The sequence below is a fragment of the Plectropomus leopardus genome, chromosome 19 (genome assembly GCF_026936395.1).
Source record: "Plectropomus leopardus strain MGB_pleo_1.0 chromosome 19, ASM2693639v1, whole genome shotgun sequence".
NCBI lineage: Eukaryota > Metazoa > Chordata > Actinopteri > Perciformes > Serranidae > Plectropomus > Plectropomus leopardus.
Window position 1 is genome coordinate 19,185,133 of NC_142194.1, and position 114,310 is coordinate 19,299,442.

Genomic DNA, 114,310 nt, shown 5'->3' on the forward strand with positions numbered 1-114,310 from the left:
TCCACTCTGCGGTGGTGAACAGGAGATGTGAGAAGAGGCCAGTGATCCGGGAGGGACAAATTGCGGGCTTAGGTCCACCGGCCATCTGTCGGCTAGCAGGGCTAATCCCTCGGCATGGGATGGGGCTCCCTGGCAGCCACCCCACCACACCACACTCCATCCTGCCTCCTCCTCTCCCCAGCTAGCCCCACCCACTCTTCCATGTCCCACTGTGTCACATCAATATCAACATTGACCTGTATTACATATGTCCCGAGCCATGCTTGCGGAGTACTCAATGGCTGATTTGCATTAACCTCTTTTTATTATTTTGACACATGAGGGATTGTAAAGGCTGCAGAGGTTGATTCTGTTGGTTTTGCGTGGTATAAAGGAGAATATATGCTGTAATGCATGGCTTTTCATGTTATCTATCAGGCAGCGATCATTTCCTCTGTTTCTGTGTCTTGCTGTTGTGCAATCAAAACATAGTTAGCCTCCCCGAAGATCTCTCGTTCCAGCTCAGTGACCAAAGATGAGCTCATTATAATTTGTCCTCTACTTCATGGACTAAATTTTTAAATGTATTTTCTTTGATCTAGTTGGATTGAAAACACAGAAAAAGAGGGATTCCTTTTTTTTTTATCTTACACAACACTATGTTCAGCCTATGTTCTCTCCCTGTCTCTCTCTAATAATACGTGCTTGGCCTGGATCTAGAATTGCTTATTTCAGGCTGTGTAAACTAGGCCACGGTTATGTGGCACCCAGTAACCCTGTGCCTTTTGCCCCAACCTTCAAAGGAGTTTTAGTGTTGCGGTGGCCCTCACTGAGCCGATGGGCAACCTCAAGAAATGGTGACACTTCACCAACTATTAGTCTCTGTCCAGATTATGTTGCGGAATAAGCCCTTTAAGGATTTAAGTGTTTGGTAGTTTATTGCCCTTAAACTGCAGCCGCACATAACCAATCTGCTGGCATCTTTTAAATTGAACTCTTTTAACCCTTAGAATCTTGGATGGGCATCAATGTTCTTGTGCTGTGTTCAGATGCTTTTTACAAGCCATTTAACCCTTTGAAACCTGAGCAAATTGGTTTGATTTCTTTCGAAAACACAGGTGGAAAGGCCATGAGCAATTGGCAAGAAATATCCTACAAATTGTAAGAAATTAGTAAAAGGTGACAGAAAATGAACTAAAAATGAGTTATTTATGTGAAAATTATAAAAAAAAAAACTGGGGTAAAATGTCCACAAATCTCTCTATATAATTAATATAATAATATATTTAAAAAATATGCCACAGAAAAAAAATGAATATATTTTTCCAATTTTGGGGGATTTTTTTTCTTGTTTTGCTCATTTTCAAGTAATTTTCTTGTGCCTTATAATTAATTTCTGGTAAGTTTTTTGGCCATGTCTTGTTAAGTAGCTCATTGGCTTCTCTCCATGTTTTTGAAAGAAATAAACCAATTTGCTCAGGTTTCAAAGGGTTAACCTTACAAGTAAGAACTGGATGGAAAGGTGGATCATGAACGTTGTCAACATATGAGGCGACAGTTTGCAACCAAAGCACATAATAAAAGTGGTAATATCACCTTACTCTGGGCGGACACGCAGCAGCAAACAACACCAGAATGTTTACAAAGTCATTCAGTTATTTGCATTTGCTATGATAGTCCTATTTCCCTCGCACTTCTCTTGCCACCCATCCCTCCGCCAAGCGCCTTTCCTCTCTCCTTGTCTCCTCACCTCTCCATCTCTCTGTCACACAGGGCTTCTTTCGGAGAAGCATCCAAAAGAACATGGTGTACACCTGTCACCGGGAGAAGAACTGCATCATCAACAAAGTCACCCGCAACCGCTGCCAGTACTGTCGGCTGCAGAAGTGCCTGGAAGTCGGGATGTCTAAGGAGTGTAAGTATTTTTTAAAAAACTACGTTACCCAGACCTCCCTGCTCCTCCCACAAGGCTCTCCGGGGGCCAAGCACTGATCTCATCACAGTTGTTTTAATCCCAGAGGGGTTAGCATGATTGTTACCACTGCAGGAAGTCCTAAGCCGCAGCATTTGTTGACATTTGTTCCACTGAAACATTGCATAAGCGTTCATTATTGATGCACACACATATCAGCTTTGGCGGCAGTTCAAGTGTGAATGTTGCTTGATTTATTATTTATTTACAACTTTGTTGGGTGGAGACACACACTGTCAGTATTTGTCATTTTTATGAGAAAATTCTGGTGCTCATCTAAACAAGTTTAAAGGAAAATCAAAGCTGTTACTATTAATTCCTCACCCACTGATGCTTAAAATGATTTATTTTTTATTTTTTTTAGTTGGGAGGTTTTACTTTGAAGAGAATATCCGCTGTAAAAAACGAGACAAAGGGCAGCAGTGATGCAGACTGGCAATAACAGTCAGGGTGTCGCCAGGCTTGGCAGGCCTCTGTGATGAATATGTTCTCACCTGCCGAGAGTGAAAGAGCAGGCGTCTGCTCCCATCATTGCACCCCAGGGGCTGTGTGAACACACACACACACACACACACTCACACACACATACGCGCAGGCAGTCAGACTTGATAAAGTAATTGGAAGAGGTGTGACCACAGAGAACTCAGAGGCCAGCAGAGCCCGATCACATGACACACTGTTACACACACACTCGCTATCATTTTACACATCACCAGAATGTGTGTATGGGACACATTTGTCCTCATGAATACTGATAAATGCTTAGTAATAGATTAATAATAAGCAGACAGAAAGTGTGGCACCTCTCTTCCTCTCACGGGCCTTTTTAGACTCACATGCAGACAGCTTCCCTTTGCTCCATCCCTCTCTGCCTCCTGTCTTCCACAGCGCTATTTACCTCATCTTTCTGCTACAGCGAGTGCAGGGAGCACTCCCCATGCCACAGCACTGTGGCTTACAGTAAAAGAAGTTATCCTCTGAGCTCCTTACCTTTGAATGGGGCCATTAATCATGGTTAGAAGGATCACAGCAGCCGGCTCTTTTACACACATACACACACACACACAGCGCACACAACAGGCAGATAGACTGGAGTTGGAGAGCCATCTAGTGGCGAAAAAGTAGTAGTGAACAAGCTAATAGTGTTTTTTGGAATGGAATGTAGGCTTTAAATTTTCTTATCATAGGTTTTGAGCGTCTTTTGCTCATCTGCTCATAGTTTAACAGAAACACCCTTTTCTTATTGTGGCCACTTTGTGCAGAGCGTGCCCGTTGCTTGTCTTGTGTCCTCAACGGTGACTTTGGCTAGTGAAACTGGTCTGGGCTGGTGAGGAAGGAGAGGCTGGCCATCTGGGGCCAGCAGGGAGTCTCTCTGCCTCTTACACACACACACACACACACACACACACACACACACACACACACACAGACACAAGAACACGCTCACAAAAAAATGCATGCTTGTGCATAATTGCATGCACACACTGAAATTATGCAAAGTGACAAACACAAACTGATATGAATAAAAAGGCTTAAACAGAAATGCACTCAGACAGCTCCGCTTAAACACACCATACACTCCCTGTCACACACACAGAAGGTGGACCCCCTGCTGGCGCCAGGGGACGTCCGGGTGACCTTGTGTCTGTCGGCAGACAGCTCCAGATGACAGTGCCAGGCCTGCTGCCAGGTGGCAATGCCAAGCAAGACGGCGTCAGAGGGAGGGAGGGGGGTGTTAGGAACAAGCGGAGGGTTACAAGGGAAACGCCTGTAAGCCTGGTGCCACATTATCATCAACCTGACAGTGTGTGGTCGAAAAAGACCGAGACTTATGCACAAAATGAAGGTTAACTTACAATAGATCTTGAAAGAAAATGCAGTTAACAATCATATTCAGATAGCTAAAACATGACAAAAGTACTGGCTCAGTTAAAAAACACATTGCCCTTAGCCCAGAGCAGTGGCTCTCAACATGAGTCACACTATATCTGCTGCATAAAACTATAACATTGATGCAGTTGTTGTTTTTGTTTAATTAATAGTAAAATATTTTTCAGTATTTTGTTATATTGTCAAGAATACGGTTGTAGAAAAAATACCCTTTAATTTCATGGTATTAGTATTTTAGGGTCATGTCCCTCAGAACTATCAGTAAGTGTTATGAAAAAAGTTTTGAAAATGAAATATCTTACTTAAAATTCACAAGTGGACCCCCGCAAAATCTTGATGATTTAAAGACTGTCTGTGTGGAAGAATGGGCCAAAGTCCAACCTGAACAATAAGTTCTCCATACAGGAAGCGTCTTGAAGCTGGCACTCTAAACAATACAATTTAGTCCACATGTTCATTTTTTTCCTGTGTCATTCCAATATGGAGACAAATGAAATGTTAGGATTTCTTTATCATAGTTGGTACCAATGCCTGGTTTAAATTTCATGTGAATAACTGTATTAGAAAAATGTCTCATGGAAAAAAAGAATACTGATTTTCTCCTCAAAAATGATTGACAAATCACTGTTGTTTCTGTTTACATTTTACACAATGCCCCATTTTTAGGGCAACAGGGGTTGCAGTTTCAACTCTAAAAATATTCAAATTAAAATATCTGAATTTGGTAAAAGTCACTCTTTGCTCAATGTACGGACTGCTTGTAGAAATCCGTAAATTTTAATAAAAGGTAGACAGTTTACTGTGCTTTGTGTTAAAGCCTTACATGCCTTAAAGGTCAGGAATGACCAGATTCTCAAGCAGTATTTCTATGATGCCTTATTTAAAACACATTTCAGCTAAAGTAACTTCATTCGCACTGCTGACATTGTGCATCGGGGATGATCATATGGTTGAGTTGCACAATCCTTGAAACTGAATTTATGTCTCTGAGTTCACACCAGCCACCATACCTCAGTTCCTGCTTCCCTTTATCACCCCCCCCCAAAAAAAAGCTATCGCCCACATGTTCCTCGAGGAAGGTGTTATTCAGCGATAGAAAAAGTAATAAAAGTAAAATAAGATGAAGCGGAGAATGATGGAGAACAGCGCAAGTGGAGGATAACATCAGCCAAGGAAGGCAGGATAGAGGAGAAAGATGAAGGCTGTGAGAGGAAAGAGTATTGAACTCAGTGTGAGTGAGAATGAAAATCTAGACTTGAGAGAACAGAAAAGGGGGGAGGAGGGATGAGAGAGGCTGGAGGACAGGGAGAGGGAGAAAGTTTCATCACTGTCGACGGTGGCTCTGCGCTGCGAGCAGCAGGAGCAGGGGGAACATTGACATTTTTATCTTTCCATTGAATTTAATCTGTGTGATGGACGAGCTGCCAGCGCTTTAATTTTCCTCACACGAATTATCCCTGTCTGCCCACCTCTCTCTGTCTTGTATACAGACACAAACACACACACACATACGCAAACACACACACACACATACACACCGAGGCACTAACAGAAATTGTCTATTAACTGCACACTGCAGCTGAAATCCACTCCGCGAACAGATGATTGAGTGATGGCTGTGTGTGTGTGTGCACGCTGTCACAGTATTCTGTTCACGTTACACGGCAGCTCGTGTAAATCATTTTTATGCAATGAACACGTAACCGCAAACAATCCAGGATGCAAGCTCCCCATTAGCATTCATATTCTCATAATGCATTTTGAAAGATACATTGCTTGAAGTTAGCACGCATACAAACATCAAATGCACATTTGAGTCGATGCACACACACACACACACACACACACAATAATAAAAGCAAGGCAGTATTTCTTTCATTTTCACTCCCACTCTCCAGTCCCCCCCCCCCAAGTTATTGCATGTGGCAATTCGCCATGACAGATCGCCAGTCGTGCCTAATAGTTCTTTAATGACTTCATTAAATTGTGTTGTGCGGCTTATGATTGTGCTGCCAATTTGTCAGCGCGGGTAATGTCTGGGCGCTAGGGATGCCCCACTTTTATTTGTGAATTAATTGGACATCGACTGTGCTGCGGCCCTCCACCCCTCCCCTCATGGCAGACAGGACACCGATTCCCAATCAGCGCCACAAGCAGGCCTGGCCCAAATACGTTCAGCAGATTACTACTGTTATATGCGACTGGCCTCAAAAGCTGAGGGCTGCTTAAGAGGATGTTCCTTCACTAAGACATAATTAGCTTATTTAAGTAAATGGAATTTGGAAGTTTTTTATTTATTTTTTGCTTGTTTTCATTGACATGGTTATTATAAAATTCCCATCATGACATACATGGATGGATTACTAAATGAGGCTACCAGGCACAGGCTTTGGGGCCCGAAGTGTTAGGGGGCCCCTGGCCTTTTCTGCAAAATGCCACTGAAATTAACATGTATCAGCCAGAAGGAGATTCAAATTGACCCCAAGCAGATACAAAGGAGACACAAAATAACTACAGAGATACACAAAATAAAAATATACAAAAAGATACAAATAAACCTGAAAGAGGCACAAATTGACCTTAAAAGAGACACAAATGTACCTCAAAATGATACAAAATTACCAAAAGGCACAAATATACCTCAGAGGACGAATGAAATGACAAACAAAAAGACACAAAATGACCAAAAAGGACACTAAGAAATGACAGAGATAAATTGACCTTTAAAGAGACTCAAAACAACAAAGACATGCAAAACAGAAAACATTTACAAAGAAACACAAAACATCCACAAAGAACATAGAAAATTAACACAAAGAGACGTGCAGAAACAAAAACGGGGCAAAGCCAGCACAAAGTCTGTGTGTCTTTGTCCTATGTAGGAGAGGTGGTGGGGCCTTTTGCATGTCTGAGCCAGGGGCCCATTGTCTCATGATTCGCCCATGATAACATACAGTATAATACGGTGATTCAAGTAGTACTTTGCGGCATTGTTTACTGCTGAATATGTGTTTTGGTGACTACACCACCCCACCACAAGTACCAATAAAACGCTAGCAAGTAATGCATTACCGTGCTCTATCTGCACAGCAGGGTCTTCTTCGTTTCTTGTTGTGGCGAGCAGTGCTTAGCAATAACATAGTGCAGCATCAGACTTCCAGCCCCCTCCTTCCTCCTTCCCTTCATGTTCTCTCAGGCAGGGAGGCCTGTCTGCAGGCTGATGGATGAGCAGCAGCGCCGAGTAGTGCATCCCTCCCTGGCCCCGGGCCATGCCCCTCTGTCACAGACACTGATCTCCCATCAGCCTGAGCGCTCTCACCCCTAATGGTCAAGGTTAGGATTAAGACAAGGAAAATCCGATCTCAGGTCAGCGGCAAGGGGAGATCCAGGTACCTGGAGAGGAGGAAAAAGATGAGAGAACTGATAGAGATGAGTTTAGGAAAGTGGGATGATTTAAAGTGCAAGCAATACAATTTTGGAAAGGGGAGATGGTGTGCATTGGAGAGAATGAAGAGATGAGAGCGTGTGTTGTATAACAGAAAGAGAGAGAGAGAGAGACACGTGAGAGAGAGAGAGCTGCAAGGTTTTTTTTTCCGGTATTGGCTCAGCAGCCGAGCCCTTTTAAAACCATTAGAGGCAGGATATTTGTCATATTATGTTATTAGATTAGCCAGGACCCCTAATGAAAGCTGTGGCAATTTGTCAGCCTTATGGATAGCTCCATCCCCCACCACTATTTATCAACTAGCACCCCGTCTCACACATCCCACCCCCACCCTCAACACACACATACACAACCCAGTCATAGCTAAAGTGCACCCCAGTCTGGATGGGCTAGGAGAAATGGATGGAGCCTATAATGGGATTCCAATGCTAAACACCCCGCCTAGTGTTTTTTGTCATTTGGGGTGAGCACACTATTCTCAGCCAGATCGCCCAGAGGGAAACCGCATTGGAGTATTTCAAGGTTTTTTTTCCCCTCCTCCCTCAATTACCATAGCCCTTCATCGATGGAGACGTCTCACAACATTTATCTCATAGCACAGGACGAGAAAAGTGATGCTGCGGCTGCTGCTGCTGTTTGCTGCAGACAGAGCATCCTCTCCTGCTGATGACTGCGATCTCAGTCTCAGTTTACCTTGTGGTAGTGCTTATGTGGGAATTATGGCACAGTTCGTATAGGCCATGAAAAACCTGGAAAAGTCATGGAATTTGCAAATAGCAATATCAAGGTCTGGTAAAGTTTTGAAAACTGAAATATACCCAGAAAATTTTGGAAAAGTCATGGAAACCTGTGTCATAACACACAATGTGTTCAAAAACCATCAGAAATGTTAATATCAAAAGATAATTTCTAGTTTAGAGTTTCTGGTTGTGATAAATGGCGTAATTTTGGCAATTGTTAAAGAAAAAAAAAGCCAAAATGATTCCTGTAAAATTTGCCAAACCATTTTTTTTTAGAAAAAAAAGAAGCAATATTTCAAAGAAAGCATGCCTTTATATTTTCTTGAAAATCAGGAGTAAATAATACAAAATGCAACAATTTAAAGTTGTATGCCCCTCCCCCAAAGCCAAAATAAAAAACAAGTCCCTCCCCAGTGCTTAAAAAAAACTTGACATGCTTTCCCTTTTCTACTCCCTATGAATATTAAACAGTCCCTAAGTTATTGGAAAATCACTCACTTTAAAATGTTAAAATGCTGTTAATTGTTGGACCTGAAAAACACACTCTGACGTGTTTCGGCATCAAGACTTCATCAGGGAGTTAAACAGATCTTAAGGAACAAAAGGTGTTTTTATAATGTTCATCCACCCTGTTTCAAGTCTCAGGGTATCCTCACCCAAAGAGCACCTTGGACAGACTGACTTTGAGTCCAGGAAGCACATTTGCATTTAATTTCTTACACTTTTTGAGTCCCTAAGTTATATTTAAATATTAAGTTCTAATCCTGTTCTAAATAATATATTTTCTAAAAAGCTATTATATAGTAATGAGAAAAGAACCAGTAAGATGTATCGATGGTCATTTCAGAGAATGTATGGTCTTGAAAATATGCCTTAAAGTCATGGAAAACTCATGGAAATGTATTGTTAAAAAATTGTATGAACCCTGTTATGGGCTTTGTGGTTGTTAGCATGTATTAAAACAAAGCAATCTGTACAGATTTAATTCTGTTTTCACCGCAGTGAAAGTTTGTCACTAAAGCCACAAGTTACTATCACTTGTATTCATCACCTCTCCCATTTCCTTCCCCCCCGCAGCCGTGAGGAACGATCGGAATAAGAAGAAAAAGGATGAGAAGAAGCAGGAGTGCACAGAGAGCTACGTGCTGAGTCCCGACACAGAGCGGATGATCGACAGGGTTCGCAAGGCGCACCAGGAAACTTTCCCCTCTCTCTGCCAGCTGGGCAAATACACTACGGTCAGTAGCATGACACCGGCACTTTGTTCACCTTTGCTGATTTGTTGTCATCTGGACTTGTTTTCTTGTTTTTTAACTAATATCTCAAACTTTCTTCCCCTCCTTGCAGACTAACAGCTCAGAACGACGTGTATCCTTGGATGTAGACCTGTGGGACAAGTTCAGTGAACTCTCCACCAAGTGCATCATAAAGACGGTGGAGTTTGCTAAGCAGCTGCCCGGCTTCACAACGCTCACCATCGCCGACCAGATCACTCTGCTCAAAGCTGCCTGTCTGGACATCCTGGTAGGAACAGCCCAGCAATTTTTTATCCACAAAATTTCACCCAACAGACTTTTTAAAAGAAGTAAATTTAGAGGAGTGGTTCAAATTTCTAATTAAACACTCAACAACCCGTTGTGTCTCTGCTGTTCCCAGATACTGCGGATCTGTACACGCTACACGCCAGAGCAAGACACCATGACTTTCTCAGATGGACTCACGCTAAACCGAACCCAGATGCACAACGCTGGCTTCGGTCCCCTCACCGACCTGGTTTTTGCCTTTGCCAACCAGCTCCTCCCTCTGGAGATGGATGATGCAGAGACGGGGCTGCTCAGCGCCATCTGTTTGCTGTGTGGAGGTATGACAAGTCTCCTCAAAACGTATTGAACATTCTCTTTGCCAGTTGACAGACTGTTTGCATTTTTTTAAAAAAATCCTTTTTTTTTTATAAATAAAAACATTATAAGACATACAGCAAAACTTATATTCACATATGAAGCACTTTGCTAAAGTCATTACCAAAATGAATTATTTTAAAAATGTATTGTCTGCTTTTCTTTGGTAATTGAGAAAGCCAAAGACCACACTTTCCCAAAGTACTAACTACTAAGTCTTTAAAAATATGGTCCATGATGAATCTGCACTGGTCCATCACAAATTTCTTGGTTTGAGAACAATGCCAAAAAAGGTGTAAAACAGCTTCAGAGTGTACTATAATAACAGTAGTTCTTGCTTATGTCTTTTTAAATATTTCTGTATGCAGTGATTGGCAGGGTAATACTGAACAAATTCTGAAGGACACTTATTTAACCTTATTCACAATCAGGTATTCTTCCAATATGTGTCATTTACAAAATTCTTTAGGGGTACCTGGAAAATTATATGTAGAAAACAATTCCCTGTACGTAAGCAATAGCCCCTCTCCATCAGGCAACTGGCTAGTTTATATAGAGTTTATCAAAGCTGAGACCTGGACTGAGTGTCACCCCTGTGTGTGGATGAAATGTGTGATGTGCAGGGTGGCTCTGCTGCGCTCGCTCATAGAGCACCACCTAGTGGCTAAAACTATGATTACTACAGTGGTGGACTGTTTACTCAGTTGTATCTGTACTTTGTGTGTTTTCTCTGCAGATCGTCAAGACCTGGAACAGGCAGAGAAGGTGGATATCCTGCAAGAGCCCCTTCTGGAGGCGTTGAAGATTTACGTAAGGAGGAGGAGGCCCCACAAACCTCACATGTTCCCCAAGATGCTGATGAAGATCACCGATCTGAGAAGCATCAGTGCTAAAGGTTTGTCACTTGTCAAAAGATGAGTTGGTCACATGAGTTGTTAAAGGTTTACTATGCAGGATTTGTTGGCTACTGTTCTGGACCAGATCACCAGCAAAAGTGAAAGTGAGAGATAACCTCAGATTGGCATTTCATTTGCTGTAGTTGCATTTTTTCTGTCCCAACCGCACTCGCACCCTGTACTCAGTAATTTCCCAAACACAGCAAACCAAAAGAAAATGAGAAAGTACTGCCACGCACGGTTACTGGGTCACAAGCAGTGATTGAGAGGGATTACTTATATATGAGTCCAGATGGATGTTGTTTATTTTTTCCTTTTTTTAGTAAAATCCTGCATAGTGTACCTTTACCTTTTGTTTACTTTTCTCAATTTTTATATATCAACCCTGAAACCTGGATCAACATCTGTTTTATTGTACTGCATTCAGGTGCCTTTCACAAGCTTTTTGACCCTTTGAAATCTGTGCAAATTGGTTTGATTTTTTTTTTTAAAGATGGGGAAAAAAGGCAATGATCAACTTGGCAAGAAATGTCACACAAAATGCAAGAAATTTGTAAAAGGTGACAAGAAAATTACCTAAAAAAATTTAATGCTTTAAAAGAGGGGAGGATTATTAGAAAGTTATCTCCAAAAAACATAGGGAAAATGTGCAAGGAATCAAGGAATTATCTATCTGTCTATGTTATCAAATTTTAGATTTAATATGTAAGAGAGAAAAAATATACTAATATATATATATATATATATATATACATACATACATACATATATATATATATACATATATATATATATATATATATATATTAGTATATATAGGTCATTTTCAGCATTTTCTTGTTTGTGTATGGTAACTTTTTTAAACTCATTTTATGTTATTTTTTGGGCTATGTTGCTTGTACCCTTCCCCCTTTGTTCTTGAAAGGAAGGTTTTCAAAGGGTTAAAACTGTGTTGAAGGGAATAAAGAAAGAATAAATGAATACCTAAAACATATTTTGTAAGACCTTTGGTAGCTTACATTTTCTCGTCTGTCTCCGTCCCTCCCTACAGGAGCTGAGCGCGTCATCACCCTGAAGATGGAGATCCCAGGCTCCATGCCCCCTCTCATCCAGGAGATGCTGGAGAACTCAGAAGGTCTGGAAAGCGGGGCAGCGGGCGGCCGGCCCAGCGGCGCCCCCCCAGGCAGCTGCAGCCCCAGTCTGTCCCCCAGCTCTGCCCAAAGCAGTCCAGCCACACAATCGCCATAGTAGCGGCCCTACCTTTTTATTTTCTTCTCCCGATGCTCTCTGTCTCCTCCCACGACGTTCCGTAGAGGAGGGGTGAAGGAGGGGAGGGGGGGCTTGACCCTGACTGCTGAACACAGTAGACTGGCAGAGCCAACCTCCATCCTCTCCCCTACGACACAAAGCCCCACCTCCTGATCTGCTTTCCCTCACTCCGGAGCACCGTCCTGATGTGAGGGGAGGTGAGGCCGGTGCAGGCCGGGGCAATAGGATGCCTCTCAGAGACCACACGGTAAACACTGCTGATGACTCCTCCTCCTTCTCCCCTCCACTCCCCTCTCCACCTTTCTCCAAAAGACTAATGGAAACAAATCTGGATGCGGTGGAGAGCTGTTTTGAACGAAACCGAGAGTGGACGGGGCGCCATGGGACAAATATACGATCAAGGACGATGCATACAGACTGACTTGACAAAACACCAGACACTTTTTTTTTGTTGTTGTTGTACTCTGAGGCAGACTGCAAGCTTGGGACTTGTCAAAAGACCCCCCTCCCTCCTCAAAGACTCTGGGTCTTTTCTCCTTTTCCAACTTCGAAAAAACAAACAGATTTCGTACAAAAAGATATATAAATATATATAGAAAAAGTTAAGGAACTATTGTGACATGTCCGGAACAGAACGGCAGGTTGAAACAAGGACATGTTTTTCTGAGATTAGAAATTGTTGTACTCCTTCACTGTTTGAATCTTTTCATACCCATCGAGAGTATTGAGAGAGACCTTTCAGTTTTATCACATTTGTACATTATTCTAATTAACAAAAAGCAAAAGATGTTGAAATTTCTCTCCCGTCTACACACATGCAAACAGACACACAAATGTGCACAGAAAACAAGTCGCAATGAATTTCACCTACTATTCCAGGTTGGATTTGTTTTCCTTTTTTCTTTTTCTTTTTTTTTTTTTGCTTCGAAGAGAATGGAAAAAAAAATGATTGTATGAACTTGGTTGTATGATATGGTCACAGGTCCTTTCAAGAAATCAAATTAATGAAGATTCATTATTAAGGTGTATTTTAAGTAGCCTTTGAGTTTGTGTATATAAGCTGTATTCATTTCTTTAAAACTATGAAGAGTTTTAGGCTTCACCTGATTTTTTTTTTTTTAAGAATACCTTTTATGTGTTTTGTTTATAGGTTTGTGATGCAAGAAAAGACATTTTTTGAGCACATTTTACTGAAGGAAGTTCTTTCATGTTTTTGTGTCCTACTAAATACTGGACAGACCCTTAACCAATCACTGGCTGTTCAGAATGTGGCTTTCACAGACAATTTCAACCTCCTCCACCGCCCTTCACTTTAAAAAAAAACAACATGTTTTTACATACAGTAGATGACAAAGTAGCACTCCAGTCGGGGCATAGCTTTTTTTTTGGCCATGTAGCAGAAAGAGATTGTGTTTCTGAAAATGGTGAGCCGGACACCACTTGCCGCCTGCCGTGTCCTCGTGAGCGGCGGCAGCTTCAAAGAGAGTTAAAATGTGAAGAATGGTGTACATACACACTGTATTAAACACAAGTGATACTCAGTAGCCTCTGAATGGATCGATAATCTGTAGTGGACGGGAAAAGACTAGATTGTAGTGATACCTCTGCTCTGTCAGTGGTCAGGCAAGTGAAGGTCCCAAATGTGATGTTTGTCAACCAAGTCCTCACAAATCTCCCCCTGGCAACCTGTGGTAGAAACAAATATGTGACTTTTTGCCGGAATCCAGAGCAACCTCGCACCCTGTGACTCACTATACGCCAAAACGCCTTCACCGTTAACACACACGTTTCATCTAGACCATCATTACTGTACACACGCCAATGTCTCAGGAAGGAATCATTTTGTGTGCTTGGCCTGTTCTGTGTTCTGTCCTGCACCCCCTTAACCCTCCACAGATGCACACATACACACACCTCTGCTACTGAGCCCCTGAATTTTTTTCTTCAGTCTTTATTTTTTTTCAGCCTGGCAGACCAGGACTTGCGCAGAGAGACACTTAACCCCTGAACCCCGCGACGTTACGACATAGGATGCCAGTGTGGAGTCTCTCTGAGTCGTTCATGTGTTCTTTTTTATTTGTACGGTCAAAGCTGCTTTCATCATTTAGGACTTCACCTGTCCAGAACAGCGCACAACTTTTCCCTCCACAGCTAATCTGGAATAGGAACAGACACACCGTCAGTTTAAGAAGTATGGAATATGTTGCAATTTTGTCAAGATTATCAAGCGACTTTGGAAAAAAACAACAAAAAAAAACCAACAAAAAAAGATTAAAAAAATAAAACCAACATTTAATATTAAATGTGTTTGTGTTGTTCACGTGTGTCATTCTTTTCAACCTGTGCTGCAGGTCCTAGGTAGGTTTTAATGGATTGTGTCTATGAAAAAAAAGTTTTAAAAAGAAGTTTTTGAAAGGAGTTCTAGGAAAATCAGAAGGTATTCACTGTTTTCGGAGGCCTCGGAGCCTGCTGTACTTGTCGCAGAAGCAAAGCATTGAATAGATGGTAAACTGTGTTTACAGGTTGCTCTTAATATTTAAATTCTTCTTTGTTGCACATTTGCCAGCACTTGATAAGTTAAAGAACCTTCACGATAACTAAAAATCAGCACTTAGGTTAGGTTTAAGTGAAACGTTATAACTTTTGAATAAGAAATAACACACCCTTCCCCTGAAATGTTAAAGTCTTAGGAAGTGAAACACACCTGTGTTTCAATCAACAGTTTTGCAGATTCCATCTTACTTAATCTGATTTAACCAGTAGTTTATGGTGGCTAATGTTAGCAAACTTTGGTCTTATTTCTGTAAAAAAAAAAAAAAAAAGACATTGCAGATGGAGTGGTGATTGTATGTCTTTGCAAATGCTGGAAATGTCATATGTTAATAAGACATTCAGTGGCCGTTTGGAGGACTGCACATAGACTAGACTCACTCACAAATAAGAGTAGAATGTTTTGGAGGAATTTACATCAAACACGAACTCTCAAACCAGACTAGGACGAGTGTTACATATTTTTATTATATAGATTATTTTGTCCTCACAGGACAAGTTGGTAGCAAGAAAAGGGTAACACTACAATCAAAGGATGTTTTTTTACCTCATTATGTGCACCAGGCACACCAATCTGTTTTTGACTTTAGGCTTATAGTAGATTGCTTCTAAATTAGTTGGCACATCTTATCTGACACCTACTGCTGAATGCATTGCAAGAGCGACTGTTAAAACTGAAGGATCTGTTTAACCATTAGCAATGTTGAGAGCATATTATGATGCAAGTATGGGCCTATAAGCTTGTTTCACTGACACTGGTATGTTGTAACTTTTAATGTTAGCGATGGCTCTGTTGCATTAATGTCAAAATGTCCTGTGCGAAAAAGGTTTTTTATGTGTGCAACAAATGTTTTTTTTTTTTTTTAAATGATAGTGACTCAATGCTATGATCCTGTTGCCATGAACCAGCAGACAACTAGGATTTAGCTGTGGTTATTTCTGAAGATCCATTAACCCTTTGAAATCTGAGCAAATTGGCTTGATTTTGGGATGGGAAGAAGGCAATGAGCCACAAAAGAGGAAATGACTTGACACAATGGCAAGATATTAGTAAAAAGTTCAAGTACCTTTAAATTAGTTAAAAAAAAAACCCAAAAAACCAAACCCAAAACAATAACAACAAAAAACTAAATAGAAAATAAAAAACAGATACAATTAAAGAAGGATATGACCTGATAAAAGTGTTTAAAATGCATAATTCTGTAATAAATGTTAAATATGTAATTATGATAATCCTAAATATAGTTTTCCCTGTTTTTTCCTCCCTTAGTCATTTTTTTCTGAGCTCTTTCAAATTCATTTTCTGAATCTATCCATTTCTTGTAAATTGTGGGACATTTCCAACCAAGTCGCTTGTTTCCCATTTCCCCATGTTTTTGTAAGGCATCCCACCGATTTGCAAAAGATTAAATACTTGTGAAAGGCAACTGAAAGCAGAACAAGAAAAGTGATATCGCTCCAGGTTTCAAAGGGTTAATCCAGAGCCTTTTGATATTTTGAAAAATCCTATAGAAGTTGCAAACTAAATGAGATTTCTGATTGGAATTGGTATAATGCATATATTTTTTAATCTCAGGTCAACTACTACACCTGATTTTTAGGAAGACGGTCAGCGAGAGAGACGCCCAAACTCTAGAGAAAACGTAGTCCCGTCCTCTTACCGAGTTGTGACGTCTCAACCAATCACAATCATTCGCGCGGAATTTCAAACGTTTTTCAAATCAGATTCATTTACCGAAGTTAGATTGCTCCGCCGAATTCGTAAACAAAATAGTCCCTTTCACATAAATGCAAGTAAAACTGGATGCCGAGAACACGGTTTCATGTTAAAACGTAGTGTCATGTAAAATACATTCAAGGTATTAAAAAATATCAGTTGATCCGAGTTATTTCTCTCTTTAAGGTAACTGTGTGTTTTTGGTGTGGCGGAGTGATACCCCGGCACTCACGGCGAGAGACGTCATTGACGGCTGTTCAAAATAGCATACGTTAGCCGCCCGTCGAGTGTGTAGTACATTGTAGGGTATGGTAACATATCAATGTACGTTTAGTCTGATATGATATTATAGTGAAATTCCTCTTTGCCACATCCCGGTCGATGTTTATGGACTGCCGTACGTTGACGTGTCTTTGAGCGGACTTCCAGGTAAGACTGTAGTGCTTACAAATGTTTATCAGTCTCGTGCATTCGTGGTCACCACATTAGGTAGTTTCGACAAACTTAACTTAGCGTTAATGTAACATGTGTCACTGAAAAAGTTACGTTGCCGTGTAGTTTTTAGTATCACTTGAAGTTTTTACTACGTTGACATGAGGCTCTGACACGATTATAATGGTACTATCGATGCGATTGCACGTGGGATGTAGTAGCTCTGTCAGCAGTGTTTTTTAACTTTACGTAACACTACAATGTCCTTTTATGACTGAGATGCTACAATTAACGTTACCTCGACGTAAAATATTGTGTTGGCCAAAAAGAAAATCTCACAATCTGACTTGAATTAGCTAGTTAACTTACGTACGAAATATCATGAAGAAACGGAGTTTTTTCCGCAAACATCTAGCCTCCAGTTAGTAGAATATTTCTGAAAGCTAGCTTTCTGACTATAAAATGCTTATTTTTATATTCCAAAAATGTACCCTTGTTTACCTAACATTCAGTTGTTTATTCAGCTAGCTAGCTCTCTGTGCAGTTTGACACTCATATTTATTAATGTTCCCAGGTAACGTTACGAAAATGCCATTGCACGGAAAAATAGTCGTGATTAAGAGGAGTGGGGGAGACGGGACTGAGTTTCCCCTTATTGCAACATGCTTATTTGGAAGGTGAGATCAATAAAATACATTTTGTGGATGTGATATTGTACTACCATGTCTAAATCTCCTTTGTTTTCACTTGTCTCATCTGTATTGCAGTAGTTTTATATTGATACACATCAGATAGAAAACACTTGCATGTTATGTTGGAAGGCTGAATTTAGGATGTGTGGCCTCATGTTGAGGTGGACAGATGTGCTATATAAACCTCTTTGGTTTGGAGGCGGGCCATCTGCTAATGACGTGAAAATCTTGTATGCATGTCAGTTTCTGGTCTTGCATAACGTCCATCTGACTTCTTTTTGTATTTTTAAATCCCCAGTTCACAAGTTCACTTTACTTTTAGACCAGGGAGCATTTAATTCACTACTTATGGACAAGCACCACACACATGAAAACCTTGCTACACGCCACCTTACCTGTCTCTTTTATTTACACATTTGTTTCTTTGTGGTCTTACAGGAGGCCTGACTGTGATATTCGTATTCAGCTTCCTCAAGTCTCCAAGGAGCATTGCAGAATTGAGTTGAATGAAAATAAAGAGGTAACGATACACTTTGAACATGGCCACATTAACTTGCCACTGTGTTTCAGCTTAATATATTATATACCATAATGAGGAGTTGATATTGCAAAGTCCCATGAATGAATTCATGTTTTGATCATCACAATGTTGATTTTGTGGATACAAAGCTGAAGTCTAGCCCACACTGATATTCTGTTATTAGTTTGTTTGACAGACTGTGTGAAAGGAGCTGTATGTGTTTTTCTCTCAGGTCATTTTGACAAATTTGAGCTCTGTGAATCAAACTCGTGTCAATGGAGTGGTTTTGCAGCAGTCAGAGCGTTTGAAGCACGGAGATGTGATAACTATTATTGATCGTTCTTTCAGGTGAGTGTTTGGCTTCCATAGTCATCAACTGATTTTGTTAGTGTCAACATTTGCCCTGAGACAAATAATTCACCTGCAAAATGGCCATTTTATACATCAGTTACTCATTGCACGTTACCTTAAAATTGTGAAGACAGCTTGTTTTACTCACTTGTGTCCATTGTGAATGGGTAATTCAAAAAAGGTAAACGTTCTTCATGAATTGAAATAAATGGGGATCATGTTAAACAACACTAAAACTGTATCAAAACATTTGTTTTCAAACTCTAACACATTCCTGCAGCATAATCCAAGTCTCATTTATTCAGCTGTATGTTCAGTACTTCTCAAATACATGCAGTTTAGCTAAAACATGTTTTAAAACGTCAGTGCAGCTAGTCTCAGGGTATGCTACAAGGAGGCGTTAGTATTTTATATTGTTACGTTTTAGCAAAAGTTCATGTGTTTGGGGAGAAATGAGCATATGACTTGGGTTGCATTTCATGAAGACTGTTTGCCTTTTTTGGATTCTCACTTCACTGTGGAAAAACAAATGCCAGAAAAACAAAGTTTACCCCCAAATTCAAAGTAAGAACCTGGTGGGTTATAGATGTACAAATGGACATTTAGGTGATGTATTCCTACAAATATTTATGACCTCTGGGTGCTTTTTAAAAAGATTTTCATGAAAGCCTGTTATGTACTAAGGTACATAGTTCTGATAAATAACAATGCCAACATACTATAAATTTCAACTTAAGAAAAAAGTCAGATGTTGCTGAACTTTGTACCATGTGTTTACTCTGGCTAACAATTACTACCCACACAACAGAAACTGAAGTACTTTGTGGAATTCACAATCTACTCGGTTAACTTTAAGACATAAGCATTATCTGCTACCACTAGACCTCACACAGTCATCATTTCCATAGTCTACATGCCATTAAGTATCTCTCTGACCAGCTGCAAATGTTGTTTCTATTGTCTCTACGAGAGATTTACAGTTATGGGGCCCAACAGTCTCCTTGTAGTCACCTCTCTTTCATAGGGCACATTTAAAGAAACGTTAAATCTAAGTGCAGACAGAATGTATTAAGTGCACATATATTGGATGCAATTGAAAAGGCAAAGACATGGTCCCAATTCCTAGCTGTTAACCATTTTCATTACAGATATTAAGACCTTACTTACATTTGTTGCTAATTGTTATTTCAGGTTTGAATACCCTCCAGCACCCACACCAAAGAAGAGATCTTCCACAGGAGGCAAAACTGAAACCCTCAAAGTAATTTACTCATTATTATATTTAATCACTACAGCTTTACAGTGATCCCAGCAGTGTGAATTTGCTTCACTCTTGATGCATGTGATTATTTTATGAATGTAAAAATAAGTGTCTCACGATTAGGTTCTTCAAGATCAGCAAGTGGGGGACACAGTTACTACTGAAACTGGAGACAAAAGGATCTCTGAAGTGCCCACAGGTGAGAATGTGTGACAGTGGTTATTCTTAATTCAAAATGATAGTGCTCTACCTGAAGATAATGTTGCACAATCATCTGCATGCATTCCCAGAACATGATAGAAAAGTTTTGAATATGTAGATATTAATCGCAAATTTTACAGTGCACAGTGGTCAATGGCCTATCAAAGATGATTTACAAAGTACAGATCTTTTGCATCTTCAGCTTGGTCTGTAAAATATGGCTTTGGTGGCTGTAGTTTTGCTCCAGTCTCCAGTTGTTTAAATTTTATTTATACTATCAAATGTAAAAGCCTTACATTTGTTTGTTTTTGGGGGTTTTTTTGCCAATTTATAGACCCTCATCTGAAAGATGGAGCTAGCCATGACAACATCCAGCGGTCCCTGGAGATGGAGCCCAAGGAGGATAATGGCCTGCAGCAAAGCAAGACCACCTCCCCCTTCAATGATCTCTATCAAATGATCAAAAAATCTCTGGATGTCAAGACCCCTCGAAAATCATCTGCCAGTTTACTTCAAACACCTACTTCGAGGTATTGCACTCCAAGACCGGGTTCAGTCATGAAAAATGATGGGAAACCTGTAATTTCCACAGAAGACAAAAGCACTCCTCAGAAGGATGAAGCTAAAGCGTCTCTTGGAGCTGATGAAACCAGAGCAGCTGAAAATACAAGTGAAGGAACCCCAAAGTCTGTTAAGAAGCAAAGGAGGTCTTCCCAGGTCCCATCTAATGAGATGGCCACACCTGAAGTTGAAGCTGCCAAGTCAGAAGCAACTTTACCCCAGAAGAGAATCCGTACACCCCCACAGAGGTTCACTGCCTGTGAAGTTATTGAGCAAATTACTGCTCAATCACCCACATCACCTTTGAGACGGAGAAGCAAGGAGAAAAAAACTGCAGTGACTCAGGAACAAGAAGAGCAAGCGGCAACTTCTCCCAAAACAGATCGTCCTAGAAGGGCATCCCCCAGGAACTCAGGCAGTTCTGTGGTTGAAGTTGAAAAAGGTAATACATATTGTAATACTGTATTATTTATCTTGGAATTTGTTGAAATTGAACTGAATTACAGTAATTATTTAAGTATGTTGAAATAAATTTGTTTTCAACTGATGTACAATAATGTTTTCAATACATTTCTCAGTAAACAAGACCTCCAAAAAGCGCAAAAGTGGAGAACTTGCGGACAACTTACCTGCCCCACAAATAAAGAAGAAACGGGTCTCCTTTGGAGGTTACCTGTGTCCTGAGTTATTTGACAAACGTCTGCCTCCCGACTCTCCATTACGTAAGGGGGCCAGTCCGCGGAGAAGCTTATGTGTGTCTAAACCCAAACAGTCACTCCTCAGACGGGCATCAGTCATTGGCTTGCTACAGGTAAGACTATTGTTAAGGATGGTAACTCAAATAGTGTGACCTAAAATTTAAAATTGTTATCCTTCATATAAGACCATTAAAAATGGATCTTGTTCTTTGTAGTTTAACCAAGAGCATCCAGAAAGTCCTGCAAAAATGAGGACTCCTTCTCCCAAGAAGTCAAGTGCCAAGAATGCTTCTCCTAAGACTCCAACTCCTGGAAAGAAATCACCAAAATCGAGTTCCCCTTCTCCCAAGGCAACCTCTCCTGGAAAGAAATCCCCAAAATCGAGGTCCCCCTCCCCCAAGGCAACCTCTCCTGGAAAGACATCGCCAAAATCGAGGTCCTCTTCCCCCAAGGCTGCGTCCTCTGCAAAGAAGTCGCCAAAACCCAGGACACCTTCTCCCAAGGCTGCATCACCTGCAAAGAAGTCACCAAAATCCAAGAGTCTGTCTCCTGCAAGAGGAAGGTCTCCTGCAGTTGGTGGAACACCAGGAGTGCAGACCCCCAAAGTACAAGGGCGCTTCTCTGTGTCGCGCATCAGCACACCATCTCCAAATGCAGAAGACACCGTCACTGATAAAGGGCCTTCTTCAGTCACAGTCACTCCTAAAATGCCACAGAAGAGGAAGAGCGTCTCTCAGGAAACCTCAAGCGTGGCAAAGAGTGCTGCAAAACTAATGCGCAGAAGAAGTGGTATTTCACGGGCATCGATGAAAGGTATGTTCGACCCTGAAATGTGTTAATCAAGTTTTTATGTTGATGTAAAGTTCCTCTGTGTGTTTGTGTGCTGGAGAAAGAGGTTAAAAGAGCAAAACTCAAAGCCATTAAACTACTATGTTTAATTTCATTTTACCTAAAAACATCTTATATCTGTCATTTCAATTTTTTCATGTAAATATGCTCAACTGATAATCTTACAATGTCTGACTGGTGATGAAAAAATCTGAATGTTTTAACATTTTTATTATTTTTTTAATCAATTTCAGCCAAAAATTCCTGGGCAGACATTGTGAGATTTGGTCAACCTAAGGCTCAGGTTGCTGCTGTAGTTAAAAAAGCAGTCACCACAAAGACAAAGAAGAAGACCGTGCCCAAAGCACAGGTAAAGTATGATACTGTGATGATCACAGGATACATTCGCATCATTGTAACAATTACATGTTTCTTTTTTAGTCTTGCAACTGTCTTGGGTCTGTTCAATGAAGATTAACACTTACATTATTTATTATTTTTAGCCTGCATGTCGACTGTTAATTTAAGTGTTTTTTATATAGTAGCATGCCCAATATTTTACAAACTGCACTGACCACGTCTTTGTCAATCTGCTCAGACTCCTGCAAGAAAACTCAAAGGCCATTTCAGCACTGGACATGCAGATTCACCTGTTACCATTGTTGTGGGCCGAGCTCACAAACAAAGAGTTGTACATCCAACTGGTGCTGCACCTAGACTGGTCACCAATACCGCTCTCCTTAAAAAGAACATGAAAATGGATGAAGACTTGACTGGTAATTGCTTCTCTTTCTGTTCTGGCGAATGGAAACATTTGATTATAGTAATGATACTTGGACTTCAGTGTTGTAATTGCTTATATTTTTGTTTTCAGGAATTTCTGAAATGTTTAAAACCCCAGTAAATGAAAGGAAGAGAAGGTCTGCGATCAATGAGAACAACACCATGAAGACACCAGTGGGAGGCCTGGGCACGTCTGTGGTAGAACCATCAGTGTTAAACACACCTGAGGAGCCAGGTAGAGTTTGTGGTGGGGAACCAAAGCATTAAATTTGTTCTCTGCATACTTGCTAAGACCAAGGAGGTTTGTCAGATTAAGCCTGTTAGGTAATGAAATGTGACTTATTTTACAGGTGAAATGATCGTGTCTCCACTGAGTGTTGCGTCAACTGTAAAAGACAGACGATACAACAGTGAGGCTGTTCAACGCCTCCTCAATGATGACCATGAGTCTAGCTTTGTCAGTGATGCCCCTACCTCGGAGATTCCCTCTGATCATTCTAGTGAACAGCAGTGCACAGATTTGAAGATGATCTCTGTAACAACTCCCAAACAGAAGCCAGAATTACCAGAATGTCTCACCGGGGTGAAGAGAATCATGAGGACACCAAGACAGAAGGCTGAACCTGTTGAGGACTTAAGAGGGAGACTTCTGAGGACACCTAAACAGAAGCCCAAACAACAGGAGTGTCTCACTGGGGTTAAGAGGATCATGAAGACGCCACGACAGAAAGCAGAGCCTGTTGAGGACCTGAGAGGGAAGATTTTGAAAACCCCCAAGCAGAAACCTGAGCAACAAGAATGTCTCACCGGAGTTAAGAAGATGATGGAAACTCCAAAACAGGAGGCTGAAGCTGTAGAGGACATCCGAGTGGAGCTTCTGACAACTCCCAAACAGAAGCCTGAGCAACCAGAGTGCCTCACTGGTGTTAAGAGTATTTTTAACACCCCACAACAAGAAGCTGAACCTCTTGAAGAAATCCAAGGAAAACTTCTGGAAACTCCCAAAGCTCTAGAGGCCGCTGATGCAAGTTTGGAAGATGCTGAGGAACTTGCGAAGACACCAGCAAAAATGCAAGAATCTGAAGACCTATCTGAAGTGGCAGACATGAAAACTCCAGACGTGAAGAGCTCCCCACCGTTATGTCTCACAGGTGTAAAGAGAATAATGAAGACACCCAAGGAGAGAAGTGCTCCAGTGGAGGATATGGTTGGTGTGAAGAGGCTCATGAAAACTCCCAGAGAGAAGGGCGCGCCGGTTGAGGAGAACTTCGGTATCAAGAGACTCGTGAAAACCCCAAGGCCGAGCAGTAATGCACCAGTGGAAGACTTTGAGGGGCTTCAGGAGCTCATGATGGAGCCACTGACTGAACCTTCAGAACAAATGGAGACAAATGAGGTAATAATTGAAACACATGTATCGGCTTTTAATTGTATCAAAAGGATTAGTTTGAATTAAGTATTTGAGAAAGATACTCACAGCGACTGGCAGGTAGTGTGATTAGCAATAGGAACAGTTGGATTCAGCTGTATGATAAGGCAAACTAACACAATGAACTGAACACTGCAAAAAAACCTAACATTTTAATTAGCACTGTAAATATCTGTCACTCTTTCAAATTACAGGGAGTCATTTAATTTAAATCTGAAAAAACAAAGAATTTGGTTTAGCTTCAAAATGAGTGTCAGGTACTCTCAGTTAAGCGAGCTGTTTTTGCAGCTTATCATTTTCTTGACATAACACTGGTCTAAACATTTAGGCTTATTTCATTTTTCATTTACAGAGATTTGTCGTGAACCTAATCTGTGGAGCCACAGGCTAACACTATTAAGTGTTACTAAGCTTTATAAGAAATGTGTGTGTTGTCTGCATGGTTTATTTCAAAGGGAAGGCTTATCATCTAAATTGTTTTTATTTATTTATTTTTAATTTTTTAGCAGGTAGAAGATCAAACAGCTCCAGACTGTGAAGAAGCTGTAGCCAAAGGTGAGTTGTTTTTTGTGTGTTTTTTTTAAGTTTGATAAGATAAATGATAGATGGGTAATAAATGACTTTACTAGGGATAGTTTTGTAAACTGCATTACATTGATGAGCTGATTTCTTTGTGGTTTTATTGTCTTCCCCCCCTTATAGAACTGGACCTTGCCCACGAGGAGCCACAGGACAATGTGCCATCGGATGCAATTGATAATGTTCCCCAAGCTGACACTGATGAAGGTATGTTGACTAATGAATCTATTATGTAGAAATTACTTATGATGAGATTATGTGTTTAACAAACCCTTAAAACATGGAGAGATCTGTTTCCTGAACCATTGTTGGCATACTGTATTGGTATACCTAAAGATATGGTCTGAAAACTAAAAACATTCTTAAATATTTTTTGTTGGACTGTCTGAATGAACCATGACACAAAAAAGTCCTTGCTGTGAAATCTTATTGTCAAAACATGTCTGAAACCCAACAGCACTTGTTTTTCTTGTATTCCCATTATAATTGTTGGGTTTTTTTTCTTTGTCTTATTTTAGAAGAGGATGCAGAAAAAGTTGTCGTTGATGACCACATGGAGGAAACGCAAAGTGGACACATTGAACACGAGTCATCAGACGTTGTGTCTCAAGCAGCTGAGGATGAGGTGATGGCTGTGGAACAACCCAAAATGGACACGGCAGATGAGAATTCATCCAAAGACCAACCTGAAGTGGACGCAGTAGATGAGAAAGAATCTGAAGACCAACCTAATGTGGAAGAAGTGGATGAGAATATACCTGAAGTGGACACAACAGAGGACATTTTACCAGTGGAACAACCTAAAGAGGATGCAGTAGATGTAAATATACCTGAAGTGGAGACTGCTACTAGAGAAGTCACGGAAATGGACACATCTGCCACAGATACTGACCATGAGAAGAAATCTGTTCGAGGCAGAAGGGCAAAAACCGCGGAACCTAAAGCAGCCGAGGATAAACAGGAGGTAGCAGAATACTCTGAAGATATTGTCTCTGCTCCAGTAAGAGGAAGACATGGGAAGAAAGCTGAAGAAACAGCACAACCTCCCATCGAAGCTGTTCCTGAGGAACCTGTAACTGAGAGTTTACCTGAAGCCGAGATGACAGCTTGCAAAGACGCAGAAATGGATGCAGACATCGCTCAGAAGAAAACCGTGCGAGGCAGAAGGGCAAAAACAGTGGAACCTAAAGCAGCTGAGGATAAACAGGAGGTAGTAGAACATGCTGAAGATCCTGTGGTTCCTGCTCCAGTCAGAGGAAGAAGAGGGAAGAAAGCTGAAGCTGCTGCACCAGCCGCTGTAAGACAAACAAGAGGCAGAAATGCAAAGTCTGAAGAAATCAATGATGAGCCCACTGTGGAGAAAAGTGAGTCTCTGCCTTCCAAAGTTACTCTTAAGGCTAAAAGAGGACGAAAAGCTGACGATAAACCTGAAACAGTCCAAGAGGTTGCCACTGAAACTGAAATGGCGGCAGAACATGAGAATGAACCAAGTCCCCCAATTGATGTCAGCCAGGAAGCAAATGACAGCGCAGCACCCCTGAAGAAGGCCGAGCTGAAGCCAAAGAGGGGGAGAAGAGCTAGACAACCTGAAGAACCAGTGCCAGAGCAGCAAGATGTGCCGAGCACTCACAGTGAGGACCCTCCCCAAGCTGACATGGCTAAAGGTATGTCGTCTACCTTGTTTATGTTTTTGGGCTAAACTGAATAAAAACTATGTCCAACGTCATGCAACACATGTATAAGTAAGGGATCAGATGAATGTGTTTCAATTGCTGGGAGAGTTAACATTTGTGTATGTCCCACTAACCTAAAAAAGGCATTTTAGCCGTAAACAAACAGGTGTTGATGACTGAAGTATTTGCTCTGCACCCCGAGGAAATGTTTTATCAATTCTTGACTTTGAGTGAGTTGGTACATGACAGTGTGACATCAGATGAGTCATTCCACTGGCAACATTAAAAACTAAAATAGCTACAGAATAAACGAGATGTGTACAAAAGAGGGCACAACAAAAGTCAAAATTGCCCCCAAAAGTAAATTAATAATTTGAGATATAAAAGGATAAATACAATTTTTTTTTTTAAAATACGCAATGGAAGACAGAACAGTGGACACATAGTTATATATCACCACATATTGTAATACAATTCAAAAATCTGGTCTCTTGGTATGATTTCTGCCAGTCATCCTGGCCAACATGGATTCATGTCAGGCATTTTTAAAATTTTTATTATTATTATTGTTTTCATTTTTTTCATAACATTGATCCATTCTTTGATTTCTGGGGGGTTTAGTTGATTTTCAATACCTCAGTATTCACTGAGCTGCTTTAGTGACCTTGTAATGGATGTTTATTGGTGAACACAAATCCTGGGTCATGCGCTGTATTTAACGGATCAATTATTTGATAGTTTAACAACTGTAAAATTAACTTAACATTTCTCCTTTGTTGTCCTCTATTATTTCAGAAGCTGATGCAAATGAAGTCTGCAGTGAACAGCTGGAGGTGGTGCCCACTGAAGATGATGAAAATAAATCATCAGATGCCATGGAAACGGTTCCTCCGGCGCCTGTAACTGAGAGTTCACCTGAAGCGGGAGCAGCAACCAGCACAGTCACAGATATGGATGCAGCTATCGTTCCGAAGAAAACTGTTCGAGGTAGAAGAGCGAAACTGGCCGAGCCCAAATCCGCTGAGGATAAACAGGGAGCTGAAGAACACTCTGAAGATCCTGTCGTCCCTGCTCCAGTCAGAGGACGAAGAGGGAAGAAAACCGAAACTGCTGTAAGACAAACGGCAAGAGGCAGAAATGCAAAGTCTCAAGAAAGCGCCTCTGAAGATCAGCCTGAAATGGCACCAGAGAAAGCTGAGGAAACCATGCTGGTGCCTGAGACTTCTACTGAAGCTGTGAGTGACCACACTTCTCCAATAAATGAAAATGATTCTGAACGCCCTGCCGGGGAAGCTGTCGTGAAGCCCGTTAGAGGGAGGAAAACTAAGCAAACACATTCTGAGCCACCTCAACCAGAGCCTGAGAAAACTGCAGTTGTGAGTGACGAGCCTGTTACAGCAGACGCTCAACCTGCAAAGCCCAGGAGAGGGAGGAAGGCAAAAACCGATACTGAACAAAATGAGGGGGTGGAAGAAACGGTTGCCGCTGTGGAGACCAAGCAGCAGTCTCAGCCTCCAGTCAGGGCTAAGAGGGGAAGAAATGCCAAACAGGAAGACGAAAAGCTCGAGTCCGCTTCAGTGGAGACGACTGAATCCCAGGAGCCGGTTAACAAGGCGAGGAGAACCAGGAAGGCAGAGCAGGACAATGTCGAGCCAAGAGAAGAAGCTGAAACGGTTGTTCCAGAGAAGGCTGAAGCCCCAGTTGTTGCTGAACCAGTGAAGATCACTGAACAGGCTGCTCCAAAACCCCGGAGAGGCCGCAAAGCAAAACAAGACACTGAGAGTGAAACCCCTGTTGAGCCCACTGAGGTCCCTGCTGTTAACTCGGAAAAGATGGAGTCTACTGCTGTTGAGACTACTGAATCACAGGATGTGGCTAAAAAGGTGAGGAGAACCAGAAAGGCAGGGCACGACCACGCAGAGCCAAGAGAAGAAGAAGTCCAAGCCGTTGAAAATGCTGTTTCAGAGGAGGCTGAAGCTGCAGTAGCTGCTGAACCAGTGAAGATCGATGAACAGGCTGCTCCAAAACCCAGGAGAGGCCGCAAAGCAAAACAAGACGCTGAGAGTGACGCTCACATCGAACCCACTGAAGTCCCTGCTGTCAGTGCCGCAGACAAACCGAAACGCGGTAGGAGGGGAAAACAAGCCCCCGAAGATGTTGCAGTCTCTGCTGTAGAACCAGAGGAAAAAGCTGAACACGAACTGGAGGCTGAAGTGAAGAACGATGCTCAACCAGACGGTCCAGTCGCTAAACAAAGCAGGGCAAGAGGGGCGAAAACATCATCGAAAAATGAGGTTTCACAAGCCGTTCCAGCCAAGAGAGCCCGCCGAGGAGCAGCGCTTCCTCTTGAGGAGACTCATGCAGAATCCTCAGTCCCGGTCTCAGAGCCTGTTTCAACTTCAGTAGAGCCAGCCAAAAGGGGAAGACGGGCGGCAGCAAAGTCAACAGCAGACGATGCCACGGTGACCAGTGACCAGGCAAATCCCACTGAAGACTCCAGCAATGCTGTCGTGGAGGACGCAAAAACAACCAAAAGATCTGTCAAGTGGAAAGCAGACTTAGAGGTCTTTGACATTCCCAAAGCAACACCTGTGAAGGCAGCTCGAGGCAGGAAGTCAAAACTTGGAGACGCTGAAAGCAAAAATGTGTCAAAGGATGCCGACAAAACTGAAGAGGAAGATCTCTCAGACAAACTTGTCGAAGCTCAGCCGGTCAAGAGAGCCAGGCGAGGGGCAAAGGTCGCTGACGTGACCGCTGACAAAGCTGAGTCCACCAACAAGGGGAACAGTGTTGAGGCTGAGACGCAGCCAAAAACCCGAAGAGGAAGAGCCTCAAAGAAATAAATGCAATTTGTATATATTCTTAATCCGGATGACATTTTTTTTCCATTTACGATCTTTTTGTACTTGCCATTTTTATGACTTTGTATGGCATTTTAGAAAGTAGTTTTATAGACGGAAAATGACGCACTGCTTTTATTTTTTTCTTCAGTACAGCAGGGAATCTTGTTCTAACCATTTTGGTGACAAGTTGTATGTTGTTCATTACTGGTTTTGCAAATATTTTTATGGTAAAAAAAGTGATTATTAAAATTTTTTTCTGTACAATGGGAAAATTGGTCTGAATTTGTCTTGATGTCCAAATGTTTCTCTGGAGTTCATGGATCCACATGTGGGGTTAAAATTACTGGACAGATGGCTTGAAAAGAACAGTAAAATTACTACCACCTGACGCTTACTTGTAGCTTGTTGAAGGTACAGATACTGCTCTGGTGACTGGGCTCTGTCATTGTCATATCTTTGTTAGACATTTGCTTTCATGTGCAACTTAATGTTGATGAAGGTCTGATTTTATAAGCAGAGGCAAGATATAAAATAAAAATGTGTTTTTTGTGCAGCTGTGGATAAAGAAATGTAAGCAAACGAGTGAGTCAGGCAGGTGTAAATTGGTAAATGGACTATAGGATGTAAAAGAATTCCACAGAGCTTTTAACCAAGCTTGAGACATAATGCATGCTGGGATTAAGGCCCTGTCCTTTCGTCTAACGTGAAACAAATTTCAGCTAAACACTGAATTTAAGTTATCCATCAACAAACATTACAGAGAAGGCATTTTAGCACTTTAGATATTTCATTTTGCTTGGAAATTGCTAAGCCATCAGTTTTTGAGATGTCTTTGCAAAGACTTGGCATTGTTTAGATACAAGTCTGCAGTGGCAAACACTTCAGTAATACATATAAATCCTAAGTAACATTACAACAACACGTTAAAAATCTGCACAGGTGTTAGAGGTCTCTGAAAAGGTACATTATTCCTTTGAAAACAGAGCAAATTAGCTTGATTTATTTAAAAAAAAAAAAAAAAAGGGATGACAACGAACAACTTAGCAAAAAAAGCAAAGTAAGGAAAATTACTGAAAGAAAAAGAAAAAAACTAAAAATGACCTAAATTTGATTAAAAAGTAATAATTCTGTTAAATAATTTTAAATATATTATGATGATTATATATATATATATATATATATATATATATATATATATATATATATATACATATTTTCCATTTTTTCCTATCATTTAAAAACGTTTTTTTTCTCCACAGCTGCTATTTGCATCCAAACAATATCTTACATTAAACTAGCAAAAACATTAATTTATAATCGTATAGCTTTATTGTATAACAAATAAGGTAAACTCATGTGTGTTCATTTTTGTACACATTTTATTTTATTTTTGTCTGTCTGGTTTGTGCCTGCCTGTGTCATTAGATTCATTTGTGAATTTTTGGATTGGCCGTTAAATGTAACGTAAACTAACACACAAAAACCGATACGATTAGATTGACCGGAACTTTATGCTAAAACACAAAAACATTCCGGACTGATTTTTGAGACGGACTCGAAACAAACGCAATGTCGACGCTGGAGGGAGATTTGAGAGGCGCATGGAGACCACAGTCGGCCTCAAACTTTGTTGACGGCTTCTGCTGTTGATATATTTCTTGCTTTATGGTCATAATTTACTTTTGGCCGTAATGGAGACGGACAGTGACATACAAACGACGGCGAGAGGGTTCCACTGCGCCCTCTGCAATGTCAACTTACCAAACCGTAAGTAAGCTAACCTTAACTTAGCCACATTTAACTTCAGACTTTCTCAGTTCCGCTTCGTTTTCATGAGGTTTTTAGGCAGACTTTAAACTGTCGGATGAGAAATTAACTAATTTTTAGGGTATGTCGTTTTTTAAAATAAACAACAACGTTATGTTAACGCAGCTAGTTAGCAGCTAGTTAATGTTTGTATCACTATACTAGTTTTCAGTGTACAGGATCTTCGTTAGATACTACTCTGGCCAGATATTTTAGTACATCAGATACATTTGTCATGTTTTGTTAGCAAAACAAGTCAACTTAATACAATAGAACCCTTTAAACTGTTGTCTTACTAATACGAGTTTAGTTAATGTTTGATACCTCAGCAAATTGACTTGATTTCTTTGAAAATCACGTATTGTTTAATATGAAATTAGGGGAAGTATAAATATAGGTAGGTTTAATATTCTGGACAATTTTCGTCCCCAAATTGACTTGATTTCTTTAATCGGAAGAGAGTGATGAGTGACTTACCGAGAAACAGCCCCAAAAATAGCAAGATATTATTTTTTAAAAATTACAAGAAAATTACCCCAAAATAAGCACAAAAGAGAATAGTGCCACAATACAATAACCAAGAAAATTACACCAAGACAGTTCTAGAAAATTATATTCATATTTGTCTGTTTTCCCCTGTAACATTATTTTAGATAGAGAATTTTAAATATAATTTTTGTGGACATTTTCAGATTATTTCTTTTGCACCTGTAACTAATTTTTACAGTCAGTTTGCGGGTCGTTTCTCGGCAAGTTGCTGAGTTTTTTCCATTTTTTTCAAAAGAAATCAACCCAATACTGTCAGTTTTCATAGGCTGAAATTCTAGTAAAAGGCTTCATAATGCAGCATAAGAAAACAGATGTCGATCCAGGTGTTAAAGGTTAAACGTTGTTAATGTTGTTAAACTCATATTTAAATCTTCTGCAGTGCCCAGTGTGGATCAGCATGTCAAAGGACGGAAACACCAAACGTTGAGCACTGTGCGGGCCACCAGAAAGAACCAGGAGCAGCACAGTGTGTTTGTCAGTGGCATCAAGCCTGACATCTCTCAGACTGACATAGCCGAGCACTTCCAGCAGTTTGGGCCAGTCTCAGATGTTATCATGGATAAAGACAAAGTAAGTCTGCTGTTCACAATGATCTAGCAGCTCATTTTAAATGATGCCCATAGCCCCAACACAGGGCTTGATTGACAGTATTTGTTTATGCCAAGAGTGTCTACAGTCACTTTCTTTGCAGCATACATAAAGTGACTGATGAACCTCCAGTGTTGTCTGAATGTATTGTGTCACTCTGCACTTGCAGGGTTTATACGCCATTGTGCAGTTCACTGGGTCTGACAGCATACAGGCGGCCCTGTCCTGTGTCGAGCACAAGATGAAAGGCTTGAAGCTGCGTGTCAAACCCAGGGAGAAGAAGGACTTCAAGTTGATTCCCAAGAAGAACGACTCCCAGAACCTCCAACAAGCTTTTGAACGTCTCAAACCACAGCTGTGCCAGTTGGTGTCTGTAAGCATCCTGTTGTCGTAAAGCAGCCTTATTGAAGTCAAAATGTGGGTCTGTCAGGTTAGCTGTACACTGGTTTGTAAGGAGCTTTACAACCTCTATGGGGGCTATGGATTCTTGAGTCACAATATTGTTCCATACCACAGTAGCTCTTATAAGTACGCAGTTTAAACTATACTGAATATAGTTAAGGCACTACATACAACAGTTAATGGTTCATCGTTTCTGAAGTTGGTGCACAAAAAAGTTTTTTGTCTGTATAACTAAGGGGTGATGTGCTTACATGATGTGTTGATTTTGTCCAGGTGGATGCGCAGATGCAGTACGTCATGGAGAAATTTCAGCTTGGAGAAAATGAAAAGAAAGCCAGAGGCTTGCTGGTTCAACTCCTGCAAGAGGTTTTCGTGGAGTTTTTTCCAGGTGACCTTTTGAAAACGCATACTGAGAGTCTGTTTTATGAAATCTTATCTTACACAGTGATAATTGTGCAAAAGACTGCTGTAGATTAGCTCTGTAATGCTATGTTTGGGTTGGTTGTAGACAGCCAGATTCAGCCATTTGGGTCCTCTGTCAACACTTTTGGCATCCACTCCTGCGACTTGGACTTGTTCCTGGATCTGGAAAATACCAAGGTGTTCCAGGCTCATGCCAAGACTACCACAGAACAGGTCTGATATTTTTATATTCATAAATTTGTACTGAAAAGGTGCTTTTTTACTTCAGTGTTGGCACAAATATTCAGGTTTTGAAACTTTACAATTTATATCCAAAATATTACCAACTATCTAGGTAGCCTTTCAACTGTGCAATGCATTGACATTATACCAATATGGTTATATGAGACTAGATATTGTCTTAGATTTTAGAAATCATAATAACGTAAGTGTTGTCTGTTTTTTGGTTTCAAAGGCTGCATTATTGATAAGTTATGTTATTTTCTAAATAAATCTACAGTTTGCCATTACCCACTTAGTCATTAGATCCACATTACTGATGATTATTTATCGAAAATCTCTTTGTGTAAATATTTTGTTAAAGCACCAATAGTCAACCCTACAACATCACTGTAATATCAAGGCATTTGGTGAAAAATGTGATATTTGATTTTCTTCATATTGCCCAGGCCTATTTTATAACCACCCTTCTTTTTCTTTTTGTCATTTGTTCTTCTTTAGGCCATGGAGGGCACCTCAGACGATGGGCGCTCTGAGGACTCCATCCTCTCCGACATTGACCTGTCCACTGCCTCTCCGGCTGAGGTCCTCGACCTTGTAGCAGCGATCCTTAGACGCTGCGTCCCCAGCGTGCACAAAGTTCAGGTGGTCAGTAGTGCTCGCCTCCCCGTTGTCAAGTTTCATCACCGCCAGCTTAACCTCCAGGGGGACATCACCATTAACAACAGGTCAGTCACGGATTCTCAAGATTTCCTTGATGCCATAAATGATTATCTTTTACTAGGAAGCACCCAGTCTGATCTCTAAACATCAGACTCAGGGCATTTTTTGACTGATGAGGAATATTCAGCTTATAGAGTGATCCAGTCCTTTTTTTTGTGTCGGCTATCACACAGGTGTTTTTACTTTTGTGCCCAGCAGAATGAAGTATACTTCTGTCAATTCCCCTCCACTCAGCTGTCTCTGTCTTTCCCCTCTGCTGTGCTCCCGTGTGTGTGCAGAGCAGGGGCTCACACCATAAACGAAAACATAGTATGAGACTCTTATTTACCTTATTTAGTAAAAGTTATGAGCAATTATTTCATTCAGTTCAGTGTGAGAGTCTGGCATTTTGCCTTCAACTATAGCACAGTGTGTTTCTCTGCCCTGCTCAGAATAGAGATCAGGAGAGGAGAATTGTGCAGAGCTCACTACAACCTCACTTGCCACTGCAAGTACAGGAATTCTGCGGGCAAAAAGCAACATAACTTTTGTATTAATGAAGTGTAAAACGCCCAAAAGACGCGAGGAGGACAAATATGAACAGTCATTGGAATACAGTGCATTCAGGTAACTCAGACACAGGCCCCACTAAAAACACTGAGAATCTCTTAAAGGAACAGAGACACTTCCTTGAGACAGCAACATGGCCAGAAGATTAAAGGACGGTTTTTAGGGGGAAGCGTTGGGGATGAAGCGTGAACTGTGCAGCCGTATAATCTAGGAAAATATAAGTAACGGCAGATGATCAGTATTAAATGACTTGAATCTGGATTGAGGGCAAAATAATGTGATTGGGATATCCCTAACTTTTACTGTTTGATAAATTAAGGTATGCTTTTCTTTTCTTCTATTCTGTATCCTTCACTAGACTGGCAGTGAGGAACACCCGCTTCCTCCAGCTGTGTTCAGGGGTGGAGGAGAGGCTAAGGCCTCTGGTGTATACCATCCGCTACTGGGCCAAGCAGAAGCAGTTGGCTGGTAAGATTACATTACTTTTTATCAAGAAGCATCGCATTTGCAGTTCTGTTTGTGATACTGGTTTCTTTTACAGTCAAGATTGCTGTGTTGTGGTTATCTGTACATGCAGGTTGTTATTTTGTTTTTCGGTCAGCAGATGTCAGTAGAGCACTTGCACTTGCTCCTTCTGATCTTGTTGAAGTCTGTGTGGACACACTGATTTGCAATGCCTTTTAGTTTCTTGCTATCAAAGCTGTGGTTTCAAAAAGAAATAACAAAAGACAGCTTCTTGTGTGTTTTAATGGTCCAGACTGTGTCTGCTGATAAAGAATAGCACTATTATTAAAAAGTGTTCTTGACTGAAGAGCACACTAATTATCTTTACTGCTGGGGCATATCGTCTTTTTCTCTTTGATGAACTGTAGCCTCCACGCTGCCAGTGCAGCTTTCAACAAGGCACTTCTGCAGAGTGATTGGCAAAGCATGATGAGGTCAGCTGCATGTTAGGCTGCTGTTGTAAACCAAACGTTTTGAAGCGATTGCAGAGATAAGTAGTGCCAAAATACAAATAAGAAAAGAAAAGTTAAAAAGACAATTATCATGTTTCAGAAGTCCGATTTCTAATTTTCAAATTAAAGAACTGATTGTGCAAATACACGATCCTGTACCTAAGGCAGGGTTATGGTTTTCAGTGCCTGCAAGGATTTACGAAGTTGATTGCATACCGGTTCCAGATAAATAATTTCGGAGATGTGATTCGATAAGCGGTTTTCAGGCTTCAGGAGAGAAGCTGGGTCAGACAAAATAAACCAGAGAAAAAGAAAACAGTCTGGTTGTTGCTAACTTTTGACGTGTGCGTGGGGCAAAAGATAAGTAAAGCATCACTTAAGCACTTTTGGCTGTCTTTGGAGACCGAGTCCCCCCATCTCTTCAAAAAGGCTGTGAAAGTTCATCCTCTTCACCTCGATGGACCTGTGTGAATGCGGGTTTTCCGCAGCAGCCCTGATTAAAAGCAAGTATCAGTCAAGGCTGCAGGTCGAGGATGATCTACATTTATTCTGTTCTGCTGTGCATCCGCGCATCCCAGACTCATTGTTCCCACCACAGTAGGTGAGTGAGCCGAATAAGGAGGCAAAAATGTGAATCAGCTCATTGCAGAGATGGATTAATGCACAATATGAAGACAGTGACATGAAAAGTGTATAACAAAGATTTAAAGTGTCCATAATGTCCTTAAAAGTTATGTGTTCAAAAATGGGGTGCGCCATATCATATTATTAACGATAATACCGGTATCATTTTTATTATAAGAAAAACTCATATTGTGATAATGGCAATGTTTGGATTTGTTGACGTACTGACGTCACACCGTGATGCACGGCAACAACAAGCATGGCTAATAGCAAAATCGTTACTTCAAAAGGTACATTTTAGGTAGTTTATTAGGTATTTGGCAACTGTTTAGATGTGTGGTTGATTTCATTATGTTGTACTATTTGTACTTTATACAGTATCTGAGTTACTGCTGTTTTTTTTTATAAACAAGAGAAATAAGAGATTTTTTAGTTTTCAATGAATATTTGTAGGAAAACTGTTACATTTATGTTGACATATAAAATGTTGACACTTACTTTGATGCAATTGTATTTTCAAAAATATTGTTATCGAAAAAATACCCTGAAATATTGTGATTTTATTTTAGGGCCATATCATCCAGCTCTGGTTCAATAGATAGATTGTCTCTGGTCTTATGTTCTCTGACAGGAGGCTCACTCTCCCACGCTTTGAAAAGCCCTGGATTATATTGTTAATGGCAAATCCAGGTTCTGCTTGCAGGATTATATCATTTGCATTTTTTTAATATGGTTTGAAATAGTGCTGTACCATTTAAATATTATGATAAACAAACACATTTCGAAGTTACTGCACATTTAGAGCCTTTAGAATTATTGAATGTAAATCATACAAAGGGTTAAACTATTGTAGAAATACAGCAGTTAGAGCCAAATTTAATAATGGCATGTCCTATATGGCATGTCCTAGATGTCCTATAACATCAGTGTAAGGAACAAGAAAACTAGCCCCATGCCATAAAAGCCCCTCCACGCCATTACAAAGATTTTGATGCTCGTGTGTTTTGACTATATCTTACATGTGTTCTTGTACAACATTGCATCTTGTTTTCTTCCTGTCATCTGTCAACAACACCATCACATTCGTGTTGTAACGTGTAGGTAATCCCAGTGGTGCTGGTCCTCTGCTCAACAACTATGCTCTGACACTGCTGATCATTTTCTACCTGCAAAACTGTGATCCACCCGTCGTCCACACAGTTGACCAGCTTAAAGACATGGCCTGTAAGTGCTGCTTTGCTCCTACTGTACACTCATGGGACACATGCAGGAACATTTTCAGATTCTCATCCTTAACCTCTCATCCTAAAAACCCGCAGTAAAATTTGTCTGTTTTGCTGTCATTTCAATGCCAGTGCTGTCATTTCCAATCCATTGCATTAATAGCCGCGTGTCAACCTCTTTTCAGGTGAGGAAGAAGAATGTGTGATTGAGGGCTGGAACTGCACCTTTCCTAGTCAGCCTATTGCTGTGCCCCCCAGCAGGAACACGCAGGACCTCTGTAAGTTTGCTATTTTCTGTGGCATTTTCTAATGTAACCTAACTCCTTAATCTGACCTCTTGAATACAATTCAATCATCAACGATATAGACCCTAACTGTCACTCTTTATGTACATTTCTGCATTTTCTATCCAGGCACCCTGCTCTCAGGCTTCTTCTCCTTCTATGCCAAGTTTGATTTTGCCAGTAATGTCATATCTGTCAGGAAGGGCAGTGCACTCCCAATCACTGATTTCCTCAGCCAGGATAAAGAGGAGGAGACCATGCATGAGGAAAAACCCACCAAGACCCAACCCCACGGCCCCAAACTGGGCCCCCTAAATCTCCTGGACCCCTTTGAGCTCTCCCACAACGTCGCCGGAAACCTGAACGAACGCTCTCAGCGCAACTTCCAGAGAGCATGTCAGGAGGCTGAAAAGTACTGCCGCAGCCTGCAGTACCAGCGCAAATCCACCAAGGGGAAATCATGGGGTCTGGTGCGCTTATTCAGCCCCCACGGGGAGGTCCTGCATGCCAAAGCAGGGCAGCTGACCATCAGCATCCCCTTCAAATCAGCGTCGCTCCCTGAAGTGCTGCGTAATCAGCTGCACATGGCGGGAGATAGCTTCCGCCTGCTGTGGTTTCAGAAGGTCTGCTCTGCTGTGGAGGGGGTCTTCCGAAGTGTTCTCAGGTGTCACCTTGCCTCCTCCACAGGCGACGATTCAGCTGTTGATGCTGCTGTGGAAATGGAAACCACGTCAGCTTCCCTCAACACATCAGTAAATGACAGTTGTGACAGTGTTGAATCCCAAAATGAAGCCAGCCCTCTGGGTAAGGCTGTAACCGGTGCCAAGAGGCAGCTATCTTCTGGCAGCGATGCCTCTGTGTCGCCTCAAGGCAAAAAGCCAAGATTGGCAAAAAGAGGCAAGCTTGAGTCCCCTCACTGGATCTGTGTGCAGAGGCACATAGTGTGGGCTGGCAGGAGGAAAGTGAGAAGGGAACTGATCAAAGATGCAGACTCAAGGCCAGAGGGCAGCTGCATGGAGCTGGAGTCCCAGGTCACAGCGCACATCATTGAAAAAGAGCCAGAGCTCAAGGAGCCCCTGGAGTTCAAGGTCCAGCCCCAGATGGTGGGCGAGACTGAAAGCACAAAGGCAGTGCTCAAGCTGGAGCCAACCAGCGACAAGTCAGCAGTTTTTCAAGACTTCTTTCATTTCCTGGAAGCCTTCTTACCTAAGATGGTGGAGACGCTGCTCCAGAAAGAAGTGGTTTAAAATGCGACCTGATGCAGATATGTCCATTAAATCTAAGCATTTAGGATTTTTTTTTTTTGCTTTTTTACTTAAAAAAAAGACATAACAGCACTTGTATTAACCCTTAAGAGTTGGACTTAAAACAGCAGCAACTGTGGCTTTCTGTTGATCGCGTATTGATTGTCATACATGTAAATGTTGGCTCTGCCCCAATCTCTAGTTTAATGTTTAAATGTATATTTTTACTTATTTTGTTTGTTCACAAGATTTTCTAATGAAGCCCTACTTTAATATTTGAGATGTGATTGGATACATTTCTGTTTAAATGATGAAGTTTAAAGGGAAACTTCAGTGGCAGACTTTGGATGTACACAACATTTGATGCTGTCTTCAAATGAATAAAAAAGTCTTTGTAACACACTGCCTTCCTGTATACCCTGTGGCTGTGATTAGTAAGGACCATATGCACATTTATTTTGCCTTCATGCATCATTTTTACACTTCTTTTTCTCAAATAATCAGTCATTGTACTGTGCTTTGGTTCAGCTCTGGCTTCCAGAAAGGGGCCATTGAGTTGTGCTTTTATCCAGTGAGGTCTTTGCTCGAACGGCTGAGACTGATGAGAGTAATTACTCAGGCAGGCAGACTGCTTTATTACAGCAGAACAGGCAGGAGTTGAGGGATGCACAGAGCTCCCATGCACTGATTAACATCATTCATCTCGATTTTAAAGAGAAATACAGATGGCCGGCAGGTTAGATGGGGCTATGGAGGATGGAGGTGGCCTTGATGATGAAGGCATTTGGGATGGCTTACCATGTGTTAATTTGCATTGCTGATTGGATGTTTGTTGTGGCCATGAAGTGAAAGATAAAAATTTGTTAACAGAACTTAACACATTTGCGGTACAGAAGAAATCCCAATGTGTTTTTTGGTAGAATCAAAGAATAAAACTGTAACGGCTTTAAAGCCTGTTGCAGAATCAAATGAGCTCTTAAAGCTTTAAAAGAAAAAGTATATTTTGGTCCCCTTCTGGTTTATTTTTATTAGAGATATGTTACCAAATATATGCCTAAACTAGTACCATATATTCTTCCCGCCTGATCCAGAAATCGTCATTGCATCTGCATATGATAAAAAAAATGCCATCGTAAATAAGGAATTATTACTTTAATTAAATAGTTTTTTAAAGTTTATGTTGAACAAGCATATAATTTATTATATATTTTGTATTTTATTATATTTCTTATTGACTGCTACTGATTATTTTACAAATAAAAAAGAAAACCACGTTGGAGATGGGTTTTGCCTTTTCAGTGGCATATAAATAAAGTTAAATGGCACCACTTGTAATTTGATGTGAGTTCCACTTTTAACACGGGCATATTTCTATGGTGGCAATCTGATAACTTAAAAGGTCTTTTTTTGCCCAACATACAGTTCAAGGCCCTTCTCTGTCTATGGGCCCCCTCACCCCATGAGACCCAGTGCAACCGCACTGCCTGCACTGTCTAGAAGTTTCCAATAGTCACTTGAAAACGTTGATGTGATGCATATGAAACATACAAATGTATCACATCCATGCTTTTCTGAAATGAACAATGATTTTTCTCTGGCGACTGGGCTTACATGCATTCTTGTTCCTCACATGATGAATCTAATTTCTCCATTGACTTTCCCTTTAGCGCTATCAGCTGATCAGAATTTTTCATTTATCCAATGAAATATCACAAACTGTTAGTAAATGAATTGGCACCAAATTTTGTGCAGGTCATGGTTCCCAGAGGATATATCCAAATAACTTTGGTGATCTCCTTATTTCCCCCAAGCTCCACTGTGAGCTTTACTTTGTGTTGTTTTTGTGAAATGTCTCAGCAACTATTGGATGGATTCTTTGCTTTTTTTCATAGCTGAAAACTGAATGTTCTCTTTTGTGTATGTATTCTTTGGGGGTTTTGATGGCATATCTCTTGAACATCAGCTGTGTTATTTTCACCCACACTCCAGGCTCCTCCAATATCACCCTCCTCTGTTTTTCTGAAGGTGCTCCTGATATATGGCCTCTCAGACACACACCTCTAAGCCAGACAATCAAAGTGATTGATATCAAAACTGTTGAGGTGTTTGCTGTCGGCCTAAAACAAGAAAACAAACCAATACTAGTTTACCCATACGAGCTGTTTTCTTCAAATTTCCCTTCATCAAGAAAAGCAATCTATTGTTTTGAGACGGACAGCAACACATTATGCAGTCCTTGAGAGATTGTTTCAGTGGGTATTGATGACCAACTAGTTCAGTTACATGTAGCTCATTTGCTTTAATTACTATTAGCATTGATTCTGGTGGGCATTTGTATGTGTGCTGCATCTGCTGGATCGTTGAGCCTATTCGTCATTTAGAGTTCCCCGGCAATGAAGGAGGGAAAAAAAAGCCAATTTAATGTTTTGTGTAATTGTTGTTCACTGGGAAGAGCTCCTGAGTCAACCCCCCTGAGACCTGAAATCTCCAAGGTATGCGAGCATTATCAGCTGTTTACAGCTCCTGCCCAGTCCTCTGTGACGCATCAATACAGTCATGTCTGGTGTGACGTCATCTTATTTCGTAGTATGAGGCTGTAAGTTTACGGCACATTTAGTCATCAACCCCGCCGCATGATCCAATGGCCTAGAGGGGCAACTGAGTAACACTGACTTCATCTTGGGGTATCATTCTGATACATAAATAGCACACCGGCTTCCCTGTTTTGTAGCGGCTTTGAGAGCACGCTCTGAATCAAATCATCGACCTTTTCCCGAGCCCTCTGACACCTGTCTTGCCATCCATCAGAATTACCTGAAGCTGCCATCGGCCAGCTCGCTCATAAGCACATCAGTCGGTGGGATATTGCTATAATTGGTCGGCTCTGCTCTCCAGAAATGAAAGCTGCTGCTGGCAGAGCAGCTTAGGTCCTCTGGGGGCGAAAGAGAATCACATGAGGCATCGCTGTTTTGGAAATCAGATGACAAGCCCTGACTTGTGCGCATATTGTTTAGGATTGACCACAGCTAAGAAGAAGCAGTGTTTTATGCCCCAAAACAAAGACAGACAAAAACCTGAAAAATTAAAGTTTAAGAGAAATATTTTATTGTTTGATGACGGGAACTCAGTAGAGCCATTTATATGGTCTTGAATTATCGTACTGTGGTCGTGGGCAGCCATCAACCCACCCTTTTTGTCTCCTGAACTGTGCAAACAGACCTGGCTGCCTGAAAAGCACTCTGTTCATATTAGTGGCGCCCCCAATCTGGAGATAAGGCTAAATAAAAACGCATAATCATTTCCCCCTTTCTGTCTGTGATGGCAGGAAGGAGTCAGAAATTCTCCAGGGAGATGGCTCTTACACCAGAATGGACTTTTGCAAGCGTGTGTTTAATCTTCCTTTTGTATTTGGACAGGGCAGCATGTGTCATGCAAATGGAAATGGTGACGACAGGTTCAGGAGAAAAGCTTTTAGAGCTCCTTTTGCGGAGGACAGGTAGATTCCGACAGTAAGTAGATTTCCAACATGATGATGCGTTCAAGTTACTGGCTGTGTCTCACCTAACAAAGTCGCAGACATCATTAGCGCCTGCATCAGTTGGAAAAGTTGGTCAAAGTGAACAAGATGAGATAAAAACTTTTAAAAATCAGTAGCCTCCTACTGGTCCTATTATCTCGGCCTTGATGGCAACTCAAACACTTCTCCCCTCTGTTGGGGCCCAAACTGCTCTTCAGGAGTGCATTAGCTGGGACTTATTGGACTGTGAAAACTTTAACTGTCTGCCCTTTTCTCTTATCTGGGGGCTGTTACTTTCTCAGTGTTTACCTCCAAACACTGGAGCGAGCAAATGAGTTTGTCTTGTGCATATTGTTATTTCTTGTCATTGACTTTTACGGCCCGTCGAGTGAACGCAGACAGGTTGATCACTGGAGTAGAATTAACTAAATGTTCAGGATGGCCACCATTAGCTGTGGCCAAATGGGTGATTACCACAGAGAGGACACATATCAGTTCCCTTGAATGGGAGATGATTCATTCATTATTTAATTACTTTTCGTTATTCCCCTTTTTTCCCCAGCTCATCATTGTTAAAAGTCATGATTTTCCAATTTGGGTGCTATTTGCATCAATTTGGACGTCATTGGGTGTAAAAACCTGCAGCGCACTAATTGTCCCTTGATATCACTTTGAATTATGGTACAATAATTGCTTAGAAGCAGTTAGTGCAATCAATGTGTAATATCACAATCCACTTACAGACTTTATGGCATGGTCATATACACTTTAACTGCTTGCTTATTGTCAACAGGGGCAGCAGCTCTCTGGAGGCTGTCAGCGGGGATTTATGCCCAAATCAAGTTGTGTTTTTGACATGGGTTTAGGGACAGACAAAGGAAACCCATTGTTTTTTATGACTCTATAAACAACACATGAGAAGGGTTGTCATGACTTCCCTGAGGAGGCCAGGAGGACAGCGGTGAGCTGGCGTGTTATATACGGCTTCATGATAGTTAACTCATCCATGATCTAATACACGGCTGATACTTATCCTCTATAGCAGGGCTGTAAATAAAACATTAATTTCACTTTCACATCTGGCATGCAATAAGTTGCACATCTCCAGCCTAATGTAAAGGACATAGGCAGGAACAATTCAACATGTGCACACTAAAAAGACATCACTGCACCTGAGCTGGTGGATAAAGGGATGACTTCAGGCGTCATGAACTGTACGGCAGACCGTGAAGATCCAAGATAAACAGGAACCGCTACAACGGTCATAAATGTGACCAATTGCATTAGACTCAGTCTCGGCACTTGAGCCCTGAAAGGTATTTATGTACACACTGTCTTTGTGCGAGTGTGTGCTCATGTCATATCATTGTTCTACAGCCACCCTCAAACTCTCTGCGGTGATATGAATTTGAAAAGGCATCATGTAAGGGTTAATAAAAGTGATATCTGATCTGGCAACACCTCAGTGAATCATTTGATCCAGTCATAATAGGCGACTGCAGTAAAAATGACTTTCCTTAAAGCATGCTGACGCCACGTGAGAGTGTGCAAAGCAATCGTGTTATTGATCCGTAGATGCCGTAGCCTATGACCTCTACCTCCAGACAATATTAATGACTTCATCTTCATGTAAATAATACATGCAGAAATGATGAGTGCAAACAGGGCCAAAGGTGAGGAGGCTAATAATTGGACAAGTTAGGCTACATAATTCCAGGATAAGTTAAATTTCATATTAATGAATTAACGCCAACGATATGACATTTTCAAAAACTTGTAAATTAACCCATGACTCTATTTGGGAAAGTAATTCTAGTGGCTGCACAAACAGGCAGTTCCCATCCAATGTCCTCTGTATCTACCTGAAAATGGATGTGTTTGTTAACTACTTATGCACAGAACAGATTTCAGTCAATATAACAACTGCATGGCTCCAATTATGAAGGTCCCTGTGCACTGCAAGAACTTCACCCTAATTACTCACAGCTGAAAAAAATCCTTAGTTTTCATGGTGGCATCACTGTAGTAAATATAGTACTTGACATTTTACATTTTGTAGAACTGAAGAAGAAAGCTCTGGCGCTGCTAGAAATGTTTCATAGGGGTGGCCAGATGGGGCCAATAAAACTTTTGAGGTCGCACATCAATACGAAAGCCATAACTGAATTTCAGGAATCTGATAATGGTTTAAAGTATATAGGCTAATAGAGTGCCCCAGGGATGACATTTTTCTGTAGGCCAACCCAGGAGCTAAAATCACCCTGGTTCCCTCAACAAAAAGCCTATGGGATTTTTCCACTGGGTTTTGGATTTGGATTGCTAAAAATTAGTTTATGATGCCCACAAGTTCTGTTCAGCAAGATTATCTTTACAGATGAACACCACCTTTAAGATTTTTAAAGCCTAAACGCAATCTCCAGAAGTAAAAAGCTATTGCTAGGCTAAAGAAAACTACACTGCAGTTGCGTTGCCATGAGTCTGTAAACATGTTCGGCACAGTTCAGCGTGATGACGTTCTGTAGTCTCATTTAGCTACTTTCTAGCAACCGTCTTAACCGTTTTAAGACATAAAAGCTGCAAAGTTTGCGAATGGAGTGTTTACTGATGTATTTTAATGTGGTAGAAGAAAACGTGAACGTCTCTCAAGCATCTGTTAAACACAGACCTTATCTAACCAAAAACTCACTGACTTTGAGACAAGGGATCTGGGGGTGCTGAAATGCTAACAGGTTGTCGGGTTTAAGCAGTCATTGTAGGGTTCTCTATTGAAAACTAGGCCTATGTCAATATGGAGAGTTAAGGAATTGAATTCTGGTATACTTTGTTTGCGACAACTTTCTTATTTTACAATTAATATTATTATTTATCTGATGTGATTATACTAATATTGTTAAACAATCATGTTTTACTACATTATGTATCTACACGGTAGGCAGGTTTGTTATCATTTTTCTTACAAAGACAAATGTACAGCTTTAATTTGAAGACATACATTGATTGTAAGGAATGAAACATTTACTGAGAACAAGCTTTTTCAAGTGACTATTTTGAAAATGGCCCTGCCAGTTGTTTCCTCTGTAAAATTTGTTTAACTAGAGTGTTATTTAGCCCCTTTTACAACAAGATGTGCTGACATAGAAAGCTTAAAAATCGTTTAATCTAGCTCTAAGATATGAGTGTGCCACAGCCTCTTAAAGACAGAAATACAATCCCCCAATTATAATTGCCAAGGGAGGCCATGGCCCCCCGGCCCACCCCTTGAGGGCACCACTGCTAACTGCATTCATTATTCAGTTTTTGAAGTTGATGTCCTATTTTGTATGCTGAAGTATCCTCTTGATAGTTAAACATTCTGTAGACATGTTTAATATTCTTCCCATAATGCAGACATCTTGAGAAAATAACAGATTTAGTGATGGATGTATACAGACTATACTTTTTGACTATGATAGATGGAAGAATGTTTTCTCTCTTGTTGAGCAGTATATTGCAGGTCTGCAGGGTCAGTCATCCTATCTCTAAAACCATTGCTGATACACTACAGTTCCTGAAGTGCTGTGAGGCCAATAATTCAAGTGTGAAAGGGCCAGTTGTATTATTTTTTTCTCATTGTTGGTATGTTGTGGTTTCTGAACATGCCTTTTGGTAGACAGGACTTTGGTGTAGGTGAGAACAGGTTTGTGGCTATTCTTTTGGAAATACTGTGCTTTCCACAATGTTTTTTAGCTTGCAAATCAGTCTCACCTCCTAGTTTCTTTCAGCATTGCAAAATCATGCTGTTGCACCTACAGGATTGTTACATCACATATTGGCAACAACCAGACTTACAATGAATGAGGCAGTAAACTTTAAGACTTGATTTACAAGTGTAGACATAATGCCTGCTGGGCTTTAACCTATGTGGCTGATGATTTGAACCTATAAAACATAGCAGGGGACTATTTTATGGCAACAATTAGGGCTGTGGTGCTTAGCCCTGAGGACACAGAGCAAATTGGCTTGATTTCTTTAAAAACCATGGGAAAAAAGGAAGACATTTTCCACAAATTCAAAGTGGATTGAAAAAAAATATTATTTTGAAAGTGGTAGGGAAGAAAGTCCAAAAAACTATATTTAGAATGACAATGAAATTTCTATAATAAAATCATGATTTTAAAGCATTTTTTGAAGGTACTTTCCTTGGCGTTTTTTTAAATACTTTATTTTTCTTTGTTGTTTACCCCTAATTTTTTTAGGTTACTTTCTCGTAGCCTACTTTTTGCACATTTTTGGGTAACTTCTTAATGCCTTTTACCCATATTTTTGAAAGAAATCAAGCCAGTTTACTGAGGCAGCAGGTTTCAGTTCGTTAATTTTATAATTATGCATGAATGACGCGCTACAAATAACTTTAAATACTTATATTTTAAGTTTCAAGCAACATACTTTGCAGGAAAAAGACTAACTAGAAATGTTATACTTATATTGACAAGCTAAGTGATCTGCTGCTTTTCCGTGTGTAGGCTATTTGCATCAAAATGTACTTCATTATTCGGCTGAAAGTCAAACATTCAAACCAAATCTAGATCTAACCCAAACTACTTTGAATATTTTGAAGAGATAAGTGTCCCCTTTACGCACTGCTATCAATGCGAGGGGTGTGGTTAAGTGTCAGTCAGTGCGCGTCAGGTATCCGTCCTGCGCTATATAACCATGTGAACTGAGAGCAGAGCAGCAACACAAGGGCACGAGACCACATCAGGAGACATCTGTCAAAGAAGTAAGTTACTTTTTTTGTTACTTTGATGCATGTTGAATTTTTAACCTAGACACATTTTTGCTTGATTTTAAGCCAAAATCGATGCCAATTTAACCACAGGGATACTTTTCATTTGCATTTAGTGCGTTTTATTTGAAATGTAACAAAACTTAAAATATCACAACATTTTTAATTTTTTTTTTTTGGCTTTACCAAAAGTGCAAATTTATTCTTTTTTTTTTTTTTTTAAGGAAAGCAAACCTTGATGTCTGTCCTTCCTCAGATGGCCAACCTGCTGAGATCGTGGATGATGCTCGCAGCGCTCGTCGTCTGCCTGCTGGTGTGTTTGAGCAGCTTTGCGGACGCCTATCCTCCCAAACCGGAGAGCCCGGGGAGCAACGCCTCACCGGAGGAGTGGGCCAAATACCACGCAGCTGTCAGGCATTATGTCAACCTCATCACCAGGCAGAGGTGGGTCAGGTTTACCAAACTACATTTACTTATTTACTTTTTAAAACAACTCCTTTTGTTCCCCTGTTTGCCATTTAACAAGACAGTGCAGGAATTTCCAGGAAATTACAGAATGCATGTCTACTATTATCAGAGCATCAGAGCAGGGGTCTAGGTTTTGTTTTAACAATGAGGGGGGCACATATTGAGGGAGGTCTGGGGGTCCCACCCCATGAGAATTTGAGCGTCAAACACTTAACCCTTTGAAACTTGAAGAACACTGGCTTGATTTCTTTTTCAAAAACATGTAAAGAAGGCATGCGCAACAAGTAACAACCCAAAAAATAGCAAGAAATTAGTAAAAAGTTACAAAAAATACCCGGAAATTAAGAAAAGAAAAGAAAAAATGTAAGTAGTGGAAATAAAAACAAAGAAATGGCATGGAAAAAAGTGCTAAAAATCTAATATATGTCTCTCTATATATAATATATAATCTCACATCATATCTCATATTCTGTGTACCAAAATATTGTGATATTTAATTGTCTTCATATTATCCAGCCCTAACATAAAATATAAAAATATAATGCAGTAAGACTCTCAAGTGCTCTGTATTGCTTTCAAATTTCTATTCCCCCATAGATCAACTTTTTATATTTAGGCATACTTTTATCTCTGCTGCACCAACAGACATGCAAGCAAACTTAAGCATCCTCCTTTGTGACTTTTGTTTAGGGCCTAACCTCTTTAAATGTACACATGACACCTATTCATGTCAATGATACATGAATTCATTTAAATTCATTTACAACCCTTTAGACTTTGATAGGTCATATGTGTTTCAGCAAGATTTTCCCTCCCTGTTTTCCCTGTTCAAAACTTTCTGCACATTCAAATATATCCCGCATACCTATGTTCTCTGAGATTTTGAGAGTTAAGTTGTAATATTACCAGAATTAAGACATATTTTAATATGAAGCACAGTCCCTATAGTCCGCCATGTCTTACATTGTTGCTCTATTAATATGCTGATATTATATATAGTTGAAGCAGCTCTTGCTGTTCGTCTGTGGTGGAAAACAAATGCACTTGTTCTAAATACTGAGGGGGAAGTGTCCTCTGCAAACCTCCTGAAATGTGTGCCTATGCATCAGAGTTTATTTAACACTGTTGGTAAAGTTTAGAGCAGGTTTGAATATGAGTAACTCTAATCAACACACACATCACCTGGGAAAACTGAAAAAGAAGGACTAATAAATGCTGAAAAACTTAGAATGATTTGGTATCTTTTCGTCCTGTGGCTGGGTCACACAGGTAGTCCACCTCCCTTGATGGGAGAGATTAAGTCTCTGGCTCAAGGACAGACTTGCAAGGGTATAGCCACATGGGGAGCCAAGCCCCCATGCTGTGTCGTGACTTCACTCACATTAGGCCTGTTTTTCAGCCTGAATCAAGACTTTTCAGATGCGGTTTCAGCAGCCGGTAGCAACCCCTGAACTGGCAAGCTGAGGAGGACTCTTGGATCATTATATTTATGTTACAATGCATTGCTGTGCTTGTTATAAGAAATAATGAGCCCGTAGACAGAAGGCTGGTTTTCTTCAGACGAGTCTATAAAGTTCAGACCATATAGAAGCCTGTAATTGCTCCGTTGTGACCCCAAATCTTGTAATAGGCATCCTCTTCATTTTCTTTTGTTTCTCACCAGGCAAAAATCAAGACTAGATCTTGACACAATATGTCATACTTAATGGTAGAAAGCTCACATTTTCACTGTTTTCACTTATCTTATCTATCATATCAAAAATATGGCAAAGATAATATTATTGATCACAGTTTTGATCAGATAACAAGTTACCAAATACCCTGCTGTCTTGGTAAAAGCATGTATGAATAACGAGAAATTGTTTCTGTTTCGGTTGGGGAAAATTTTGGGATGTACAGTTTTCCAGTGATGGAAGCTGAGTATAATTAAAGAGGCTGGATCTTTCAGTGTAGCCCCTCATGCCTCAAACAAAGGCAGCTTTACTCTTGATGGCACTGATTTTAGTAAAGAGACGTCAAAAGACAAAGTCGAGGCAGCTTGTTGTGTTTGCCTCACCGGATGCTGAGCTGTGGACTCGAAAATTCTCACTTTCTCTCTGATAATTGCTCGGCTGATTTGTGATTGGGCTGTAGAGACCGAGTACTGCAGATAAAAACTCAACAGGGTGTGTGCAGCTAACTTGTTCACAGTTTGATGGTTCTTGAAAAAAAAGGAAAAAAAGGAGTCCAATAGTTGACATTCCTAGCTAGGATGATGGGGTCACACCATCAGAGCACCCAGTGAAATTCTCACAGAGTGGCTGACTGGTGAAAAGCAGAGAGGGGTCTCACATGAATAAGAATGTCCAAATCATGTTAGGCTGGAGTCATTACATGCTGGTGTTTGATTCCTCTCCAGGTATGGAAAGAGGTCGACCCCCGAGCAGGCGATGGCGTGGTTGCTGTTTGGGGCTGATTCGAGCCAAGACACTGAACCACGGTGAGAAAAACATGATCAGAATACAATCAGATTGGGCTTTTAAAGGCTGATACTGATACTAATGAAGCAAAGAACACTTTGCTATTGTGATACATGCTGTCCACACTTACTCTTCATGGAGTAAAAAAACATTTTTAACCCCCTTTTGTATAGAATATATAAAACACAGCCCTGCCAATATTGGTCCGATATATTATCAGATTGTTTTATTGCTCTCAGCGTCATTGCAGAATGATTACATTGATGTTTATGTTACTTTTTTTGAGCTCCTTGTTAATATTTCACTTTTCAAGTGAATATTGATTAGCATTTTATCTCAGTGTGGATTTACACGTCACTGGTCATGTCATCGCCATAATTTTACAATTGTATGTATGCACACATGAGCTGTATCCACCACCTCAGGTGTAGGTGTACAATCAGAAATTTGTGTACCAATTTGTGTCTCTTCTGCTTTAATTTATGTTGAAAATGTCTTTAATTTCATCAAAATGCTACTGCTTCTTTTGAATTTTTTTAAAGTAATTTTGTAATGGTCACTTTGTTTGAACAAATATTCACCATTTTGTGCCTTTTTTGAATCAGTTTATGGTGGAAATGTTTCTAATTTCATCAAAATAAAAGTCCTCTACTACTTTCATGTTTTCATTAAGGGGATGTGCCCCCTGCATCCCCTCGCAATCTACGGCAGTGCACATCAGAATGCAGCAAATGTAAATTTCAGTTAATTAACCTGCTTTTTCTCTTCTCTTACAGCTCAGACTACAGTGATCAGTGGTAAATGAGCCCACTGTTAACCCTTACCCACATTTCCCCCTATCCTTTGATCTACCAACAATCAAAAAAACAGTCATTCGTCAACCTGCACTGGACTTTGTGACTCTCCATATGTAATTATTTATTGTGCATGCAAAGATCTCTCTCTCTTTCTCTCTCTCAGTTTGTCTTCCTCTCAGTATCTGTTTGTTCTTTGGCCAAAAATGTAAATAATTTGTATCAAAATCAATCACTTTACAATAAAGAACTGAATGGAATAAAAGTATTAGATAGACATAAAAATGCTTTGGTATTTTTATTTATTTTGAGATAAAACCAACTGGACTTAGAGGTGGAGAGACACAGTTCCACAAATATATCAGATGAGGCAATAACCCTGTAAAATAAGGCGGGACCTAAAACACAATTTATTATCATATGGGAAAAGAAAAATGAAAAGGAGCTATGTTAATTTGGTTTCCTGTATTAGGTCTAACAGTCGTCTGGGGGAGCTCTCTTCTTTCTCTTTTACTCTTTGTATTTGCACTTTATATTTTTTATTGCTTTGTTTTACTTTTACTTTTTATGTGTATATTAAAGTCTTAAGCGTACACAAACATATATACTTATGTCTTACCATATATTACTCTGTGTATTCTATAATTTTTTTTTATGTTTTTGTACAATTTTAAAATTATGATAACACTTGAAGAATTTAAACCTGTACTGTATCTCCTGTCATTATCTATCTTTAATTATGTGTAGTCTTGATTTGGGTGAGTACAGTAGTCATTTACATTTAAAAGGGTTGTAGATACAATTTGAGTTAATTTTAGCGTGCCATAGCCAACATTAGTCATATAAAATGTAATTTCTTGAAAATTGTGGCTAGTGAAAATGCAGAATGGCTAGTACCTTTGGAAAACCACCAGCCACAGTGGCTGGTGAGCAAAAAAGTGAATGTCAAGACCTATTTATTTATCATTATATATAGATTATCTTTTTTTTTTTTTTTAAATCATCATTACATGGGCTATTTAATTAGTAAGATACATAAAACGATATGATTACTAAAATAACTAAAAAGAACAGCTGTCGTTACTCTCACTGCCACTAGATGTCACTGCATCAACAGGAAACGCATATTAGCAAGTTAATCTCACTGCTGCTCCTCTATGGGTTCATATCGACGGCAGCGGACAGGCTTCAACTTCACACAGGGGTATCACAGCATTAAACGCATCTGTCGCCTCAAAACCTTCAAGGACCTCTTTGGAGAAACAGGATAACAGAGCAGCCAATTCGGCTTTTAATCAATGGAGCTATCTGTAAGAGCACGCGAGCCGTTTTAGGTTAAAGATAGCAGTTTGTGTGGGCTGCCGTCGGCTTCGGTGTTGTGAAAGTGACTGCATAGATTAAACAAGACCTGCCGTGCTTCAACAACTGCGAGTGGAGATATCTCAAACCTCCTGCTACATCTCACACAGAAGAGGCATCCGGATAAAGGTGGCCGGGCAGGTGAGTACTTCAACCTTTCTAGCTGTTTTTCACCGAGTAAAACGTGGAGTTGTTGCTTTGCGCTAACGCTGTTTGCCACCTTCGCCACTCGCCAGGTGGACACGCAGTCATAACGTGTCTAATTGCCCTCATCAGTTACGTTAAAAACACCCATTGTCTAACCTCGTGTGGCGTTTTCTTCCTGTGACAATGTCAAACGCACATTTGGCACGAGGACGCTACACATCATCTCCCACCACTGGCTCGCGCGCCCTGTATTTGCCTCACATGCAAATTTTGTGAAGCTAGCTTAATTGGCTTTAGGCTATTTTCACCTGCACAGCGTCCACAGGTGAAGCCAACACCTTTGTCTGCTTTACTCATAAACAATGTGTACTTAATCTGAATGTTGGAAATCAATTCAAAGTTATAATGTTAATGTTAATAATGTTGATAAGAACGACTCGATTTTTACATTTTGTACCTGTTTATTGCCTTTTGCGCATGCCCACACATTCTGGGGCGTGCACAGATGTTTGAGCGCGTGTGGACCAATAATAGGACAGGTGCTGATGGGAGTCTTAGGTGCAGAGTGGATTAAATGCTAGCAAGAGAGATCAACCTTTCTCTCTTCATAATTAAGCTTATGTGTTTGGACAAGTATTTGCTACTAATAAATACACATTTTTTGTCCTGAAAATGAGATTCAGTTTGGCAATTAATTAGTGGCTTCTTAAGAAGGCTTGTTCCAAGTAAATGTTTTGTTCCTTACAATTAATGTAAAGCTGTATGTTTGTCTCCTTAATTAAAATGATGGCTATAGCTTATTTAAAGAATAATAAATCACCTTTCATGTATAGACACATAACCACTTTAAAACAGAATTGTTAATTGTACCATTATTAGTCTATACACATCAGACAGTTAGTTGAAATAATTGTAAAACAAGAAACTAAAGTATGACAGAATGCAACTCCTTAGCTCTACATATTGACATGTTTTTTTAACACACAGACCAAATCATAATGTTTATTTATGACAACTTATGGGTAGAAAATCCTCGCGTCAACCACGTGAAATCAAATGGCGCTGAGCAGAACCTGCCTCAATTAGTACTTTTTTAACCGACGTTAAATTAAAATAAAATAAAAGCAATTAGTTTAAGTGTTAAGAATATTGCAAACAAATATATGTCAGTAATCAGAAAACAAACCTACCTTTAATCCCTTGCAAGGTTTACATTAAATTTATGTTTCAGCATGACCCAGAGGGGATTCCTGACGTCACTGTTACTTAGATAATGGTTAAAATGATTTCCAAATTTCTTTCGAGGGACCCACTTTGCTCCTTAATACATGTTATTTTTCCAGTTCCATACACTGGGGCATTTGTCTTACCCAGCCACCAGTGTTATCTCCTTTAATTGTCTTAAGGTGAGACTTTTTTTTACATCGACAGATCTGACAATTTGTGCCAACAACAACGACATTCATACACTGGTGGCCGAGGCTACCGTGCAAGGTGCCACTATACGATATGTTGGCTGGAGGAGCCAGGTATCGGACAGCCAACCTTCCAGCTGGTGGACAATCTGCTGTACCTACTGAGCCACTGCCACCCCCAAATAGTAAAATAACAAAATTGATAGCCAATAACCAAATAACCTTTGGCTTTGTGATGATATTAATATAACAGCATTTTCATCAGTTTATTTAATGGTCTGTCTTTGATGTAAACATGGTCTAAGTTACTTAAACAAGTATCACTGTCGCTTGTCAGTTTTGTTCAGACGTCTGTGATTTTGTCTCTTCTGTCTCATGCTGTACTGTAACACTGTGAGAACATTTTATTACCACAGCATATTAAAATGACCTCTGCCAGCAAGAAATCAGTTATTGTCAGTGGTAATAGAGATCCATTTGACTCAGGCAGCAGATAAATATCACACAGTGTGAAGTTCAGCTGTGCTGTTCTGCTGAAGCATCCTGAAAGGGAGGATTGGAGGGCCAATACAGTAACATGGCTTCAGTTTACATGTAAATCTATTGAATAACTTAAAGCATTAGATTAGAACCAAGCCGCTTTAAGGCTTAATATTTGAGGCCACCTTTGTGTTATTGGGAGTATATTTATTTTGTCAGTCCAGTAAAATCGACTCTAGCTAGGTTGTGTGTCAAAGACTGCGTTCCTTCTGTACGTATTCTATCTGTCAGACAAAAATATATCAGTGGGAGCTTTTTTTTTTACACAAAGGTACTGATATAGTCCAGATAGTGATAATGTTGTTTCAGGGCAGTCTTTTGAAATCAAAGCTCTTATCACGATAAGCATTTAGTACAGTTTCCTAAATCTCCATCATTTATAGTCACTTACGACAAAATGAAAATCCCACTGCTGGATTTTCATATCAAACCGCAGTCAGATAGGTCTCATTTCAAAGAGCTTTTGACTGGGATTAAAGAAACTTCAGCCTTCTTATCAGTTTCTGTTTTGGAAGTAGGAGGTTTACCATAAATTTGCCTCGCTTTTGACAGCTTTAGGGGGGATTGGCTACACTATGAGCAGGTCTGGTTCTACCTCAACAGAAACATCGTTTAAGCACTTCTGTTACGATTTAAGAACTCTGCTTGAAGTTGGACACTTTAAACTTTGAAAAATGTGTCCTTCACTCCAAATTCTTTCAGGGAGATTTAAATACATTTTGCATGAGGCATTAAATTGGATCAAAATACAACAAAAATGACAGCACGGTGATGTAGACAATGTAAACATGACATGCCTGAACGTCGGAGTATGCGTATTTGACATTGAATTAACGCAAACCCTTCATTGGTCATGCCTTCAGAAACATTCAGAGGTATACCTGTGTGACCCCAATCCTTGCCGTCTTTAGAAGAAGTCCTGGTTATTTGAAGTCACACACTAAACGCATTAAAAAATAATACCGTCAGTGGTGCCTATCTGTGACACTGCAATTTTTCTGCTTTGGCAGACTGAGTGATTAATTACTGCATCAAACCCAAATTCTAATCAACTATAGCTGGCAGAGAGAAAGACTGTAGAAATAAGACCCGTCTACACTCTGCTCCACAGGGAGATTAATCTGCAGCATCTCGCATAGCCTCAGCGTTTTTTCCCCAACCTCTGTGGTGTCATTCATAAAAATAATCTGCTCATTTACTGTCACACCTGCCACCCTTTACCCCTCGGCACATATCTCTGTTTATAGAGGCTGTAGCATTAAAGTGACAGGTGATTCATTGTTTGGGGGGGCATATGGCCAGAATTACGGTATACATCACGATACAGTAATTGTTCTATAAATTTAATCATTATTCAGTTTTCTTTTTATGAAAAGAGCTGACAGGCTTTAGTGTATGTGTTAATGGTATCCCTGGTTTTCTGGTTGTAAAGTGATTTAACTCTAGTTTTGGATACAGTTGCTTCTGTTATTTTACTAATTAAATCCACTACAGACCCAGTCAGGGTCAAAATTTGTCCCTGGCATTTTGCCTCTGGACCAGCCCCATTGCTACTCCCTTGATTTACAGTGCAGATACACTCAATTAAAACCTAATAAGAGATAAGCTTCAGCCACCTGAGTGGTACAGCGTTTGCACTGGCACCACAGCTGCTAACTGGCTAGCTCCGTCAGCTGTACATAACATACATAAGATGAGCATTATCACCTGCCGAGAAGTTATGTTGCTTCTCGCATCTGGTCTGTAGCGTTACTTCGTTGGTATCAGCCTACTGCTCAATCACTTTTGTCTTTTTGTCTTGACCTTTTCTGCTCAATTTTTTCATTTTTTAGCTCTTTTATCCTTCTCATTTGTTCTTCCACTCCACCTAACTCAGCTCAGTCTGTCTTGATTTTTATTTATTTCCTGCTTGACCTCCCCTGCTTAGAGAGGTTCCTCTTGAGGAGCGGGGGGAGTAGAAAACAGGCTATTGACAATTTTGGGACAATGTAACCCCTAAATCCAGTGGGCTATTCCAACATAAAGTGGGACACAGCTGGCCTGTCTTTCTTTTTTCTCTTTTGTTCCTACAGTTTTTTTTCTAATGCTGGCGGTGGCTACAAGATCTGGCATTTGCCAGAACCACCCGATGGCTAGTCTGAGCCGGGTCTTAGTGAATTCATTAATTTAATTGGTGTCATCAACAGTGGTTTCCTTTAATGTGCTCCAGAGTCTGATTGGCTTCATGTTTTGCATCACTGTAGGGATGCATCCTAGCTTGTTTACTCATCTTGTGGCCAACAAGATGCCGGCTTAGTCCGACTCCCGAACACACGCAGCATCACTCTGCAGCCACCTCTGAACGGCACATAGCAATCCTCCCCTTCTCTCGCCACAGTCCCCTGCTTTCTCACATTGGAGAGTCAACTCAGGATTTAGTCAAGTCCCAGTGAAACAAAGGATATTTTTGTTTTTGATATCCCACTGGAAACTAGTGCAGCACTGAGGATGCCAAGTATATTATCCAACACCTGTACAATGGCCAGCAGGACGCTAGTTTGACTAGTTCCCATTGTCTCCAACTTTGCCTTGATGTTTAGGGAAAGGTTTTAGGGATGTCTTTCTGGTCACTCCACCACTTTTTGAAATATCACGACAGCTGCCATGACTGAGTTTTTAATCCTTAGTGGGGCAACAAAAATTGTGAGATTCCTGTGTCTATTTCGCTCATTCAGCTACAGTGCCAGTTTTACCAGAGGTTTATGTCCACATGCATAAAAGCCAACTCGACTGTGCAGCTTACCTGTCCACAGAGTGAGAGTGCCTGCTGCACACCGCTTTCTCTATCTCTCATGCACACATGAGAGCACTGACTTTAAAGAGATAGTTCAGCCCAACATCAAAAATACATATTTTTACCTGTAGCGCTATTTATTAATTTAAATAGTTTTGGTTTGAGTTGCCAAGTGATGTCAACCGTAGAGAGTATGTCTTCTCTTGTATTAAATGGAACTAGATGGCACTCTGCCTGTGGTGCTCAAAGCATTAAAGAAAAACATTCGAAAAACACCGCAGTGATGCTGTTGGCGGATGTAGTGGGGTAGAAAGAAAATAGTTCCTTCATGAAATTGCTTACAAGGTCTGTGCACTATCTTGAGTAACCAGGTCGTGATTCTGCAGAAAGACATTGCTGTGGAGTTTTTTTTAAATGCATTTGTGGTGCTTTGAGCGCTATGACAGACAGTCAGACATCTGATTTCATACATATCAGCCTTCAACATCATCTAATCTTCTTCATATTTATTTTTAGGCTCTTTGTTGTAAATCAGGGTGGGGTAAAAATATAACAGCACTCAAGCCCTTCAGCAGCTACAAAGCTTGAGTCTGTTCACGATTCACAAATGCTATGGCTGTAAATCCAGCTCTTCATTCGACATCTTAGTTGTATTTGCCATAAATGTTTCTTTTGAGATCTTGCGGGGAAGGTCCCACTTTTTGACTAAATTGAAATAAAAGATTCAGCTCCCCTCCCCACCCCAGTCATTTTTTGCACTCTCCCTTAATAAATAGTCAAATAAATAGGCAAGCCAATGTGTCAGTGTTGGCCTGAAATTGGGGATTTGCTTTGTTTTATTCGGTCTTTAACCAGAGTTCCTCTCGAGAGGTTTGAGTGACATTGAAACAAGTGACATTCATTTTGCCTTTTTTCATCATGGCTGCTTCCTCAGAAAGAAAAAGACAAGAGGAGTGGGGACCTTTTAATGAAATGCAGGCAGGGAGGCAGGGTGGTGATTGTGAATGCTCCCCCCGGGTGGCTCTCAGCACTTTGTCTGAATCCTTTAGCCTCTCAGTGGTATCTCAGTGGTATGTACATGACATTTGATTCTAATTACACTAATTACAATCTGTATCAGCTGAGGGAAAAGCGAGACCCACGGCACTAAGTTGATCAAGTTTTTAAAAAAAATCAGATGCCTGGCATCAAGTGATACCTATTGATGCTTATCGTTTTTAAAAAAGACAATTGGTTGTTCTTTAATGATGCAGCATACAGAAACTAGATAATGAACTTGACTCGTACTGTTTGAGAATCTCTGCTCATGCGGCTGAGGTGGCCAGTGAGTTCCAAATCCGTTAGAAAAGTTTAATTGTAACTTTAAGCTCGGTCTGTACCCTGGAAATATACACGAGGTGTTCTTCTCCATGCCGTTTTCTTGCTGCCAAGTAGCAGCACACTGAGTGCATTAATATGCATGCTGGGAGTATGAAACACCTTTTATTTTTGAAATCACTCAACCGTGCAGCGCATGGCTTTAAAGTGCACTTGAATTTATCCTCTCCTTCAAAAGACCTCCACACTTTGTTTTCATTTGTACAAGCATTTTTAGTGACTTGGGTGTTGATATGAGCCCCTGAAGGTAGGATTGAATGAATTGCTTTAATACTATCATTTGGGAAATGGTTTAGTTTAGAATTTAGTCTGACAACAGAGAAGCATAAACACACCGGTGTTTTCTTCAAGATACTTGAGGGCAGACTCTCAAAAGAAGCCCTTGTGGTAGTTTTCATGAAACCTTTTAAGTGACAGTACCCAATTTTTTTATAAGAATAATACAAACTCTGATAGGATTGTCTAACTGTGGAAACAACATCTTTACAGCAAGTTTTTGAAATGTTACTTTTCATTGTTTTTAGTGGCAAAATTACTTCAATTTGTATTGATGTTGGAAACAAAGGTTTGAGAGGCAAATTATTTCTAAATTTAAACCGGGTTTTGCGGACCTTCCTCTAGGCGACACAGACTTTGAAGAGAGCATTAGAGTGGGAGAAAATGTAAAGGCAAAAGCCGCCTGGGCCAAAGTGAGAGAAAAAAGCAGACAAAATTAGCTAATTTCACATAATGTATTCTTTTGTCTATCTTCTTATCTTAGCTCTTGTTTGTAATAAATATTGGCCTAATAATATATAAATTGTTAGATTTAATACCTAACTTTGGGGGGTTGTGTCTTGGCTTTCAAATGTTGTAGATCCAACGCTGATCTCAACACATACGATTACATACCATCAGGGGTAAGCGAGGAATTTTTTTCTTTTGTGGTTTGGGTGAACTGACCTCTTAAGTGTAAATTTTTGTATTTAGTCTATGTGAAACAGTTGATGTCCTGGGATGCAAGATAATTTTTTTCTTTTTACAATTAGCAGAAAAAAAAGAAATTTAGATTAAAATGATTTTTCTGTCCATTTCCTCTTCCTTTTTTTTACGTTCTGGCCAGTATTTCCAGAGCTGTAGAAACAGTTTACTGCTGTTCTCAGTCCACTGGTTTGAAAGTGTTGTTAAAGCCATAGTTTTGGCTGGAGAGCACTGTCAAAATTGATTTCCTGCTTGTTGTGTAAATGCTAAACTTCTTTTTTTCAACAGGGACCCTGATATAAAATCATTTCCTCAAAAAAAAGAGCAATTCTGTATTGAAGTGTAGCTCAAACCTATTAAAAGACCCAATTTTAGCTCCAGCCTATTATTATTTTACGCATTTTCCCTTGTTGCCATGGCAAAGCGCCGGGGAAAAAGGCAAAGAGCTGCTCTCGGTTGTCTTGGATACGACAGTTTTCCCTTGTAAAGTAATGAGAGGAGCTGAACCTGTGGGAGCACAGGGTTATTTTTAGGCCTGACGCCAGCCTGCATGTGTGGATTAAGACTTGTTTGGTTGCTGGTAAGTGTGCGTGCATGCATGTGTGCGTGTGTGTGTGTGTGTGCGTGTGCGTGTGCGTGTGTGTGTGTGCGTGTGTGTGTGTGTGTGTGTGTGTGTGTGTGTGTGAGAGAGAGAGTGAGCATGTTTACAAGCTTTAATGCAGCCACTCTGTGGGAACCGCTGAAGGCGTTTTACACTTGGCATACAAACACCTGGGCCACCACTTGTGTCATTGCTCCAGATCAAAATGTGCTGGAAGATGCAATTTGAAGAAATTGCATCTTCAGGTGCAGGCTTGAAAGAAATAGACGCTTCCCTCAACCACTATTGGGTGTCCTCGCTCATACAAAAAAATGTGTGATCAAATAATTTACAGCAGTACATTGGTTTCATGTGAGAGTGGAGGCTTGCAGACCTTGCAGACAAAACCCTTCAAGAGAGGAGGAAAAGCAATTTGAAGCAAATAAATAACAACCCTCAATGAAAAGAAGTATTAGAAAAGGACCATCAGTCTCATTTTGAGAAATATTCTAAAGCTGGCTGTATCACTTGCTCCCTCTACTTTAGGGATTTTCTTAAGACACCAAAGCCTTGACCTTTGCCCTCATTATGTAAGACTTGGGTAATGCAGGCATTTAAACCAAGTATTTTGCTGTGCTGGATAGGGTTATCAGTATAGAGCATTAAAAATGTCTAGAAATATAATTCTAAGATCTGTGTGCATGCACACAGTTCGCACACATGCACAAAAACACCCAGCTGGCCCCTTGTTTTAATAGACTGACAGTGTGGAGATGATAGCAGCTCTGCAAATATGATGTCATGGCAGCTGTGCTTTTGAGATGCTCTCTTCCTGCAATACAGTGTGGACGATGGAGATTTGTGTTAGCGTGTGTTGCTGTGTGTGTGAGTTGACTAATAGAGATGGTGGGGAAAATCACTCAGGGAGCAGAGACAGTTTAGATACACACAATATCACTGTAGGGACAGACTGACTCACAATTTGATCAACTGCAAGGTGCTTTCAACCTGCAGCTAGGATGAAAATACCCAGTTTGACCTCATTGAAGGATCACTTATGTGCACTGTTAAACTTCTACATTAGTCTTAATGGTATCATTATTGACACTTATTTAATCCTTGATTGCAGGGATTCATTACTGGTTGCCACTCTTTGGAGACATCCAGGCTTTTCTGCAAGAAAATGCCACCAATTACCAGGAAAATGTCACCACTGGAGATGACTGCACCATCATTAGATCTTGGCCAATTATTCCCCATCAGTAATGTAAAATAAGAATGAGGGAGGAAGGATGGTAGTCAGAGAGTCGGAGAACATCCTGCCCACCCTCAACTCTCCTTCCTCCCAGCCGCCCTCCCCAGTGTGTCAGCCCAGCTCTAGCACGGCCAAGCTCCGCTGCAATCGGCTTTGACTTCTTAGCGGCCGTGTGGTCTCTGCATACTTTTAACAAACTCTGTCATTTCGCAGTGCAAACAGGGGATGCCACGGGATAAGCCTGTGGGACTGGTATGTGGCATTAAGGACCTGATCCGCATTGATCAGAGTTTTGCAAAGGAGCTTGGTCCCTCAGCATTTAGGAATGTGATTCAGTGTCACAGCCACATACACGTACACACATCAGTGTTTCCAGTCCTGCCCTCCCTCCAATTGGATCGGTTTAAAAGAAGAGTGAAATGACACCATTTAACATAAAGATGAAGGGGGAAAAAAATGAACTATTATTAACCTCGAGAACATAATGAAGTCGCCTACACTAAACCAAAACTGATACACGCAGAGAAAGGCATTTAAAAATTGTGACAGCTTTCATCTATGAGTCATTTACACTGAGTTCAGGTCGTGCTATTCCAAATATGATATGACATGTCCGTGGGTTCGGAGAAATAGATTTATTACATAAGGCAAAGAGAGGGAGTTAAATATAGACCAAAAACCATGGGCAGGATCAAAACATATGGCAGAATAAACCAGGTTATTGCAAGGATTAATGGATGATGAATAATAGATTTATAGAAGGATACTCTTAGGCACTTTCTTCACGTATACAGATGGATATTTTCCTCCTCTGTTCGAAAAGAAAAAATGTCCACAGGACTGAAAAAAGAAAATAACTGAAAATAACTCTGTCCACGTTAGAGGGCAAAAAAAGACTTACTGGTATCAGCTGTCTACTACATTTGTCTCCCAAATTTCATTTGAGGGTGGACAAGAGGCCAAAATGTAAAGTAAATTACCCATTTAAAAAAATATCTGTAATTGTGTAGACAGGGCCACAGAATTTCATTAGAGTAATCAAGTCAGTCAAGGAATGAGGTATAATGATAGATCTCGCCTGCCATTACTCTGACAGATGAGATCTTGAAATGGATTAAGGCCTTTACTCACAGGGGGCACTTTTTCATGCGATATGTTTGCATGTTAGTATATTTTTTCAAACTGTTTTTGTTTTGAGTATTTTCACACAAGATGCAAATATTACTTAGTGAATGAGTTATGTAAAAAGTCACTCCATATATATATACACCAGCCTACAACAAGCCTATTTCTGCTGTAAAGTTAAGTATTTTAACATGGGTATTGACTCTGTTTTGGAGCCAGCCTCAAGTGGCCATTTAAAGAACTGCAGTTTTTGCCACTTCTGCATGGGCTTCACTTTTCAGCCCCAGAGGTTGCCTCTTAGTAAAGTTCTTTTTTTCATATGAAGATATGAAAAGCAATAATACAGGTGTCCTAGATAGCTTCCACAATTTCAGCCTCAATTCTTCCCCAGGCTCCCCTCATGTTGTTGGATCAATATTGGGGATTATAATTGAAACCTGCCCTTCTCCAGTGGGTACACATTTAGTAGTTTATAAGATGAATCTTTAACTGGTGCCCTGGGATGTGTTGGTACACATAAAAACTGCAGACCTGCATCTCTGAATAAATAGGGTTTGGGAATATTTTGATCTCTGCACAAAGAATCAAATTAACAAAATTACATCCCACTGAGCTTAAAGACATATTCAAATTTGTGCTTACTCACAATGAAAGGCTCAAAAAGAAAAGTGTGTCATAAAAGTGATTTGGTAATGAAAAATAACATCCAGCATGAACCTTTAGAAATGTTAGGTGCCCTGTAGTAAAAGGCATGTGATTCCATCTGAAGGAAGAAATATATTTAGCCATTTTCATAAATAAATAATGTTGAAAGCTGCACAGGATGTACAGCAGTCTTTTGTAGTGTTAAAGATAGCGCCCTCATATGGCCAATTAATGTAACTCCTTCAGTGCTGGAGCGCTGTGTGAAGATGCTTCATCACTCACAAATCTGATCAGTGATGATGATGAGGCTGAAATAGGATTTTCATTGTTGACACACATTCACACAGTGGTGACGTTACTGGGTTTTGGCCACCGCATCACTGGTTCCATCATGGTTAGCTATTGTCATGGCAACTGGGAATTAGCATCCTTGGATACCACTGTAGCTCCCTCATCAGCTGCTCTTTTCTTCCTCACCATTGTTCTTGTTTGATCTCTGACTCTCTCTCCCTGTCTCTGTCTCTGTCTCTTACACTCTCTCTCTGACCACCTGCCCTCCCCCAACCTCATGTTTCCACACATCTATAGCCTTCCTGCTTGATTATTCTCTCCTCCACACTCTTCTATTTTCTTCTGTCTGTCTTTTTGTCTCCTCGCCCTCATGACTATTGATTGCCTATTCTGTTCATGTTCTTCACACCGCCTCTTTAACTCTAATTGCTATTCACCGTGTGTATTTCACAAATTCCACCTCACCTGATAAGTCAGTTTCGAAACTGGACAACAGATGCTTCGTCTCCCAGTGCTCGGTCTCTGATGCTTGTTGCTTTTGCTTGCTGCCTGATGTTAAATGGATCAATTAGAATCAACAGAGATCCTCACAAAGCCAGTGTTAGCTGGCCTGCCCACCCACTCACCCGCTCAGTCAATCCCTCCCAACTGTTGCTTATAGTATTCCCCACGGACATGACAGCTAAAACTGTTTTGGTGTTACCAGAGCAACTGGCTATTCTATTTATAGCTGTTTAACAAAGTTAGACACCAGTTGTTGTGTGTGGGAGCTTGTTTGGACAAATAAAGAAGGAGCTGCGCAAATACGTAAGTCCACTGACTGTGAATGTGATTATGACAGAAAAGGATTTGTTTTCTTTGTCATGGATGGATTTAGACTTCCTGGGATCCCTGTGCCGGACGTGAAGGGCCTCAACACAATAACACAGTTTATCACAATGTGACAAGCTATAAAAACAAGCTATAAAATATGCAAAACTCTGACTCTGGTTCTGTGGGAAATAGTCCTATTAGACATCCGATCTTTATAAAACTATAGAGTTCCTTCCCTTGTTTGAACCTTAATTCTGCCTCAGTGGTCTGACAGCCAAGGGACTCTGCATTCATATTCACAATCAATACTTCATTAGTGTTTTCAATGCATCTCCCTTCTCTCTCTCTGCACTCTCTTTCATTTCAGTTGACCTAACAAGTTTTGCCGAGGATACTGGGAGGAACCAATTCTTAAAATGCCCGTGGCAACATCCAGCTCTGACTCCGGTAAGTGGCTTTGTCTCGCTATGGCGAGGGCATCTTTGTGTGTGTGTGTGTGTGTATATATGTGAGAGAGATATCGGGAGGGAGACAAGAGGGAGGAGATACTGAACGGTTTGTGGTTATTCCAGCACTCAGGACATGTATCTCATCTCCAGAGTTCTAATGCGACTTAATGAGCTGGCTAATGGAGCGCTAAAACTCCTCTCTTAGATCTATCATGCCTCGAAGGATTGTTGTATCCTTCACAGCCCTCTACTCCTGTATGAAAGTGTACATTGCATGCATGCACAAACTTGCATGCGCTTGTGTCTCTTTATTATGGACTGATGACTGATCAGTGATGACTAAAATAGTATGGCATCAAACCCAGAGGGTTAAGTGATTTGCAGTTGCTTTTTCGAAGTCTTCTGTAAGTCATAGTGGCTTTGGCAATTCAGATTTTAACTAGGTAGGCACTGTATCAGCACATTATAGGTATTGGCCTATATTGGCTTTAAATGAAATGATCTGCCAACATACTGATTTCTGCCGATATATTAATTGACAAAGTAAACATGTACAAAACACCAGGTAAACAGGTAACAAAACAACATATCTGAAAAATATACAACAATATGTAAAATATAAGTGACAAAAATTAAAGAGAGATAAACAGACTGAAATAAATGAGTGACAAAATGAAAATACATATAAAAATAATGATCACTGGGGCATACAGATAAGGAGGTATATTCAGTCAGAGGATTCAGGGAAGAAAGTTACATAATGTAACAAAAAGTGGATATATTAATTGGTATCGGTTATCGGCCAAATGAGTTGGCATATCAAATATCACCCAAAAATCCAATATCATGCGTCCCTTATTTGACCTTTTTTGAATTATGTGAAGGAATTTGAATTATTTGATGAAGCTGTCTGTTCTTTATGAAAATGATTAAAATATGATACTTTGACAGTTATTCTACTTTAAGACTCCTGTGAAAGATTCAATTCAAGGAAAGATGCTGAGAAGACATTAGGCCTCATTCACAAACAGTGCACACATCTATGATGAAACTGTGCATACAAACGTTTTACACGGAAACCCAGGGTTCATCAATATTTTCTGCATACGCATAAATGATGATGGCCCAGCTTTTGCAGAACATGTAACCATACTCCTAGATGCATAAAAACTACATTCCTACATATTGTTGTCTATCTAGACCAAGTAGGTTTAGATAGACAACAATATGTTATATTAGTACGTTAGTAATGCTTTGGCCAAATGTATCAGATAACTATGAAATGAATGCCTTTTTATGCTCATTAATTTTAAATTTTAACTCCAACATGACATAAGCAGAAATTTAATAATCAAGAAAGAAACAAATGTAGTTATAAACCTATTATCAGTCAAACAGTTGGGTGGAAATATATTTATTATTCATTTTTTAAGCAAGAAAAACTCACACGTCCTTTAACTTGTATTCTGAGCTCTGCAGCTTGAGATTTTACCCTCAGAAAGATTGAAATCAAACTTATGCAGTTGTGATGTTGATGTTTGTCTGTAATGTCAGCCGTAAATTAGCCTATAGTGGTCGTTCTCAAATTTTTTACAGTGTGTACCACCTCATATAATTTGAGGCTCTCCAAGAGCCACAACTATGACTTATGCTAAAATGCAGTAGCATAGGCCTACTCTATTTAGCTACGGACAGTTCATGCAGGAGGCAGGTTTGTTCCCAATCAGAATTTTTTTTTGTTGATGGTTGACTGCGGCGCTGTAAAAGAGAAACACAAGAACTTCCTAATAGTTCCTATTTGGAGCCACCTTTCACTTTACCTCCGCCTACGTCGCAGTTTAGCTCTTTTCTAATCATGGACGTGTATGGGCCGGCTACGTTCATGAATGTCACTCCCTGCCAGGCTGATATTGAAACAAATGTTAAATTTAAAACAAATTTTTACTTACATTTAAGGGATCTCATACTTGAAGTATTTTCATTTGCAATTTTGCAGTTTTTTGATACCATTACATAGAGACATTCCTCAACTTACCACTAGAGGGACCTTATGTACCACCAGTGGTACACGTACAATACTTTGGGAACCGGTGGCCCTTAGCAATCACAGTGTGAGACAACAGGTACGATAAGTGCAGCAGAGACCTGGACCAGCCTGACACACAGCACTGCTCTCTCCATGATATGCCTCTAGGCAAACTTGTTTCCTTAAATTGAGAAATGGGGTTGTGACATTGTGCTGATTGCGAATAGCAGGCGTGCGTCTGTCAACTTAGAATGACTCTGATTCACTAAAATATGCATTGTGATGAGAACAAAATTCACTGGTACACGTGTCATTAATCTGACAGTAAATTTTGCATGCAAGCTTATTTTGTGTGCAAAGTAAAAACATCTCTACGCACATATAAATGAATGATGAGTGCTGGAGACTAACAGAATACACTGCTCCAAATAGTGCACCCTGTCTTGCACTTGATCTCAGGCCATTTAAACAGTTTGATAAAAAATAGAGTATGTGACTATTTTTGACTAAAATAACAAAAATGTATTAAAACCCTGTGTAAAAATACAAGAACTACTGGAACGAGTCAGATTTGGCATCACAGTGATGGCCTCTTTTGTTGGCATCGTATCAAACTGAGTTTTTAGACGTATACCTTGGCACTGATATCAAAGTTGAAAATGTAGCTCTGTGACTGCAGTAGCTTTATGTTTCATATTAGTCTTTAAACTCGTACATAGGAATAGTTCAGTGCATTTCCGCTTTACTCAGTGCTGAGGGCACTTGATCCAGACACATAAAAGATTGAACAGCCACAGCCAGATGTCTGGGAAATTAGAAGTCTCAGTATATTGGTTAACAGAGGACCAAATCTAAAACTCGGTGCTTTACAGTATTTTATCGTGTGCTAATAAATTGCAGGAGTCAGCTGTCGGATCGAGGGAGAAAAGCAGTTCCACGGAGAGTTAAAATGTGTGTGGAGTTTCTTTTTTGTAATGGGCTGTCAGTCAGTCCTGATTTGTACAGCAGCCGACGGCTGAGTTTGGATGACTGGCATTTTTAGTAACACACAGTAAATTGTTTCTCCAAACCAGTTCATGTCTTTTTTTGAGTTTAAAAAGCAGCATTTTTCAGGAAGGCTATTTTTTGCACAGTCTCGGAGAAGGGTTAGAGAAGGGTCAGGTTTGATTTTAAACAATAAGATATCTTTCAGCTACTGTCAGCGAAGGAGCTCCATTTATAAGCATAAATTTCCCCTTTCGCTGCGTCTGCAAGGCTGGCTGTGTTTGTACCTGTGACTGTGTATCAGTAATGAAGGCTCATCACTCATATATATGTCAACTCCCCACGCACCACCTCCTTGACCAACCCTCCTCTCTACAAGCCAACCTTCTGCTCCTCTTTCCCCCAGTTAACCCCCACAGGGAAGCCTGGAGGGAAAGAATTGTCCTGCCTCCTTTTCTCCCTCCTCCCAGAGAAAGCATCATACTTCCCTCCCTCTTTCTTCCCCACTCCCCCACCTTTCTTTTCTTTGCTCATGCACACAACCCTCTCGCATCTCCTTTCATTCATGCGGAGGAGAAGACGCTCAGCCAGGCATAGCTTATACACATTCACGTCAAGTGCAGGTGGAGAGGGAGGAAAGAGCGAGGAGCTGTTTTGGCAGAAAGAGGAGAGAATCAGGGAGAGATAGGGAGAGAGGGAGGGAGATCTCTCAGTCTGCCTCAGATACAGTATTGGGTGTGTTGCTGTGAGTGTGTGCACTGTAGAGAGGTGTTGTTCACCATGGCTGGCAGCCTGTTTGGAAGGCTCTCCCTGGAGGAGGGGGACTCAGTCAACTCCCTGGAGGGCCTGGAAATCAAGCTGGGGGGAGAAGGTAAGAACACAGGTCCCTACCTGCTGGGTGTGTGAGGGATGCAGGAAGGTTTGTAAAACTGATGAGTTCTCTGGCTATGTGTTTTATCACAGATGATATACTGGGCAGAAACTGGGGGAAGCTGGAAATCACAATTTAAATGCAACCAACCAGGCGCAGAAATATGTACACACTGGCGTTTGAGGGTCTAGTTGGTGTTTGAAATTCGCATTGCACCTGCTCCTGATGTGCTGGTTCTAGCCTCCAGAGTGTGATGAAGATGAGCAGAGACAGATTAGGACCCAGGGCAGCATGTGATGCACAGGAATCTGAAGCAGCACACTACAAAGACAGGAAGGGAGCCGGCAAGGTGCAGTAAAAACATGTCATACTTTTCTTTCATGTACAGTGAGAAGCCGTATCGTAAACGGCGAGTGAGAGACAGAGGAACACACTTTGAGAGTAAGTAAGTAAAGAAAGCAAACGGAAAGTCTTTAAAGCAAATATGGATTTGTTGTATTTGTTGTTGCTCACTCAGTATGGAGTAGAAGGTACTATACATTCAATTAATATTTGATGGAGTTCATTAATACTGCATGGAGTTACATACTATGCAGCTATATTTCAAGAGTGTGCGTGCGTAGCCATGTATTCAGTGCTTACATGTATTTGATGTTGTCATGTTAAATTAGTTAGTTAAGTGCATCATTACATCATTGCCAATCCAATTGCGTGTCACACAGTATATCATGTTGCAAGATATCCTCTGCTCTGTAATGTAGCTTGACAAGACAGCGGTGACAGCCATGATGAATCACATTTTCTGTCAAAGCATTTGCATCCTGTCTATCAGCTGTGTGTGTGTGTGTGTGTGTGTGTGTGTGTGTGTGTGTGTGTGTGTGTCTGTGTGTCTGTCTGTCTGTCTGTCTGTCTGTGTGTGTGAGAGTGTGTGTGAGAGAGAGACAGAGAGAAAGATAAATAGAGAAAGACCTCCAGTGCATTGTACATTCATGAAGAGTAGGTAGGGGGTCATTCATATGCAACAGTGTTCTGATCAGAGACAGCACGCTTGAAAGTGTCAGACTCGCAACCTTCAAATAACTCTGTGGCTCTCTCACCCCCCTCCGCACACACACACACACACACACACACACACACACACACACACACACACACACACACACACACACACACACATTCCCACACACACTTATGATACACAGACTCTCCCAACGAACACCATCAGAGGCATATTCTGTGTGCCTACTGGACTAATGAAGCGGTGTTCAAACACAGATGATGGATCGTTGAGTACAGTGTGTTGGTAGGATTAGCCTGCCAAAGATAATCGCTGGGTTTCAAGAGAATTGGACAATTTAATTCTGTTCTGGGTGAGGGTATTCGATAACGTGGTGACACTGGCAATTACTTCGTCTGTATCGCACCCTGACGATCTCTGTTTGCTCTTTCATTAACTGCTGCGGGGGAAATAGACGCACAGTCAAAGTCAAAATGTTTGCCTCCTAAGAGTCAATAAACTTTCTGGTGTTAGTTTTCCCTCGCTGGCTGGTATGGAGAAAATCAAGTATCATAATATCTTTGACCAAATACTTGGACATTGATTTTTGCAGCAATTTTGTAGGGTAGACTTTTGGTGCTTTCACTAAATATTTACACAATGAGAATTTTGATAAATAATCATTATTAATGTGGATATAATGACCCAGGGGGGTAAAGGCAAATAATAGAACGGCTAAAGCAGTCCGGTAAGTTCAGAAAATTACATCATTACTGTAATGCAGCCTTTAGAGTCCTCATAAAAGGGAGTCTTTTTCGCAGTTAAAAGGAATATTTAAGTGGTGTACAGTTGCAAGAAGGATTTAATTGAAATCCTTTGCATCTGATTGGACCACTAAAAGTGGGCAGGCTTAGAGTTTAGTGCGATACGGTACAGCGTACTGCTGGTTCTGCACACACCTCCCTTACTGTTAGATCAGGAGGGAGATGAGGGAGACAGGAAGGAATTAGTCCACCGCAACATTGGCTATGTTAACATTCAGGCTGATATTCCACTATTATTCTGAATATGATAATATTCTGAATTTGATGCAGATCATGTAAGCAGCACATTCCGTTTAGATACTCCAAATCAGGCTTTTTCTTGAATTTGGCATTTTTGATTAAGCTGTGGGATTTGCTGGTATTATTTGGGTTTTTACTACAGTTTGCGACACATGGCCTCTTGCCTGTTAACGGTCAGCTTTGTGTGTTGTCATGGATACGTTGTACACAAAGTCTCCTGTATGCATGCTCAAAGAAAAGCTCACATTTGCGGTCTTAAGGAGAAACACAAAGACCTTTAAACATGATGGCAGACTTGGATATCAACAGGTTTTTTGATATATGCAAATATCACAGTGCTGACCTTTGCAAGAAGGTGGTTGATGGAAGGAATAATGGCTGTCTTTGCACAGTCTAACAAGTCCATCACCATTGGAAAACTGACAAAAATCCTATTTTGATGGGCAAGCAAAATGACAAGCGTCTCTAGCTGTTCCACATATATTGACGTGATAAAGGGCATGTTAATCGGTGTATGCACAGCTTCTTGTAAACAGGAATATAAGTGGAATATCCATTTTCATTAGCCATGTATATTAGTTGGTAGGAATATTGTCTTTTGCGGAATACAGGCAAAAACCAGAATATTTTATGCATGTAAACGTAGTGATTGTTTTGGAATTGGAAGCAATGGTTTTGCCCACTGATATCCAAACACACATCTCTACCTATCTCTCTTCATATTGCTCTGTTAGCAAGCTACATCAACCCACAAGCTGTGAAGTGCAGATTAATGACCGGTGTGGCTAGCTAGTCTTCCAAAGTCTTATTTGATTGCATGAACTGTGGAAAACGCCCCTGAGTGTAGGATGAGTCATCAAACATTTAAAACCATTAAACAGACAGACGAAAGGCAGGGATTTTTTCAATATAAAAATACTCAGATAAGATTCATATATTTGCCACATAACGAGATAAATGATTGATTAACAGAGGGATAAAGGAGTAAGATGGGGCAAATACATTTTTCGTTATGCGGGGACTTTAAATCCAGGAAAAGACAACACTTAAAATATTACAATATCCAAAATCTAAGACGACATCTCGTCATATCACAATACAAATATAATATTGATATATTGCCCAGCCTTAGTTTTACCCAAAAAAACTTGATCCCTGGCCCAAACTCTCTGTGGCCATGGGGTGAGGTGTAATGGGAGCTGCTGTCCATTTGCAAAATGTCAACAAATATCACAAGTGTTGTCTCCAGCGGTGACCTTCAGCCAGCTAATAAGGCAATCAAGCCTGCCACCCATATTATGCCTGTTTGGAACAAGCATCACCATGGCAATGGGATGACTTAAATGGCAGCTTTAAAGCCCATCGTCCTGCTGATTGGCCACCCAAGAGAGAGGAGTTCAGGGGTGCAGTGTTTTCCCTGCAGATGTTGCCAAATGATCGACAGTGTGCAGGCTCTCTGGTTTCTGTGAGTTTAAGGCCCTGAACATCCATTGTACAGATGATTTTAGTCTTTTTGGCTGATTAGATGTCATCTGAGAACTGAGTGGGCGTGAACACAATGCAGTTGATTGCCTCTCATGCTCACACTCCTTTTTAGTTAGCTTTATTGAACCTATAAGAGCGGAAAATGACCTTAATCGCACTTGTGCAGTGTTCACAACTGGAAAGAAAAAACATTAATTTCAGCATCCCAGTTGTAATTTCAAGCTCTTAATATAGAGAATTTTTGATGACAAAATCTCCCACTTGATGAAAAGAACAACAGAGCTGTCAATAAATGCATGTACTTTAAAGGAATTTATATGATTAGTTTGTATCTGTAACTTGTTAACAATCTGCTCCAAAAACCTAACTCTGCCTTCACACTCCTAAGTCGTAGTAATAGTTTTGATCAAGCTCTCCTGTTCATCTCATTCTGCAACAATTATTTTAGTGCATTATGATTAGCACAGATAGTTTGTTGACCTCACGTTATTCCCAGCACAGCTCCAACCAACCTCCACCTGAGCAGAGAACAAATCAGCCACAAGTGAAAACTCCTGCGGTGTGAAGGACACTTAACATTCCCATGCATAATATTGACTTAAGCCCTATTCTTAGACTACCAGTGTTATTACCTGAGGACCTCTTGTAATTTTAATTTGTAATAATCATGGAGGTTGTCAGTGATTAATTAATCTTCTGCCATATCCATAATTTGTCAAGCAAAAATTTCACTGCAAATCAACCGCCATATTATGCCCAACACACAGGTCGTGTGATTTAAGTCCTGTGCAATCTGTGATTTTGGGTCTTATTTAGTTTTTTTGTTCTCGTTTGTGTTGGCAGTTATGAATGAGAGTTTTGACAGCGTTTTCAGTGCAGGATGCTCATTTTGCAACCCAACATAATGACACATTAACAGTAAGAGAATCCCCAGTCCATCAGGTTAGGGAGGTCTCAAAAGATGATCAGCTGGATGATTTATTGTAGTGTGTGCCAGGATTTATTTTGTTAACACACAATTAAAAAAAAGAAAAAAAAAGAAAGAAAGTTAACGCCTTACATCTCCGCTAGTGCAATGGCACATTTCTGCAGAGTTTCCCACAAATTTATTTATTTGTGGTTGCCTGCCACAATCAAATTTGCATTCACAGTCTCTGTAGCAGCTGCTCCTCTCATCTATCGATGTGATCTGATCAGCTCTGACCGGATCAGCAGATCAATAATCCACCTCACGACTAAAACTCCTCAGACTGCTGCCGAGGAAAAAATTAACTCATGAAGAGTTCTGCCTGCATTGAATTCACTAACCTGCAAAAACCTCCGAATTTAGAGATGGGACACAGAATGATAGTGAAGGGCACACACACATGCAAGAAAAAATGGGAAGTTTGCTGGAAAATGTCGGAAAAAATCGAATATAATTCAGACTTTGTTTTCCTGTGCGCATGAGGTCCCCAGGTAATAATTCTGTTCAAATAGGGCTTTGACTTCCCCATGCTGAAAGTTGTCATCAAGAGCCTTAAATCCTAGCTTAGCAACTGCATATTAAATGTATGCATCTTTATTTGTGGAGGAGAATATTAAAATATTGCAATTCTTTTGCTGTTTTTAATTATGCTAATTAGATGAGAAGAGCTATTTATTTGAAGGCAAGCCTCACATGAATTGATCGCACAAGTACATTACACAATGGATGTGCCCACACATGCTTAACACAATGTTCTCTGAACCTGTCATGATGAGCTTGTGTTTTAGTGACGCTCAATGAGGAGGATGTTGACTTTATTATCCAGAGTTTAGCACTCATACATCGGAGCAATATTCATGTTTTAGCTGTAATAGTTGTATTCAGTTTGCTCCAAAGAAAATATCTCAGACTGAGTGCACCCTGCGAGGACAGCACGGAATGATTCGAGCACATACCATAAGGACAAATTAATCATTATACTTGAGTCATAAATGATTCATTTACTCTGGTATGCACAATGGAATGTACTCCAGTCCAATATAATGCTCCAGCACCGTCTTAGACATTCATCTTTCGCTACCTGAGGGATTGATAGTAATTATATTGTGCTGGAGAGCAGGGAGCAGAGCAAAATCTAATAGCAACCTTAAAGTATTTAATAATGTCTGTCAAGGCCTGAGAGTATTTTATTACATAGAGGTGACTTTTGGCAATTTGAAATAGTTTGTGTCATCCGCAACATGCTCTTTCTGTCATTTTAATGGAGTGACAGTGAAATAAGACTGCAGTAACTTCCAAGGGTTTCCAGGAAACAATGAGAATATCAATGAGTTTTTTTTAAGCAGGCGGCTGCTCAGAAATCTGCCGGTGTTTTCACAGGACAAAGCAGGTGTTATTACAGCGCAGTCAGTCTGCAAACTGAAAAGCTTAACATTGACCTTACCCATTGAAAATGCCCTGATTAATCACCACCAGGTCTTTGCTGCGACTGACTTCCAATGTTCTTCTCAGTGTAATTCTGGCTTTACAATGAATGTTAAGTCCATTTCCCAGACTGAATTATGTTTTGTAGTAAGAACACGATGATACATATTAGGTACTTCTGAATGTATTGTCCCTCACGGTGCATTGAGGAGCCTTCTAATCAGGACCTCAGAAATATCCAAAATAGAATAAATCAAGGAGGTGGTTAGAGTTTTTATGATTTAAGAATCATGAGCAGCAGTAAAAAGAAATCAAAGCATTGCAGTATTTGAATTGCATTATTGTCTTAGATCTAAAATAGATTTTAATCTAAGTATGAAAACAAGCCAAACATGCAGAGAACATAAAGTCGGCTACATGGGAAGGGGTTATGAGGCCTATCTGAAGCAGAACACTTATTATTTTCTGCACGTTGCAAAGCATTTTAATATTAAAGAAGCATTTCACTGCTGAAAATATGTCTTTTTTTAAATCAGGGCTGTCTATGCCTCAAAAGGATGCAAATGCTTTTTAAATTGTTTTACATGACCAGAGAAAACAGAGAAAAAGGGCCATGGCATTCATTTTTGCTCAAGAGGTAGGAAGCCTACAACTGTCAGAGCACACATTAGACCAATCATGCTACTGCAGGTGGGTGATGTGAAGTGTTTGATGGAGATAAAACAAGTAAATAAGTATTTTTTCCAACCTTACTGAGAAATTGAATTTATTTAGTACATGGAGTAGAGAAGAAGAAGAATTTGTTCCGCCGAGGTGTAAGTAACTTAAGTGTGACCCAGGTTATTTTCTAAAGCTACAAATTACTCATGTCCCCAAAAGACCTCACACGCAGACTTTCTGCAGATGTTGCAGTTTCTCAATGTTCCTTAAATCTCTTATATGCAGGCTAGTGGTGTTGGTAGCAGTACATTCGTACAGTCCGACAACTCCACATAATAGTCCAACAACATAACATATAGCTACTGTCTCTAAATCAAAGAGCACTAACAAAAGAACGTAACACTAGCAGAACATAAAATATTTTTTTAAAGAGTAACTAAACCCCCCACTTTTGGCTTGGTTTCCTCCTTCCTGGGATGTGAAAAAAGTCTAATGGGCATGGCTAGAAGGGGGGCTAAGAAATGTGCAGTCACCTAATCGTGCTGCCTCTCAATCCACAGCACCTCCCTGCCCCCTGCACACACACAAAGTAGTTGGTTGGTGAGAGGGTGGTGATAGGGCGCTTGCAGTGGGCTTGGTATGTGATAAAAGCAGGTTCCTGCTACCAAGTTAAGCCAAAAGCAAAATACAGTTGCAATAGCCAGATTTCAACCTTTACCAGGCAGTCACTAATTTTAGATATTTTACACTTGAATGTCAAGAGCAGGACCTGAATCAGTCAACAACAAAATACCAATATATATTGATTTTAGGGGTGGGCAATATGGCCCTAAAATAATGTCATAATATTTCAATGTATTTTTGCAATAACAATATTCTTGAAGATATGACAAAATACAGAAAAAATATTTAAAAATATTTTATTATTCATTTCATGAACATACAGTTGCAACAAAATTTCAGCATAAATGTAATAGTTTGCTTTCAAATATTCTGTAAAATCTATATAAAAAACATTTCTCATTTCATAAGTTAATAAACAACAGTAACTGGTAGCAAATACGCTCTCAGCTATGCTTGTTGTTGCCATGCATCATGGAATGACAACATTATGTCAACAAGTTGGAAATTTGCCACTATCATGATATAGTTTTATTATCATATTAAAAAGTTGTATCTGTATTATGATAAGGTATATGATATGGCTTACCCCTAATTGCTTTTCAACTGAAGAAAGGTGTTTTGGGGAGTTAATCACTCTAATTTATGATATCTGCAAAGGGAGGCACGTAGAAACAGCTGCTGCATTATTTTTCGTGTGGGATACGCACCAGCTACATCAACTAATAATAACCTCATGAGGGACAAACATGCACAGAAAGAATACATTTAGATTTACAGATTAAGCGTTTTCGTCATTACTAGGTGCTTATAATTTCCTGTGGGTGTTACATTTAAATCTCAATACATTTTTACATACATCACGTCGTACTATTCTAAACAGAGTGCATACATAATCCATTTTTCCCAGCGGACAGTACATTTCTCCAACTCAAGTCTTAAAAGTAAGTCTCTCCATACAGTAGATCTCTTTCACGATCCCACGCCACTGGGCCAATGTTGGAGGGTCAACTTGCAACCATTTCCGGGTTATAGCTTTCCTACTACTTGCCAAAAGTATCTTCAATAAGTATTTAGCCTTATGTAGGATTGTTTCAGGTATTTTACCTAGATATAAGGTAACAAAAGAGTAGTCTAACTCCACTCCCATTATTTTGTTTATCTCATTAGCCACCTCCCCCCAGTATGACTGGATTTTTGGGCAGGCCCAAAAGACATGGAAATGATTAGCCATAAAGGTTCCACATTTTCTCCAACAGAAGCCCCGGCTCTGTGTTCCCGTTTGCAGTGCAGTTATTCTAGGAGTGATAAAGAATCTCACTACATTCTTCCAGCCGAACTCTCTCAGCGATCTCCAGTTTGCAGTGGTTGCTTGAGTCTCACATATCTCCATCCAAGTCTCCTCTGAAATTTGTGTTTCTGACTCCCTCTCCCATTTTTGTTTGATGGGTATCGTAGAGTGATTTCTAGAGGCTTGTATACTTCCATATATTTTTGAGACCAACTTTTTATTGTCTTTTTTTTGGTATGCGTCATGAAATATAGTAATCATGTTGTGTTTGTTTTCCTCTTTGATTTGTAATTTTTTAATATAATAGTCTCTGACTTGCAGGTATCTATGGAAGTCCTGCTTTACCAATCCAAATGTGTCTGAAATTGTCTTTAAACTTTGAAATTCACTGTTTGAGGTGAGTGAACAGAAAGAAGTGAGACCTCTCCCAACCCACTGTTTGAAGACCCCATCCAACCTAGCAGGTTCAAATTCTGGATCAAACGCTACCCAATTCAAGACCCTTGCCTGTTTCTCTATTTGTAACTTCCTCAATACCTTGAACCACAGCTTAAGAGTGAACTGAGTCCATTGATTCAAGCTCTTATAATGTCTTTCAGCTTGGCTTTTATTTCCTATTTTTGATTGTATTGGAGTATCTATCTGTGTAGTTTCCAAGGATTTCCATTTAGATTCGTAATTTGGGGCACACCAGTATACTAAGGGTTTCAATTGTGCGGCATAATAGTAATCCTGTAGGCATGGTAAAGCTCTCCCTCCCCTCTCTTTTTTCAGCTGCAGTATCTTAAACTGTATCCTGGGTCTTCTACTGTTCCAGATGAACCTTGAAATCCACCCATTCCACTCATCAAACTGTTTTTGGGGTACGTCCAGTGGCAATGACTGAAAGAGATAAAGAAACCGTGGCAACACGTTCATTTTGATTATTTCTATTCTATTACTCATATCTAGCGGGAGGAGAATCCATCGAGAGATGTCAGATTTTATCTCTTTATTAAGGAGGCTGTAGTTGTTTTCAAAAAGTTTTGACAAGTCTTTTGTGAGGTTAATTCCTAAATATTTTATTGTGGGAGAGTCCCATTTAAAATTATATTCCTTTTTTGTATCTGGATGGGGTGTATAATTAAATGTGAGGGTTTGAGTTTTTTTTTTTTTTTTTTTTATTCAAGGGTTTGAGTTTTTTGAATATTTAGCTTATATCCAGAGTATGAATCGTAGACTTTTAACATCAATTTAGGAATACTTGAGTCAGGGCTTGTAATAAAAAGCAGAACATCATCTGCGAACATACAAGTCTTATGTTCTTCTCCTCTGATCGAGATCCCCTTTATCTCCATAGTGTTGTTTTTGACTGCAGCAGGGAGCTGTTGTTGGTGAAAAAGCTCTAAAAAACACAGTGCACTACCTGCTCAGCAGCAAACAGACAGACACAGTTAGAAAGTAGCAGCTAAATAGTCCCTCTGGAGTTGGTGGAAACCAAATAAAAACACCTACTGTGCTTGTCTGCCCATTACTTGTTAATATGTTATTATTCTTCTTTCACTTACCATAATTCATCGGGGTAGAGCCTTTACTGTATTTGTATTTGCATTTGCGTTTATTTATCTCAGTGAATTTCAGCAGACTGCTTTGATTGCCAGACACTTAAAGTAGTCAGCCGCATACTGTACTCCTCTGTGTTTACGTCCCCATGAGGATTCAGCGTGGAGAAACGCCAACACAACCTCATCTTCTCTTCCCCCCTTCGGCTCCGCTCTCCATCCTCTCTGTGTTTCCCTAACCTGCGCTCCATAGCAACAGAGCAACCTTCATTAAGTGCTGGCTAAGAGGTTCATGTTCCCCTGCTGTGCTCTAACCACAAACAATAACAGCCCAGATTGTTTGGCTGCCTCCATGACATTGAGTTTAATTGTAACTCTCGGTGGAGGTGAAGCCACGTTTAGATGAGACTTTAAGAGACAAAAGCACCTTTTATTCAGGGTTGCTTGTGTTTACATGTCCTCTGCCATCACCATGGCAAGGAAGCTCTTATTCTGATGACCTCTGTTGAGAGGTGATGCGGTAGGCCACCACAGTGTGTTATTATTGTGAATTTGTAAGTGACCTTAATTTTTTTTTTTCTGAAGCTGTTAAAACTCAATGAATCGTTACTACATTTTGTTGGCTTTCGTAAATGCCAATTTTCGTCTCTCTCTGATTAATATTTGTATACACTATCTCAGTCTTATGGGAGCTTTTGATTCATTATTATTTATCTGCTCTACTGGGACTCCTCTTACTGGAGTTTCCCCCTTAAAAACTTGAGCAAGCATGGTAATTAAATACTGTAAAAACAAGGCCTTCCCAAGCAAAGAGCTTTAAATTTGACATTTCCCTTGAAGAGCACATGATGTACATGTAGCTGGCTCAGCCTGTCTGCACACCTGGGTCCCTTTTTGTGCTCTTAAGCCCTCACATGCTAAATGGAGTTCTCTAATAGTATCAAGTTACAGTGTGTGTAGTAAGGGGAATTTAGATTCACCAGAGCGAAAAATGACTTTCGCCTGAGCTCTCACCTGCAAAGAGGATGAAAAAAAATCCTAAGTATATTATTACACAAATGTCTACATGCAACTTTAAAGCTGATATGAGACACGAGCAGAAGAATAATCAATACAGTTAGCGATTTAAAAAAAAAACAGCTTGGTCCTGGCTGTGCAGTTTTAGGAATTTTATGCAGGTTTATGCAAGGGAGGATGGCTTTGACAGCAGCAGTATACAAGATGAAATACTCCACCTGAATAGTAAAGCGAAAGTTGTTTTCAAAAGAAAGTTGCAGTTGGAAAAGTAGGAAATAAATGCTGTATCTTAGTCTGACATTCAGACTTTGGCCTGTCTGAACTTTTGACCTACACGACCAACCCTCTGTTGTCTTTGCTTTGATGCTTGCCAGTGAAAATAAAGGAAGCAATCTATATATGTAGAGGGGAGAAAAACAGAGACCCAAGAAGGAGGACAAGTTGGATTTTTAATGATCTCTATGAATAATAGAACGACCCCAGGCATACTCAGCACTGGAAAAAAGCTATTATTCTCTACTCCTTTACACACCTTCCTGTGAGTCCCCTGTGACTTCCAAACAAAGACGATATCACAGAATATGTAAATGCAAAGTCAAGACCATTCCTGATGTTTTTGGTAAACATCTTTGATGCACCGGAGATGATCAAATGTCAATTTTATCGTGATTGCTCTGTGATTGGGGCTGGAGGGGAAATAGAGAGGAAATGATGATTAGTGACATATAATTGTATTAAGGCAGCATGTGACACAGAGTTATCAAAGTAGCGAAACAATGAGAAATAGAATGGAAAACTAACACCACAAATGTCTGGGTGAAGCAGAGACGAGCTAACATCGGGAAAAGTGCCGATGTGGCAACAACGGCGGCATACAGTTGCGGTGATTAAAGAGAATTATGCAGGACCTGTAAGCCGAGCCTGCTGGTCTGATATTCTCTGCCAGGCGCAAATCTGGCAACTCTCCTGCTGGAGCAGGGCCGGTGTTCGAGGGAAAATAGAGGAAAAACAAGACTTCACTGCGGAAGACTTGTGTAATTATTTATTTAATTTACTTATCAAGTTATTCAGAGAGAGGGCGGATGGACTGTGTTAGCATCAAGGTCGCTTTCCTCTGACCCTTGTGCTTTTTATGCCTTTCAGTCTTTTAATCTTTTTCCTGTTTGAAAGCAAACATGAGGATAGTTTTATGTCTTTGTGGCTGTTTGAATATACAGTAAATGTGCATGTAAAAATACTTCCAAAACACCTCAGAAGAAGACCAAAAATAGTTCTCTGCTCACTCTCAAAATATCTATTACCTCATCATTCCTCTTTAAGCATCTTAACAAAAATCTCCCACTGTGCTCTGCTGAGCAATAGAAACATAAATCAGTTGCCAGCGTCCTGACAGATCTGAACTGCACAAAGGAGCACACACATTTTATGCTGTTTTGTTAAGCATGACTGCTGCTGAAACTCACAGCCCATGTTGTTAAAACATACAGGGGATCATGCGTTCGTACGCGTTGTGTGTGCGTGTGGACGTGCATGCGCATCCATCTGTCTGCAGCTTATCTTGCAAACTACTGGACCAGTCAGCCTAACATTTAGTATGTACATGTATCACAGTATGCTCAAGGGCCTCTTGTGGTTGCAGTGATTCACACTTGTTGAATAATCTGTTTACTAACTGTTTTATACCGTCACTAATTGCTGACTCCTTACTCTTAACTGGCTGGGGGAGGCCGCAGATTTTCAGCAAGTGGCCTCAACTTAAAACGACAAGCCTTTCCTAGTGTATTGCAGGCCAAATTTTGACTTTCTTTTTGGCGCAAAAACTAACATCCATAGAAAGTTTGGTCTCATTTTTGAACCAGTGCATTTGCAGATTAATCCCATAGCAAATATATTATAATATTAGCAATTTGGACACCATCCTCTTACGCAAAGCTAATTCGCAGCCCTCTTATTGGTCCATTCACCGCTTAATGTTATGCCCTTATAAGGACATGAGACCTATGAAGTGGGACATGTAGAATCTGTGGTGGATCACCATCCTGCCTGCTGTGTGAAAATTAAAAGCCAGTGTTGTATATTTAGCTTCGGGAACAAAGACCTCAGTATCTGTTGAATTAATTACAGCAGACAAATGTTCCCTGTGAATAAAAATGCCCACTCTTGTGACAGTCACGTCTGCTGTGATTAACGCCTGCTGGTAGGTGATGTCAGCGTGTTTGGTTCCTTAATGCACCATATTTCAAGTCACTGGAAACGCTTTGAAGCTAAGACCAAACCTTTCCTGACCTTCAACGAGTTGTTGATGTCACCTTGGATCATCTGATTGATCGGCCGCCTTATTGATTGATGTCTGTGCTTTAGAAGCGTTACTTTACATCTTTGAGATAAAGCTGTGTGCGTGTGCATGTATTTCCTTTATGGGCTATCATCACGGCTGCTTTATGAACCAGAAAAAAAGATTTTTAAAAAGATTTTAAATATGGACCATTGATTTGTGCCTTATTAAAATCTAGTCTCATCCAGCCTATGAAACAATGTGCTGTCGTTTGTAGGTGCAGGCATACAAACTGAAATAAACTGAAAAAAAAAACCATATAGATAGTGGTAAAAAAAACTTTATTTTCTCAGCAACCTTGTTGTTAAGCTGCCGTTTGTGTATGAAAATGTGTGTAGGAGGGAGGAAGTTGGGAGTTGCGGGAGAAAGATACTGTCGCTTCTGACAGACATAAGAAGGGGGTGACTGACAGAGGTGAAATTGCTTGGGAAGGGATGTGAGGAAGCTCCCATCCCCTCTCCCTCCTTACTCCCACTCACTTTGCCTACAGCCTCCTCTTGTTCAGCTGCGTAGTGTGAACTACTGTAACTGTGCTCCCTTTCTCTTTTTCATTGAGGTAATCTATTCAGTCTATTTCCCCCGGGTAACTGTAGAATAGTAGAGTGTAAATAAACTCTTTTTTTCTATTCTTTTTTGCTCTGTGTGTGTTTTTAGCCATGCATCAGGCCCTGGACACACTGAGTGACAGCACAAGCTCCACAACTGCCAATGACCTGGACCTCATCTTCCTTAAAGGCATCATGGAAAGCCCAGTGGTGAGTGCAACTTTATACTGTAAATGTTTGAGGAAATGTGTCAATGTGTGTGCCGCGCAGTAGGACATTCAGAGCTTTTACTTGGACTGTGTCCAGGTATGGACAGACTAATGGATGAGTCAGTAAGACAGGCCCTCAGTGTAGCTAAATCACAAACTACGTCCCTGCCACAGGCTGGTTATATTAAGTTGGAAGCCAGTTGGTGTATCAGCTAAAACATCAGCTTAAAGATATTTTATGTATGCAAATTTACAATTTAAATGCATTTTGTAAAATGGCAATGCAGTCTTGCATTTTGCCTTTTGCAACATTAATATTAAAATTTGATTTCAGCATCATCATGCACATATGCCCTTTCCTGCATTAACACTGACACGAAATGGATAACAAATCCTTATGTTGTCACAGTGATTTGCATGTGTTATGAAAAGCTTTATTAAAATGATATTTCAAAACGGAAACTTTAAATTCACACCCATTATTACATTTAAAATTCAAATTCTAGCTTGCAATAATTATCCTAAAAAGACAGCTTAAATTCATCAAGTGCAATCACATTACCATGTTAATGGTCTTGCTTCATTGTTTTCTCGTAAGTTAAAAATGCAAATTAAAGAGATTTTTTTTGTCACTCAGTATCAGTCTGCACAAGCAACAAAATTCTGATTGAAAGCCAAATGTAGAGTCAAACAAGGATTCCCCTTTTTGCTGCTTTGTCCTGTCTTTGCCACCATTTTTACCTGGCAATGCTGATTTCAAAGGCTTTGAGTCATTTAATAACATTTATCAGTGGTTTGATGTGTCTGAAACAGGATTGTGGGAAAGAAGCTATTAGCTATATATGGAATGGATTTAGCCACAGTGACATCAAAAATTGCTTTGTGGACATGCATTTGGCATTTTGCCGTCAACATTTTTTTTTTTTTTGAGCAAAAATTGACCATATTAGGACGAGAGGTCGGCGATAACCCTAACAGTAGCTGCTAGCTTAGTAAGCATGGTGTATTTACAGCCACAGTTGATTTTGATAATGCTAAGCTAGCGAAAAACAGGCTTGAAAACTATTAAAACAGTACATACTTACTGAAAGAAGTTAATATGTGATGCTAATGTTTATGAACTGAAAACACTCTGAGATAGCAGCATCTACGTGCACATCTGCTCTATGAATCTAGTGTTACACCATGGTTACGTTTCCCAACCAACACAGTTGCTATGGTAGTGACTTGTCAACTGTAGGCACCCATCTGTTACTCAAAGCTGCATAGCCCTTGATTTTGCAACTTTAAATTCATTTAAAATTGAAATGGGTGAGTCATAGAAAACTTCATCCCCATACAATTGTTGTTAACGGGGAAATGAACTAAAAACCACTTTTCATACTGGACCTTAAACTTGTTTATTTCTGCAGTAAAGTTGGGCATTTTAGCATGGGTGTCTGTGGGGATTGACTTACTCTTGGAGCCTCAAGAGGCCATTAGACGGACTGCAGTTTTGGCAGTTCTGCATTGGCTTTATTTTTCAGTCTCAAAGATTGCCAGTTGATAGAAGCTATCAAGTGGCATGAGGGTTTTGATTTTCAAGTTCAAACTTAGTGGGGACAAAGGATGGTTGCCATTAAAGATCAGTGTCCCCCTAATCCCTCCTAGTTACAGAGAAGGTAGATGAGGACAGACATAATTTTAATAACATGCACAGCAGAGAAAGCTGCTGATGCTGTTGGTGATAACATGGAAATTTAAACCCAAACTATATACACCTATAACTATACACACACTTCGGCTTATGTAACTGCTGCTGGTTCTCATAGTTTGATGAACTCGCATTCTTTCTGTGATGACACAGGTTGGATCGGTGTATTGAATGACATAGAATATCCTGCTTTTTAGAGGTATGGTCAGTGTAATCATTGGAAAGGCTTTTCATTTTGATACAGAAATACTTGTAATTGTATTAAATGTATTTTTGGCATGTGTTTACCACATAACATTTGGCTGTACAACACAGAGAAGACGTCTTTCTTTATAAGAGAATATTAACATTTCCTCTGTCTCCAAGCTGTCAGTCATTTTAACAAGGCAATACAACATTTCTGTTGCCAATCAGAGCAAAAGATTGAAATCGCAGTCAGTGAGCAGCACAGTTACCCTTGATATGTTTGACAGGTTGACAAGTGCGGGTGGAGCAGCAGCCCCAGTGATCAATGGAGAATCCCAGAATGAATGGCAGCCATTAAGTTTTACACTTATTCATGTATTCCAAAAACACCCTGTTTGAATGCTTAAGTTGAATATCTTCATTTGGTTTATAACAATACAGAATTGAAAATGCCTTACTTGCACATTATCCATAAGATTTTTTGTGAAATGTTAATTTAAAAACGATAAAAGCAATATGAAAATGGGAACCACAAATTTTAATCAGTGCCTATGTGGTGTGTACTTAAAGTAGTTGTGCATCACCCTGTGTAGTGGCAGTGGAGAATATATAGAACCAGCTGCACTTTGTGGTTATACACAGTAATACTTAAATACACACAACATGCACACTATTACAGCACTGAAGAGGGATTAAAAGGGTTGCCATACTATGTAGATTTGTTCAATATAAATGCATTGTTCCTTGTTCCACAACATGTATATCTGTAAGAACGAACAAGATACTTTTTCAAATCCATGTTTCATTTGTGCAGATTTCTCTTGGGCAGTTGCCCAGACGTTGGATTAAAGCTTATCCCAGATAGAAGCAAATCAGTGAAGTTATTCCAAGAACATTAAGGCATGGCTGACAATTTGGCTTTTATTGTTTTACCTCAAAAACTTTCTCCCCAAAACAGTAAACACAGGTGAACGGTGAACCTTTTAAAAAACTATATTCGCACTTCTCAGACCTTTCAAGCAATATTTACTCACCCTCTGTCTCTCTTTGATTATTAAAGTTTTAGATATTTGGGGAAAAAAGACAAAGTTTGACATATTTCATAGTTAAATAAAGCTATTCTGCAAACGACGAATGAAGCACAACAGAAATGTTTGCGATATGTAATACTTTTGTAAATCTAATTATTCCTCTATGGAGCTGATTTAAGGCAGTACAATCAGCTGTTTGTTACAAGTCTCGTCACAACCTCTGGACTTTGACCTGAAATGCTTGAAATTCTATCATAAGGTAGACCGGCTTGTTAATCAGATTCTTTTGCTGCCAGTTCCACTTAACCTTCAGCACAGACATGAATGGCTCAAAAAAGAGATTAGTAGTTTTATAACTGACAGTAAATCATCCATGTCCTGATTCAAAAAACTATATCCCCCAACCTTTCTTCTTTTGAGCAGTGACATCCACCTGCTATTTTACCAACATTTTGTGTCATGATCAGTGAGTAAGGTATGACATGCAGTATAACATGCTCACTGACATCGTCACAGTTTGCACTTTTTTTGGTTCCAGCTAAAAAGTAACTTTTCTGGATCTGGAGGGATTTCATTTTAAAAAATGCTCCAAATGCTTCAAAATTAATTGCAGACACCATAATGGAGCAGGATCTATGTTGGTAGGAAACCGATATTAGTTTCATTAGTCTCCCGGGGAAAGTCCTGTGTATTGTGACCCATTTGCCCCCCGACCTGCCTTTATATGTGGACTTACGGTCTTAATACTACTTCTTTTCTTACTCCTGTCAGTGCATTATGTGATTGCAGCCTTCTGATTATGTGGGTAATGCAGGAATTACTGGTTTATTTTAACATGGGTTATATGCCAGTTCTGTTTTTTTTTTTTTGTTTTTTTTTAAGATAATTTTTTGGGGCTTGCGTGCAGCAAAGGGCCACAGTTTCAAGATGAATTGATTGCTGCTGAGGTAAAGACTAAGCCTTTGTACATGGGGCACCCGCTCCACGTGAGCTTCTGGGTGCCTCTGATGGATTACTTTTTGGTGGAGACATTTAAGAATAGTTTATTAGAACAGCCTGACCTGATGTTCACTTATGTTGAATACCTAAGATAAACCAAGCATGGTACATGCTTTTTTTCTTTCAGTGAAGAATTGGTGACACTCCAGCTGATTTCCCCCAAACGCTGCACTCTCTACACAGAACCATGTATTTAAATGAACTTCCTTAGTTCTCCTTGAGAAACCAATCCCATCTTTTTCTCCATATTCACTCTGAGGAGAGAGATGCGGTTGTTATGGAGTACGGCCTTTTGAAGTGAAGGGAGAAGAGTGAAAGAGCTTAGCAGTGTTAGACAGACTTTTCAGAGTTTACATCTCTCTTTTGTGTCAAAGTCTTCACCTCTTACTTTTTGCCAACAGCACAGTTTCATATAACTTTTGAAAAAGTGTGGACTTTTTTCAAAAGAAACAGGAAGAGGAGGAAAAAGTACACTGTTGTGCACTACAAAAGTATGGAAGAAAAAACGTAGAGATTCAGTTCACAGCGTGTTCCAAATTTCATTCTCTGCCTTTCCTTTTTGCTGTCAACAGTCATTAGTATGGATTACCACATTTATCTCTCTAACTTTGCACAGTCTGTGTTCGCTGAGTTGCGCTGAGGTGGAAGCTGTTTGTGGCCATGAGGTCTCTCTGTCCAGAGAGATGAATTAGGTCTGTGAGGCTACTTCTCAGACGCAGGCAGAGCCGAGAGGTTGTGTGCTGTGCACTCTCCCATTCAGTAATTCAGAGGCAGTTCTGTTCAGGAAATTTGGAGATGGACTATCAACCAGGAGCAGTGGGGAGAACTGCATCAAAAGCATCCTGTATTGCTGAAAGCACAGCCTCTTCTGCTCCCCTCTATCCCTACTTCTCTCTCTGTCTCTTTGTTTTTGGTTTCTTTTCACTAAAGACTGATTGATTTCCTGTATGTGTGCATGCTGGCGTCTCAGAGCACGACACTGGTGTTAGTATTGTATGTCACGGAGGGTTCTTGGTGTATTGATGAGCATTCCCCTAAAAGATTAATCTGCTGATGCAAGACTTGCTTAAGGATGTGAAAAGGATTTCCAAGATGACCCCATGGTGGATCGATAAACGCTAAAGCAAACTATCACTTAATGTCCTGAGGGACAGGCCAGGGGTCCATGCTTGTGTGCATATGGCGCAGTGACATCATTGAATTGTGATGATTGCACTACAGAATGATGCAATCAGCACAAACCTGCAATTCCATAATGAATGTGAATGATGATTAGGCCCACAACGAGCAGATATTGACAACAGCAGCTATCATCATGCAAAATAGCTTCCATAATGCTTGATTATTATTCTTAGTAATGACTGTGGCACTGACTCAATGCTTGGCTCTGTATCTAACAGAGCAATCAGGACTACTGCAGCATTAAGGACAGCTAAATGAGCTGCTTTTACAGATTTAATTACGTACCCTGTGCTTTCTCACCTAACTTCCAAGCCATCACATCTCCCTGTTTAGGCTGTAAATGACTCTCCAGTGTCTTTGTTAAATAATGCCATGTATCCTCCCAAACTATACATTCTGGTGCTATACAAAACAGCTAGTGCAAAATAATTTATGTGACAAGCGGTCAAATCCTGACAACTATTACCCCATTTGCAGCCAGCTGTTGATATTTAACTGAAAGCACGGAAACAGAAATCATGCATAAAAGCTTGTCTTCACGTGCTGTAGCTCACCTTATCTAATGTAGCACGTCATTCTTTATTTGGATGCCCATTAGCTGCCGCTAAGGCAGCAGCTACTCTTCCTGGGTACAGACATATACACAGATAAAAAAAAAAAGGGTCTCATCTCGAATGTGTTCAAGACAAATAAAAGTCGAGTGACGTAAATGTCACAGCATATTACATTGGATTAGACATGTAACTCATATAAAATCACAGATTTATAAATCACATGAAAATCTCAATAAGAACATATTTAACACAAAGATCAAGTGGATAAACTAAAAATAATATATCTAATTGCATTCCAACTTTGTGGTTCAGTTTACTTTAAGTTGCGGTTATTGTTAATGTGTTTCTCTAGTAGTCCTTTAAAACTTGCCTTACTGGGTGCTTCAATTATTAACTTAGCCCTTAGCTCTCACCATGGAGTAACAGTCTGCTTGAAAAGGAAATCCTAATGCCCTGAATGCTGAATGCTGCTGAATGATACAGCTCAGTCAAAGCCACAGTGAGAAACTGTCCATTACATTTACAGTACTTAATGTGGCATCAAAGCTTGCCTTTGTAACTTGCCTGTATAATATCGACCGTGGCCATAAGCTAATTACAGGATAATGGCTCATGTTAAAAATGTAGTATAACAGTAAGCACAGAAGAGTCATACACTTAGTAACCTGACTCAGTGATGTCATTTACACAGCAAGATCTATTTTAAGTCTTCTAACAGAAGTCATCATAAGCTACTGGTCGTAAGTGATGCCCACCATACACTGGAAGACTTTAAAAAGACTAAAGTCTTACACCCTGTCACGTCTTAAGACGGTGTGAGTTTTTAGTCACAGACTAAAAGATTTTTTCAGAATCACTGTTTGTAACAATACAGCTTTACTTTCGAGATTATTTCCCATCTTGCTCCCAGTGCAAACTATTGTGCCAAAGAAATAAGACATGTCAAAAATCTGACTAACTTATAATTTGTTACGAATCCTCAAAAACACAACCTTGAAACACAAGACAAAGGGTGTCAAATGTTGACAGTATTCCTGTAAAATTGGAATCAATATACATGTACAAACTTTATATTTTGGATTTTGTCACTTCAACTCGCCTCTGTTGGTTAGCTACGCTATTTTAGTGGAAGTTGACTGAGATAATGAGAGATGCACTGTTTGCAAAAATAAGATTCCTCACTAAAAATAAGGGCCAGGTGGTGAATCAGATGCACGCCAAATTCAAAAGGGACTCTTTTCCACTCCACAACTCCCCAGATTCTCATCCTCTCCACAGTCCAAGAGAACCAAGACTTGTTCAAGTTTTTGTGCCTCCCCAGAGTTTCTTCCATGTTTACTGTCTGTCTTAAAATCCCTCTCAATCATCACTTATGACCCACTTGAAGTGCGTGGCAGTGTATTTATTGGCAGAGATGTTGCTCTCTGCCTGTATTATGTTATTTTCTTCTTATTTTGTTGTTTGCAGGACACTCCTGGGCACAGTGCGCAGTGGAGGTTGGGTCTTTGTAAAAAGGTAGCAACCAGGTGTCAGATCGTAAACAAAGAGCAGAAAAAACACATATAGCGTGATGAAACGGCAAATAGACAAAACTGGGGTTGGCTTTCTTTTTCGCTGATGATACCGTAGAACTGGGCAATATATTGCCATTACATCGATAATATGATATGAGACTGGTTATCATCTTAGATTTCGGACATTTTAAGTTTTGTCTTTTTAAAGACTACATTACAGTATAGTGATGTAATTTTCTGAACCTACGAGACTGTTTTGTTCAACACTTTGTCATTATATCCACATTATTGATGACTGTCTGTCAAAATGTTACTGAGTTAATATTTTATTAACGCCTCAATAGTCAACTCTACAGTATGGTTGCAATATCAATGTCAATGTATTTGGTTAAAAATATTTTGATATTTGATTATCTCCATATTGGTGCTGCAGTGCTGTTACCAAACAGTAGCAGATAATTCCTGCATAGTTTACGAGCTAAAGTGGCGACTTGTGTTCCATTTTTCACATTGGAGAAGAGAGAACTGGCTAATAAAACCAGAGACCCATCAGAAATATCTCATGGAGATGCAGAACACAATTATAACGCACTGCTTTGTCATTTCCTTCTTGCCTGAGAATGGCAGTGCTCATTAGCCTTTATAGCTGAGATCTCTAGGTGGGGAGGAGGACGATTAGTAGTGTCTTGTGATAACAATGAATTTGGAATTTTGAAAAGCCACAAATTTTAGTGCTTGACAGAGTAATTGTCAAATAATTGGTGTCAATTATTTAAAAACATCCACAATATAATAAGAGAGTATCAAAACATACTTATCTTAGTCATTTTTTGACATAAATAGTCATTTTATCTATTCAAATATAACCAACTCATTTAAATTGGTGTCAGAACAGACATATGACTCAGACATTTTGTCCATGGCTCTAAAAACAGTGTAATCGTATAGCATCGTGTCGATGTTGGCATGTTGTCCGGGTGCCAGACGCCAACAGCTCGCTCCATCAGGTTACAAAGAATTCTGCCAAAAACACCAAATGAGCAAAGTCCTTCTGCTGCACCGCTGAATCACTGTGTGTTACGTGCAAATAGCTCTGCCTGTGGGGGTATGTGTGCTGTGCTTATTTCCTTGTGTGTGCCGAATGTGTGTACTAAAGTGCATATGATGATATGTGTGGCTGTGTGCACGCAGGCATTTGTGAATATCTGTGTATCTGTTTGTGTGTATCTGCGCACCATATCCTGTCTCTCGGCAGGGATTCTTCCTCTCTTCCTCAGCAAACAAACAATGTGGCTGCCAGAGTAGCCATCGGTCCCAACAGACAAATCCTCTGTGGGATCGCCTCACAATGTGGATGCTCTAATACAAGATGTTGCTCAGTGTACAGCTGCACGTAGTGGCACTGTAAATTATAGAAAAACAGTTTTGTAATTAGTTCTAAAGGGCTCAAACAGCATCTGTTTTTTTTAGTTGATACATTTTCATCATCATATTTATGTGTAGAACTCTAAAGGCATTTAACTTGTAAACAGGTTTCCCGCAAATCCTAAAAAGACTTAAAAGGCATTTAATTCATTATTCCAAAAATAAGGCTTTCATTAGCATTAAAAAAAGTCTAAATTCAGTCGATGTAGGATTTTTATTGTTGTTTTTTATATGTTGCATTGAGTGCTGAAATTGAAAATCATTGAACATTTACAGCATCAAAGCGTTTTTTATTTTTCAGACAGTCTATTATTATTGTGGTACAACATGCTTATTTACTATCTGATTACTTGATTCATTCATTTACAGAATAGTTGATTGCTAAACTAATAGATATGTGCAGCCCTAGTTACATTGTAAAATCTCAACATAATGGGTAATGTATATTTTATTTAAAATATATTTGCCAAATGCCTCTAGCATTAATGTTATGCAGATTAGGATTGTGGAACCACAATGCTTAAATGTTGGTTTTGGCCAGGATGCTCAGAGCAGAGCTAGTTAGCTGTCACTGTTTCCTGACCAACATGGGAAACTGCAGATTCAATGAAAATTGGCTATTTAACTAAGATTTTATGGCATGGCTTAAACCAGGAAAGTTAAAATTAAAACTGGTTTCAAATTTTAGACTTAGTGGCACTGAAAAGTCTTTAAAAGTTAAATTTAACTTTAGGCTTTAGGAACCCTGTGTGCAATTCCAGAAATATCAAGACCAAATTTCAGGCCCATGAATCAAAATGCACCAGATGGGAAAATATAAAGTCGTTTTTTAATCTGTGACCCTGCACCAGAGGTGTGGAAATCTTGTCCAATAACCACTGACCCAGTGGCAGCAGATGAGAAAAAGGTAAAAAATTAATGTTCCCTGAAATATTCATGTTTCACAGCAACACACTGAAGAAACCTACAGTGCTCAAGATTTGACTCAAGTTCGCGCTTTAGTTTTCTTGGTTTTTGTGTCTTTCATTGAGGATTTATGAGTGCAGGCCGTGTGTTGCTCGCAGCAGGAGTTGGTTTCAGGTAGTTTTTCTCGTTTGTTATCGTGCCCTTTTCTATGTTACTGAATCCAAACAAACAATGCTGCAGAAGTCAGAAAACATTTTATTACACCTCTGTGAGGTGCATTAACTGCTCACTGAGAGGGTGAGCTAATGGAACTAGATTTTATAGATTTCTTTCAAAGACTGGTAAAGGCGAGGCTATCAGTGAATCAGATAATCCTGGCCCTTATGATGGGCCGAAATAACCCCAAGTAACATCTGTTTTGTATTCCTTAAATCCCAGGCTCATGAGCAGTTTGAGGAACCCAAACTGGAAGCTGTGAGGGAGAACAACGTGGAGCTGGTCCAGGACATCCTCAAGGAGCTCAACCCGATCACAAACAGGAGCCAGGCGGCCGACGAGCTGGTCCGCATCCTGAAGGAGCCTCACTTCCAGGTCTTGCATCTCACGGCAAAGTGTAGCTTTAATTGACAGACACTCAGGCTAAACCTTTGATTACTTTTCAAAGCAATGTCCTCGCTTAATGATGCATGTTGTGCTAGCATGGATTAGATTGATTTGGAGCTACAGTACGCGTTTCAGTCCTTGCAGTGTCTGACAAGAGCTCTGCACAGCATGGGCAGTTTGTAAGACAATGGGCCCCTGGGCACAGACATGTAAAAGGCCCCACCACCTCTCCTACAAAGGGACAAGACACACAGACTGTGCTGGCTTTACCCGTTTTTGTTGTTTTATGTCTCCTTGTAGTTTTCGATATCTTTTTTTGTCTCTTTGTGTCAGTTTTCTGTATCCTTGTTTTTATTTTGTGTTTCTTTATAATCATTTTGTGTCCTGAAGGAGTGTATTTGAGCATTTTAACTTTGCTTTTTTAACTCTTTGTAGCTGTTTTGTGTCTTTTTTTATAGGTTCTTTGCATGTCTTTGTTGTCTTTGCATGTTATTTTGTGTCTCGTTGTGGCACTTTCTGCTCTTGTGGCTTTTTTGCATTTCTCAGTTGTCATTTTATTTTTTTTTTAAGTTATATTGTGTCTTATAGGGGTATATTTGTGTCCTTTTGTTTTGTTTTGTGTCTCTTTGTAGTTCATTTGCATGTCTTTGTTGTCTTTGCATGTCATGTTGTGGTTTTTTTTTGGTACTGATTTTGTGTTTCTTTGTTATTGCATTGTGTCTCTTTAAAGGTCTTTGAGGTATATCTGTGTCCTTTTTTGGTCATTTTATGTCCCTTCAATGTATATTTGTGTCTTTTGGACATTTTTTATGTCTTTGTAGGCATTTTGTGTCTCTTTGTCATATACTTGTCTTTTTTGGTTATTTGCTTGTCTCTTGTAGTTGTTTGTCCTTTTTTGTCTTTCTGTAGTTCCTTTGCTTCTCTTTGAGATCAGAGTTTCTTCCTGGTTCATATGTGTTAATTTGAGTGACATTTTGCGGGATGAGGCTAGGGGACCCGTGACACTTTGGGCCCCTTGGCCTGTGCCCTGTAGGTCTGTTCAGTAATCCATCCATGCTGCACAGAGCAGAGGGAGAACACCTACGTTTTGCATTATATCATGATTAAATTAGCATCTTACAAATTTCTGTAGTGTCATTGTCATCATCAATGTTTGTGTCACCTGCTGTTCTGCTCACAGTCTCTACTGGAGACCCATGATTCTGTGGCATCCAAAAACTACGAGACACCTCCCCCGAGCCCCTGTTCCTTCATGGACGCAGCTCTCAACAATCAGCCCGTTCCCCCAGATGCAGTCAGGATGGTGGGCATCCGCAAGGTGTCTGGCGAGCACCTGGTAAGTCTGCTCAGTTGGCGAGCAACCCATTGTATTCACTGAGGCAGTGTCGAGCTCTCCTGTAAATTGTAAACAGATACAACTCCTCAATAAATGGTATGATTTATGTTTTGGAAGCAGCTCATGCACTAAGTATAATGAGATCCTTTCGTTGCATTGTTAAAAAGGGAAACAAGTCAGATTCATTCTGCCTTGTAGCACAAACGGGGGATTTATCTGCAGAAGGCTGACACATTTTTGATTAAATGCAAGGACTCTGTGATAACTTTGCCAGGTGCTCTGTTGTTACTTTCTTTACCCACAAACTCTCTGCCGACTGTCTGTGGAGTCACTGACAGGTTTGTGAAGGATAATTTCGCACTTTACTGGTGCCACCAAATCCAAATTGTATCAGATGTATTGAAGCTAAAGTGGAGTCTAAATGGGACAAATAAGGAGCAGCAACATCGACTGACAGTAATATAACTGTCACACAAGCAAACACACACTGAATTGTATCTTTCTTTAATCCTAAATGTCTTCTTAATGGAATAGTTGGAACAGTTTTTTGAAGCTACCATCTGGTAGCCATTACAGTAATTGCAGCTTAAGACATTTCTGCATTAGTGTCACCACTCAGCCACGGCCTTTACTGCGTCACAACAATAAACTCACCCCCAAATACTTGCCTTTTAAACTGCTGAGCAACACGGACATTGCAAGTTGTTCTGATGAGTTAAAATTTGTGTTTGTATGAAATTGATTTTGTGTTGTTAAAGTCTAGTAAGGCCACATAACAAATGTTTTTGTTGTTTTTGTCTATGTGTGTAGGGAGTGACGTTTCGAGTGGAGAGCGGTGAGCTTGTGATCGCCAGGATCCTCCATGGCGGCATGATTGACCAGCAAGGTCTGCTCCATGTGGGTGATATCATCAAGGAGGTGAACGGCAAGGAGGTGGGCAACGACCCTAAAGTGCTGCAGGAGATGCTGAAGGAGGCGAGTGGCAGTGTGGTGCTGAAGATCCTGCCCAGCTACCAGGAGCCACACACACCAAGACAGGTCAGTTGGAGGCCCCCAATTCAAATTAAATGCACAAATGGATATTGTACTTCACACTAGCACAGTAAGACAACGTTCACAAGTTTGGAATCGCCTGCCACAAAAGCTTTTTTTGGATACAGTCAGCTGGCTGAGAGGAATACTTTGGAGTGGTTTTTCCTGCAATTTAGGTTGTAAAAAAGTCCTGGATATTATTTTGTAGGTAGGGTTTGTTTTGTACATGGAGAACAAAACACTGTACAATGGTTCAAGCAGACTGACAACTGAAAGGGCAGGAAGAGACAAAGATCCCTCTGAGCAACAGTAAAATAAGAATAGAAGAAATCTGCAGTCATTGGTAAAAGAAACTGAAAGCATGAAAATGTGTGCAGATTTAAACGGGAATAGGTTCCCATGTCAGTGTCAAGTGCACAATGATGACTATTACAAGATGGAATTAATGGATGTGCTGCTTTGGCAAAGCCATTCTTAAAACTTCACAATATAAAAAAGAAGGTAAGCCTAGGGCAAGGGTATTAAACCTTTGGGGGAATCCTTCCCTGGCCATTTTTTTTTAAATATACAAGCTCTTTTTTGATGCTTTTTATGTACTCTGTGACAGTGTTTACTTTTAAGGTACAAAAAAAAAAGAAATCCTAGTGTGAATTAAATCATTTTTGTTGTGAATTAGAAACTGGCAGGCAGACCACCTGGCACCCTGTTGTAGGCCAGATCTGGCCCAAGGGCTGTAAATTGAGTATCACTGGCTTAACGTTAACTAATTTGGAACTAGATCAGAGAATGTCAATTTGACATACTTTAGACTGACAAATAACAGTTTAAACCTGTTCAATTTAACAAGTGAGAAGACTCTAGATGGTCCGAAGAAAACTAGGTTCCCAAAACATTTAGAGCTAAATTGCACTGTTGTGGTTCAAAAAGCAACACTTTTTCTGTTTTTTTTTGTTAGTTATTCTTGTTTTCGGGTGATAACTATTTAGCCTGATAACATAGCCATTATTGAGGAAAGGAGAAAACTATCAATTTAACATGTGATTCCTAACTTTTCAATGGCGGTTATATATGTTGTACTTCTATATGTAGTGCTTTACAAAGGACATACTACTACTACTACTACTACTACTACTACTACTACTGCTACTGTTACTACTACTTCCAAATAATGATAATAAAAACTATATTTAAGTGCCTTATAGTAAGTAAAACTAAAACATTGAACAGCATACAAATTAATAACATAAAACCAAGGAATGTATAGCATAAAAATATATACATTAATAAGGTTACTGTTAACAAATAAAAAAGACCATGTGTAAAATCAAATCAGATCAAATAAGAAAATAATTATTATTAAACAAATAAAATTATTAAATAATTTATATTTTATTTGTACAATGATCATGGGTGCATATGGCTCATGTCTCTTTCATGCTTGTTTAGGAGAGGTACAGCAGCTCCTTGTGTTTAAGATGTCCTGTTGATCTTCCTCATTGAATCTTACACTCTCAGTAAAATAAAAAGTTTTTGACCGTCCATCCTTCAATATATATATATATCATACAAAAAGTTACGATTAGTTTGAAAGGATGCTGTCATTTTCATCAGTCAAGTGAGTATCGCTCAGTGTCCTCGCTGGCGCTATCCGTGCTGTCTGTAACCTTGTATGCTCTGCCAAGAATCATATATCTAATGCTAGAGTGGGACTTTGTAGATGACATTGACTATTAAGCTGTAATACCCGCTTTACAGTTTTTTCACTTATCCAAATATAGAGTAATTTTCTGCTCATACATAATGGATCAATAATTGAAGTCTTCAAAAAGTAGAAAGAAAAAGACGAAGCCCACAGACAGCTCAAGACACCGGAGTCCTTGTCCTTATCATTTTTTTACTTTTCTCCCATGGTTGTAAAGTTTGGATCAGAAAGATTATTTCAGTTTGTTGCACATCAAATATTTGTAAGAAAATGACTCGAGAGTGTTTTAGAACAGCTGAAAAAATCATGATGTAGTCGTGGCTCTCCTTAGGTTATACTAGCTAATGAACACTAGCTTTCTAAGAGTCAGACGAGACTAGACACACTGAAAATGCGACCCAGTTTATAGTGAGGGGAAATATAAGGGTTATGTTTGATGGGAGCATGGAGCACGCCGGAGGATGCAGTACGTACAGCTCGAGATGTGTTAGGCACAAGGTTCTGTGACTGATTGGTCTCAGCAGTAGAGAAGAGGAACACTAGAGCTTCAAGAATCCGTGCCAAATTAATTCCTTACACCAGACCAAAATATACTAGAACATAATCTATGAGAAAATGATGTAGAGGGTGTTATGTGCTGGGATTATTAACACAGACATACACATGTATTCGAAGCTTATTATTGCTGCTGGGCGACAATTAACATACAGTGTACATTTGCTTATCTACGAAAAAAAAAATGCAACTTGACAGAGAATCTCAACTTTATCTAGTTATTTTCAAAAGGGAGACTTTTTACACATAGTTTCATTACAAAAATGGTTTCAGGTCTTGATTATAGTGAAAAACATTTGTTCAACCAAAACTAACCCTTTTTTCATTGCTGAAAATAATTTTAAAAAAAGCAAACTGTAATATTATGATACCATGAGAACAAGATATTTTCTGAAAAGGTGATCGCACTGTGAAAATCTCATACGGTTGCAACCCCAGTTACAACACAAATACGTACCAAATAGTTGTTTGCTGTTATGTTAATGTTCTGAATATTGTATAGAGCACCTTTACGTACAGCCCATAGACTGTATAAAAACAACATGACACCTCCCCAAAAGTGAAGCCAAAAACTCTTGATTACCATCCCCTCAAAGACTGTTTGAGTCATTTTTGGTAGTTCTTATCATGCTGATTCATGTTAAAGTGTTTGTATTTATGAAGTAATTTGAAACTATTAAAAGAGGTCATGATGCCATGATTGACAACTGGGATTTACTCGTTATTGAGTGGGGAGTGTCTGTGGACAAGACCTCAATACCACATTTCCAACCCTGATCATTACTGTGCAGAGTCTGGCTCAATATACAGAAACTGGATTTGGAATTGGCAACAGGGCTGTCAAAAGATTTTTTGTTTTTTTTAAATCACAATTAATCGCTTTATTTCAATAGTTAATAGTAATTAATCTTTTTTTTAATTGCATGTTTCCATTATTTTGCATTTCAAAACAGTTTTGAAGTCTATATTAACAAGGTAAAGCAATTCTTACATTTATCAAGCGCTGTAGTTAACCTCTTTGATTTAGTTTCATCCAAAGGTCTGTGGTAATTCAAACACTGTTGAATAAGGCTTTGTCATCCTTGGCAATGTAGTTTCCCGCTGACATCAGTCTAATGTGCTGCACCTGTGTGCTCAGCTTGTAGGTGGAAGCAACGAACTTTAATCTCATTGTGATTAACACGTTCACGCTGACAGCCCTAATTGGTAGGTTAACAAATGACAGCAGCTATACAGAAGCTGTAAAAAAAACAAAAACAAATCACAGTTTCAGCTGTTTTTTTCCCCCATTGTTCTGGTGAGACCTGTGGAGGACAGCCACCTATCTACCAAAAATGCTCTAATATTGCTTTCATATTAGAAAACTTAACACCCTCCCATTTCTCAGGAATATTCACTGAAAAGAGTGTGTTCTGAGTCATGGCTCTTTTAAACATTTCAAAAGGAACGGACTTTTCTTTAAGAAGATTTTTCTACATTATGTCTTCTTAAGACCTTCGCTTTGCAATACCAAAGCATTCAAGTGTTTAGTTCTCCTTTTTTCATGCCGTCAGCTCCAGATATCAAAGTGCCCACTTGAACACTTAATAGCGGCTGTCAGTCAGAGATATTAAAGAATGATTTGGCTCTGCTCAAACAGTAAAGTGCTACGTAGGTGGATGTTGTACTGTGTGAGGAGTTGCGATGATTAGAGTTGTTCGCAAAAGTTCTCTTTGAATGTAATCCAGCTGTCTGAGTTTCGCGCCTTGAGCTTTGCCATCGCATGGTGACTAAACTCAACTGACAGCTCCCTTTGGCCTGTCGAGACTGTGAGTGTGTGTGTGTCTGTCTATAGTGTCCTTGCAGGGAAATGAGACACACACACACACACACACACACACACACACACACACACACACAGTACAGTAAGGGCTGGCAGCCTTTTTTATGTTCATGCATCAGTTCAATACGAGAAAAGGCGTCAAGTACAAGGGGGGATGGGATGGTTGCCATGGCTACAGATTTTGGCTCTCTCTCCTTTTATTTCTCGATGTCTCTCTCCCTGTCTGTCTGTCTCTCAGACTCCTTGTCCTGTCAGTGGGGGTTGGGATACAGGGTTTGGTTTATGAGCTGAATCCTGAAGCCTTGAGACGTCGGGAAAGTGAGCTGAGAGATGGAGTAGGCTTTAAGTGCGCAAGGCTGTTTCATAGTGACAGGCACTTAACCAATCCATCCACCACAGATCATGTACTGTTCATACACCACACCAGAGCCAGCCTGTTTATCCAGAGAAATGTGTATCATTTTCAGTCTGTCTGTTTTGACATCCGTTACAGCAATTTTACCGACACCTTCATCTCTTCTCAATGTCTTTATCCATTTAGGCCTTTGTAAAGTGTCACTTTGACTACGACCCATCCCATGATAACCTGATTCCCTGTAAGGAAGCAGGGCTTAGCTTCAACAGCGGAGACATTCTGCAGATTTTCAACCAGGAGGACCTCAATTGGTGGCAGGTCAGTATGGTTCCAAGGTATTCAACTTGTTTTGCATTAGTTGCTTGAACCTAAGACCAGGGTTAGACTGGTCTAAAAATTCTTAAACCGGTTTTCCTTAAGGCCCAAAAGCAGACAAGACCACTGTACTAAATTTGTACACTTGTCGCACTTAACTCAGCAGCCACTCCCGAGTGGAACAAAAGTACACAATGTCCAGCAGCAAACGAGCGTCCCACTATGGCTGCATTGGATGATCTCCGTCAGCATTAAATCTGTTAATTATAGACCCTGTTTTGTGATGTAAACTAACCAGATACCTATTAGCTGTGCGCTTGAGATCAAACTGTAGATCTAACCACCTAAAAAATGGTGAGTGGCATACTGCTATCTTCATATGTTTGTACTTTTTAAATAGAAAACACAGGTTTTCTTTTGAGATATTTAGTGGAAATTGCATGAAATATAGCTAACAGTAACTAGGAGGTTGTCATGGGAGATTGTCATTTAGCCTACCAGAAACCTTCAGAGCAGTATCTTGCCAAAACATAACAAACAAAACATGTTATACAAATGCCCTATGATTTAATTATAAACATAATGTAGGTTGCAAATGAAAAACATAAACAGACTATTGCATTTTTGTTCTACAAATACAAAATGTACCTATTAAACAAATACAGAGTTCTCATAAAGCCATGGATATAAAAACAACTCATAGCAATCGGTTGAGAAACAAAAACCTTATTGTGCTTTTTATTAAGAAAAACAGCAGCAATTAAATTGACTCATAGCGCCACCTGCTGTTGTGGAGGTAGAATTATGTGGCATATTTATGAAAAAATCCCAGCATTATTCACAGCAGAAAAATACAGTCGAAAGTCATGTGATATTTTTTTGTAACTTGAAGTCATGTTGTGTTTGTTCCTGAAGCATGATGTAGTCGAAATATGTTGTATGTTACTTTGATGGGTACATTTTGTATTTGCGAAACAAATTGAATTAGTTGGTTAATGATGCTTTTTATTCACTACTTTTTGTTTGTCGGTAAATTATAAGTCATTTGTAAATCCTGTTTTGCATGTTTTGGCGGAATATTGGCTCAATAGACGCCTCTTTTTTTTTTGGCATCAAATCCAAAATGTTGCCATATAGGTGCAGTTTATTTGAAATGAACTCAGCTATGCCTCATCTTGTTACCCAAAAAACAGATGCATCTATTAGTAAACAAACACAACGTGACACTTTCCCTCATCCACCTACTTCAGAAATTTGATCTACTTAATGTTGGTGGTGCTCGCCTTTGCAGTAAATTACATATTGGCCTGTCAGACACTAGTAGCTCTGTTAGTCTGTTTTTAAATAAACATAATATTATGTTAATCATGTTGTCAAGGTTGCATTTAGCGCCATGATGTGGTCTGCACAGGTTACTGATGCATAAATTCAAACCGGATTAAACGCCGGACCAGACTGGCAAAACAAGAAATTGACCCATTTCTAGCTCAGACCGGAGAGTTTATTCACTAGCTTGTTAGCTTGTTCCCTCATCACATCTTTTTTGTGTTTACCTCACAGGCCTGTCACATAGAAGGAGGCAGCGCAGGTCTAATTCCAAGCCAGCTGCTTGAAGAGAAGAGGAAAGCGTTTGTGAAGAGAGATCTGGAGCTCGCTACCACAGGTACACCTCTCAGCAGCACGCAGCAGAGCAGAGAAGCACTTCTCATTATGCAGATTCGACACAGACTCCTCGCTGCACAAACACACCGACAACAAAGACAACATCTGTTCCCCCTCCGTATCATACAAGCATTTCATCTGGCGCTGGCCGCTCATCCTCCCCTCACCTCTCCAGAATGTTGTGCCGTCGGTGAGCGCTGGAGAACTGGTAATGAGCATCAGCGGGGCTCAGGTAGCCTGATCCAATCTGCTTGTTATTAAGCCACATGGTCTGACATTCACAAGCAGCCCTCCCCGAGAAGGAGAACTGATTGAGGAATGGCGATAAGACCGCTGTAAATACAAACCTGATCAATAATCATCTCTTTTCGTATGAGATACGGGGTGAAAAGAGGCTCTGCTCCTTCAGATTTATCTGCTCTGTGCAACAAAACCAGGTGGTGAGTCACAGCCAGCAGCGTGCCCTTCACTTGTAGAGGAAAGAAAGATGACAGCCCAACTGTACTGCCCTTGGAGCCTGGAAAGGACACATCTGTCTGCTAGCAGGCTTTCCACACATTATACCAACTGAGAGCATGATCTGAATAAAAAAAGTCATGTTTTGGATTTTGATGTCTGAAACGTGTCGATCCAGTTCATACATTTTGAACATACGATCATAAATAAGCAATATAATGTTCACACAGTATTTGATGTCACAGCTTGGTGGTTTGAATTCTGGCATGAAAATGAACAACTGAGCTCATGTTTGCTTCTATTCACCTCTCTGTTCATAAGACATTCTCCCCCATGGGCTCAATAATCTGCCATATTGAACAGTCGGTCACAGGTGTTTCCTGGCAGCAGACTGGTCGCACAGACTGATCAGTGTTGGTGCACAGTGCCACCTAGTGGTGCTGTGACCTATAACCTTCTTTGGATTTATGACCCAGCAGTGCTTTCAAAAACATTTCACCTTCAGGGACTTTCTTGTAGTAGGTAACAGAGGGACGAGGAACAGCGTTGAAGGTTTTAATTCGCTTTGTGTCGCCGTCTGTCTCAGGTCCTCTATGTGCCGGGATGGGTGGTAAGAAAAAGAAAAAGATGATGTACTTGACCACCAAGAATGCAGGTAACTTACCACACAAAGTGAAGCATCAGTTTTTTAAAATTATTACTACGTTCATGTCCTTAATCACTGCTTTCTGACTAGAATTTGATCGCCATGAGTTGCGGATATATGAAGAGGTTGCCAAGGTCCCGCCCTTCAGGAGAAAGACGCTGGTTCTGATTGGTGCACAGGGCGTCGGCCGTCGCAGTCTGAAAAACAAGCTGCTGGTGTCAGATCCCCAGCGGTATGGAACCACCATCCCCTGTGAGTGCAGCCGTGCATCATCACAATGTTTATATATATATATATATATATATATATATATGTATTTAATCATTACAGTGTTTGTCGTTTTTACTGCATACTGTGTAACTTGTCATGATCAGTGCCAGGCCTAACTGCAGGGATCATGCTTTTAGTCGTGTGTGTGTGTGTGTGTGTGTGTGTGTGTGTGTGTGTGTGTGTGTGTGTGTGTGTGTGTGTGTGTGTGTGTGTGTGTGTGTGTGTGCGTGCGTGCGTGTACGTGAGTATGTGAGTGTGTCATGAATCCATCCAAAACTATTTTTACAAACTACTAGACCAATCGGCCTAATATTTTGCATACACATTTATGATTGTATACTCATACGGTGATTGACCATTGTTGAGAAACCTCTTTTATTGAATTTTTTTATTGACTGCTAACTCCTCACTCCTCTTAATCGGCCAGTTGGAGCGGTTTTCCAGAAACTGAATTAAATAAAAAACAATAAGTCTTACCGTCTGTCGCAGGCCACATTTCTGCCATTGTTGTGGTGCAAAACTGACATCCATTTAAAAGTTTGGTCCATACCTGATATGTTATGATTAACCATATGAGATGGATTATTGCCCGTTATCGTTGCGGCCCTCTTGACTGTAAGGGAGCCGTGAGGGACAATTTCACTGCATGCAGCTGCCCCATGTTCCAGCTGCAACTTGATTGAATAGGGCATCATACCACAGAAGAAGTGTCTTAGAAGCAGAACGTTTTGCACGCCCAATTTTGTTGATTTGATCATTTTCCTCCATATTTGTGCTTCTACCATAAGTATGTAAGCACGGTATGTATCTGTTGTAACTGTGACTTAACTGTTTCTTCTTTTGTCTAATTTAAGTGTTTATTGTTGTCATTTTCAACTTTTTTGTGCAACAGTCTACAAAGTTATTACCTTTCAAAGTCTAATTATGAATGACATGGATCAAAGATTTGTGGCTGATTCTGCAGTTCTGCTTATTAAGAATACATTGATGCCCATAGTTATATCATATCTTCTGAAATGTGCTGCAGTGCATCTGCTGGAATCCCAACAATTGTCCAGAGTGATCATCTGCCAGAGATCTGCTCTCTTCTCAGTACACTTTTAAAGGTTTTTTTTAAGGTTTTTGTACTGCTTTTCCACTTCATTTCTGTCTTTGTTGTCTTAGTTTTCAGTCTCATGTGCTGAAGCTGATGTTTTTTTCAATATATAGATTTTAAATTGTCATATTTTCTCCTTCTTTTTGTGACTTTATCCTCGTATTTTACCAGTTGGTGTGTATTTGCACTTTGCAATGGATCTTTTTGTTCTGCTTCTTTTTTGTCCTTCAGTCACCTCCAGAAAACCAAAGGTGGATGAGAGGGATGGCCAGATGTATTCCTTCATGACCCGCAGCGAAATGGAGTGTGACATCAAAAACGGTCGTTTCTTAGAACACGGCGAGTATGACGGAAACCTGTATGGCACTAAGATCAACTCTATACATGAGGTGATAGAAACAGGAAAGATCTGCATCCTGGACGTCAACCCACAGGTAGAGGAACCTCCTATTGCCGTCAGTCCCTGCTTCTGCTTTTTCTTCCATCCAACATTCTAGGTTTAAACCAGTTATGTAGAAAAACTGGCGTGGTCATTTTCACAGGGGTCATTTGACCTCTCATTTCAAGATATATGAATGAAAATTGGTTCTATGGTTACCAATGAGTCTACTCTTTATAAACATGCCCACTTTATGCCAGTCCCATTTGGTTTAGTGCCAAAGTCATGCTTTTTTTTGCATGTAGTACAAATAAAGGGGTCCCTAAACAGTATTGGCATTGCATTAATTTGGTGTGACTTGAAGATTTTTGTGGATTCAGTGAGCCCAGTTTGAATCATATATGATGATGTTGGCCCCCGTAGAAGCTTTTTTATTGTTGTTAGAACTTTTAAATGATCACTGTTTAAAATGACCTGTTGTGACCTTTAAGACAGTCAGAGCCTCATGCAACTTAACAATTACAAATAAGAAACTACAGACATTCAGTGGATATTATATGGCTTTCAAAAGTTTGTTCTCGAGGAGAATTTCTGCAACAACTTATGGGACATAATTGAGCATTGATATGGCCATCATATACTCCCATCATGATCTTCCAACCCCTAAATGCTCTAAACTTTTAAGGTTGAACAGCGCTGTAATGTTTATTACATATTTATGACAAGAACAACTTGACACACAGTACTGACTGCATCTCAAATTATTTGTCAGGTTCCCAGCTTTAGATGATATTTACCACTTGTATATGGTATATACTGTTGACCTGCTATCTCCCTCTAAAAATCCCATTTACCCCCTAAAAAAAGACAAACACTGTTCTCTGGCAGGTCTCAGAGGGCTAAGAACATCATAAATATTTATCAAAAAGGCTGTTTTAATGATCAGCATTATACGCTGTTAACACTCAGCTAATCTTATTTACACGCATTAGCTTGATAAATTTGTTAGATGAAGATGCTGCATTTTAATCACATTCTCAGCTGTATAATTTCCTGTGAGTTTCAGCTATTCCCATCGCTTGCTGTGCAGTGATGCAGTGACTGTTAAATGTCTCACATCCATTTGTTTTTCTCTGAAGGCTCTTAAAGTCCTGCGGACGTCAGAGTTCCTGCCCTATGTTGTGTTCATCGAAGCCCCGGATTTTGAGGTTCTCAAAGCTATGAATAGGTCAGCAATTGAGTCAGGAGTGGTCACAAAACAGTTAACGGTGAGTGTGTGTTTACTTAAAGGCCCTGGATAACCCAATCTTCCGATCATCTTTTACTTAAAGGGTCCTTTGTTAACACACAGTTTGGAACAGGTGTGGTTGTTTCACATTAGAGATTCTTTACTGTTTGGTTTGTGCTGTTCATGCTGGTTTGATGTGGCTTTGTTGGAAAGGCAATGTTATGTACTTTGATACACCAATCCGGATTTTGCAACATTTGAATCGTAAGGCGATTATAATTGGTGGGTTCTATACTTGCCAGAGGTCTTTTGCTTAAATGTGATCAAAGCTGAGTGTTAAGTTCTTAGTGAATTATATCTGAGGATGCCTTTGCAAAACTTTTAACATCGATTGTTAGTTATTTAGTCACAAATATTTGCAGTTTTTTCTCTGATTGCAAAGGCATGACCCATGACTATTGGCTGATTTTATGAAACTCTACACACTGACTTAAAAATTTTACACCAAACCAGCAGAACATTATACAGCTCTTGCAAAAGCACACTTAAAAAAAAAGCATTTTTGCTTCAAAACAGTACATACAAACCAACATAGTCCACACAAACCATCAGTAAACAAGCACACAAAGCAGCAACTGTTTCTGTATGCAGGGTTTAGCATTTTGCTATAAAGTTGTCCTAAATATAATAAGCACACAAACAAAGAGGTATCATGTGTAAAGTATAGATGTGTATTCTGGATGACTGCCAAAGTAGAAAAGGGGAAAATTTTCTATCACTCTTCAAACAGCCAAAGTGTGGCGAAAGGAGGCAAAAAATATTTTTGTGAGAAAACAATTAATCTAAATGTTGGTCTGGCAGTTAGACGTGGTCCACTTCACATGCCATATTGTCCTTAGGGAGCATGTGTCCATGTGGGAAGACAATTTGCAAAATAGTGTAACAATGTAGAGACCAATGTTTATAGTTTTGCCTAAAGTGTGTTATTGACAAACTGAGTGCAAAGAAGTGAACATGCATTCAGTTTGTGTTCATGGTCTCAGAGATGGTGCTTCAGGAATTGCTGTTACACTTTAAGCGTTCAGAAAAAAAGCTGTAATTTTATAGAGAAATACCTCCGAATTAAAAGTTTAAGGGGCTTTAAAAGTCAGTTTTCCTTTAGAATTAAACATTACATGCTGTACTCTGGAATCATTAGACTGAAAAGCATCACATGAAAGCTTCATTATGTTAGTAATTGCAATACGTAATGTGTTTGATTTACTCGGCATAGCAAACAAGCAAATAGCATTTTTATAATCTAAATTATGTAAACTAATTTGATTTCAGTTCTGCACCAATTTCACTGTTTACTCTGTTCCTCCATCCAAGTAATTGCTTGCTCATTGTATTTATTGTCATCTTATCGTTTCTCTGTCCCGCGCTTCTCCCTGAGATGCTCCCTACAGGACTCTGAATTAAAGAGGACGGTGGACGAGAGCGAGCGCATTAAGCGAGCCTATGGACATTACTTTGACCTCTGCATCATAAACGACGGCCTGGAGGCGGCGTTCCGAAGTCTACGGTTGGCACTGGAGAAACTGTCAATGGAGCAGCAGTGGGTTCCCGTCAGCTGGGTCTTCTGAGAATCACCGAGAGCTCAGCAGCAAGGTGCCAGGGGCCACAGGTCGGAGGTCAGAGGACGGATTGGCAGCTCCAGAGGGGCTGTCTCCGTGCAGTCACTGGTGGTGGGGGTGTGTGGTGGAGGGCCGAGCGTCATGATTCAGTGCAAATGACCAGCCTCATGTAGAGCGTTTTTGTACAAACTTAGTGTTCCTCCGTTGAGTCAAGCTGTACTTTATTCGTCAGAACTGGAATCATTTTATTGATATTCGTTGAGAAGGATTTAGAGTTGACTATGAGGTTTAGTGCAATAGTGTGAGTGAGTGTGTGTATGCCATCATAAATGTGGAAATAGATTTAGAGTTAAGAGTGTGTTTTGCAGATAGCAGTGCTCTATTGAAGGTTTTTCGTTGAAGGATATTTAACTTTTTAGCCTTTCCTACTTTATGTAGTGTAATGTTTACATTGGATTGGTAGGACAGATTGGTGAAGGAAAGATACCAAATGTCATATTTGTGATAAAAAAAAAAGATATATATATATATTTTACCATTTGATCATACAGTATGATTGTATGTGTTCAGAAATGTGCTTTATATCGTGCGTCTCCACTCATTTGAAAAACGAACAGCAATAGATAATTTCAAACAAAAACATAAATACGTGCAATACACACAAATCAACACACGGAGATTACAAATATACATTTTGTGTTAAACTTGCAGTTTCAATTTGTTTTGTTTCCTTTTTAATGTTGATTATGTACATTTGTTGTCCTATGCTGGCAAAGCGTCTGGTTTGCTTGACAGAAAGAGGACCAGCGAATGGATCATAGTATCCAACCACTGCCTGCTTGATTCTGTTGGATTTGTATTTGTAGCACTGAGAAGAACAAAAAACTGAAGAAAAAAGTAGCCTACAGTATGCACTGATTGTATAATGAAGGCATACATATTTAACATTACAGATCGGACAATTAATGAAGGTTGCCATGGTTTTTGTTTTTGTTACTTTTAATGTACAGAGCAGTAAAATATTTATCAGTGGCTTCAAATTCATACTTACTTTTGCCTTAACATGGTTCAAAAGCCAAGGAAACACTATCACTGTACATGTTCATTCTTAGAAAGTAGAGAAAAATAATACTGGCAACTCATTTCATATTTATTTTATTTTCCCTCAAACTTGTAAGTACTGTATTGTAATAAAGAGTATATAGTATAACATAGAGATACACTTGGTGCTTTGATGATTCTGCTGGTGTTTAGATGCAGCCGGACAACTACACTGTAGTTTTGATGTTCATATAAAAATGTATTAAAATTGCGAATGTCGAGAACATTGCTTCACCGTCTGCAGTTAATACTAATGCAAATTAATTTTAAGTCAACAGAAAATAAATGACAATCTTTTTCAAAATACACAGGAACAAAAGAAGGTGCATCAGCATTTCTTGGCAGTTAAAATGTAGTTTAGCTGGTGGATGCTGCGTGTAGCCTCTGTGGCTGTGGGTGGTTACGGGTGCTGGTTGAGGATGGCAAAGTTGGTACTGTGGGTGTCATCCAGTGATGACGTCCCAGAGGCAGTGTTAGAGGATACATCTCATAGGCAGGTGCCGGGCCACCCGGCCAAACGCTTGTCAGCTTGGGGTCAAACTGCATTAAAGTGAAGTAAAATTGTACTTTGGGAATATAGTCCATTTTAAAATTGCTACAATCTTTTATACGTGCTTTTTCAAATCATGCAGAAAGTACATAGAAGCCTGAAGCTCTACATTACTGACCTTAGAAACAAAACTATTATTTAGTGTTAAAGGGAATGTTTATTTTGGGAAACATACTCAGTGACTGTCAGTCCCATCACCAGGATGAATGTTTGCATTGTACATAACAATTGTACAAACCACAGATATGTTAAATTTGTATGGAGCAGATTTGTAAAACTTTGTTTTTTTTACATTTTCAATTTTATGCCATGACATTGCTGTGGTTAATATGTTGTTAGTTAGTTAGTGGAAATATGCCGACTTCTGATTAAAAGTACCCAATATTGTAACCACAAACACACCTGAAAATGTCCTTACGTCCTATTACAAATACTGTTTTCTCACCACAAACACAACTGAAAATGATCCAGGTTTTTTTTTTTTTTTTTTACTGTTTTGATGCTATGAACACAGCTGAAAATGTCCCGGCAGCTCATTTAAAAATCCTGGTTTTGTCATTGCAAACAAGGCTGGAAACGTCCCAGTATCTTGTTAAAAAATGCCCAGTTTTGTCCTAACATGGTGGGAAATGTCCCGGGATCTCGATGAAAAAAAATCTGGTTCGCTGCCACAAGCATGACTGGAAATATTTTGGTCTCTTGTTTAAAAGATCTTTTTGTCAGCGAAACATGGCTGGAAATATCGCCAGTCTCGAACAGTGGTCTGCTGTTATCCTTTCCTCCTGACATAGCTCATATACATGTAATCTGAGCTACTTCACTCCAGAAATGTTGATTTGATTTGTATGAAATATACAAATGTAACATATAGAAATTTTTGCAGAACCGTACAATGTCAACATTTTACTCTGGTGATTGGGACGAAATTGATGCGTGTTTTTTGCTCATGTCTGAAATTATGCATATTTCCCAAAATGTCCGACTATCCCTTTAAGAAGAGTTGATCTCACAGACAGTGTAATTGGAATTAAAAATATTGATTTAATAATTCTCATCCACCTTAAGTGATTTATGATTCTCAGTTTCAAAACACCACTGATGATTTTAGTGAAATGTTCTCTATATGCTAGCAATACTGAAAAATATCACACAATTAGTTTAAATCTGTGTGTAAATCAGATTTCAGTGATGCAATGACATTGGCGACTGTAGTGAGGGCTACCGTACCAGTGAGTATGGCGGTGGGTGGTCCGCTGTGCTGTACTGACGAGGCAGTGTGTCATGTCTGTCCTCTTCTGCCTGACCGTCAGACAGAGAAATTGTATAGAGTTCTAAAGACCTGTTGTTATCTTCCAGTGTTGATAGAGTGACGTCATATGCTGCTTTTTTCTTTTTTACGTGCAGATACAAGCACAGGAGTATGACAGCGAGACACACCACCAAGCCTGGGAATCTAGGAGCACATTTACATCATTTTAAGATTTAGATTCTTTGTCATAAGTCAGCAGCTCCTGTGCTGTATGGGAAGATTATTTTTTTGTCTGTATTTGACTACTTACACAAATGGAAAGATATCCCCTATATTCATGGCTGGAAATATGTCAACCTGCTGACATTAATGTGAGGGGAAAAATAAACAACATTACCGTATGTGTGACAAATCTTTAAAAATGAAAATCATGCAGACTCAATACAACATTTTATGTTCTTTTCTGATATATTTTTATATTATTATGTTATATTTAAATTAAATGTAAGTTAGTTTGCAGTTATGGGCAAGCTAGCAAACATCTACAGTGTCAGATTTAATACAGTAAATAGAGTGAATTAATAATACTAGCATTTTTTTGAATGCAGCTTAAGTCCGGACATATGACTGGTAAAAATCAACAAGTGGGTGTGTGAGCTGTCATCACATGATAATGTGTCAGCCTTTACATCGTAGATTATACGAGCCCACTGGAACATTTATATGAGACTTACTGGCAAATCACAGGTTGTGACCTGAAGTGACCCTGCAGCGTTTCACTAACAATATCATTTTAAAACCCTCTGAAAACTGCTCAGCAGTTCATGTGCTAAGGTTAAATTCAAACAATATGTGTGTATGTGAATGACCAGCATACTGTTTGACTTTATACTGCCTGTGTTTAACAATTGACCGTGGACCTTCATCTTATCTGTTGCTCATTACATCTGTAAGTGAAAAATAACTGCATTCACATTATTCTAACATATGTTACCTTATTGACACAGAATAAGAAGATAATGTCACTGTTGGATGAGTCCTTACCTTATCTGAGAATCCAAAACATACAGACGCTGTCCTGCCCTTGTTGCTATCAAAGGATAATGTGTCACTTAGGGAAGTGCACAACCTGAATAGCTTTTACAGCATTATTGTCTTTTTTAAAGACACAGGCCTTTGAGGTGTGCTGTGTCTTGCATGTTTTTCATGTGTGTTGAACAAAGTAATTCATGAATCTAGACCACTTTTGTTTTCTTTCCATTTATGATATACAAACTTTCTCAGAAAAGCCATCAGAAAATGATTTTACTTCCTCCCCTAAATAATGACCGTATCCATAGCACTATGCAGCCTGAGGCAGGCCCATCATGTACTTTTCCTTTATGGAAAACATCTTTTTTTTTTTTTTTTTGGCAAATTTTAAATGTGATTACACTTTTACAAATTTCAAAATTCCCATAAAGTTGGGAAGCTATGTAAAACAAATAAAAACAGAATGCAATAATTTGTAAATGGTTTTCCAGCCTATATTCAATTGAATACAGTACAGAAACAAGATATCCAATGTTTAAACTGATCAACTTTATTATTTTTTTGTAAATATACACTCTATTAAAGAAGCTAGCCTAGTACTTAGCCACTGCTATGCTTAACCCCGGTGTAACCGGCTGACACGCTTCGCTGCGTTTGATTACCATACGATGTGTGTTACATTCCTCGTTGAATCCACAGGCTGTTGTTGTTTGCAGCATGACAATCTTTTTGTTCCCCCCAGTGTGCATTAATGTGTACAATGTCCATTTTCAGCTCCATCAACGATCAAACTTTCAGCATACAACCTTAGCTTCCTTTTCTTCAGCTCCTTGGCCCTTTGATCTTCTGTGATGGCTAGCAAAACAGCACGACTACTGCTGATCCATTTCTCCAAGATGAAGCCTCCCTTTTGACACAGAGCAATGGGATCTCGTATGATCTGGACTGCTTCTCCTTCAGTGGCTGAACTCTTTAGACAGTCGTCCATGTAGACGTTCTTCCTGACAGCCTGAAGCACTTCAGCCGAAAACTCGGGGGGAAGATATGGCACCGCGGTCATTTGGAGTAGCGGTAGTGAGCTGGTAAGTTAAGGACCCTGCAGGAGTTCACTGTACAGCAAAGTGCCTTGAAATGTGGCTCCACAGTCAAACACCACACGCAGAGTTTCTTTCCTCGGATGGTGGACACCATGGTGAGGGATGTATCCCACCTTCTCACTGTCACAATTAAGTTCTTACTGGAGCCTTTACTAAAGAGCTCATTCATATACCTCACATATTCCCAGTGAAAGTGACCATCGTGACAAAACCTTTTCTTCAAACCCTGGATCCTCTGTTTAGCCACTGCAAAGTTGTTTGGCAGAAAGACCTCTCCTTTCCTAAAGGGTAATTTCAAACAGTACCTCCCCTCCTGAGCTGATGTTTCCACAATTTCAAGAAACTTGAGGTCCTCTTTGGACATCTGCCTTTCCGCCAACTTTCTTTCGCTAAAGTCCTGGTTGTATTGGTTTGCAAGCATTTCTTCCAGATTCAGTTCACCATAGTGGAGGGAAGCTCCTTGTCCACATTGCTGCTTCCATTCAAAGGGCCATTAACTACCCATCCCAGCACAGTTTTCACGGCATACGGGCCATTCCCGTAGCTATTTATGACCTCCCAAGGTTCCAATAACTTGGATGCTTCGGTCCCAATCAACAGGTCAACATTTGCCTCTGTGTTTGGAATGTGCACCTTGGACAGGTACAGCCACTTAGCCAGGTCCTCGGGTGTCACCATGTCGTCGGGAGTGACTGGCATTTTCTCCTGTGTGATGACCTCTGGAAGAAGATAAAAATCATTGCTGTCCAGACCAGATACTTCCACACCAGTCAGTGAGTGGGCTGGACTCACTTTGGTTTGCCCCATCATGCTCAGCAGGAAGCTAGTTTGTTTTCCTGTAACATTCAGCCTCTGCATTAGATGTTCTGAGCAAAATGTCCCTGAACTGCCAGGATCCAAGAAAGCGTAAGTTTTTATGATGTGATTTCTCCTTGCAGCTTTGACCTTTACAGGAAGGATGGATGGCAGGCAGCGGTCCTTACCAGCCCCTGTATGTCCACATGTTGTTAATGAAGCAGGCTGCTTATCAGATGGTTCTCCTCCCTGTTCCAGAGCGGTTGTTTTCCTTTTGATGTGAAGCACAGTGGGATGAGGCTGACAACAAACTTGACATGTCAGGTGCCGATCACAATCCCGGCACATGTGACCAATACATAAGCAACCACAACAAACTCCCTTTTCCTTTAAAAAGAGAATTTCTTCCTTGTGGTTCTTTCCCTTAAACTGCTTGCACTCCTCCAATGTGAGAGAGCAGCAAAGGCACGCAGCTTTCTCAGTCTTCCTTGGATCTGATGTTGGTTCTTTAACTTCCACAGGCAAATCAACAGATGTTAATGTGTTGGCAACAACACTTCCTTTCACCTTGTTTCTGGGTTGCAACTTAAATTTGGTGAGAGTCGTAACCCCAATAGAATTGGACACTGGGTCGTGTATGTCACCAGACAGAGGGTTAGAAAGAATGCTGACACGACGCTCGATGAATGCTCTGTGGCCAGTAGTTTCCATTATGTCGTGAACTTTGGTCTTCCATTGTACCCTCATTTTGTATGGCAGTTTTGACATTATGGCTCTCCTGTTAACAGGCAAGCTCCTGCATGTACTCAAGTTCCTCAATTACATTACAGCAGTCATGCAAGAATAAGGAATAGGCCTTGAGCGCTTTCATATCTTCAGATTTTATTATTTTCAAGGCCAAAGCCTTTTCCATGTACGCAGTTTTGTACTGATTACCAATATGTTCCTGTAGAAGTTCCTTTGCCACCGCATAGCCATGCTCAGGAGCCATATGCTGGCAGATATGCACCAGTTTTTGAGGTTGCAAAAAGTACAAACAGTCTGCTTTTCCTGCCTTTTCCTCCACACCTTGCTCAAAGGTTTTAATGAAGGCTCTGTACTGGGGAGGATCTCCATGCATGACGGTAAGAAGGTCTCCAGGTTTTGGTTGAACTGTTTATGTTCATTTTCACCTCCATCAACAATCAAACACTTAGCATATAACCTGACAGCGGTCAGAAACCCTTTGCCCCTCCGCAGTCAAACACCTGATGTCAACAGGAACTCTTCTACCTTTATACCTGAGTCAATAGTCTGGTATCCCAGTGTGACCCAGTGCTCAAATCGTAAGTAACATGTCAACCTTTTGCACATATG

General features: G+C 40.0%; 5 protein-coding genes and 1 long non-coding RNA gene across 16 annotated transcripts in view; 5 read left to right on the forward strand and 1 right to left on the reverse strand.

The window, feature by feature from the left end:
* raraa (retinoic acid receptor, alpha a) overlaps positions 1 to 14,392 on the forward strand; it is a 188,316-nt gene extending 173,924 nt beyond the window's left edge. For all 5 annotated transcript variants that reach the window (XM_042507470.2, XM_042507472.2, XM_042507471.2 and 2 more), the window contains 6 exons: positions 1,753 to 1,894; positions 9,104 to 9,264; positions 9,374 to 9,550; positions 9,683 to 9,887; positions 10,661 to 10,819; positions 11,872 to 14,392. In XM_042507470.2, the coding sequence (XP_042363404.1) occupies positions 1,753 to 1,894; positions 9,104 to 9,264; positions 9,374 to 9,550; positions 9,683 to 9,887; positions 10,661 to 10,819; positions 11,872 to 12,068 (1,041 nt within the window). In that variant the 3' untranslated portion in view covers positions 12,069 to 14,392. The remainder of the gene's footprint in view (positions 1 to 1,752; positions 1,895 to 9,103; positions 9,265 to 9,373; positions 9,551 to 9,682; positions 9,888 to 10,660; positions 10,820 to 11,871) is intronic.
* Positions 14,393 to 16,620: 2,228 nt separating this feature from the next.
* mki67 (marker of proliferation Ki-67) lies at positions 16,621 to 29,479 on the forward strand. Of its 2 annotated transcripts, none has more exons than XM_042508266.2 (17): positions 16,621 to 16,785; positions 17,363 to 17,465; positions 17,919 to 18,000; positions 18,233 to 18,348; positions 19,543 to 19,612; positions 19,736 to 19,811; positions 20,148 to 20,816; positions 20,953 to 21,185; positions 21,288 to 21,885; positions 22,155 to 22,270; positions 22,499 to 22,676; positions 22,775 to 22,918; positions 23,034 to 24,079; positions 24,619 to 24,667; positions 24,815 to 24,898; positions 25,210 to 26,355; positions 27,160 to 29,479. In XM_042508266.2, the coding sequence occupies exons 2-17, from the start codon at positions 17,377 to 17,379 to the stop codon at positions 29,205 to 29,207; spliced, it is 6,744 nt and encodes a 2,247-aa protein (XP_042364200.2). In that variant the 5' UTR covers positions 16,621 to 16,785; positions 17,363 to 17,376; the 3' UTR covers positions 29,208 to 29,479. The 2 variants fall into 2 exon arrangements, with proteins under 2 accessions (XP_042364200.2, XP_087926194.1); XM_088070068.1 differs by having other exon boundaries at positions 27,163 to 29,479.
* A 1,237-nt stretch (positions 29,480 to 30,716) lies between these two features.
* On the forward strand, positions 30,717 to 39,199 carry tut1 (terminal uridylyl transferase 1, U6 snRNA-specific). Its single transcript, XM_042507866.2, has 10 exons — positions 30,717 to 30,974; positions 31,942 to 32,132; positions 32,320 to 32,523; positions 32,826 to 32,940; positions 33,061 to 33,188; positions 33,696 to 33,922; positions 34,825 to 34,934; positions 37,148 to 37,270; positions 37,455 to 37,547; positions 37,683 to 39,199. Exons 1-10 carry the CDS (start codon positions 30,899 to 30,901, stop codon positions 38,798 to 38,800), a joined length of 2,385 nt encoding a protein of 794 aa, XP_042363800.2. The 5' UTR covers positions 30,717 to 30,898; the 3' UTR covers positions 38,801 to 39,199.
* A 7,814-nt stretch (positions 39,200 to 47,013) lies between these two features.
* pyyb (peptide YYb) lies at positions 47,014 to 51,085 on the forward strand. 2 transcript variants are annotated; one of them, XM_042507699.2, is made up of 4 exons: positions 47,014 to 47,073; positions 47,336 to 47,523; positions 49,946 to 50,026; positions 50,783 to 51,085. In XM_042507699.2, exons 2-4 carry the CDS (start codon positions 47,336 to 47,338, stop codon positions 50,805 to 50,807), a joined length of 294 nt encoding a protein of 97 aa, XP_042363633.1. In that variant the 5' UTR covers positions 47,014 to 47,073; the 3' UTR covers positions 50,808 to 51,085. The 2 variants fall into 2 exon arrangements, with proteins under 2 accessions (XP_042363633.1, XP_087925979.1); XM_088069853.1 differs by having other exon boundaries at positions 47,036 to 47,073; positions 47,304 to 47,523.
* Positions 51,086 to 51,935: 850 nt separating this feature from the next.
* Positions 51,936 to 110,315, forward strand: mpp2b (MAGUK p55 scaffold protein 2b). Of its 4 annotated transcripts, none has more exons than XM_042507697.2 (13): positions 51,936 to 52,300; positions 64,448 to 64,527; positions 82,468 to 82,568; positions 92,496 to 92,648; positions 93,841 to 93,996; positions 94,807 to 95,034; positions 99,649 to 99,780; positions 101,338 to 101,440; positions 102,482 to 102,550; positions 102,632 to 102,793; positions 104,139 to 104,341; positions 105,426 to 105,554; positions 106,963 to 108,344. In XM_042507697.2, exons 2-13 carry the CDS (start codon positions 64,497 to 64,499, stop codon positions 107,137 to 107,139), a joined length of 1,644 nt encoding a protein of 547 aa, XP_042363631.1. In that variant the 5' UTR covers positions 51,936 to 52,300; positions 64,448 to 64,496; the 3' UTR covers positions 107,140 to 108,344. The 4 variants fall into 4 exon arrangements, with proteins under 4 accessions (XP_042363631.1, XP_042363628.1, XP_042363629.1 ...); XM_042507694.2 differs by lacking the exons at positions 51,936 to 52,300; positions 64,448 to 64,527 and adding exons at positions 68,131 to 68,410; positions 110,186 to 110,315 and having other exon boundaries at positions 106,963 to 107,180; XM_042507695.2 differs by lacking the exons at positions 51,936 to 52,300; positions 64,448 to 64,527 and adding exons at positions 68,131 to 68,410; positions 110,186 to 110,283 and having other exon boundaries at positions 106,963 to 107,164.
* Positions 108,685 to 111,129, reverse strand: LOC148186345 (uncharacterized). Of its 2 annotated transcripts, none has more exons than XR_015774953.1 (4): positions 111,075 to 111,129; positions 110,341 to 110,387; positions 110,009 to 110,234; positions 108,685 to 108,771 (listed from the first exon to the last, which is right to left on the reverse strand). It is a non-coding gene; the product is annotated as an uncharacterized LOC148186345 (long non-coding RNA). The 2 variants fall into 2 exon arrangements; XR_015774954.1 differs by having other exon boundaries at positions 110,341 to 110,390.
* Positions 111,130 to 114,310: the final 3,181 nt, after the last annotated feature.

Coding starts and splice junctions, on each gene's coding strand:
- tut1 (XM_042507866.2), top strand. CDS start 30,899: ATGGAGACGGACAGTGACATACAAACGACGGCGAGAGGGTTCCACTGC. Junction 33,189..33,695: donor CCAAGACTACCACAGAACAG/GTCTGATATTTT, acceptor GTTCTTCTTTAG/GCCATGGAGGGCACCTCAGA. Junction 37,271..37,454: donor CCAGCTTAAAGACATGGCCT/GTAAGTGCTGCT, acceptor ACCTCTTTTCAG/GTGAGGAAGAAGAATGTGTG.
- pyyb (XM_088069853.1), top strand. CDS start 47,318: ATGTCTGTCCTTCCTCAGATGGCCAACCTGCTGAGATCGTGGATGATG. Junction 47,524..49,945: donor AACCTCATCACCAGGCAGAG/GTGGGTCAGGTT, acceptor ATTCCTCTCCAG/GTATGGAAAGAGGTCGACCC. Junction 50,027..50,782: donor AGCCAAGACACTGAACCACG/GTGAGAAAAACA, acceptor CTTCTCTTACAG/CTCAGACTACAGTGATCAGT.
- mpp2b (XM_042507694.2), top strand. CDS start 68,320: ATGGCTGGCAGCCTGTTTGGAAGGCTCTCCCTGGAGGAGGGGGACTCA. Junction 102,794..104,138: donor GTATGGAACCACCATCCCCT/GTGAGTGCAGCC, acceptor TTTGTCCTTCAG/TCACCTCCAGAAAACCAAAG. Junction 105,555..106,962: donor TGGTCACAAAACAGTTAACG/GTGAGTGTGTGT, acceptor TGCTCCCTACAG/GACTCTGAATTAAAGAGGAC.
- mki67 (XM_042508266.2), top strand. CDS start 17,377: ATGCCATTGCACGGAAAAATAGTCGTGATTAAGAGGAGTGGGGGAGAC. Junction 18,001..18,232: donor AGTTGAATGAAAATAAAGAG/GTAACGATACAC, acceptor TTTTTCTCTCAG/GTCATTTTGACAAATTTGAG. Junction 21,186..21,287: donor CAGTCATTGGCTTGCTACAG/GTAAGACTATTG, acceptor TGTTCTTTGTAG/TTTAACCAAGAGCATCCAGA.